We start from the raw sequence: 120,309 nt of genomic DNA on the forward strand, positions 1-120,309 counted from the left end.
CTAAAAACAATAAAGTTTTAACAACAATAAATGCAACCAAACCACACAGAAAATCGACAATACGGAGTCCAAAAACAATGAAATGCTCAGCTAAACCATCATGAAAAAACATTAGACAAACCCAAACTGAGAGCCAGTCTACAAAATAACTGTCCAGTCTTCTTCAAAAGTGTCAATGTCAAGAAAGGCAAGGAGAGACTGGCAACTGTTACAAACCAGAGAAGCAGAAATAACTGACTGAACTAGGAAGCCGTCTTGGAGAGGCTCCTCCAAAGAAAAAGGACTGTGGAAGAAGTGGTGAAACTTTAATAAGGTCTGTAGTCCATGAAATAATAGTCTATGATTGTCAACTCCCTGTTCCTGATATATATACTGTCCTTATGCAGGATGTTAACATTAAGGAATGTGGCATAAAGGATAAGAAGGGGAAAAAAAGTGTGGAGATAGAAAAGAGATGAACAATGGAAAGTGACTGAGCCATCCAGATACTTGAGCCACAGAGGGGAATGTCTGAGCCAGATGCAAGCAGGTCCTCACTGCAGAACTCCAAACTACCTCAAGCACGAGCCACTCCAGAAACTGATGGAGAGGAAACTGAGGCACGGGGCTAAAGCCAGAGGATTGATGGCTGTCTCTCTGAGGAGCAGTCAGACTGCCCCCAGATCCTTCCTTCTCACTGTCCTCCACCCTGCAAGACAAGCTACTACCTGTCCTCCCCCAGAGCAAAGGCTCGAGCTCTACTCTTAGCAGCAATCCAGCGAGAGAGACCATGGTGGGCACTAGTACATGAGGCCCAACTGAGAGCCGAATAAAGGACCTACACCGAAAACTTGGGTTCAGTCAAAGTTGACTTACTGCATTTGAGACTCTCTTGCTCCCTTATCCTTGGTTTAAGAATTCTGGCATCTAAGCTTATTATTCCGTGTTTGACAGAATGATGGCCATTCAAACTCCTGGATCCTATAAAAATGTCCCCTTACTCAGCAAATGGACTTGCAGATGAGGTTAAATTAAGGATCTTGAGATATACAGTACTGTTTTTGCAATTTTGAGTCAGGAATTATCTCCAAACAAACTTTTTAATGGAAGAGTAATTATTGTTCTCCCCCTGCTCCTTTTTCATATTAGTCAGAGACATATATAACTATAAAGCTTTGCCACTCAAAACATTACCGTATAGCCAGCCCTGGCCGGAAGGCTCAGTTGGTTGGAGCATTGTCCTGTACACCAAAAAGGTTAGGGGTTTGATTCCCTCTTACAGTACATACCTAGGTTATAGGATAGATCCCCTGTCAGGGTATGTTCAGGAGGCAACTGATAGATGTTTCTCACTCACATCAATGTCTGTCTCTCTCTATTTCTTTCTCTCTCTCTCTATCTTCCTCTCTTCCTCTCTCTCTAAAATCAAAAATATATCCTAAGGTGACAGTTTAAAAAGGAATTACTATATTACCAAATGAAGTTCATGTAAACTGACCCTAAGGCAACAAAATTTGACCTTTTAGTCAGCCCATGTGATCTTATTAAAGATAGGTCTTTTCCATCTACCCATTCCTCCCCACAATTATTGCCTCTTTTCCATGTTCATAAGTTCTTTTTTCAATTATTTTATTGTTGTTCAATTATAGTTGTCTGCATTATCCTGCCCCCCACATATTCCACCCACCCCAGCCAAACCCACCTCCCTCCCTTGCTTCCACCTTCCCCCTTGGTTTTGTCCATGTGTCCTTTATAGTAGTTCCTGAAACACTTCCCCCCATTCTTTCCACCCCCCAAGTCCTCACCCACCGTCCCTGCCCTCCATACATGTCAGCCTGCTCTCTCTGAGTCTGTCTCTGTTTTACTTGATAGTTAAGTTTGTTAATTAGATTCCACATATGAGTGAAATCACATGCAAGAGGGTACAGGTGGAATAAATAATGATGGAAAACAAGCAAACAAGACAGTACAGCCATTTAGGGAAGACTACAGACACCAAAATACGAAATAAAATTTTATCTAATAAAATCTATAGCATACTGAAACAAATGTGATCAAGTCATATTTGAGCCAGACTTAATATTTTTATTTATTAAAAATAGATTTCTACTAAATCATGCATCAAAGAAAATAAAAGCATTTGAAAAAATAGGTGGTTTTTTTTTCTTTGAAATATAAAACTACACCCTAGTAGGTGTGGCTCAATGGATTGAACACTGGTCTGCAAACCAAAGGGTCGCTGGTTTGATTCCCAGTCAGGGCACATGCTGGTGTTGGGGTCTGTGTCACCAGTTGGGGGCATGTGAGAGGCAACCAAAAAAGAAAAATGAAAATAGCTCACAGATCTCATTATCATCATTTCAGGATGTGAGGTCCTGCATGTGTAAATTGCATAAATGGAATACAATATATTTTTGATAATTTCTTTGTTCTTTTCTTTTCTTAAGGTTAAACCACAGCTTGAAGAAAAAACAAATGAAACTTATGAAGAATTTGAAGCTGTGGAATACAAAACTCAAGTGGTTGCTGGAGTAAATTACTACATTAAGGTTAGACGTCAACATCCACTTTGGCACTAAGAGACTATATTTCTCACTTTATGTGGTGCTCCCTGTCACCTCTTCCATATCATCTCCTCCTTCACCTTGTCCTAAATCAAGATGCCCACCCTGCATGCTTCCCAAGGAGTAAACTCTCAGATTTAGTAAATGTCAGTGTATTTATGTCACCTTTCTCTTGTTAATTTAGAAAGCCTTCTTATACTGGTTCTTCACTTAATTTCCAGAAATTGTATAGAAAAAGATTTCATAGAAGTTCAGATCATGTTTAGCTTGCGGCTGTGACTACTTCGCATGTGAAGTGGGAGTCTGAAGGCCAGGGCTGGACCAGAGCTCTCCTGAAGCTTATTTCACCTCGAAGCATCATGCTTCTATGTGTCTAAATGAGTGGATGTAAGGAATAACTTCAATCATTGACTGGGAAACTCACTTAAACCTCTTTTGCCCATTTTCATTTTGATTAATATAATTTAAAATTTTTTACAACTCAGATTCAACTTGTGGCACTGAAGGTATATTATAAAGCAATGAAACATTAAAATATTTTTAATTAATTTATATCTATATCGAAAAATTAAATGATGTATTGCTCCAGCTCCAATGGAAGAAAAAGCTGTGTACTTACTGAGAGGGCTCCAATTTGATGAGTCAACTCAGGACATTTGGGAGTCAGTTTTGTCCTTTAGTATTGAGAGGATAATTCTGATTTACTGAATATAACAATAGACATTCAAATGCATTTACTTGATGTTTAGTAAATAATTGACTGAGGCGCAGTCTGGCTTTTTTTTTTAAGAAAAAAATCATTATAAGATATTAAAATTTTCTAAAAACTTTTTAAAAGAGAGAATATAATAAGCAGTGCTAACCAGCTCAGCACAAGAAAATCACAATACTGAATCATGGAAGTGGATGGACTCAGTCCTACCAAATTGGAGCCATGAAATATGCCCGGCCCTGGGGTGTGTGCAGGGTGTGGGGCCCTGGGGTGTGAGAGCCTGCCCTGTGCTCAGAAAGCAGCCTGCTCTCCTCATAGCTGGAAAAGAACTCTTTCCAAATAAAAAATGATTTTGTTCCATAACAAGCATTCCATCAAAATTAGGATCATTATTTTAATAATTTACAATTAATCTAAGTGTGTAACTGTCACATATTGATTATAGCTCATAAACTTCTTTAAAAACACATCAGAAAACTATCTTGAAAATGTCTTGCCTAAAGATCACCTGCCCGGGCTTAAACACAGTCTCTTCTCTTCCCTTTCCTCCTCCCCTACCCTCTTTCCCTGCCTTCTCCTTCCTTCTGTTACAGATTTCTCCTACTGGACCATAGCCACTGACCCCAGTTCCCTCAGACTTCCTATCAGCCTAGGTTGTTAATCCCTTTGCTCTGAGCCACTCTAGACTGAACTGAAGGTGTTGCTGGTGATGTGACCCTCTCTGCTCCTTCTCAGAGGCCTATCCAAAGGCAGGTGGTAAAATGGAAGGATTGTAGGCTTTGGTCCTGGCTTTGAACCTTTGTTGGACTTGTTCTGCTAGTCAAAACCTATGTGATTGCAGCTCCTCATCTCCTCTGAGGCATCATTGCTTTATCCACACAAAGCAAACAATAACCCACTTTGCATGGTGTTGTGTGGAACCAAGGAAGCAAAAATTTCCTGAGCACAGAGAACGTACCAGGCACTGTTCTAAGAGTGGGCATGTATTATCTCATTTAATTTTCTCAACAAATCTATTAGATAAGTAAGATTGTTTTTCTTGTGTTACTGATGAGACAACTGACCCCCAGGAAGGTAAAGTAACAGAGATCAGACAACTGTAAAAGCAGAAGCCAGGGGGTCTGATGCTTAACTACTGGCTGTAATAATATATGCAAAGGCTGGTGCCCTGCTCCAAGCATGGAATGAATGCTTTTAATAGCTTACACCACAGATCAGGGGTGTCAAACTTATTTTCACCTGGGGCCACATTAGCCTTGTGGTTGCTTTCAAAGGGCCAAATGTAATGTTAGAACTGTGTAAATGTAATTACTCCTGAACAGTTGAGGGAGAGCCGGGCACTGCCACTGGGTGGAAAAAAGGGGCAGGAACAGAGAAAACAAGGTGGAGGGGGCCAGATTTGGCCCGAGGGCCTTGTGTTTGCCACCTGTGCCACAGAGTAAAAACAACATAACTGTTGAAATCTGATTCTGAGTTTTGGCTCTGTCCAAAACAGAGATTTATGGGAAATTATTGTCCTGAATCACTCTGAATCTGCTTCAGCATCTATAAAATCATCATTGTTCCACATTTTTCGGGCCCATAATAAGTAGTAAATAGAATCATGTATATAAAATGCGCATCATAGTATCTGACACAGAAGAAACATTTGATAAATGGCATTTTTTAAAATGAGGTTAGCAACCCTGGCTGGTGTGACTCAGTGGACTGAGTGCCAGCCTGTGAACCAAAGGGTCACTGGTTCAATTCCCAGTCAGGGCACATGCTTGGGTTGCAGGCCAGGTCCCCAGTAGGGAGTGTGCAAGAGGCAACCACACATTGATATTTCCTTCTCTTTCTCCTTCCATTCCTCTTTCTATAAATAAATAAACAAATAAACAAATAGATAAATAAATAAAAATCTTTTTAAAAATTTTAAAATAAAATAAAATTAGGTTAGGAAGGGTCATCAGAACACACTAAATATTATTCTAAGCAAAACTTTATTGTCTCAAACAAGATCAAAAGTAGAAATTCTTACCCAAACTACCATTTCAATCTTCATACCAATAACCTTCCAGCAAGATCAGTTTACTTTAGAAGGGAGACCAGACTGTCCACCCCCTGGGCCCTGCTCAGTCCTACCAGTGGGCATTTATAAAATAGGTTATGATATACATATTGAGAACCACACATCTCAAATTTTCTAGGACAGTTCTGTTTTTCTTCTTTCTTAAATCATGTGGCAAATAAATTGTCCCAGTCTGAGAGTCAAAAAAAGTGCCATTGTGCCTCTGTACCTCTTTGAAAATGAAATGCACCTCATTTGTGCCCGAATTGTATTAAAATATAAAATAAAATACACCTAGGACCTATGTCACTTGCCATACCTTCAACCTGCCATTTCTCTCATAAAATAAGGTGATAGGTTTTTGAAAACCAAGTGTCTAAGAATGCTGGTCTAGGTATATTGTTCCAGAAAAGCTTATTGTCATGAAGTCTTTTATGGTCTTATGCATAATTTTTTTGTTTTTATTTTTACTGTTTACACTATTACTGATCTCTCCATATTTCCCTTCTTCACTCCCCCTGGCCTCACCCCCACATCACACTGTTGGGTGCCTATGTGCCATGCATACACATTCTTTGACTGAACCCTTCACCTTTTTTCATCCAGTCCCTCTCCTGACAGCTGTCAGTCTGTTCCATGTATTTGTGCCTCTATTTCTATTTTGTTCATCAATTTCTTTTGTTCATTAGATTCCACATACAAGTGAGATCATATGTCCTTTGTCTATCATTGACTTGCTTATTTCCCTTAGCATAATAATCTCCAGGTCCATCCATGTGATCGCAAAATGTTCCTTCTTTTTTTATGACCCTGTAAAGGTCTATGGATTCCCACTTGTCGTAGATCCATGCAAATGAACCTCCTTTCTCTCTCTTTTATCTTTCAGGTGCGAGTAGGTCATAATAGTTATATTCACATGAAAATATTCAAGCCACTTCCTCAAGAAGAGCAGTCTTTGACTCTTACTGGTTATCAGACTGACAAAAGCAAGGATGATGAACTGACCGGCTTCTAGCCACACGTTACACAAGAGGTCTGCTTCCTTCCACGGGCTATCGATTAATGGTTCCTGTTAATAAATGCAACTACCAATAAAGAAACATTCGTTTAAATAAATTAGTCTCTTCAACTATTTGTCTATTGTATTAAATAGTAATTACCTTTTCTTTCTCCAAATCAGTGTTATTGCTTTAGAGCAGAAGTTCTGTACAAATTGATGTCAGTCAGAAATCTTGTAAAAATTAGTCAGGCCTAAGCAATTGCTCTTTTTTTTAGGGTTTTATTTATTTTTTTTTTTTTAATATTTTGTTTATTTATTTTTCAAGAGAGGGGAAGGGAAGGAGAAAGAGTAGGAGAGAAATATCAATGTATGGTTGCCTCTCATGCGTCCCCTGCTGGGAACTGGCCTGCAACCCAGGCATGTGCCCTGACTGGGAATCGAACCGCGATACTCTGGTTCGCAGGCCCACGCTCAATCCACTGAGCTACGCCAGCCAGGGCTTAGAGTTTTTATTTTCAGAGAGAGGGGACGGGAGGGAAGAAAAGAGGGAGAACATCAGTCTGTGGTTGACTCTCACACACCCTCTACTGGGAACCTGGCCTGCAACCCAGGTATGTGCCCTGACTGGGAATTGAACCTACGACCCTCTGGTTCTGAGACTGGCACTCAATCCACTGAACCACACCAGCCAGGGCCAGATGTTCTTTATCAGTTGCATTATAATCAGATCCATAACCAGAACTTCATTTTAAGTTCTTCTCATCTGGAGACAGACATTATTTTACTCTGATGCATTTGCAAATAGCTTTTATCTTAAAAAGCCATGGAAAGAGATATTTCAAAAACGGGGGATGGATTTGTCAGTCCTTTGCCAACTTTCGGGTGGCATCCCGGTTGTTGAGGTATTAACTAGGACTGTCCCTGCTGTACAAATAAAGTCTGTGCAGGCCCGGAGCTGTGGCTCCAGAAACAACTCAGAGCCCATCAAATCCGTCCACCTTCCCAAAACCTCCCCTATTCATCTCAAAAGGCTTGTAGATTATTGGCTTTAGGAAACCAAATCCTTCTCTCAGAGGAGCTTGCTTTGTCCCCCATATACCTTTGAAATATAAACACCTGGTGTCTTTAAGAACTATCTGGCCCAACTATTAAAATGCAAGTTTCTGGGAGGCAAAGCTTATCAAAGGGAGAGAAAACCTTAGCCATCTGAACAAATCAGTTTAACTTACTTCAGCTATTGCTTTCTAAATTAGTGAGTTTTACTCTGTAATACCTGTTTGATAGAAGTATCTTTTTTCTCTTAAATTTATTGAATTTATTAGGGTGACTTTGGTTAATAAAATTATACAGGTTTCAAATATACAATTCTACATCATCTGTATATTGTATTGTGGGTTTTCCACCCCAAGGCAAGTCTCCTTCCACCACCAAGGAAATGCCAAGTTCCATGTGGGTTCTAGAGAGACAAACAACTTACAAACGCAGGGCACTCCTGCCAGCTGTGAGCAGCCAGAGCCTTGTCAATCTCTGTCATGGGCAGCAACGGAAGGTGAGTCAGGAAGCAGGTCAGAATTGATAAACCTGTGGAACAACTGAAGCAGGTTCTGAAATTGCAAACAGAACATTTATTTGGCCCTGGTTATCATCCCTTACCTATCTGGGTTTAAATGTAATCCACACAACCCTAGTCGAGATCTTCAATTTTCCATCTACAAATGATTATCTTTTTCTACCCTGAGATATTCTAAAAATGATTTAAATTAATTGGGGGACTGAAGAGTGGGAAAACTTTAGCTTCAGGTAATAGTTAATAAGCCTAGTAGTTAATGCATGTGAAAAGCTATTGATTGTTTCAGGAACTGCAGGTACAGCCCACTCTGACTCTAGGAGACCACAAGTGATTGACCTTTGTGCTTCAGGAGAGACCATAAGCAATCAAGGTGATATCTGACCATTTGTTCCAGGGAGAGACAATCCGCAGCCCAGGACCCAGGACCCAGAACCCAGATGGACAAAAAAATCACCAGTCAGTGGATCAAGGATGTTTGGGAAATTGCCAGAATGCAGCTTTTATCTGCTTAACCTCTTTCCTAAGAGTCCCAAATCCCTTACCTACAATTTTTTTGCCTTTAAATCCTAAATCTCTTACCTACACTTTCTCCCCCTTATAAAAAAGGCTGGCTAAAAAGGAAATGTAAGATGGCCTGTTGGGGTACGAACCCGCCATCTTCTCAGATCACCAACCATCTGAACAAAGATCCCTTAAAGATTCAATCCCGGTCTCTGCTTATTGGGTCTGGTAGGTGAGAGGCAGCCAGAATGCTGGCTTTTCCTGTTTCAAATCACCACGCCTAGGTTATTAAATCACAGCCACAAGATAAACTTGCACTGTATGTAACAGAGAAGATTGGGACTGGGGGATAGAAAAATAAGAGTAAGAACTAAAAAATAAATAAAGCTGCAGTGAGGTTATTAGACTAAATGCTGGCTTCTCTAAAATAAAGTAGGGTTAGCTGACAAGAGGCAAGCCTGCCGATTTGGCTTTTAAGGTCATTGGAACCAAAGCAAAGACAGAAACAAGGTCAGTTACGCAATTCTCCACGAATTGTGTAACTGATAAGCACAGCTATTTCCTGACAGCAAGACATGATGGACACGTCTCCCATGGTCTCTAAAAAGATCCCATGGCCTTCAACAGATCCCTGCAGTAAATGTGAAACAGGAGGGCGACCGAGTCCAGGGCTCGGGCTGCCCGACACCACTCAGCCAAAAATCAGAGACAGGAATTGGATTGTTATTGCACTTTCATTCCTGTCAGAGGCCAGCATCCGAGAAGGTACCAGGTTAAAACCCTAACACCCACCTTACCTAGAGCTTACAGAAGCAAGTTTATCTAAGGGAAGTCTAGGAATTTGGGAAATTCCTAGGGAGAGCACCAACTGGCTGTTTTTCTTGGGACGGGTAGCTGAAAGACAAGTCTGCTGCTTTTTCCCCAGCTGGCTCCTTTGTTCCAGTGTTATCTTTTCATTTGCATTAGAATTCCTCTTCCTCTCTTCCCCAAGGACTGAGGCCTGTGATTTATGGCCAGGGAGGTTCTGTTTTCTGTGGCTAGGGAAAAGAGGTATAAACCATTTATTCTCAAGTGTCCTTGGTTAGTGTATATAAAAGTCTTCTAATCCAGTAGCTGGCTATAAATTGCTGGAATTGTTTGGCCTTGTTTATTTTCCGGTCTCAGCTTCCCCATCCCACTTACCCCCTGGAATTTTCCCAGCTTCTTGCTCCTCCTGCCTGTCTCATCCCCCCCACTCAGAGACTTCCATTCTTAAAATCTTTTAGGAGTTAGGAGGGAGTTGATTTTCTTATCAATAATTACTTCCTGTTGACAAGGGACCTAGTCCCTGCTCGTAGTCCCTGCTTACATAGTGTATGGAGGGCTCTCCCTGCCTGATCTGAGGGAGGCAAAGGAATGGGATCTGAGACTACCAGGGAGAGGCTGTGAGCTGCCCCATTCCAAGTATGGGTAAGCTGGAATCCCCCCTGAAGCTTCGTCATCTTGATGTGGAACTGTTGTATCTAATTCAAACACCTAGTCCTGTCACAGGTGGGCACAGGTAACCAGGTTCTTGGTGATCAGGACAAAGAATTGACCTGAATACCCAGAGTTTATAGCAGAGAACATGGGAGCAGGCCAACTCCAAGCAGAGATTGACCTCATGGGCTGGAGGGACTCTATTCTTATAGGGCGGATCCTTCCTGGCTAGTTTTGACGGGCTTTTACTGCACATGTACAAGTAGTTGTATTACTTTAAAGCTACTGCACATGTGGTCTCCCATGGTTTTCCTGGATTGGCCGCCAGGGAAGGGGGTCACACGATGTTACCAAATGGACACCCCTTCTTGGGGGTCCCCTGTACTAGGTTTGCCTTTCCCACCACCAAGGAATTATAGCTCTCCCTGTCAGAGATTGGTGAAGAGGAAACACATTTATTCAAAAGTTATACAGACTTAAGAGTAATGACTTAATGTCTTCATTAAAATCCAAAAGCCCCTAAAAACACCCACAAAAACACAGCCCTTCCTTCCCCACTTTGCCTGGTCTGGGATACCATATCTCAGAAAAAGAAATAGAAATCTGCAGCTCAGGCAGCCCCCAGTTTATCCCAGTAATCCATGCTCCGCTGGCAGGCCTCCCTCGGTTCCCATCACCATCAACTGTGTCACCGGGATCTCCAGTTCTTAATCCAAAACCACACAGCACCTTCTCATGGCCCACCAGCAAGAGTCCTTTCACCCCTTTCCTTCCCACAGTGTCTCCCCTGCATTCTTTGGAACTGCTAAGAGAGAGCCCTGCATTGCTGCTACATCTTGCTTTCCAGTTTCCTAAACTGCATGGCAAAGGGAGACCCAAAGCCGCATGGTGATTCTCATCATGGCTGTTGCACCTGGGTTTAAATACCAGCACTAATCTTTCTCTGCAGCCCCATGTCTGACTCCTCCCACAACTGACTACACTTGCCAGCATTCCCATATTTTTCCAGCCTTTCTTGGCTGCGTTAGTAAGTCCGGGCAGGCGTAGCCCTGTGGTATGGAGCAAACAGTCTCTAAGCTCTCTAAGCTCTCACGCAGGTGCTGTAACCAGGGGGAGTTGCCTCCCAGTTACATCCTGGGTGGAAGTCACTCCCATCTCCATGGCTCAAAGCTTGGCCACAGCTGTTTAACATATCTATGAAACTAGTTAAAGGTTATAGATATATTAAATGACCATTCTAGAGGTTATCTGCAAAGCTGTTGCTATGCAAAACAACTCAATGGCCCTGCTTCATGTGTCCCATCCCCCAGCTCAGACTTGTGGGAGTGAGGACATCCCATATTTTTAATATTTCCTGGACACCCTGAGTTCCGGACCCCATTACAAATCATTCTTTTGGGGGCCCCTTGGCTGCACCCTCTTACAAGTCCTGCTAACAACTCCATTCAGCCAAGCCACTGAGTCTCATTTCAGGAGGTGACAATGCAAGTGGGCTTCTAAAGTGAGGTCTACACAGTGTAAACAAGCAACCAAGTAAACAAGAGTAGAGATTCTATGAAAACAAATAACACAAAAGTCAATGAACACAGTGAGTCATAAAGCAGTTTCTGAGTCTGCAAAAGTGCCAGATGAGAAGGCTTCCAAACACAAGGCTTTTGCTGAAATGAACTTAAGCAGTGACGGTCTGATATTCCTTCTTTTTCTGCAGTTTAAATGTCTCTGGTGATATCATCAGGTGCTCAGGTAAATTCTGTAGGTTGGTACTGCATCAGTAGTTTTCAATAATTCCAAATCAAAGAATGGAAGAAAAAGGAAACATTGGTTTGAAAAAAAACTAGAAAAACTCATGATCCAATTCCGTTTGTAGGTGAAAAAACTAACTGGAGTCCAGTATCTGCAACTGGGCACTGTGATTTCCATTGGAATACAGTTTCTGTCCTCCAAATTACCCTCATTTTAATCATAGACTGCATTAAGTCCAGTTTGAATTTGTCTTGGTTATTTGCACAAACACAACAAGAATAGCACTTGATCATACAGGCTCTTTCAAATCTGCTTTGTTGGAATATCAGCAGGAATTTTCGGACTGAGATTTAGACAGTCGCTCAGGGCACAGAAGCCAAGCCATACAATTGTCATCAGGCCTTGCTTGCAACATCTACAGATTTGGGAGAGTTCCTCGGGTTCCTTTACAAGGACCCCAAAATATCTTGAGGTTTTTCCCTCAACATCTTTCAGGGAAGTGACCAGAAAAGACTGCTGTACTTGGAAAGACTGCCATGAACATTCTGAATGAGCAAGTTACCAGGCCTTTTCTCCAAGGGGCTTTTACTGGCTTCAAGGTCAATCTTTATTCCTCAGGTTTTCTGTTGACATCCAGAGTCCAGGCTTGTCTCTTTTGATTATGGCATTCTAGACAAAAACTTGGAAAATAAAATCACAATTAGAAACTGCTTTTATGTGTTTTGTTATAAAGAAATCAGATTTTTATTGAATTTATGCAAGCAAACATTTTGCCATGGAGATAATACTCAATTCATGAGGTGTTTCCAAAGTCCACAGGGGTGAGGTATGGAGGAAAATATAAATGTCTCAATATTGCTTATAAAAATATAATTTACCAAATTATTTTTTTAAGTTTTCTTTTGTCTGAAAAACAAAATATTAGATATTAGTGATGTATTTTAACAAAGTTACACAAGCCACAATTATCTTCAGTTTATTATGTCCCATAATTAATTTTGATTTATACTGATTGTTGTTATATCCACCAGATGCGAAAATAACTTTCGAAGACCTTTCAGGGTTTTGATCTTATTTTATTGGCCAAGCTTAACCCGCGCAGGGGCGAACTCTCAGAGTGTCCTGAGACACGGTGCCCAGAGGGCTGCAGATGAAAGTCGCGCCAGGGCTTACAGCTAAGTCCTTGTATAGGGAGGAGCAAGCAAGAGTTGAACAGAAACAGGTGTGGCAGTTAGCTATTTGCTGACAGAGACCAGGAGTGGGAACAGGGTGGGGTTTCAAAATTCAAAACTAAACAGATTACAATCGGCCTGTTTTGCTGTGGTCAGGTTATGTTCTCAGTTTCCCAGATCTCAACAATTGTGTTGAGACCCTTCAAGGCCTGACAGGTCATGGTATTTGTGCAAACAGAAAAATATTCACGGAGCTGTTGGAATATCTGGCATGCCTTTATTCATGGATGGGCAAGCCACACACGCTGCAAGCTGCGTGCTTCCCTGCCTGTCGTACATCATGGCCCTTGCTCCCCAGCGTGATATCCACTGTGGCACCTGTCCCCTTTCGTGTGTCTCTCACCATCGACCCCAGCAAGGAGTCCCTACCTGTTTACAGGGTGTTACAGGGGAACAAAGGCAGAAAAATGCCAGAACATTGCATAACATAATTCTGCAGGTGCGAGCCCATTTCATGTTATGGGAACAGTTTATCGGACCCAGTTTCACACTGGTTATCAGACCCCTCCAAGGCTGTGGGAACACTGCTTCCCTTAGTCACCCAGTTACCTGGGTGAGGAAGCCAGCCTGCCTCCACTTACCCTACACTGATTATTTGCCAGTATTTCTGTGGATGCCGTTATTCCTCAGGGTTCTGCCAGTCTTAATTTACTTCAAAGATACGACTGAAACCTGTAATGTAGAGTATGCCAGACTTCTTTTCATAAACTTTTCCAAAGGAATAATATATTTTTGCAAAAGCATCAGAGTAAAACAATGGCTGTCTCCAAATGACCAAAAAAATACCCAAAAAACCATTAGAACAATGTGGTTACAGATTTGATTATATTGCAATTGACAAAAGCATATTCCTTTCCTGCAACAACATTTTAAGATAACAACTTAAATTACAAATGAAAGTACATTAGAACCTTGTAGAATCCAGGAGATTCTTATATAATCTCTAGAATATCTACTTTAATGATAAAAATATGTATATGCAAATAGAACATACTTATTATTTCATTATTTGACAAAGCTTACTATGTGTTTTAGGCATAATAAATAGGCCTAATTAGTTCAAAATTTCTTCTTGATAAAAAGGAAGAACAAATCCCCCAGACATTCCTGGGACCCACTGGAATGACCCAATGCCAATTTTAGGTTAAAAAAAGCCTCTTAAAATTTAAAGCCTGGGGAGCTTTTCAAATGCTCTTGACCAAAAGTGTGTATACCATTATAAAACTATATTACATTACTTATTTACCCAAAGTGACAATAAGGGTATCAAACATACATATGGGCTAGCAAAACTTCAGTTCTTACAATAAAGAATATGGGATTTTGAGTAATGAAATACTTGATTAACACAATATAACACACAATTATTATTTTTTTAATATAAAAAATATTAAATACTAGGCAGATACAGGAGAAATCTTTTTGCCTCTTAACAGATGAAAACGAACCAAACAGCCGGCAGGCATCATGCACCCCCACCTGTGTCATGGCGCCCTGCCCCACCCCCAGCCGCGCTTGGGGACCAGTGCGGTTCAGTGCGGAGAGCCCCTCATCCCATGAAACAGGGCGTAGCAGGAAAGGAGGGGGAAAAAAGAAAAGAAAAAGCCCTGGCTGGTGTAGCGCAGTGGATTGAGCACGGGCCTGCAAACCAGACAGTCGCAGTTGATTCCCAGTCAGGGCACGTGCCTGGGTTGCAGGACGGTTCCCTGCAGGCCAGTTCCCAGCAGGGGATGCATGAAAGGCAACCATACATTGATGTTTCTCTCCCTCTCTCCTTCCCTTCCCCTCTAAAGATAAATAAATAAAATCTTAAAAAAGAAAAGGAAAAGAACCAAACAAATTCTGTATTAGCTTACTTTTGATACTTACATTCATTCGTCTCATTTATTACGCAGCTTACCTATAATTTCCTCTCAAGATCCTTCTTCACAAACCTTCTTCAACTTGCACAGACCCTGTGCTACCTACACAAACCCTCTTCAACTCACAGTCGTCCCCTCCACAAGTGTTTCCACACCTTGCATGCGCAGTTACCAAACCATACCACTTCTTTCCAATTTAGCTATAATTCTTAATTCTTAGAAGCCTCGATTTTTAGTGACAACCTAAGTAAGTAGTTAACATTCTTTAGATTGATGCTTTTATAAACACATTGCATAACTTCTAGAAACATGTTCTTTCATTGGCAAACATTTTCAAGAGACATACTTCAAATAAAGTATGAGATATATTCATTAACTGATCTAAATCTATTTTCTGGCTTTATTGTAATAAGAAGCCAAAATAAGCAAATTCGGATCAGTATTTCAGTATACTGTTATCTTAAAATAGCTAGATATTTTACTTATTCAATTATTTAATTATTACTAATGATGTTCATCCAAACTCCTGGATCCTGTGAAAATGTCACCTTACACAGCAAAGGGACTTGCAAATGAGGTTAAATTAAGGATCTTGAGGTATTTGGTACTATTTTGCAATTTTGAGTCAGGAATTTTTTTTTAAATTTGTAATGAAGGAGTAGTTATTGTCTTTCCCTTTTATAAAAAAAATTAATCAAAGACATATATTGTCATGGGACAGGAGCCAGCTTTGAATGGATCTGCCTCTGGCCTGCCCATAGTGTGTGGGTTCTTGACTTCATATGGAAAAGATTCACCACATGACTCCAGGTGATTTTGTGTACTGACACTAGGACAGTGAAACAAGGGAAGGACCTTGGGTAGAAGTGTTGGGGGAAATTTATAGCTATTTTAAGACACAACACAATGACTAGAGAGTGATTTGTTTTTACAGCTCAGTTTTTTTTACAGCCCAGTGACTTGTTTCTCTTCTAGCTTTTTAAAAACTGCTTATCGTCTACATGCCAGAGATAACACTCTGCTTCTTCTGCTTCTGTAAGCAGCCTCCTGCTTTCGAGCCAGAAGTAATGGTCTGAAGGAGCAGCCCTCCCTTGCTCTATAAAAATAACTGCTCCCCCGCTGCTCAGGGCCCAGAATTTGGAGACTGACTCCTCTGGGTCCCCGCATGTAAAATAAAGTTTCACTCCGTACAACCCAAAAGCGGCTGAGTTGTTTTCTGTAACAGAAGAAGTAACAGGAAAGAACATAGGCAGTGTTCTGCTTTGGCTCTCTACCAAAGTTATAGGAAAGAAATGAGCCAAGGTGGGGGACTGCTTCTAGCTCATGGAGAAGTCAGAGAAAAGAGGGGCCCTGGAGACTGGATCAGGGCATAAGCCCGGCCAGAGGCAGATCCATTCAAAGCACTGCTCCCTCAGCTGCAAGTCTTCTGGAAACTGTTAAATTTAGGAGGATGTGAAGATTTATGCCCAGGAAGGAGCATGGGGGGTTCCATAGAGCAAGACAATACTGCATCTTTGTCCTGAGGGCTTTTCCTTATATCTTTTTCCTGTGGGTGGGATCATTAGGGGAGGGTTTCAGCAGAATATTCATCATCTTTCCTGGTGCATTTTTAATATGCTGATATGTCAGAATGAGTGCGCATGGTGGGGGGTGGTTGGGAATATTCTTGGGTCTGTTATACTGTTTTACCTCTCTCTTGAGTCTGTCTGGCTTTTTTTTTTTTTTTTTTAGAGGGGGAGGGAGAAAGAGAGGGAGAGAAACATCAATGTGTTGTTGCCTCTCATGTACCCCCTACTGGGGACATGGCCCCAAACCCAGGCATGTTCCCTGACTGGGAATTGAACTAGTGACCTTTGTTCACAGGTTGGCACTCAATCCACTAAGCCACACAAGCCAGGGTGTGAGTCTGTCTGGCTTTTAATGACATTTTTGTTATTTGTTCACCTGACTTCATCTGTCCATGGGTTTAGCGGGCACCAATGACATTAATTAGGTCTCTGTTCTTTATCTCCCAGACCAGAGAGGTTTAAGCTATGTATTCATTGGTCAGTAGTCGTATAAAGCATTCACTCTCAAGTGTCCTTGGTTAGGGGAAAGAAGTTCTTGCAATTCACCAACTGGCTATAAATTGCTCTGTTTGGCCTTGTTTAATTTTCTTTTCTCAGTTTCCCCATTTCACTTGCCCAGAAATTTTCCTAGCTTCTTACTATCCTCCCTCAATATAAGTGTTAGAGTTTTGCCAGTTAAAACATTACTGTTATAACTGCATTACCACATCTCCACATGGAGTTGATGTAAATTCAGCCTAAAGCAACAAAACCTTTGAGTTAGCCCATGTAATCGTATTAAAGAAAGGTGTTTCCTTTCTTTGAAATATGAAAATAGCTCACAGATCTCATTATCATCATTTAAGAAGGGGAGGTCCTGCATGTGTAAATCGAATAAATGAAATCCAATAAATTTTTGATAGTCTTTGTTCTTTTCTTTTCTTAAGGTTAAACCGCAGCTTAAAAAAAAAAAAAAAACAGAGACTTATGAAGAATTTGAAGCTGTAGAATACAAAACTCAAGTGGTTGCTGGAATAAATTACTACATTAAGGTTAGACTTCAACATCCACTTTGGCACTAAGAAACTATATTTCTCACTTTATGTGGTGCTCCCTGTCACCTCTACCGTATAATTTCTTCCTTTGTTACAGAAAACAACTCAGCCGCTTTCGGGTGTACGGAGTGGAAGTTTATTTTCACGTGCGCGGACCCAAAAGAGTCAGTCTCCAAATTCTGGGCCCCAATCAGTGGGGAGTAATGGCTTATATAGGGTGAGGGGGGCAGTCTGTCACTCGGACCCTTACTTCTGGCTCGAAAGCAGGAAGCAGCTTACAGAAGCAAGAAAGCAGCGGAACTGCTGATAGGAGTTAATATGAATTTCTTTGTTCTTACTCCTCAGTTACTTAGTTACTTACTCTCCCTGATCCTGTTGACTCATCAGCTAGCTCCCCTCCTGGGCAGGCCACTACACCTTCACCTTGTCCTAAATCAAGATGCCCACCTAGCATACTTCCCAAGGAGTAAACTCTCGAATTTAGTAGATGTCAGTGTATTTCTGTCACCTTTCTCTTGTTAATTTAGAAAGCCTTCTTATATTGATTCTTTTTTAAAATTTTTTATTTTTATTTATGGTTAAAGAGAGAGGAAGGGAAGGAGAGAAACATCAATGTGTGGTTGCCTCTTGTGTGCCCCCCAAGTGGGGATCTGGCCTGTAACCCAGGCATATGCCCTGACTGGGAATCGAACCAGCGACACCTTAGCTCAAAGCCAGTGCTCAATCCACTGAGCTACGCCAGCCAGGGCTCTTATATTGATTCTTAACTTAATTTTCAGAAATTGTATAGAAAAAGATTTCATAAAAGTTCAGATCACGTTTAGCTTGTAGCTGTGGCTACTTCGAATGTGAAGTGGAAGCCTAAAGGCGGGGGGCTACACCAGAGCTCTCTTGAAGCTTATCTTACCATGAAGCATTGTGCTTCTACCGTCTAAATGAGTGTAACAGGGCACAGCCGGGGTGGGGGGCAGAAAAGGATTTGGAATGGGGTCCAGAGCTCAGGGTGTCCAGGAAATATTAAGATGCCCTCACTACGACCCCCCACGTGTCAGCTGGGGGAAAGGACAAATGGAGCAGAGCCATTGAAAGTTGTTTTGCATAGCAACAGTTTTGCAGCTAACCTCTAGAATGGTTATTTAACATCTCTATAACCTTTAACTGGTTTCATAGATATGTTAAATAGTTGTGGCCATGCTTTGAGCCAGGGAGAAGGAAGTGACATCCACCCAGGATATAATTGGGAGGCAGATCCCCCTGATTACAGTGCCTGCATGAGAGCTTGGGCTTGATTGGCTCCATGCCATGGGGCCACATCTGCCCAGACTAATGATGGCAGCCCAGCAAACTTGCAATAATACAGAAATACTGGCAGGTGTAACTGATTGTAGGAGGAGTCAGAAATGGGGCTGCAAAGGAGGACCGGTGCTGGGATTTAAATGCAGACATTGAGGGGAAGAGCCACACGGTTTCAGCAGAGTAAGGATCCCCTCTTGCCCAGGTGAAAGAGAGAGCCACGCAGTCTGAGGCAGAGTGGGGACCCCCCACCGCCATGAAAGAGAAAGCCACGCGGTTTTAGCAGAGTGAGGACCCCCTCTTGCCCAGGTAAAGGGGAGAGCCATGCGGTTTTGGGCAGAGTGAGGACCTCCTTTCGGCGAGGTGAAAGAGGGAGCCACGCAGTTTTGGCAGGGTGCAGACCCCCTCTTTCCCAGTTGAAAGGTAAAACCATGCAGCTTTGCCAGAATGGAGATCCCTGCAGCCAGGTGAAGGAGAAAGACATGCGCTTTTGGTGGAGTGCGGACCTCTGCAGCTTTGGTAGAGGAGGCCCACTCAGCTTTGGGATGCTCCCTTTGGCTGCATGGCCTGGGAAGCAGGAGAGACTTTGCCTGGAACTAGGTACAAAGAACTCTTGCCAGTGGAAGGTGCCACATAACTTTGGATTAATTGGAGATCCTGCCTGGACGTCAACACGGCCTGGAAAAACAGACATGTATTCTTTTCCTGATTTACGATACCCGGAGTTGGGACAGGGGGAGAAGGGAGTGCTGTGCGTGTAGGGGTATACCCTAAAGGACTTTGATATTTTAATGGGGACATTGGGTCACTGCTTTAAGTCTTTATATTTTAATGGGTACATTGGGTCACTGCTTTAAGCTTTGAATAAACCTTTCCTTTTCACAAATCTCTGGCATTGAGAGATGTCTTTCTAATTGGCGGCGGACAGATGAGCCCAGAAGGTATTAGTATACTATCCTTGGGAGGGGCCCCTGTTGTTCAGTAACATGCGTGGATGTAGGGAATGGTTCTACATGTCTAAATTAGTAGATGTTAGAATGACTTGAATCATTGGGAAAATGAGTTAAACCTCTTTTGTATTTTGATTAACATAATTTAAATAATTTTGCAACTCAAATAGATTCAACTTGTGGCACTTAAAATATAATTTAAAGCAGTGGTTTTCAACTGGTGTGCTACAAGAATTTTTAAAACATGTAGTACCTGACTACTTAATCAGGGGCACTGACCACTTTCCCTCTGGATTGTCAAATTAAAAAATGCAACAGCCAACACAACAATAGCTGTCCAGTTTGAATGAATCAAAATTATACCTATTTTTTTGCCAGAATGGCAAAAGTATATTTTTGGTGTGCCACAGAATTTTAGTAATTAGTTTTGTTGTACCAGGAGATACAAAATGTTGAAAATAGCTGGTTTAAAACAGTGAAACATTTAAAATACTTTTAAGATTAATTTTATATCTATATCAAAAATTAAAAGATGTATTGTTACCCGGATCCAACTAAAAAAAAAATCTTATATACTTATTGAGAGAGAACCAATTCAACAAGTCAACTCAAGACATTTGGGAGTCAGTTTTGCCCTTCTGTATTGAGAGGATGATATTTTTTTTCTCTTTTTTAAAAGATTTTATTTATTTATCTTTAGAGGGGAAGGGAAGGAGAGAGGGAGAGAAACATTAATGTATGATTGCTTTTCGTGCGTCTCCTGTTGGGAACTGGCCTGCAGGAACTGGTCTGCAACCCAGGCATGTGCCCTGACTGGGAATCAAACCGCGATTGTCTGGTTCACAGGCCCCCACCCAATCCACTGAGCTACACCAGCCAGGACAATAATTTTGTCTTAAAAATAATAACAGATATTCAAAAGCATTTACTTAATCTTTACTAAATTACTTGAAAAGGGAACTATTGGGTTTATGTCTTTTTAACAAAAAAATAATTATTTAATATATAAAAAGTTTTCTAAAAACAACCCTAGCTGGTACAGCTCAGTGGATTGAGCATGGGCCTGCGGACCAGACAATCGTGGTTCGATTCCCAGTCAGGGCACATGCCTGGGTTGCAGGCCAGTTCCCAGCAGGGGACGCACAAAAAGCAACCATATATTGATGTTTCTCTCTCTCTCTCCTTCTCTTCCCCTCTAAAGATAAATAAATAAAATATTTTAAAAAATAAATAAATAAATTTTTTTCTAAAAACTTTTTAACAAAGAAATATAATAAGCAGTGCTAACCAGCTCAGCACAAGAAAATCACAATACTGAATCATGGAAGTGGATGGACCCAGTCCTACCAAATTGGAGCCATGAAATATGCCCGGCCCTGGGGTGTGTGCAGGGTGTGGGGCCCTGGGGTGTGAGAGCCTGCCCTGTGCTCAGAAAGCAGCCTGCTCTCTTCATAGCTGGAAAAGAACTCTTTCCAAATAAAAAATGATTTTGTTCCATAACAAGCATTCCATCAAAATTAGGATCATTATTTTAATAATTTACAATTAATCTAAGTGTGGAACTGTCACATATTGATTATAGCTCATAAACTTCTTTAAAAACACATCAGAAAACTATCTTGAAAATGTCTTGCCTAAAGATCACCTGCCCAGTCTTAAACACAGTCTCTTCTCTTCCCTTTCCTCCTCCCCTACCCTCTTTCCCTGCCTTCTCCTTCCTTCTGTTACAGATTTCTCCTACTGGACCATAGCCACTGACCCCAGTTCCCTCAGACTTCCTATCAGCCTAGCTGTTAATCCCTTTGCTCTGAGCCACTCTAGACTGAACTGAAGGTGTTGCTGGTGATGTGACCCTCTCTGCTCCTTCTCAGAGGCCTATCCAAAGGCAGGTGGTAAAATGGAAGGATTGTAGGCTTTGGTCCTGGCTTTGAACCTTTGTTGGACTTGTTCTGCTAGTCAAAACCTATGTGATTGCAGCTCCTCATCTCCTCTGAGGGATCATTGCTTTATCCACACAAAGCAAACAATAACCTACTTTGCATGGTGTTGTGTGGAACAAAGGAAGCAAAACTTTCCTGAGCACAGAGAACGTACCAGGCACTGTTCTAAGAGTGGGCATGTATTATCTCATTTAATTTTCTCAACAAATCTATTAGATAAGTAAGATTGTTTTTCTTGTGTTACTGATGAGACAACTGACCCCCAGGAAGGTAAAGTAACAGAGATCAGACAACTGTAAAAGCAGAAGCCAGGGGGTCTGATGCTTAACTACTGGCTGTAATAATATATGCAAAGGCTGGTGCCCTGCTCCAAGCATGGAATGAATACTTTTAATAGGTTACAGCACAGAGTGAAAAGAACATATATGTTGAAGTCTGAATTTGAGTTTTGGCTCTGTCCCTTATTACCTGAGAGATTTATGAAAAATTATTGTCCTTAATCTTTCTGAATCTGCTTCAGCATCTATAAAATCATCACGTTTTTCAGGCCCATAATAGGTAAATAGAATCATGTATATGAAATTCTCATCATCCTGTCTGACACAGAGGAAACATTTGATAAACGGCATTTATTAAAATTAGGTTAGGAAAGGGTATCAGAACACACTAAATATTATTCTAAGCAAAACTTTTTGTCTCAACCAAGATCAAAAGTAGAAATTCTTACCCAAACTACCATTTAAATTTTCATACCAATAACCTCCCAGCAAGATCCCTTTACTTTATAAGGGAGACCAGACTCTCCACCCCTGGGTCCTACTCAAACTGTCACAGGTGGGAACAGGTAACTGGGTTCTTGGTCATTGGGACAAAGAATTGAACTGAACACCCAGAGTTTATGGCAAAAAACATGGGAGTAGGCCAACAACAAGCAGAGACTGACCTCATGGGCTGGAGGGATTCTATTCTTATAGGGTGGATCCTTCCTGGCTAGTTTTGGCAGGCTTTTAGTGCACATGTACAAGTAGTTGTATTACTTTAAAGCTACTGCACATGTGGTCTCCCATGATTTTCCCTGATTAGCAACCAGGGAAAGGGGTTCCACGATGTTACCAAATTGACCCCTGTTCTCCTGGGGTCCCCCTGTACCAGGTTCGCCTTTCCCTTCACTAGAGAATTATAGCTCTTCATGTTAGAGAATGGTGAAAAGGAAAGGAATTACTTATTCAAGTTATACAGAGTTAAGAGTAACGACTTAATGTCTTCATCGAAATCCCAAAGTCCCTTAAAACGCCCACAAACACACAGTCCTTCTTACCCTTTATTCCCAGTCCAAGGTACCGTATCTCAGGAAAAGAAATAGAAAACTGTGTAGTGTGGAGGCAACTTTACCAGCAAGCCCTCCCATCTGCCATGGATGAAAATGAATCTACCAAGACATGATCTGTTTGGGGAGGAGAGGTGGCCAATCTCTCAGAGGAGAAAGGCCAAGAACCCCTTCCTCATTGGATTTTATTGGGTTGTAATACACAGGAATACAGGTAAAGCTCATCAATCAATGTCAGGCGGCAAGGATCAAACAGTAGATAACATTTCAAAGAAATCTGAGGGCTTAGTCTGAGTCATTGTCTATCAGGTAAGGGGGTTGCAAAAGCTTGGGGAGACATACTCATTTCCTGCTCAGACCCTTATCATATGAATGAAAGCACTCTTAGCAAAACAGGCTTCACAGGACTTTAGGAATTCTTTCTTATGCCCAATCACCCAGGATCCCACTCTAGCCAGCAAGGGGCTGCACCACCTCCCCCATCATAGGTTTTAGACTTAAATGGATTAGAGCCAGGAAGCACTTCTCCCAGACAGAAATGGGGACTTAGGCTATGTCAGAATAGCAGGGGGGCGAGGGTCCATCACTCCCTCTTTGTTGCAGCCTTGAGTCCTTCCTTGATGGCCTCCTAAGTGATCGTGTCTGGCTTAGGTTGTCCCCCCATGAGGGGTCTTACCCGTCATAAACTAACTGACCAAGCACTGGGGGCTGGGGTTGAAGCAGAAGCAGCGTTGCTGCCAGAGATAAGCTTTGTTTATTTAGTGGCTCGCATTCCGAAGGTTGCTCACTCAGCCTTAGCCATGAGGGGCAGTTACAACCCCTGAAACCAGGCAAAGTGGTTCCCAACAGCGTCGTGATTCTCTGCCGAAGCTGCATGGCAGTTAAAGCTGAGTGGTGATTCTTTTAATGGCTGAGGGGGTGGGGGGGTTCTTCACTCTGGCCAAAGCCCCATGGTTCTTTTTGCTAAAGCTACATGGTGAATCTCTCTCACAGGGCTGTGGGAGTCCCCATTCTGGCCAAAAGTGCTTGGTTCTCTCTTCAATGGCTGCTATGTATGCATTTAAATCCCCATGCAAATCTTCCTCTGCAGCCCCATTTCTGACTTCTCCCACAACTGGCTACACTTGCCAGGACTCTCATATCCTTCCAGCTTTACTAGGCTGCCATAGTAAGTCTGGGCAGGCATGGTTCAGTGGCATGGAGTCAATCATCTCCAAGCTCTCATGCAGGTGCTCTAACAGGGGCTGGGGAGTTGCCTCCTAGTTACATCTTGGGTGGAAGTCACTCCCTTCTCCCTGGCTCAAAGCATGGCCATAGCTCTTTAACATACCTATGAAGCCAGTTAAAGGTTATACATATGTTAAATGACCACTCCACAAGTTGCCTGTGAAACCGTTCCTATGCAAAACAACTCAATGGCCCTGCTCAATGTATCTCATCCTTCAGCTCAGACTTGTGAGGGTGAGGACATCCCATACTTTTAATACTTCCTGGACACCCCAGAGTTCTGGACCCCATTACAAATTCTTCTTTCGGGGGCCCCCTGGCTGCACCCTCCTACACAACCAGTGGGCATTTATAAAACAGGTTGTATATATAAAACAGATTGTATATAAATCATATACATATGAGAACAGGTTGTATATATAAAACAGATTGTATATAAATCATATACATATGAGAACCAAAAATCTCAAAATTTCTAGGACAATTCTTCTTTTCTTCTCCCTTCTAAAATCATGTAGCAAATGAACCTCCTTTTCCCCATATTTTTTATCTTTCAAGTGCAAGAAGCTCATGATCATTATATTCATGTTACTGTATTCAGACCTCTTTGTCAATGACACCAGTCTTTGGAGCCGTTTGATTATGAGACTGACCAAAGCAAGTATAATGAACTGAACTGACAAGGTCTAAGTGTCAAGTTCCAAAAGTGGTCTTATTCTTTCCACTGGCTGTTGATTAATGATCCTTGCTAATAAATGCAACCATCAATAAAGAAACTTTCCTTTTTATTTTTTTAACTTTTAAAAAATGTTTTATTTATTTATTTTTAGAGAGAGAAAGAAAGGGAGAGAAACATCAATGTGTGGTTACTTCGCAAGCATCCCCTACTGGGGACTTGGGCTGCAACTCAGGCATGTGCCCTGACTGGGAATTGAACCAATGACCCTTTGGTTCATAGACTGGCACTCAGTCCACTGAGCCACACCATACAGGGCACTCTTTTTAAAATTATTTTATTTTATTTTTTCATTAGCATTTAAGCCCATTATACTCCCCTTTTCCCAGCAATCACTACACTGTTGTCCCTGTCCATGAGTCCTTTTTCCTTTTTGCTCAATCCCTTCACCCCTAGAAACCCACCCCCCAATACCTGCTATCCTGCTCTCTATCTATAAGCCTGTCTCTATTTGGCTTGTTAGTTCAGTTGTTCATTAGATTCCACATACAAGTGAAATTGTATGGGATTTGTCTTTCTCTAGTTGGTTTATTTCACTTAGCATACTATTCTCCAAGTCCCTCCATGCTGTCATAAAGGGTAAAAATTTCTTCTTTTTAATGGCTGAGTAGTATTTCATTGCATAAATGTCCCATAGTTGTTTTATCCACTCATCTACTGATGGACACTTGGGCTGCTTTCAAATCTTGGTGATTGTCAATAACACTGCAATGAACATAGGGGTGCTTGTGTTCTTTTGAATTAGTATTTTGGGTTCCTTCAGATATATTCCCAGAAGTTGAATTACTAAGTCATAAGGCACATCCATTTTTAATTTTTTGAGCTATCTCCATACTGCTTTCCATAGTGGCTGCACCAATCTGCATTACCACCAACTGTGCAAAACAGTTCGTTCCCCTTTCTCCACATCCTCACCAACACTTATTGATTTATTAATGATAGCTATTCCAACAGGTGTGAGATGATACCTCACTGTGATTTTAATTTGCATTAGTCTGATGATTAGTGATGTTGAGTATCTTTTCATATATCTACTGCATATCTGTATTTCCTCCTTGGAGAAATGTCTATTCAAGAGCTTTGCCCATTTCTTAAGTGGATTGTTTGGTTTTTGGTGTTTAGTTTTATAAGTTCATTTTAAATTTTGGATATTAACCCTTTATCAGATGTATTGGCAAATATGTTCTCCCATTCAGTGGGTTGTGTTTTCATTTTGTTAATATTTCCCTTTGCCATGCAAAACCTTTTTTGTTTGATATAGTCTCATTTGTTTATTTTTTTTTCTTTTGTTTCCCTTGCCTGGGAAAATATAGCAGCTAACATTTCACTACCAGCAATGGCTGAGATTTTACTACCTATATCTCCTTCTGGGATTTTTATGGTTTGGGGTTTATACTTGTCTAATTCATTTTGAATTTATTTTTGTGTGTGGCATAAGAAGGTGGTCTAGTTTCATTTTCCTGCACATATCTGTCCAATTTTCCCAGTACTACTTAATGAGTAACCTATCTTTAGTCAATTGTATGTGCTTGCTTCCACTGTCAAATATTAATGGACTATAAAGATGTGGGTTTATTTCTGGGCTTTTTATTCTGTTCTATTGATGTATTTGTCTGTTTTTATGCTAGAACCAGGCTATTCTGATTACTATAGCCTTATAGCATAGTTTGATAGTAAGTACCAGGATTCCTCTAACTTAGTTCTTCTTTCTTAAGATTGCTGTTGCTATGTGGGGTCTTATGTGGTCCCAAATAAATTTTTAAAATATTTGTTCTAGTTATGTGAATTATGACATTGGAATCTTAATAGGAATTGCTTTGAATCTATAGATTGCTTTGGGAAGTATGAACATTTTAATGATGTTAATTCTTCCTATCCATGAACACGGTATGTGCTTCCATTTATTTGTTTCTTCAATTTCTTTCTTCAGTGTCTTATAATTTTCTAAGCATAGAACTTTTACATCCTTGGTTAGGTTTATTCCTAGGTATTTTATTCCTTTTGAAGAAATTGTGAATGGGATTATTTTTCTTAATTTCCCTTTCTATTAGTTCATTATTGCACATAAAAATGCAACTCATTTCTAGATATTAATTTTGTAACTGCTACTTCACTGAATTCATTGATCAGTTCTATTAGTTTCTTGGTGGAATCTTTAGGGCTATGTACAGTATCATGTCATCTGTAAATAAAGACAGTTTTACTTCTTCCTTTCCAATTTGGACACCTTTTATTTCTTCTTCTTATCTGATTGCTATGGCTAAGAATTTAAGTACTTATGTTGAATAAGAGAGGTGAAAGCAAACATCCCTGTCTTTTTCCCAATCTTAAAGAGAATACTTATAGTTTTTGCCTATCGAATATGATGCTGGCAGTTAGTTTGTTTTATATATATATATATTTAACTATATAAATATATACTCCAAAGGTCAAAGCAACTCAAATGGTAATCAGCTGATGAATGAATGAATAAACAAAATGTAGTATATCTATAAACTGGAATATTATTTGGCCATAAAACAAAATAAATTGTGGTACATATGGATGAACCTGAAAACAGTATGCTAAGTAAAAGAAGCCAGTAACAAAAGACCAAATATTTTGTCATTCCATATATATGAAATGTCTACATTAGGCAAATCGGTAGAGAGAGAAAGTAAGTAAATTAGTGGTTGCTTAGAGGTGAGGGCATGGAAGAGGATGGGAGATTATTGCTAATGAGTATAAAGTTTCTTTTTGAGGTGATGAAGATGTCCTAAAATTGGCTGTAGTGGTTGTTGCACAGATTTCTTAATATACTAAAAATCATTAAATTGTATACTTTCATTGAGTTAATTGTATGGAATGTAAATTATAGCTCAATAGAGGTATTAAAAAAGAGCCAAATGGCAATTCAGTAGAACTTATGATTTCAAATTAGATCTTTTTGCAATAAAAGATATGTTTGGGATGACTAGGGAAATTTGAATATTATCTGGGAAATGATTAGATAAAAACAAATATATCAATGATAATTTTCTGATTTTGGTGGTAGAATTTCAGTTACTCAGAACATTTACTAGCTTGTAGGAAATGCAAAACAAAGTAGTTGTTGATGGTGGAGTATCACTGTAGGTAACTTACTCTCAAATGTCCAGAAAAAGAGGTTTTTTTACAACTTATCTGTAATTTTGAGATTGTTTCAAAATAGAAATATGTTTTGTAAAGTAAATGATTTAAATTTGAAATGTGAGAATGGAGATGGAATGTCAGATACTCAGCAACCACAGTGCACCTATGGTCCATGTGTACCCTGCCTATAGTGGGAATGGTGATGGTGGTGCAGTGGTATTATCTTTTAGCCAGTGGCTTAGGCCTGACATCTGCATCATGGGAATACCAGAAGGAGAATAGAATGAGCAAGGAGAACAAATAATGACTGAAAACTAGTCTGAAGACTAGTTTGGAGAAAGTAGTATGGAGAAAGAAGAAGACATACAATGCAAGGAAGTACACAGTGTCCCCAGCAAGACAGACCCAAAGAGGCCTACACCAAAACACATCATACTTAAAATGGCAAAGGTTAAAGGAGAGAATCCTAAAAGCTGCAAGTGAAAAACAAGTAGTTACCCACAACGGAGCATCAATTAGATTGTTACCTGATTTCGTAACAGAGTATTTCATGCCACAAGGGAGTGGTGTGAAATATTCAAGGTGATGAAGGACCTACAACCAAGGCTACCTTACCCAGTAAGACTGTTATTTAAAATTGAAGGAGAAATAAGGAGCCTCCCAGAGAAGAAAAAGCTGAAGGAATTTGTTAATACCAAACCAGTACTGTAATAAATATTAAATAGCTCGCACTCTCTCTCTCTCAGAAAAGTGGAAAGTAGTTTAAGAAAATGGTAATAAATACGTATCTCTCAAAAATCACCTTAAATGCAAATGGCTCAAATGCTCCAACAAAAAGACAGAGGGTAGCTGAATGGATAAGAAAACAAGACCCATATACATGCTGTCTCCAAGAGACCTAATTCAAAAGATATACATTAAAGACTAAAAGTAAAGGATTACAAAAGATATTTTATGCAAATAAGAAGGAAAAAAACTATCACAGCAGTACTCATATCTGACAAAACAGACTTTAAAACCAAGGCTTTGTAAGAGACAGAAGCACACTACATAATGATAAAGGAAGCACTCCAACAAGAGGATATAACCCTAGTAAACATTTACATGCCCAACACAGGAACATCTAAATATGTAGCAGGTGTGTCCAACCTGTGGCCTGTGAACCAAATGTGGTCCAGGATTGCTATGCATGTGGCCCAGCACAAAATCTTAAATTTACTTTACTCATCAGTTTTCTTTAGTTTGAGTATTTACTGTGTGGCCCAAAACAGCTGTTCTTCCAGTGTAGCCCAGAGACATCCAAAGTTTGGACACTTCTGAAAGCAAATATTGATGGACATAAAAGGAGAGATTGACAGAAATACAGTCCTGGTAGGGTGAGTTAACATCCCACTGACTTCAATGGGTAGATCTTCCAGACAGAAAATCAACAAGGAGACAGTGGCCTTAAGTGACACACTAGGTAAAATGAATTTAATTAATATCTTAAGAGCATTGTACTGCTCCGGGCCGTGGAGCAATCAACTGGGGCTCGACCACCTACCTAGAACAAATGGGTTGGGGGGACAAGAGGCCCGAAGAATGGCAGCAAGACAAAAGATTCTGATCAAGCTGCAAACTTTATTTTTCCGAACTGGGTATATATATAGGGGAGGAGGGAGAGGAAGGAGATTAGGTTGCTTGCTATTGGCTAGCTCGAGACAAAGAAGGGCCCGCTTATTGATTACTTGGGTGCAACTGGTACTCGTAGACACCTCATGTACCTGTAGCCGATTGGCTTGTGGAGCGCACAGGTTCCTGTAATCAATGCAATGTTTTTAGCTAGAAGCCAGGTGTAAGGTTCCCAACATTGTACCTCAAACAAACAGGATATACAAACTTTTCAAGTGCACATGGAATATTTTCTAGGATAGACCACATGCTAGGACACAAATCAAGCCTCAATAAATTTAAGAAGACTGAAATCATACCAATCATCTTCTTGGGTGGTCATACCAAGCCCTATGAAACTAGAAATCAATCAAAAGAACACTGAAAAATACACGGTATAAAAGCCAAATAACATGTTAGTTAACAATGAATGGGTCAACATGATATCATGAAGGAAATCAAAACATACCTTGAAACAAACAAAAATGAGAACACAATAATCCCAAATCTGTGGGACACAGAGAAAGCAATCCGAAGAGGTAAATTCATAGCATTACAGGCCTACCTTAAAAAACAAGAAAAAACTCAAATAAACAATCTAGCTGCACACTTCAAGGATGAAAAAAAAAGAGTAAACAAAGCCTAAGGTAAGTAAAAGAAAGGCCATAATAAGGATCAGAGCAAAAATAAATAAAATAGAGTCTAAAGAAAAAGATACAAAAGATCAATGAATCCAAGAGCTGATTCTTTGAAAAAATAAACAAGACTGACAGACTCATTAACAAAAAAAGGGACAAGACCCAAATTAAAAAAAAAATCAGAACTGAAAGAGGAAAAATAACACCAAAAAAACCCAAATGATTGTAAGAAAATATAGAATCTGGCACAAATTACACCCTTTTTATTACATAAAATCTTTTATTACACAACCATAACCATGTAATTCTGTAATATAACAATATCACACTCAAGCATACCATATGACATTTTAGGTGAAATGTTCAAATTGTTGTCCATCTCATGCCTAACATTCACGTACCCTACTAATCACACTCAATGGTGTTACTTCTGCCGGACCCTGTATTATGACCGACTATACACCAACAAACGGGACAATATAGATGAAATGGATAAATCTGTAGAAACACACAATCTTTAAAGCTATGTACAAGTTTTTGCATATACATATATTTCCAGTTCTCTTGGGTATATACCTAAGAGTGAAATTTCTGGTTCATATGGTAACTCAATGTATAATTGTTCAAGAAATTGACAGACTATTTTCCAAAGCAGCTGCGCCATTTTACACGCCCATCAGCAGTGTATAAGGGTTTGGATTTCCCCACATCCTCATCATCATTTGTTATTACCTGACTTTCTTTTTCTTTCTTTCTCTCTCTCTTTTTTTTTTTTTTTTGGTCTAGTCATTCTAGTGAGTGTGGAGTATTATTTAATTGTGGTTTTGATTTGCATTTCCCTGATGACAGGTTATGTCAAGTGTCTTGGAATGGGCTTATTATCTATTCGCATATCTTCCTTGAAGAAATGTCTATTCAGATCCTTCGCCCATTTTCTAATTGGGTTATTTATCTTTTTATTATTGAGTTGTGAGGGTTCTTTGCATATCCTGGAGACTAGTTCCTTATCAGATATGTGATTTGCAAGTACTTTCTCCTATTTTCTTATTGTTTTTTATTTCCTGATGTGTTCTTTTAAGAATAAATGTTTTTAATTTTAATGACATTCAAATTATTTTCTCTTTTGTTGTTCATACTTCTGGTGTCAGATCTAAGGATCACTTGTCAAATCCAAGCTCATGATGATTTACTCCTATGTTTTCTACTAAGAATTGTGTAGTTTTACTACGGCCATACCACCCTGAACGCGCCTGATCTCGTCTGATCTCGGAAGCTAAGCAGGGTCGGGCCTGGTTAGTACTTGGATGGGAGAATTGTGTAGTTTTAGCTTTTTAGTTAATTTTTAGGTCAAGGGATTTTTGTTGTTTTGTTTTGGGTTTTTGTGGGGTTTTTTTGCCTATGGATGTCTTATTGCTACAGCACCATTTGTGAAAAGGCTATCCTTGTTCCTTGAATAGCTTATATATTGTCAAAAATTAGTTGGGCCTATTTGTGTGGGTCTATTTCTCATTCTCTGTTCTATTCCTTGATTTACATATCTATCCTCTATCACACATCAGTACCACACATATATAGTCATTCTTAGCACATAGAATGCTTCCTCCCATTTTTTTCAAAATTGTTTTAGCTATTACATGTCCTTTGCATTTCCATACAAATTTAGAATAAGCTTATCTGTATTTACAAATAAATTGTTAGGATTTTGATAAGAATTTAACTTAATCTAGCTCTGGCGGGTGTAGCTCAGTGGATTGAGCGTGAGCTGTGAACCAAAGGGTCACCGGTTTGATTTCCAGTCAGGGCACATACCTGGGTTGCAGGCCAGGTCCCCAGTAGGGAGCATGTGTGAGAGACAACCACATGTTTATGTTTCTCTCCCTCTTTCTCCTTCCCTTCCCCTTTCTTTAAAAGTAAATAAATAAAATATTTTTTAAAAAGATTTCTTAGTCCTATAGACCAATGTAGAGAAAATTTATATTGTTACTGGATTAAGTCTTTCTATACATGAATACAATATGTCTCCCTATTTATTTAGGCTTTCTTTGATTCCTTTCACCAATGTTGTATAGTTCTTAGCATAGAAATATTATACATGTTTTGTTCATCTTTACCATTAGAGGTAAGGATTCAAATTAATTCTTTCACATGTGGTTATCTAGTTGTTCCAGCATCTTTTGTTGAGAAGACTATTCTTTCCTACATTGAAAGATCTTTTTTTAAAAAATTATTCTAGTGGGGGGGGGGGCTGGGATGGGAGAAATAGACAAAAGACTGTACTTGAAAAATAACTAAATAAATTTTTTTTAAAAAAACAGTAAAAATAAATAAATAAATAAAATTATTCTATTGTTGTTAAATTACAGTTGTCTGCATTTACCTCCCACCTCTCCCCACCTCAACCCCAGCCATCCCTACCTCTTTCCCCTGCTTCCACCACCGACCTTGGTTTTGTCCATGTGTCCTTTATAGTTGTTCCCGAAAACCCTTTCCTCCTCCCCCACATTATCCTGTCCCACTTCCCCTCTGTCTACATTGAAATATCTTGACTCCCTTGTCAAAACCAGGTGATCATAGGCACATGAATTAATTTCTGGACTCTTAATCTTATTTCATTAATCTACATGTCTGTCCTCATGCCAGTTCCACATTTTCTTGATTACTGTTGCTTTGTAGTAAGTTTTGAACTCAACAACTGTGAGTCCTCCAACTTGGTTCTTCTTTTTCAAGAACATTTTGGTTCTTCTAGATCCTTTGCAATTCCATATGAATTTTAGAATCACCTTATAAATGTATACAAGGAAGTCAGCTAGGATTCTAATAGGGATTATTCAGAATCTATAGATCATGTGCAGGGTGGAGGGGAATGAAGGGGGGAAATGGGACAACTATAATGGCATAATCAATAAAACATTAAATAAATACATGCATACATACATACATAAAAATAAAAAGCTAAACTGGGAATAATAAAGAAAAAAAGAATCTGTAGATCAGTTTGTGGAGTAGTGTTATCTTAACAATATTAAACTTTTCAATCCATGAACAAGGAATGTTTTCTAAATTATTTATGGCTTCTTCAGTTTCTTTGAACAATTGTAACAGTCTTCACAGTAGTTTTGTACTTCTTTTGTTAAATTTATTCCTAAGCATTTTATTCTTATAAATGCTATTGTAAATGGAATCTATATACATATGATTGTATTTATTTATTTTCAGAAAGAGGGGAAGGGAGGGAGAGAAACATTAATGTGTGGTTGCCTCTCATATGTCCCCAAATGGGGACCTGGCCTGCAACCCAGGCATGTGCCTTGACTGGAGATCCCACTGGTGACCCTTTGGTTGGCAGGCCAGCATTCAGTCCACTAAGCCACACCAGCCACGGCTAAAGTATATTTTATTGACTATGCTATTACAGTTGTTCCATTTTTTTCCCTTTGCCCCCCTACACCCAGTATCCCCCTTCCCTCTATCCATCCCCCACCCTTAGTTCATGTCTATGAGTCATGCATATAAGTTCTTTGGCTCCTCCATTTCTTACACTGTTCTTAACATCCCCTTGTTTATTTTGTACCTACCAACTATGCTTCTTAATCTATGTACCTTCCCCCCCCACCCCGCCATTCTCTCTCTTCCCTCTCCCCATTGATAGATAACCCTCCAGATGATCTCCATATCTATGATTCTGTTCCTGTTCTGATTGTTTGCTTAGTGTGCTTTTGTTTTTGTTTTCTCAGATTCAGTTGACAGTTGTGAGTTTGTTGTCATTTTACTGTTCATATTTTTGATCTTCTTCTTTTTCTTAGATAAGTCCCTTTAACATTTCATATAATAAGGGCTTGGTGATGATGAACTCCTTTAGCTTTACTTTGTCTGGGAAGCACTTTATCTGCCCTTCTATTCTAAATTATAGCTTTGCTGAATAGGGTAATTTTGGTTTTAGATCCTGTCTTTCATGACTTTGAATACTTCTTTCCAGTCCCTTCTTGCCTGCCAAGTTTCTTTTGAGAAATCAGCTAATATTCTTATGGGAACTCCTTTGTAGTTTACTCTCTGCTTTTCTGTTACGGCTTTTAATATTCTTCCTTTATCTTTAACCTTGGGCATTTTACTTACGATGTGTCTTGGTGTGGTCCTCTTTGACTCCAACTTGTTTGGGACTCTCTGTGCTTCCTGAACTTGTATGTCTATTTCCTTCATCAAATTAAGGAACTTTATTTCATTATTTTTTAAATAAATTTTCAACTTTTTGCTGTTCTTCTTCTGTCACCCCTATGATTTAGATGTTGGTACATTTGGTGATGTCCCAGAGTCTTCTTATTCTCCCCTTGTTATTGTTTTTTTTTAAATTTTTGTTTCTTCATTCTGTTCTGGTTGACTGTCTATTTCTTTCTTATATTCCAATTCATTGATTTGAACTTTGGCTTCCTTCACTTCACTCTTGGTTTCCTGTGGATGTTTCTTTATTTCACTTAGTGTAGCCTTCATTTCATCCCTTATGTTTTTGCTGTACTCATTGAGATCTCTAAGCATCCTTATCACCAGTGTTTTGAACTCTGCATCTGATATATTGGCTATCTCTGTTTCACTTAGTTCTTTCACTGGGGTTTTGTTCTAGTCTTTCATTTGAGCCATATTTCTTTGTATCATCAGTTTGGCAGCCCACGTGTGTTTCTTTCTATGTATTGTATAGAGCTGCTTTGACTCCCTGTCTTGGCACACTTGTTATATTGCATGCAGCAGAGCCTTAGGTAATGCCAGGGCAGGATAGTCTGCTTCAGTGCTTTGTGGCTTTGTATGTGGAAGAGGGGTCAGGGAAAGGGCAATACTGCTGCCTGTCTGCTGGAGGCTTGCTCAGCACTCACCCTCCAGTCTCTTCTCCTTCTTCCTGTATGCAGCTCTGCCCCTCTAACTTTGCCCTGGTGGTGATTCCCAGAGTGGGTGGGTTTGCATATGTTCTAGGGCCTGTCGGTGCTTTAAGTTAATTTTCCCGAGAGACCTGCAGTTTTTTCCACCACCTCAAACCCCACTGGTTTTTACAGCCAGGAGTTATAAGACTTTATCTCCCAGCGCTGGAACACTGGGCTGTGCAATCTATACTGGGGCTTGCTCCCCAAGTACCCCTAATGTGAGACTGCCCATTCTGCTGGCTGCTGCTGCCACCAGCTGGTCACTGCTATCTCGCCACTTACACACCACATCCTGTCCACCTTGGCTTCTCGGCTCCGCCCCTATGCCTCTGTCTTGACACTAAGTGACAGAATTGTTTACTTAATTTAATTTTGGCTTGTTAATTGCATGTGTATAGAAATACAATTGAATTTGTATTGGTCTTATATTCTTCAAACTTGCTGAACTTGTATATCAGTAGATTACTTAGCCTTTTCATATACCACAAGATCATGTCATCCGCAAAGATAGTTTTATTTCTTCCTTCAATTGGGATAATTTTTCTTCTTTTATTACCTAATTAAACTGGCTGGAACCTCCAGGACAAAGTTAAATAGAAGTGGTAAGAGTATGTTCCTGATCTTAGGGAGAAAACATCCAGTCTTTCACCATTTAGTATAATGTTAGCTACAGCATTTTTGTAGATGTCCTCTATCAAGTTGAAAATACACAGGGGACTAAATGGTAATGGAAAAAACCCCAGCCCTGGCTGGGGTTTGAGCCAGGCCTGGGTGGATTGAGCGCAGGCCTGGGAAGCAAAGGGTCACCGGTTTGATTCCCAGTCAGTGCACATGCCTGGGTTGCAGGCCAGGTCCCCAGTAGGGGGCGTATGGGGTGAAACAACCCCACATTGATGTTTCTCTCCCTCTCCTTCTCCCTCCTTTCCCCTCTCTCTAAAAATGAATAAATAAAATCTTTAAAAAAAGAGAAAACCAATAAAAATTAAATTTAAAAAAAGGAAAATTCACTTCTAGTTTCTTGAGTATTTTTTTAATCATGAAAGAACATTAGATTTTGTCAGCTTTCACTATGTACCTATTGAGATGATCGTGTGATTTTGTTTTTTAATCTGTTCATACAGTGTACTACATTAATCACTAATTGATTTCGGGATGTTAAAACAACTTTTCATTCCTCGAGTGCATGTCATGTAGTCTTAGTGTGTAATTTTTTATGAACTACATTTGATTTGCTAGTTTTTGTTGAGGGTTTTTGCATTCATGTTATAAGAGTTGTACTTTTCTTGTGATGTTTTTGTGTGGTTCTGGTGTCTAGGTAACACTGGTATTATAAATTAGTTGGGGTGTAGTCCTCCCTCTTCTATTTTTTGGGATAATTTGTGTAGAATTGGTATTAATTCTTTAAACATATGGTAGAATTCACCAGTGATGCCACATGGGCCCGGGATTTTCTTTGTGGGAAGTTTTCGATTACTAATTTGATCTTTTCATTTGTTATAGGTCTATTTAAATTCATTCCTTCTTGAGTTGATTTGGCAATGTTTCTTCATAAAAATTTGTTTATTTCATCTATGTTATCTAACTTATTGGCATACAATTGTTCATAGTATTCCTTCCTTGGCACTTCTAATGGGTTTTCCTGGATTGTTTAGAAAGAAAAGGGGAAGAAGTACTGGGAGAAAGAGAAAGGAGGGAAGGGGGAGGGAAGAGAGAAGACAAAAATGTTTTAAAGATGCCCTAAATAATATCTCCTTCTGTGTTCTGTACTCTGCTTTACAAGTGCCAATCCCTCTGTCCCCCCAAATAGTAATAGTATACAGAGGTCTGTCCAGAAAGTATCCGGCTATAATATATAAAAAGTCAAGACATTTCTTTAAGAAGATACAAAAGCATTACACGTAGGACAATGACACCTCAGTCCCCTTCAAAATAAGCATCTTGGGACTTCATACGGTTCTCCCAATTGCCATCAGCTGCCCTGTCATATTTTCCTGAATTTCACTGACACTCTAAAATCTCTTTCCTTTCAAAGGTGATTTTAGTTTGGGGAAAAAGCCAGAAGTCACAGGGCACCAAATCTGGGCTGTAGAGTGGATGAGTCACCTGGGTGATTTGATGTTCTTCAAAAAAATTCTGCACAAGACATGATGCATGAGTGGGCGCATTGCCATAATGAGGCTGCCAATCACGATTTGCCCTTAACTGCAGCCTTCTGAATCATCTGAATAGTTTCTGAATGTTGAAGCTTAATGTAAAGTTGGATTCAGATTCGTTGCTCTACTCACTCAGTCATTGTGAATGTGATGGCCACACAGTACACATGCTCACTCAACAGTGTGAAAACCACTGACTAATATAGTGAAGTCAACATTGTTCACACATGCGCATTACAGTCCACTCTCCTTGGCTGCCAGGGTTACACTGATGTCACACATACTATTCTTGTTATAGTCACAATGGCTGGACTTTCTCTGGACAGACTTTGTATATTCAGTGCTTATTGTATGCCAGATAGTATTCTATCTGGCATAGACTTTATGCCAGATATTACAGTAGACTTTATATTCTAAAGACTTTACACATATAACTCATTTAGTTCCCATAATTAGCTCATGACATAAATATTGTTAACTATCTTCTCTTTACAAAAGCCTAAGTGTAGAGAAGGTAAAATATTTTCCCAGGGCTAGTTAGTACATTGAGGATATAATCACAAGCTGTTTGCCTCTAGTACTAGTGCTCTTAACCCTTATACTCTGTACTCTGACCCCTGAAAGAGATAAGTAAGTTGGAGCTTGAAATAGTCATTTTAAAAAAAATTACCAGTGGCAACTCTTAATTCTCCATAACAAAGAAACTGTCCTATTTATCTTTCCTTAGCTCCTAGCACATAGACATTTAGTTCAATAAAGAAACTAAAAAATTTCCGGTGGTTGGCTAGTATTAAGGATGTAGGGCTCTTAAGTGATATGGACTATCAGAGATGATGCCACTGGCCTAATAATGAGAATCCTTTTCCAAGCAATGCAAACATGGATGAAGAAATACAGATAGTTGTATACACACCACAGCATACAAAACTTAATAATCAGTTTGATTAGGTTTATTTTTACTTTATCCCAATTTTGGTATAGAATATCTGAATACATCACTGTTTAAGAATTAATCTAGCAAGGGACATATAGAAGCTATGCAAACACAAATACAGTACTTCACTGACAGAAATAAAAGACTTGAAAAAATTGATAAACATACTCTCTTGCTGCTTAGGCAGACTTCATGTTAAAGAGAACATAGATATAAATAGGAAAAAATAGGAAAGGAGATCAAGTAATGCGTTCAGTGATTCTCAATCTTGCCCACATGTTAGAATTACTTAATCTAAAGAGGTCTGGCACAAACAACACCCCTTTTTATTATAAAATCTTTTATTACAAAATCATAAGCATGTAATTCTGTAACATAACAATATCACACTCAGGCACACCATATGACATTTTAGGTGAAATGTTCAAATTACAACTATGAATGATTACACCCACACTATGTCCCTACCAACCACACCCACGCAGGACTTACTTCTTCTGGACCCCATCTTTTTTTTTAAACCCAGGTTGAGGTCCCACTGCAGACCAATCAAATAAGAATCTCTGGGCAAGAGTCCAGGTGATTCTAATGTCAGCTGGGTTGAGGATTACTGTGAGCTCAATGGGCAAAAAAGAGTTTAATGGATATACTTGCCCTAATTAAATTGAAAATATATTTCAAAGTTAAAAATTTATTACAGAATATTTCATTGAGAGTAAGTGAAAATAGAATACATGATGAGAACAGAAAAAAAAAAGTCAGAAAGTGTAACCCAAATATATTAAAACCGGGTAAAATAAAAACAGTGTGAAGATTTTTTTCCTAAATGCTGCTGAAAATTTACATTTGGGGGTAAGATAATCATTTGGCTCTATATTTAATGTAGATCATAATAAATTACTAGTTGGTTAAAATCTAGAATAGTTTAATAACAACTTTAACGTAGGAGGTTTGTTTATTTATTATATATATATATATATATATTTTTTTTTAGATTTTATTTATTTTTAGAGGGGAAGGGAAGGAGAGAAGAAGAGAAACATCAATGTATGGTTGTCTCTAGTGCGTCCCCTGCTGGGAACTGGCCTGCAACCCAGGCATGTGCCCTGACTGGGAATCGAGCCGCGATCCTCTGGTTCTCAGGCCCATGCTCAATCCACTGAGCTACACCAGCCAGGGGTCTTCAATATATATATTTTTTTAATTGTATTTTTTTCAGAGATTTTTTTAAAAGGGAGTGGTTTGTTTTAAATGATAATGAAGTAGTATTTTAATGATTAGATTTATTCTCTAAGAGTTGTTGAGATTTTCAGAGTAAGAAAAAGAAAATAGACCTGTAGCCCTGGCTGGGTAGCTTAGTTTCTTGGATGCACCAAGGCTGCAGGTTCAATCCCCAGTCAGGGTATATACAAGAATCAATCAATGAAAACAAATAAGTGGAACAACATATCAATGTTTCTCTCTCTGTCTCTCTCTTCCTCTCTCTTTAAAATCTATCCATAAATAAAATAAGCCTACAACTGAATAAACCATTAATGGAAAAAGTATTCAGAATTCGGTGGCCATTAAGGGTTTATCCAAATAAAGGAGCAAGCTTCTCCCCAAAAGACCTGACTCCCCTTAGCAATACCATTGCAACGAAAGAAAAAAGTTATTTTGCTAAAGCATTTTTCCCACCAAGTTTGAAGTTGAATCAGGGAACAAGAATTTGTATTCTGTTACAAAAATTATTTTGTCTAATCCAAGAGAGAGAGACAGATAGAATGTACTCTTGCCTCACAAGAGTGCGGGACTCAACCCCAGCTGTCCATTAGGCACTCACAGAATTCACTGTGACAGACTATGTGCTTAAATGACTGGACTTGGGCCAACTGCAGACTTACAGGGCATAATTCTATCCCGGGTTATAGGCAATGCCTACTTTGTTCTGTCTTGGGAACGAGGTTTTTTTCACGTACATAAGGCAGTGACTCAGTCATTTTCTGCCTAGTTTCTTATTTAGAAGGCCTAAGACTCTTCTGAGGCTTCCTCTGCTGGAACCTGAAGTTCAGACATAGTGAAGGTGACCCAAGAAGTTATCCAAGTACATCCCCATTGCTCTAAACAATAGAAATTTAAAGTATTGGATGAGGAAAAAATGTCCCAATGTCAATAGAATATCTAAGCATGTAGGTATTGCTTGGCTACTTGAATGTTCTTCATAGGTTTCTTTGGTTCAAGAGATCTTAATTTACTTTGTGTAATGCAGGGATTTATCATATACATCTGATTAGGAATCAAGGAAATGCCAAACAATTGGGCCTCATGAAGAAAAGGGACCTGTACAGAACTGGGTCTCACAGCCAGAACCAGAAACCAAGGCAGCTCCAAGAACATGAATAGCTGTGGTGGTGGGTTTTCACTCTAGGGCCCCATTTTGAATGGGTCTCAGCTACTCCCCAAGCAGCCACCTGCATCTCTGTCTCCGTCTACTTTCCCACCAGCTCCAGCTAGCATTCCTTCTACTCTGTGTAACTTTTCTACGCCTTGGGATGTGCATCCTCACAAACTTTGCTTTCTTAAATATTGTCCCTCATCCTAGCCTCTATGATACCTCATCAACACTCTAAGTTTCACCTCTCACTGCTGACTACTGGAAGGTTTTGATTGTCCAGATCATCTTTTTGCCCCAGGACATGTCACAGAACACCGGCCAACTTAAGCTTTAGTAGTTTTGGGGTCAGCTGCACAGCCTGATGCAATCAGCATAGTGCAAAATGGGCTTCCAAGGGCTGCTCTTTCAGTAAGAGCTGTGGGCCAGTCTTCCCTAAAAAGAGCTCTGGTGGCTTCACAGGCGAATTTTACCAAACATTCAAAGAAGAATCAACAACTCTCCTCAAACTCTTACAAAAAATTCAAGAGGAGGGAAGACTTCCAAGATCTTTTTATGAGGCCAGCACTATCCTAATTCCAAAACCAGATAAAGACACTACAGAGAAAGAAAATCATAGATCATTATTCCTGATGAACATAAATGCTAAAATCCTTGATGAAATATTAGCAAATTAGATCTGACAATACATTAGAAAGAGCAACCATTTATTTTTAAAAATGTTTTATTGATTATGCCATTACAGTTGTCTTATTCCCCCCCACCCTGCACACGTCATTCCCCACCATTCCCCCCCTTTATTTCATGTCCATGTGTCACAAGTTCTTTAGCTTCTACATTTCCCATACTATTCTTCCCATTTTCTACCTACCATCTATGCTATTTAGTCTCTGTATCTTCTCCCCCCTTCTCCTTCTCCCATTTCCCCATTGCTAACTCTCTATGGGATCTCCATTTCTATGGCTCTGCTCCTGATCTAGCTGTCTGCTAAGTTTACTTTTGTTTTAGGTGTGGTTGTTAATAACTGTGAGTTTGCTCTCCTTTCATTGTTCATATTTTTTATCTTCTTTTTCTTAGATAAGTCCTATTAATATTTCATATAATAAGGGCTTGGTGATGATGAACTCCTTGAACTTGACCTTATCTGGGAAGCACTTTATCTGCCCTTCCATTCTAAATGACACCTTTGCTGGCTAGAGTAATCTTGGATGTAGGTCCTTGCCTTCCACAACTTGGAATACTTCTTTCTAGCCCCTTCTTTCCTGCAAGGTTTGTTTTGAGAAATCCCCTGACAGTCTTATGGGAACTCCTTTGTAGGTAACTATTTCCTTCTCTCTTGCTGCTTTTAAGATTCTCTCCCTATCTTTAATCTTGGGTAATGTAATGATGATGTACCTTGGTGTGTGCTTCCTTGGGTCCAACTTCTTTAGTACTCTCTGAGCTTCCCGGACCTCATGGAATCCTGTTTCTTTTGCCAGATTAGGGAAGTTCTCCTTCATTATGTTTTCAAATAAGTTATCAACTTCTTGCTGTTCCTCTTCTCCTTCTGACACCCCCATGATTTACGTGTTGGAATTTTTAAAGTTGTCCCAGAGGTTCCTAAGACTCTTTGTTTGAATTCTTGTTTCTTCATTCTGTTCTGGATGAATGTTTATTTCTTCCTTCTGTTTCAAACCATTGATTTGAGTCCCCATTTCCTTCCCTTCACTTTTGGTTCCCTGTACACTCTCTTTTATGTCACTTTTCATAGCCTTCACTTTTCCCTCTATTTTGTGACCATACTCAACCAATTCTATGAGCATCCTGATTACGTGTTTTGAACTCTGCATCTGATAGGGTGGCTATCTCTTCATCACTTAGCTACATTTTTTCCTGGGGCTTTTATCTGTTCTTTTATTTGGGCCATTATTTTTTGTCTCACCACACCTGTTCCTTAGTAAGTGGTAGAGCCTTATGGGTGGGGCAACCCCTGTCGCTGTGTTGTGGCATTCTATGTAGGGAAGGGGTCCTAGATGGAACAATGCCACTGCTCAGCTCTTGGTTGGTGTCCAGTCACTTCCTCTTCTACCCACAAGCAAATTGGGTCCTTCTAGTGCTGATTCGTGGGCGGGTGTGGGTTTATGTACCTTCTAGGCCCCTACGGATCTCTCCAATGAACTGTCCTGTGAGGCTGAGAGTTTCTCCCGCCGCCACAACCCCCACAGGTTTTTTCAGTCAGGTTTTTGAGGGCTGGATTCCTGGGTTGTGTGGACTGTCTCACTCCCCAGTTGATCTGCATGCAAATGTAGGACTGCCCACTCCACCAGCCACCACCTCACCCACCCAGTCCTCCAGCCGCTGTTACCCATCTCTATCCCTCCTTCCAGTCTGTATGGATGTTTCTCCTTTAACTCCTTGGTTGTTGAACTTCTTTATAGTTTGATTTTCTGGGACTTCTGGTTATTTTTTTGTTTTTAAATTTTTTCTTTTTGTCCTTCTTTTGGTTATTTGAGGAGGCCAACTGTATCTATGTATGCTTCCATCTTGGCCAGAAGTCCCTGACTGGTTCTTTTTGAGGCGTTGAAGTTCTCACCATGTTCATCAAGCATCCCTGTAATCAGTGCTTGAACTCTGCATCTAGCAGATTGCTTGCTACCATCTTGTTTAGTTCTTTTTCTGAAGTTTTGTTCTTTCACTTGACTCATGTTTGTCTCCTCGTTTTGGCAATCCATGTTTGTTTCTACCCATTGAGTAGAGCTGCTATGTTCTCCAGGCTTTGCAGAGTGGCTTAATGTAGTACGTGTCCTGTAGGGTCCAGTGGCACAGCTTCCCTGATCACCCAAACTGGGTACTTGGGGTTTGCCTCCTGTGTGGACTATGTCCACCCTCCTCTTGTAGGTAAGCCATGATTGCTGTTAGCACAATGGGAAGGATCTACCCATGCCAATCAGCTGCAAGAACTGGCTGTGACCACCAAACACCAACCTACTTCCACCACGGAGTATCAGATGTGCAGGGGCCCACCCTACAGAACAAGACTTACTTCAGTAGGATTCTGGTGCCTGCTGAGTTCTCCTTTTGAGTGTGTTGCTTGTGGAGTTGGTTGGGTGGTGGTGCTTCAATATAGTCTAAAGCTCTCCACTAGGAGGTACAGGCCAGGGTCAGCAACCACCCATGTTCTGCCTGGGGTCACCGGGCATAAGTTACAAAGCAATCTGCAGATGGCTGCTATTTGTACGGGGGTTGGAAGTGACCAGGCAAGGCCAAGCTGTGAACTGAGGCCAGCTGCTGCTAGTGCCAGGCCTGGGGCCACTTAGTGAAAAGTACAGTACTCACAGAGGCCAGATGCTGGTTTTTTGAGAGGATTTAGAAAAATCTAAAGCATGAGCCACCACAAGCCATTCATATGGAAACATTTTGGTTGGGCCCCTAAGTTGGGTGGGGTGGGGCCTTAGGGAATCATCAGGGTAGGTCTAACAGTGTGATCCAGGTGATGGAGACACAGACATGGCACCCACCTTGTGGTTCTGCTGGTTGGAGGTCTCAATGAAGGAACAATGGCCTCTGCCAGCACTTTTGTCTGGGAGAAAGCTACCCCTCCAGCTCTTGCTCAGATGCCAAATAATGCATTTCCTGCTTATAAGTCTCTGGTGCATTCCAACCTCCTGCCACTGCCCTGGAGCTCAGGTGTGAGTCCGAGTAAGTCCATACGCATGATCCTTTAAGGGTAATTGCCTGGGACTCCAGAAGCTTCTTCCATCTTCCTCAGCTTCAATCCCGACTTGTTTCATGGGGACTTCTATTCCTGGTACTGGAACCCTGGACCAGAGGAACTGGGATCCCTCACTCTTCAGGGGAGATCTCCACAGGTGATATCCCTCCTGATTTTTATGTGCTGCTAGTGGGTACGGGGCCAGCCCATTCCACATCCTGGCCACACTACCAGTCTCAGTGTGGTTTCTTCTTTAGTTCTCTATTTGTAAGACTTCCATTCAGCTCTGTTTCGGGTGTTTTTGAATAATGGTTGTTGATATTTAGTTGTAATTTTGATACGGTTATGAGAGGAGGCAAGTATCATTTTTATCTACTCTGGCATCTTGCCCAGAAGTCTTCAGGTGGCTTGTTTAAATCAGGGTAGGCACAATTCTAAAACGGCTCTACGACATATCCTACTCTAATCCCCACACAGTGAATGTGAGACATTACATCTGTGACATCCCATTACCTGGCCAAAGGGATTTGCAGATGTAATTAAGGTTACAGTCAACTGATGCTGAGGTTACCAACAGGAAGATTACCATGGTAGGCCTAAACTAATCATGAAAACCTTATAAAAGCTGTCAATATAGCTTACTGCAGAAAAGGAAGTAATATTTCAAGAATGAAGAGGATTCAATGCACTGTTACTAGTTTGAAGAGGAAGGAGGCATCAAGAAACAAGGGTGATTTCCAACAGCTCAGAGTGGCCCATGACAGACAGCAAGGACCTGGGGACTTCAATCCTAACACAAGGATCTGAATTCAGGCAACAAACTGGGAGTTGGAAAGAGCTTCTTCCCTTAGGGAATCCACCTCAGCTGACATGATTCCAGCCTATGAGACCCCAGGCAGAGAACGTAGTCTAGCCTGCCTGGACTTCTGACCTACAAAACTGTAAGATAATAAAAAGGGGTGAGATTTAAAGCTGCTAAATTGTGTTTTTTTACATAGCAATAGAAACCAATAAAATCATCCTGTGCTAGACAAAGTTTTTTTTTTTTTTCAATGACCAAATCCTGACATGAGATTTTGTTTGTGTTTTACTGACTCATTTGTGTACTATCATGAAGCCCCCCTCTGCTTTTCTGTTTCCTGAACTTGGTTTACTGCTCTCCTTTTCGCTTTCAGGAAATCCAACCTATAATACTGCCCCTTTACTTAACAGCAATAAACCCACAAAAAAATGAAGGGATAAAACCATCAGTGACCAAAAAGGTCCATGTTCAAGCCAATAAATCTGTAAAATCAGAAAGGTGTCTAACACAAAATCGGGTACTAAGTTTGTATTCAATATTCTCTTATAAGAACTGTCTCAACTAGAAAAATAATCAATATACACACTGAGTCAGAAAATTATTTTAATGGTTACAAAACTTTTTTTTACAGAATCAGTATAAAATAGCAGTCAATTTCTCCATAATTATCAGAATTATTTATACGTGAGGTCTTGGCTAAGTGGGGCTGAAATCAACAAAGGTCTCGGACTGTTGGCTCAGAAACCATCCTAGGCAGCCTGCCTTGCTGACGTCTGTCATGCTTAGCTCTTATGAGATGACCTGGTCGTTTTAAAAATATTTGCTCATTCATTCTTTGGAGGCTTGAAGTGAATTCGGCAGCGTTCATTAAACACCTGACATTTAAACAGAAACAAGTCACTGAATTATTCGGTATAAACCAGGCCTGGCACCAGATTAAATTTACATGTTCAGCCTTGACTGGTGTGGATCAGTCAGTTGGCTGTCATCCCACAAAGTGAAAGATCGCTGGCTCAATTCCTAGTCTGGGCACGTGCCTGGGCTGAGGTCAGCCCCTGGTCAGGGTGCATACAACAGGCAACCAACTGATGTTTCTCTCCCTCCCTTCCTCTCTAAAAATAAAAAAATACATTAAAAAAATTTACCATGGCTCAGGAGGACATAATAGTTTCTTTCCCATCACCAGTTTTAGGAAACAGGGATTTTTCTCACCAGTTCAAACTGACTTATGAAGTGCTAAGAGCACAGAAAGCCTTGATATACACTTATAAGGCAATTTTATTATTTTAATCAAATTTAAATTATTTGATTTTATTCAAATAATTCAAGGAAAAAAATCATCGCAGGTAGCTTATTTAGTAACTAACCAACAGTTCAGTTCCATATTCAGGACTTATTTTAGACAGGTAGACAAAGATACCTAAAATAAGTTGAAGGCCCCCCCCTTTTTTGTAACATAAAATTTACTTAGATATCTGTTGTGCTTTTTTAACGAACTACAGAGATGATCCCTAAAAGTATAGTTTTGTTGTGCTTTACTAAATGAGTGCTAGCACCTTCTTACAAGTAGGTATGCTTGAAGGGAGACTATATTTTGTTAAACTGTGCAAATTTACATGTTTTGTTCTATTTACATTGCTACCTAAAAATCTAAACAAATTATACATCAAAAAGGTTAAAAAGAATGTTTTAAAATGTTTTATCACTGTCTTGTCAATACGGGATTATGTTAGCCAAAAATTATGATACAGTCATTCAACAGAATACAATGTAAAAGGCGAAAGATTTATACAATCTGAAGAGAAACCAGAGTAACAACAAAATACAATGTAAACATAAAAGAGAATAAGAAAGCTCTTTATGTTTTGATTTTAAAAGATCTCCAAGATCTGTTAAGGAAAAACACTGTGAAGAGTCCACTTACATTTGTGTGACAAAGAGGGAAGTGAGTGTGCGCGCATATGTAACATTTAAAAAGGTGCCAATATCTGAACGTATACACCATCCTTTCAGAGGGAAGGGAAAAGTGGCTATAACAGAGATGAGAGGTAGAATTTTTATTGTATATCCTTTCATATTCAAAAAATTAAATTATGTATCTAAAATGTGTATTTTAAAAACTATATATATATATACAATCTTTTAAAAATTCTCAGAATTACTGTCAACTTTCATTAACATAAGGAAAAATCATTTTTTAAAAAGATTTATTTATTTTTAGAGAGAGGGGAAGGAAGGGAGAAAGAGAGGGGGAGAAACATCAACATGTGGTTACCTCTCACGAGCCTGGCCTGCAACCTAGGCATGTGCTCCAACCAGGAGTCGAACCAGCGACCCTTTGGTTTGCAGGCCAGCACTCATTCCACTGAGCCACACCAGCCAGGGCAGGGAAAAATCATTTTTAAGGTTAAAAGAGAAAAACCTACTTTGGCTGCTGTTGACTATTACAAAAATAAAAGCAAAATCTACATGGGGAGGTTTTAAAGGTGCTGGTATTACTCACTTCTTAAGCTGTGTGGTAAATACATGAATGCTCATTTTACTCACATCCTTAAGTTCTACATGTTACATGCTCCTTAGCATGTACATCTAACAATTACAAAACAAGTCAAAATTATAGACTCCTTCTGGCCCCTCCATCTTGTAGTTTAGCATATGCCCAGCTCCTAGCCCTGACATTCCCTGAAGTTCCTAATGCTCAGACCAAGGGAGACTCCAGATTACTGGCCTTGACATACTGGTTGGGATGATACGTACAACTCGGGCGAGCTTCTCCAATTCTTTTCCTAAATAACTTCCTAACCACTTTTGCAGGATTACTGCACTCAGCCATTTTCATAATTTTAAAACAAGTGGGAGAGGTCACTTTCTGTGGGGTGGGAGGCTTATATTGTCACTGGGTGAGGACCGGGCCCAGAGTAGGTCTGCCTCAGGCTAGCCAATAGCTCTTGTCCTCAAGCAGGAGAGATCTCACAGCAGGAGTCCAGGTAATTCTGAGTGTTTATTAAAGCTGGGGACGATGAAACAAACGACCTAGGGTAGAAGAAGCAACAGGAGAGGAGAGAGTGTAGGCAAAGCTCTGCTTTGGCTCCCTAGAAACATCATGAAGAAAGAAGTAAGCCAAGGCAGGGCTGCTATTAGCTCACTGGAAAGCCAGAGAGGAAGGAAGCCTTGGAGACAGAACCAGATGAGCTGCCACTGCCCCTTGCTCTCCTGGCTGCAAGTCTCATGGGGACCCTTAGAGTTTGGGAGGACATAAAAAGTTCATGCCAGAAAAGGGACATGGCATGCTCTAGAGCAAGCCTGTGCTGAGCCTTTGTCTCGAGAGTGTTTATTTTTCTTTTGCAGGTGAGAATTTTAGGGGAGGGTTTCAGCAGAATATTTATCAGGTTTCCAGGTGCATTTTTAATATGCTGATGCATTAAAATGAGCAAACAGCAAAGTCTGGGATTATTCTTTGGTCTGTTTTATTGTTTTACTTTTATCTTAGGTCTGTCTGGCTGTAATCAGGTTTTTATAATTTGTTCCCATGATTCTACCCATCCTTGAGCTCAGCTGACAAAAATGGCACTGCTTGGGTCCCTGTTCTCTATCTCCCCGACCAGAGTGATTTACACTATGTACTCTCTGGTTAGGAGGGGGAATATAAAACAATTGCTCTTAAATGTCTTCAATTAGGGAAGATAAGGTCTTACGATTCACTACAACTTACATGCTGTTACAAGCTGGAAGTTTTTCAGATCGTTCTGCCTTGTTTAATTATCTTGTCTCAGTTTCCCCATTCCACTTGCCAAGGAATTTCTCTAGCTTCTTATTACTATCCTGCCTCAATTTCCTTTAAAACTAGTATCAAATCCAAAAATGCTTCGCTCTTCCCACTACAATACATTTTACATACATCAAATTTTGCACTGGGGTTTTCAAACCAGTTATTTATTGTATCCCTGGCCCTGCCAAGTGTAAATATGATCTCTCTGAGGAATTTAAATGGACTAATATTGCCAAAGTCTTTTGAGTAGCAAACGCCTTATCGCACTGATGAAAAGGGCAGGAATAAGAATTCTTGGCGAAGAGGACGGAACAGAGACATGCAGGCTGTTCTCTCCACAGGGCACAGCCATGCCTTTCACCACCCCCGTCACCCAGGCCCAGTTTCCTTGCCTCTTTTTCCTGAGCTCCGAGGGCCCTTCCTTTGCCTGTCACTTGTTCCTTATGCCTGTCTCTTCTGTGCCTCACTTTCTACCTCTGTGACTAAATGAACTTTCTCTTATAGTTTGAAAAATATAATAAAGCAAAAAAATTAATTTATTCATGGCTCTGAAAGTTGGTACATACAAGTTTTTGGGTTCAGTTAACCTCTCACTGGGTCAAGCCAATTCCATTGGTTATTTTCAAAGGATAAAACAAATTTTGCTGTTAATTCTTTCAGAATTAATAAGTTTTGCCTTCCAGAAAAAATAGAGTTTTATTGTTTTTAAAAAAAATTTCCCCTCTTACACTCTATTCTGCCTCCTCATGATTATTTTATCCTCACCCAAGGATATTTTTTCATTTCTTTTAGAAAGAAAGGGATAGGAAGAAACATTGACGTGAGATAGAAAGATCAATTGGTTGCCTCTAATACAGTATTATGCCCCAGACCAGGAATCCAACCCGTGACCTACAAATGTGCTCTGACCGGGAATTGAACCTCTGACCCTTGGTTACTAAAAGATGCTCCAACCAACTGAGCCACACTGGCCAGGGCAAGAGAACTGTATAGTTTTAGAGAGGGGTATGCAGATAATATCTTTTTAGAAAACTAAAGTCAAGATTTAAAAAAAAATTTTTTTGACTACATGTGAGGTCCTGGAATCTTAGTTCCACTCTCTCAATTCCTAATCAGACATATGCAGGTGGTAAAAAGGAGCATGTGAACCTAGGAGCCACAAAAAAGCCCTATTGTTAGATACCAAAGGCTATGTACAAAAATGTTTCAGGATCAGATACTAGAAAACAAGCTACTATGATGAATAGCTAAAGATACAAAAATTTATACAAAGTAACTGGGATCAAAATGGCTAATTTTAACAAATAACCTTGGTGAAGGTTCTGAATGAACCAGAGTAAAAACTCTAAATATCAAATATGCCCATAATTAGTATTAGAAAACATACAGAATGTCTCCAACTCTATTACCATGGCAGGTCATACAATTCTGCCGTAACTGTAAAGCCAATTTTTATAAGATGGCTCTATCTGGATGCTAACCATACCCACCGCACCCCTTTGAAAAAAGTGAAAACCGTCAGCTGCTTGGAAATGAAGGATCTCTGTTCTTCTTAAGAACCCCAGAGCTCCCCTCACTCCTCCTCCCTCGGTCTCCCTTTGCCAGTTCAGTTCTTCTCCTACTGCCCTGAGTGCTAACATTTTATACCTTCCAGCTTCTGTCGTTTACCACTTCTTCAACATTCAGTTCTGACTGCATCCATTTCAACTGCAAGAAAGGAAAAACAAATTTAAGAAAACTGAAATTAAAAAACTAACACCAAACTCCACAATATTTCCCCAACAAAACCAGCCACTGCTTCTGCAATCTCTGTTAACAGTATTACCTAGGCTATGACACACCTAACCCATTCTCCCCATAACTAGTCAATTGTTAAATCTTGTTTCCCATGATTCTCAAGCTTTTCTGCATAGTATAATCACCGTGAGAGCTTTAAAAAATCTCAAATCCCCAGTAGTTCACAGAAGAAATAAAAATGGCCTATAAGCATAAATGGGCATAACCTCTACAAAGGACCATTTGGTAAGATTTAAAAAGATCCATAAATTCACATGTCCTTTAACTCAATAATGCCAGTTATAGTTACTGACCCTGTAACATGGATTTGCAAAGACAGCACAGAGGAAAAAACAAGGGGCAAGGAGATGGCAACCTAATTTGGATTATAAAAAAAGAATCGGGGTGGGGGGGCAGAGAGAAAGGGAGAGGAATATATAAGGCCCAAGTGATCTCGCAAGGCATGAGTTCTTCATACCTTGATCATACAGCTCCAGAGGACTCAGGCAAAAAATGCTAAAGTCTTTCTGGTTTTCTTTATAACTGCCAACCTAATCATAAAAGTAGTCAATTCCATTGCCAGGCTCAGAAGGCAGGGCCCATCATTTTCCTAGTCACTTTCTGGTTAGAGAAACCTGAAAGGAAAAAGCCAGCAATTCTAGGAAAAAGGCTTGAAAGTGTTCAGGAAAATTTGGAGGAAAAAAACATGATCTATAGCTTGAGACAGCTAAGAGGTTAAAACCCAGGATGATTTGCTCAGGCCAAAGTCAAGACCCAGGCCAGGATATTTGGGGACAAAAATGCCAGAAGGCTAGGTAAGATCTGGGCAACCGTGAGTCAGCAAACTAGGCCAAAGAACCTACCAACATGCCCCAGACCAGGAATCCAACCCATGAAACAATCCTGCCAGGATTATAGCCCAGGCAGGAGGTCTGAGGATCGTGCATGTAACACTAATAAGACTGGAACTTGGTACTGATCCAATGGCTCCTTGATTCAGAACTGGTGTCAGAGTATATGGGCCAGGACATAGGACTTAAACTGGAACAGGGGTCAGGGCTGCATTTCTGACGGCTGGAGCTGTGCTGTCAAGGAGCAGCAAGTCTAAAGATGCACACCTACACACACCAAAGCAACTGCAGTTTCAGATTTTAATTAGCTGTACAGACATTATTCAAGTGTCACTGCTGTCAGAGCCTGGACTGTCTGCCAAAGAAGTAACAACTTCAAACAATATGCCACTAAGACAAGTCTCAAACAACGTGCCACTAAGACAAGTCTTCACTACTGATCTGAAATATTTAAAGGGATTTCATGCAGCAATGGATTTAGACCTATCCTATATAGCTTCAGAGGGAACATTAATAAGGAGCAGTAATTACCCATTAAAGGGATGCAGATTTTCACAATACACAAGAAAACCTTTGAACAATTACAAAAAGAGAATGTACTGCCACAGAAGATAATGTGCCCCCAGCCCCCTTAAGTAGTGGTTAAAAGAAAGGTGGAAACCACTGGTCGGGAGAACCCATCTTTGGTGCTGAAAAGGTAGGGAACAGCCGGTGAAGAGGATTAACGTGACAAATATGGAGTCTCAGAGCCCCAAAAAGGATAGGAAAAGAGCTGCTACTTTGTATCAGCCAACAGGCTAGCCCGTTTAATCCTCATTAAAAGTTATTAAGTATCAACTATATTTTACAAATTGAAAATCAGAGTCAGAGCAATTTACAAGGTTACGAAGCCACCAAGTGACAGATGGGATTTATTTCCTTCGAGCTGTCTGCCTTTACAACCCATGTTTTTTTTCTGTCCTTGAACACTGCACATAGTACAGCCAAGTCCTGATAAAACTTCAACTGCACCAACATAATGCTTCCTTTGAGCTGGTTCTTTTTGAAAAGGCTCTGGGTCTAAAACAGCTAAATTTCCTCTCAAAGGCCACTAGTAGGTGACAGCAGTTATATAGTTCCAGCAAGGAATATACTTTTTCTGAGTTAAAAATTCAGGTAAAGAACTGGGGACTTTTAGACTGGCACCTCTGTATATAAATAAAATGTCCACTAACATAATCAAAATTTGATTATCAGTCAGAACTGAATGTAAAAACCCTGACTGACCCAGAGTCAGAAGAGCTGACTCTGGTTAAAGTCCTGTTCGACCACGTACTAGCTTGTGATTCTGAAGGTGTCACTGAGTATCTCTGGGTCTCGGTTCCTCATACAGAAAATGAAGAGGCAGAGCGGGAACCTCTCTTAAGAATCGTCTCTTTCTTTTTTTTTTTTTTTAAAGGTTTTTTTTAAAAAATATTTTATTTATTTATTTTTTGAGAGAGGGGAAGGGAAGGAGAGGGGAAGAGAAACATCAATGTATGGTTGCCTCTCATGCATCCCCTGCTGGGAACTGGCCTGCAACCCAGGCATGTGCCCTGACTGGGAATCCAACCTCGATACTCTGGTTCGCAGGCCCCCCGCTCAATCCACTGAGCTATGCCAGCCAGGGTAAGAATGGTCTCTTTCTAATGCCATAATCTCCACAGCAAACTTAAAGAATAAAAATTAAAATGTCAACTTTCCGTACTTGCTTCAGTACTATTCATGGCTATCCTACAGTCCTCCTATATGATGCCAGGATAGAAAGCTACCTTTCTTTCCTAACTCGCCAAATGGTCTTCCTGGTGATTCTCTCTGGGCCCTAAAAGCACAGGGCAGAACTGGGGGTGGGGCAAAGTGTGTGACAGTCCCAAAACACACACTGGTCTCTCCATTAACAAGAGTCACTTTTTCTTTGTTTGGCCTAACTTACAAATAGTGATTTTTAAGTTTCTGATTTAATAACCCTGCTCTGTAGTTTTGTCAATAATACCTACAAGAGTCCGTTAAAATACAAAATCTAAAAATAACTAGATTTTAACCAGGGTTATGTAAATGACCTCTAGGCCTTCATAAATATTAACAGTAAAGTAAGATGACCATTATAGAGCATAAATTCACTGTCTGAGGAACCCACCACTGCCTGATGGATAAGCAGGCACGAAATAAGGGCTGAAGCTGTGTCATGACCGAAGAGAGCCGCGAAGGCAGTGGAGGACTCCTGTACCAATGAGACATGCTGCATCAGTGGGATGGCTGAGAAAGTGTGCACTTGCTGTCTGCAGCTAAAAGAACAAAGGCTTGAAAGAGATGATAAGTGCTTGGCTACATCTACCAAACAAAGGGTAAACTTTGTAACTGTTCAGTATGAAAAACAGGATTCCATCCCACAGTGGATTTTCACTTACCAGACACGCAAGGATCAGTAAATCACCTATTATGGCATCTTGAAATACAGAAATGACTTTGATAATTGCACAGTGATCATAAAAAAAAAAAAGCTCGTGTTTAGGAAATAACCAACAAAAGCAGGGCCAAAGGGGTACAATATACCCAGGACACTCTAAAAATGGCTCAGGAAAAAAAGTGCGCATGTAGGTGGTGGAAGGAAAAGGAAGACTGGGAAAGAGTGAGGAAAGGATAGAGGAAAAAGGCAGGCTAACGAGAATAAACTGTAAAGCAGGTGAGGCAAAATGTAAACAAATAGGTGAATATAAGTGAAGAGTACATGGGAGTTCCTAGTACTATTCTTACAACTTTGCTGTAAGTTTGAAATTATATCAAAATAAAGTTACCCCTTAAGCAAACCTCAAGAGACAACAATGCATTCCATGTAATAAAATACGGTACACAAACATTTTAACTGTTTTCTTGACATGTCATAATCAAAGGCCATAAAAAAGCATTCTGCTTCATTAACTGTACTCTGAGGTCCACACCCTACCTACATTACGGCTGACTGACAGATATGGCTTCCTCTGACATAGCACTCTGTGGACACCTGCTGTTTAATTTAAAGCGAAAGCTGTAGAAATGGGAGACGAAATGGAAACAAAGTCATGTCCAACAAGAGCCAAAGACCCATAGCAACTTCTCCCCAGTAGAGAGAGAAATTATAATCAGGTTCTAATGTATCTAGGTATATTAACAATTGTACTGTATTTTTACAGATGAAGAGCATAATGTCCTAAAGTTAATTATGTATATTACATCTCAGCAGATAAAACCAGAGGTACATATTTTCAAAATGTAAATACATTTAAGAGATGTTTCTTCTCAGGTCAAGCCTCAAAAGACATGGATACAGATGTGACTTCCCTAGATTTTCTGATGTGGTATTGGCCTGAATTAATCCTTTCACCTTTAACAGCAGAATACATAAAAGAATGAAAATAAAGTATGATTGCACTGCATATGTTTATGAAAGTCACATTAACTTGACAATTTATCATTAGATACTTCCAAATGTAATAAAATAAAGTCCATTAAAAATAAAGTTTTAGGGGGTGGAAATGGGAGGGAGGTGGGGAGCAAGGGGCGGGGGAGGCTGGGATGGGAAAAATAGACAAAAAAACTGTACTTGAAAAATAACTAAATAAAATTAATTTTAAAAAATAAATAAATAAAAATAAAGTTTTAGTTTCCTGGTCATTTAAAAAAAAGTAATGATCATATCTTACTCTAAATTTTTCATAATAAAAACTGTTTTTATTTTGAAGAATAAGTTTGGAAAAACTTTGCCTCAGAAATGTAAGCCTTACTCAACTTACCTTTGTCTGTTCTTTTCTAAGTTGCTTTAATAACGTTAAATCATCCAAATTCTTTTCTCTCTCTTCTCGTAGATGTTTTACTACTGATGAAGTCTGAGCTATACAATTTTTTATGAATCTGTCCCTACTGGCATGAGCTTCCATCAACTGAAAGAACAAAGGAGCAAAAAGAGAAAAATCATACCAATTTATTACATTTTAGTTTTTTTTAACCCTTATTTTTACAGTATAGAAATGTATGCTTTCCAAAACAAGTTTTAAAAAATTAAATCTCCAGGAGAGGGCTGTGCTCATCAGCTAACCCACCTAAAGAAGGACGGAAGGAAGCAGCTCTGCCAGTGGCCGGGGCTGTCTTCTTCCTCAGCGAGCTCCCGGGGCTTCCTGCTCCCACATAAGGGATGCTCACACTGGGCCTATCACCTCGTTCTCTTTTTCCCTGCCATCCCCTTCTCTCTTCATTATTTCATCCATGTGTTCCCCAACCCTACACCCACTCTCACACATCTTCTCGGCCACTTTTTATTGGTATTCTTCCTCTCTTCTTTGGTTCTCTCATGCTTTCTATGGCCTCATGTTGTCACAAAGTGCAAGAAATTATAAAGTAAGTGATGTAGAGAAACCCTTAGTTATACAAGAAAAACAGAGAAAGTTACATTTACCTATGTAAGACAGAGCCCTTTTTAAGATTTTAAAGTTAAGTATTAATAAAGCCAAATTATGTATAAAATAGAGTACTGATTCCATCAATTGTGTGTGCTGATTGAAAGAACATCTGACAGAGCAATTCTTTGCAAACCTTCATGTCAGTGTAGCAAATCCAATACAACAATTCAAGCCCATTTTCTGCCTTGATTCCAGTAGTACAATAGCCAAGTATCAAACACTCCTGTGATCATAGCCGAATTATGATGATATCCCCCAAATTTGGGGGACAGAAAAGCAAACATGAAAATGATATGTAATCACCATTATAATGGTACATAAATAACAGTGGTTCACCTCCAACTAAAATGCGTTAACTTGTTCCATGTAATTATATTTTTTCTTCCCTTTGAAGAGAGAATAATCTAATGCAATAGTTATAGCCGGATAACCTAACCATTTTATATACACATATGTCCATGTGTGCATGTTGTGTGTGTGCCTAGACAGATAAAATACAGAACTTAACCATTCTATAAGCATTCTTCATACGCTACTAGAGTACATTTCTTAAATGATCTTATTAGGACCCCACAGTTGAGAATGATGTCTAATGTTCACCAGGAAACAGTAAGTCTTTGCATTTCTAGAGTGCAGTACTAAAAGTGCATTAATTATAAATCATACCCATGGAAAGAGAAGAAAAGTAAAAGTAAAATGCCTAAAAGACATTAATCCCACCTACAGTAAATTTCTCTAATGTGCTCATATTTTTCATTGTACATATGATTCCCAAGGAAAGTTTCAAGGCCCATAGTTTATTGGCTAACACGCTACTTCTTTACTTGTTTACTCCTTCAGGTATAATTACAGGATATTAAAGGAACTACTGAGGATAGGGAACTACTCTTCCCAAAAGAGAATAAAAAGAGAGGTGAAGTAAGGAACTTCTGGTCAAGATGGAGGTGTAGGTAGACACACTATACCTCCTCGCACAACCAAAAGGACAACAACAATTTAAAAACAAAAAACCCCAGAAGCAACAGAAAATCCAACTGTATAGAAGTCCAATAACCAAGGAGTTAAAGAAGAAACATTTGTGAGGACCAGTAGGAGGAGCAGAGTAGGGCAGCCAGGGTAGAGAGGACTTGCAGCAAAGTGGCAGCTGACAGGCCAGGGTGTGCAAGGTGGAGGCTGGCCATCCCAGTGAGGTGGTGGATTGTGGAGCGGGATGCGGTGCACAAGGCAGCTGGAGGATGGAGTGGTCCCACATTTGAGCACAGATAAACCCGGCAAAACCGGGGAGCAAGACAGACCGCACAACCCAAGGTCCCAACGCAGGAAAATAAAGCCTCAATCCCTATAGGGGTTGAGGTGTCTGGGAGAAACTCCCAGCCTCACAGGAGAGGTGTTGGAGAGACCCACAGGGTCCTAGAACGTACACAAGCCCACCCACCCAGGGAATCAGCACCAGAAGGACCCAATTTGCTTGTGGGAAGCAGGGGAAGTGACTGAAATCTGGCAGAGAGCAGAGCAAGTCCTACTGTTCCCTCTTGGACCCCTCCCTGACAGACAGCATCACAACTCAGTGATGTGGGTTACCCTGTAATGGTGAACACTGACGGCCCAACCTCTCACTACGTAACAGGCACATCAAGACCAAAAAAAAAATGCCCAAATGAAAGAACAGATCAACAGATCAAAGCTCCACAGCAAATACAACTAAGCAATGAACAGATAGCCAACCTATCAGATGCATAGTTCAAAATACTGGTGATCAGAATGCTCACAGAACTGGTTGAATTTGTGTCACAAATTAGATGAAAAAATGAAGGCTACACTAAGTGAAATAAAGGAAAATGTACAGGGCACCAATAGTGATGGGAAGGAAACTGGGACTCAAATCAATGGAGTGGACCAGAAGAAGAAAGAAACAAACAGAAAAGAATGAAGAAACAAGAATTCAAAAAAAAATGAGGAGAGGCTTAGGAACCTCCAGGAGATCTTTCAACATTACAACATCTGAATTATAGGGGTACCAGAAGGAGAAGAGGAATAGCAACAAGTGAAGTTATTTGGACAAAAAATAAAGGAGAACTTCCCCAATCTGGCAAAGGAAATAGGCTTCCGGGAAGTCCAGGAAGCTCAGAGAGACCCAAAGAAATTGAACCCAAGGAGAAACACACCAGGACACATCATAATTACATTACCCAAAATTAAGGAGAGCATCCTAGAATCAGCAAGAGAAAAGGAGGTAGTTATCTACAAAGGAGTACCCATCAAATTGTCAGCTGATTTCTCAAAAGAGGCCTTACAGGCAAGAGGGGGCTGGAAAGAAGTATTCCAAGTCATGAAAGGCAAGGACCTACACCCAAGATTGCTCTATCCAGCTATTATTTAGAATTGAAGGGCAGATAAAGTGCTTCTCAGATAAGGTCAAGTTAAAGGAGTTCATTATCATCAAGCCCTTATATGAAATGTTAAAGGGACTCATCTAAGAAAAAGATGATCAAAACTATGAATGGTAAAATGACAACAAACTCAGTTATTAACAACCACACCTAAAACAAAAACAAAGCAAACAACTAGAACAGAATCACAGAAATGGAGATCACATGGAGGGTTATCAACAGGGGAGTGGGAGGAGGAAAGAGGGGGGGAAGGTACAGAGCATAAATAGCATAAAATAGAATAGGTACAAAATAGACAGGGGGATAGTAAGAATAATATAGGAAATGTAGAAGTCAAATAACTTATATCTGTACATGGGGGTTCAATTCCATGGGTTGTACCCATGGACATGAACTAAAGGGGAGAAATGTGGGTGGGGGGGTGTGCAGGGTAGGGGGAGTAGGGGAGTAAATGGGACAACTGTAATAGCATAATCAATAAAAAATATATATATAAAAAAGAAGTGAAGTAAGTTGCCCATGGTGACATAGATTTGAGTTCAGGTATTCTGAAGCCTAAACCCGCAGACTCAAACCCTAGGCTCTATTTATGGTCTTGCTTAACTCCTGTGGCTCATACCGTGTTTTATGGGTTAACTGAAAGGGAAGGATAACAGGACTGGGGAGAAAACAGATATTTATTGTGTACTGACCAGGTACTTCACATATATTAACTTCTTTTGCTTCACGTGTATGAACTCCCAACAACTCTGTAAGATCACTGTGGCAATGAACTAAGAGCTTGTTATTCACCACCTGATTAGAAAGTTTTCGGTTGTTAAGGGTCAAGATTAATCTTTTAGGCCAGTGTATAAGATAACATCACAAAGAAGCCAATGTTGTTTATTTAAGTGTTCATTAACTAAATAAATCTTTAATTTTGCCTTAAAAAAAAAGAGAATAAAAAAGAAGAACCATCCTCAGAGTTAGGAAGCTCTCCCTGTTGTTGTGTAAGACTGGCAAAATAATTAGCATTTCCAGGCTTCAGTTTCCCCTTTTGTAAAATTATGGATTATGAGAAAATAATCACTAATACCTCTTCTACCTCTAATATTTAGGGGCAATACAACTCAATCCACCGCTAAGATATCAGCTGCTATTTAATCGCTTTGATACCTTGTCTAGCCCCTCAGTACTAGAACCAACTAGCAGCATGTAACAAAACAATTTCATTTTTCTATCTGCATTTTGGTTTATTATTTTTAAAAGTAGTTTTTTATGTTTATTTTAATATTTTTAAATTATATTTTTCAATTACAGTTGACATTTTTCTATCTTCACTTTAAAATCAAATTCGAATGTTGTACATTTTCCTTTCGTTCTCTCTCATCACGAAGTCTCCTCCGGTTAGGCTTTCCTCCACTACCCCCCTGTTAACTTGCCCCCTTCCTGTGGATACACTTCTAGCTGCAGCCCACCCTCATACCCTCACCTGCTCATTTCTCCTTCAAATTGGTCCCTTGGAAACCTATGCGATGTGAAGAGAAACTACTGGGCAAAGCGTCTTTTACTCTGTATTATCAATTATTTTAATCTGGTATTCATGACCATCCTGCAGTAAAATTCAGAATTAAGAGCCATGTAAAAGAGGAACATGCATGGACTTTTTGTATATCTATGTCAAAGGAATAAGAAGGCATGATAATAGCTAGTAATAGATTATGTGACAGGAGCCTACCAGAGAAAAATAAAGCAATAAACCAGGCTTAGCTCATTAGTAATTCAGATGCTAGAGGATCTGGTCACATGAGACCTATTTCATATATACATGAAGTGCTTATTAAAGGAAACAAGGTAACACTTATTAATAAGAAACTCGATAAAAGGCAAGGAAGGCCCTTGGCTATAGGAGGAAAACACTGAGCAATAGGCATATCATAACCACACCTCCTTTGATTTGGGGTAAGTAATTTTGAAACAAAAACATGGGGGTGAGGTAGGAGAATGATTTCAAACTAGTCTAAAGGGGGTTTATCTAGGACTTGCCACAGTTTTATTTTACCCAAACTTTGAAAACTTCTTTCAGTATAAAATTTCACGTCTTTTAATCATTATTTTAAAACAACATTTTCCTCTTTAAGGGAAATATAATACCAACGGTTTTCTTAATTATAGTTTTTCTGGTATTTTTCTTTCTAAAACAAGGGTTGATTCTAAATAAATTCTACATTAAATTTTAATTTCCCAAACATAGTTTATTTTTTAAAACTTGACAATGACCCTTGATTTAATTATCATTAAAATCAAACAAAAATTAGTTTCTGTCATAGCATTTTTTTTGTTTTAAATTTTCTAGAACTTCTGACAAAATGATGCAAGGAGGAAGCATACCATTTAAGTATATATTTCAAAAGTTCATTGTATTAAAGGGATATTTTTAAGAATAAATCCATCACTATGACACCAAAATAGTTTTGCATTTGTAAAGCAGTATTCCAAATTCACAGACTTTATATTGCTCAGGATTGATTTTTATGTTTACCTTGAAAACAAATACAGCTAGAAAAATTTCATAGATTGAAAGGAATATGCTCTAATATAGAGATCTCATTAAAATTATTTTACTTTTACCAAGAGTATACTTCTAAGACTTGGAATTACTAAAACGAGTGCTTCATAAGAGCCTTGCTGTTCATCTCCTATGAAAAAGCATTACCATTAGAGTATAAATACTCCTTTACTGGCTACAGAAGAAAAGGTTAGAGACTAACGTAAGTCAAGGTGACTATAAGCAGCTTAGAATTTCAGAGTTCCACTTCTTAACTGAGACATATTTGAGGGAACTCAGTGGTACTTTATTAGCTCAGGCACTGCGCTGCAAACTACTTGGCAGGGATAAAGCAATAAACCAGGCTTAGCTCATTAGTAATTCAGATGCTAGAGGATCTGGTCACATACAAAAAGCCTGGTAAGCACGAAACTACTTGATAAACAATCCTTTGTATGATGTTCATGTTGTTGGATCCCTCAAGGATGCCAGCAGAGAAAGACAGACACATACAACGGGGGACCCCAACACACACAAAAAGGAATTATCTTGTAGTACAGGCTTCCCCCGCTAGGTGAGTGTTCTAGGAACCGATCTGTATCAGTGTACTAGCTGGTGGTGTAAGAGGCTGCCCTGGCTTCAGTGATTTTTTTGAAAGCTCTCTTTGAAGACTCTTTCAACATGTTTGCCCATTTCATGATGGCTGATTTACAAGCGCACCCACCCACCTTGCTGAGTATTCAGCAGTTTTTGACCCAAAACAGCAAGACCCCCCCTTCTTATTCAACCAGTCTAGCCCCACACTACTTTTTTGTTTTCCCCGGATGAAAAGTCCTCAAAGGGAAATGTTTTGCCAACATGGAGGAGATGAAACAAAAACAGCAGAAGCATTAAAAGCCATCAAAATCAACAATTTCAAAAAATGTTTGGTGCAGTGGAAAAAACATGCGGATGGGTGTATTGCATCAATTGGAGAGTACTTTGAAGGTGACTGAAGTTTAAACATGTAAGAATAAATACACAATTTTTCATAAATAAACTCTGATGTTTGGGATGTCCCCCCTCGTACATAAGAATATCCAAAACAGAAAGGTTTCAAATTTAGTATGCAAGTTTATCCTGGTTCAAATAAGGACAGGAAATAATATAGCAATAACTAAATAGAAGCATCAAGAATTCCTTTATAAAACATTTAGTACAGTACGTACTTTATTATGAACTCATTTTTTAAAAATTTTTATTTATTTATCTTTAGAGGGGAAGGAGAGAGAGAGAGAAACATCAATGTATGGTTGCCTCTAGTGCATCCCCTGCAGGGAACCGGCCTGCAGGGAACCTGCCTGCAACCCAGGCATGTGCCCTGACTGGGAATCAAACCGCAATCTTCTGGTTCACAGGCCCGTGCTCAATCCACTGAGCTACACCAGCCAGGGCTTATTATGAACTCATTTAATGTTCTGAACAACCCTATGAATGAGGTGTTATGATGATGCTATAATATAAAAAGGAGGCTGAGGCAGAGGTTCTATAACATGGTCAAGGAAATCGACCTAGGAAGCAGCAGGGATGAGATATAATCTAGATCTGGAATCCATGTGGTTAAATCATTATAATGCAAACCCCTAAGTTAATAAAAAGACTGAAAACAACTAAATAGATTATAAAGCTTATATGTGCTGAGAGGGGGCATCCTAAAGTGATCATAAATTTCCAGTTCCTCAGATAGAACTACCGAAAGAAACAAGAGAATAGTCAAACAACCTCGTAATAAAGCAGGACGAGGCCATGTGCTCCCTACTTCCAACACTGGATTCTACTCATTAAAGGCCACAAGCCTGTGATCTTCTCAAGACACTAAAATTACCAATCACTCAGTAAAATGACATACTTTCCATATGAAAGAAAAACAAAAAATAGCAGCAGTTAATAGTTTGAATTTAACTGACATCAATAAGCTCATCCAAAATTGATTTTTTTTCATAATTGAGAAACGGACTACAGGTTTTAAGTAACACCTTCTTTATAAGGCACTGAATCCAAATAGTAACCTTGCAGTAGAGCCTAAAAAGCAAATAGCATTTGACTTTAGCTTCCAAGTTAAAGGAAAGATGTAAGGAACTATAAAAAATACTTAGTTATGTCATTATTTGCTTCTGATTTAAGAAATTAAAGAGAGGAATAAAGGGAATCTTTAAGAGTCAACGAAAAAAACATATACTTGAGAAACCAAAGTCTCAGGAAGAGACAATTTATCTGTGACTCTCCTCTCCCAACTGCCAAATGCTTCTATCCCCCTTCCTGATGAGTGTGGGGGAAAAAGACGGAAGGCATGAAGGGTTTTCTTACACCAGCTCTCTGGCTTTTTAGAATTGTTTCATTCAAAGCCCATGCTCTACACCCATTGTCTTGCTCGACTGTTTGCATCTTCTCCTTCATTCCTTTGTGCATAAGTTAAAGGCTTCCCAACAGGGGGCCAAACCCTCCCCCCCATTCCTTAGAACCATTCCTTCACAGACTTGTGCATACTGCCACACATTTCCTCAATCTGTAGAAATTAGATCGAAACTTTTAGTTATCTGACCACTTCCCCACTAATGAACATTTAGGTTGTTTCCAATTATAATTACCATTTAGGCCATTCAGACTAAGCCTGCAGTCCAGGTTCTGTTCCTATTAGCCTTTAATCTTCCATTAGTAATTTAAAGATCTTTTCTAGATTTCAATCTAGAAATGAAACAGCATGTAGAAGGCTCATAATTTCGACTAAAAAAAACACAGACAAACTTCAGGTCTAAACCCCTCAGGTGTGGGCAAGAAAAAACATGAAAGTGTCATTCTTTTATCCATAGTTTAACTATACATTTATCAAATGAGTTATTATTTTGCCTGCAAAGAAAGACATAAAAGCAGCACCAAAAAAAGACTCAAAAGATATACTTACAGAGTCATAAAGCTGTTTACAGGTTTGGCTGGCATCAATTTTCCCTGCAAAGGAAGCTGTTGGAACCGTAGTGTTTAATTCATGTACTATTCTGTCATCAATCGTCCTCATCACCTTGAGTAATTCCTATACATATTCAAAACAAAAGAATAACCTGAATGGAAAATGAAGTGATAGAAAATAGCATTTAAACAACAAAAAAATTAAGTTCTTGGATATATTATAACCCTGTACATTAGGAGTGGGGAAACCATTGCAAATACAATGCAACCACAGGAAAATCTTCATTATAAGAATTATGTAGTAGTAATCCTAATAATGGGATCATCTTAAGAGTAAAGATCATTCTATTCACTTTTAAACCCACAGTACTCAGTCAGCGGTGTGTGCTAGTCCCATTTCCAGTACACAGACCATAGTTCTAATGAGCTCAATTACTGCAGCATAACTGCTGATTCCATTTCCTCTCTATCATTCTAAAATGTGGCGCTAGGTAGAAAACAGCATGTAGAAAGCTCATCATTTTGACTAATTTGTAAAGATAACACAAGAAACTATCAGTAATGGTTAACTTGCAGAAATTAATCTATACCCTTTTAGGCTAAGTTAAATATATCCATTTAGACTTTTCATTTTTTACTACAGCTGTGTATAATTTTTGTAACAAAAATAAGTAAAACCAAATATGCTGCTAGAGAAAGAGTCAAACCTCTTTACAGCTTTCTTGCTTACAGAACAAGAATCAGTTTCACCTTCCTTAATAACCATAGCTCCACCCCTCCCCCAAAAGGCTCCGATTCTCAAACTTCTCAAACTAACCAAAAGAAAAATGGTAACAAAAGGGAAGAAGACTTCGACTCTGGAGAACAGGCCTACCCAGCACACACAGTCCTCCTCCCCACCTTCTGTCACTAGAAAAGCTGGGCTTCGGCTACTAGAAGAGGTACAGTATGCCTTTCTCTTTCTTTTAAAGAACAAATGTGATCTCTGCAAAATCATCAAGTAGTAATAGCAACAGACTTATTACTGAAAATATCCAAGTTCACATTCAATATTAATGTGTATGAAAAGCAACTTGCTTGATCCCACTTCCCTCCGCATAACATCCTATTTCTTTCCTTTGCCGACTTAAATCCATATCTGAAACAAGCTCCTTTTTCTTTCTTCATCCATTTGTTAAAATAAAAACTTTTACTACCATTAAGGCATTACACATTTCAGAAAAATTAAAAAATTATAAAGAAAATAAAAATCATTCACAGTTAACCATTACCAATGTTTCTGTCCCTTTAGTTTTTCTATAAATTTCTATAAATGTTTTTATAAAATTAAGGTACTATGTAACATTTCAAAGTCCAGCTTTATGACATTACACCATAAGCATTCTGCCCTTATTAAAAACACACTGAAGACATTTTTAATAGTTGCATTCATATTCTATTCTGTGGCAGCACCACAGCTTATCCACTTCCCCATTAGTGAACATTTAAGTGGTTTCCAATCATATTACCCACTTAGGCCACCCAGACTAAGCCTGCAGTCCAGGTTGTGTCCCTCTCAGTCTTTAATCTTTCATTAGTAATTTAAAGATGTTCACTAGATTTCAAGCTAGAAATAAAACAGCTTATAGAAGGCTCATATTTCAATTAATAAAACATGGGCAAATATCAGGTTCAAAACCAACTTCACTGTCTTATCATCTTGTACCTTTCTATTTTTGATCTTCTTGTATCTATTTTAGGCAATAGCACCATCATTCTCTGTATACTTGAATTCTTAGAGGAGTTCACCTCAACATATTCACTAAGCAACTTTAAATAATGTTTTATGTACACTGGAGGATATATCATCTCAGTAAGTGGCAAGTTCCAAACAAATGATGGTTAGCACTATTTAGATTGTCAAAAAATAGCTAAGTAGTAAACAGGGACCTACCTTGCCAACTTTACCTTCTACAATTTTACTATTAAGAAAAAATAGCCCCGGATGGTGTAGCTCAGTGGATTGAGCGCGGGCCTGCGAAACAGAGGATCGAGATTCCATTCCCAGTCAGGGCACATGCCTGGGTTGCAGGCCAGTCCCCAGCAGGGGACTCACGAGAGGCAACCATACACTGATGTTTCTCTCCCCCTCTCCTTCCCTTTCCCTCTAAAGATAAAATAAATGAAATCTTAAAAAAAAAGAAAGAAAACCGAACTGATCTTCTTAGGCTAATGTTTAAGTTACACCTTTTAGATAAAGCTTTCCTTGATTGAGAGGCCTCGACAATTTTTCTTTATCCTCACTGCAGGACATTTTTTTTATTGCTATTAGAGAGAGAGGAAGACAGAAACATCAACGTGCAAGGGGAACATGATCAGCTGGCTCCTGTATGTGCCCACCAGGGACTGATCCTGCAACACAGGTGTCTATGTGTCCTCACACGGAATCAAACCCGAAACGGTTTCGGTTACAGGACAACACTCCAACCAACTGAGCCACACCGGCCAGAGCTCTTTCTTTTCTATTTATTTATTTTTTTACCCTCACTGGAGGACATTTTTTTCATTGCTTTTAGAGAGAGGGAGAGAAACATGGATGTGAGAGAGAAACATCTATCAGTGGCCTTCTAGTATGCACCCCAACTAGGGACCGAACTTGCAACTGAGGTAGAATTGAACATGTGACCCTTCAATCTACAGGAAGATGCTCCAACCAACTGAGCCACAGCAGCCAGGACGGGCTGTCGCACCATTCTGAACACCAGGACCACTGTGGTTAATAAAACGGAAAAGCTTTTTGCTCTTATGGAACAAAATTCTCGGAAGAGACAGACAATAAATAAGTACACCTATAAGCAAGGTAATTTCAGTATGGTAGTTCCCATCGATAATCCCTCTTATCGATGGGGGATCCATTCCAAGACCCCCCCAGTAGATGCTCGAAACCATGAATAGTACTGAATCCTATATATTCTGTTTTTCCTTAATACATACATACCTTTTCTTTTAAAGGAAGTACTTTACAGCTTCTCTGACATATCCGAACTGCCAGCACTGCTACTCTTATGCTCTTGGGACATTATTAAGAGTTACTTGAATATAAGCACTGTATTATCAAGGCAGTAGATCTGAAGGCCAAAGCAGCTACTAAGTGACTAACAGGCAGGCAGCAAAGGGGTGATTCATTCATTGATTCACACCTTGGATAGGATGGAGCAGGCTACTCAGAAAGGTGTGCAATTTAAAACTTATGAACTATTTCTTTCTGGACTTGCCCATTTACTATTTTTGGACCACAGATGACTGCAATTAACTAAAAGTGCACATAAAGGGTTTCAGAAAACACACTAAGGTAACTGGATGAAAAGTGACTTGGTAAGCGAATGGCCTACCTTAGTATGGAGATCAAGAAAGGCCTCTCCAAGGATGAAGCTTTTGGGCTGAGACCTAAATATGAAGCCAACTATGAGAACATCCAGGGAAACAAGTAAAAAAACTATGAGGCAAGAACAAACTTTGGCATAAAGAACTAAAAGGAAAGAAGGGGAGGGAGGAAGATGGAGTAGGATGGAGCAGATTCCATGGAACCCTTCCCCCTACACACGGGAGAAAAACCTGGCCGATCTATGGAGGAGCAGAGTAAACAGCCAACAGTACCCCAACATATATGAAAATAAGAGACCATAAATTGTAGTGGACACTAAAAGACCAGATGATAAGGAGATGACTGCAGGACAATAAGGTCCAAGGGACCAGCACAGAGACAGGTGGCAGCCTCAGCCCACACCCAGTGCCAGTTTACCACGGACTCTTTGGGAGCTGAGGGCTGGCTGCAGGGTCCTTGGGAGAGAGCCAGGTCATCAGCTCCCTCCCTACCAGGCCAAGCAAGGTTTGGGCAAAACCGGGAAAGACCTGGTTGCTTGAGGTTGCAGAGAGGGGAATAAAGATAGGGAAGCAAACACAAGGGCCATGATCACCTGCGGAGTCTATGGTGGCCAACTTGGGAGAATTGAGAGTCACGGTGTCGGGCTCTGAACCCGATGGTCACTGGTCTGGCTGGAGAATTGGGCTGTGCTGGGCAAGCTTGAGTGGAAGGAATCTCTTGAAAAGAAAACTTGCTTGGGGGATCCTCCTGCGACAGCTGCTTGGCCTGCTCCCCACCCAGCCTGGCAGCGATCCTGAGGTTGGGCGGAAGGCCTTGCGTTCCCCTAAAGCACTGGGAAGGGTTCGCACCCAAACCTGCAGGACCCAGGCAGCCTGGCCTGGCACACATGCCCACACCCCAGCCCACGGTGATGACTCCCACAGAGAGAGTGCTCTGAAGAGGACCTAGATCCCCTATGTGGGGCACTGGGGAGAGGCTCTAGGCAAGCTCTTGGGAGACTACTCGAGAGACTGGCTGAGTACACATCGGGAAGGGACAAAGGCCACACCAATTGCCCCTCAGCCTGCTGCAGCCAGCAAGACAAAAATTGGTTTGGCCAGCTTGAAACCAATTAGAGGTGTTTTTTTTTCCAAAGTAATCTTTTATTTTTTAAATTTTATTATTGTTTTTATCTTTCAATGCCTTTTTCATCTCTTTCCTTCTATCTTGTTTTATTCTTTCTTCCTTTCTTTCCAAACTTATCGCTTCTTCCTCCCTTCTCCTGCCTCCCCCCCCCACTAAGTAAGAGAAAAAACTTGGAACTGCGAAAAGACCGGAGTTGGACCCAAAGAGGGGGCATACCAACAGTACAGACAGAGACAAATCTCACTTTGCTACAGCAGAGAAACTACAAGTTACTGCATATTTGTATTATTATTTTTTTTTCGTTTTTCTTACATCTTTTATTTTAATAATATCTTTGTATTCCTCCTCTTTCTGTATGGTCTTCTTTGCCTTGGCTGGATATATTGTATCATTTGACAGATTTCCCCTGTTCTCTCTTCCACAGTGTATTGCTAATTTACTATCCTTCACAACACCCCTGTTCCTTTAACACGCTACTCAAAGTTCTACAGCCCCTATTCATGTTATTCAGATCACATACATTCTGTCACATGATTGTTGCTCTAATATTATTGTAAATAATAGCTGTTCCATACAATTCTAAATACTACACAATACCCCTGCCGGATCTTAGCCCACTTCACAGTTTCCTGAACTCTATTACTGTAGTGATTAACTCTATTCTCTCAAACACTACACCTACTTACTATCCTTTACTCTCACCTTACATCAGAATCTAATCTCCCACAACCTCACTGCTTTCTACATCCAACTCACAAGCCTTCCCTCCCCAATAAGTGTCTTACCTTCCATCCCTCCTTTCTAAACAGCGGCTAGTTGGGTTGAAGATTACGGTTAACGCTATAGACAGCCTAAAGATCTCCTATCTCTTCTCTACTGGCTGCTACTGTAAATATCATAGAATACTCTCCTGCTGTCATAAATCATTTTGCCTTCCCCGCCAACTGATCACAAAAAAGAGTAGATGGAAACGGTAAACACCAGGACACCCACTGGAAGAGGAAACCCAACAACAAAGGAACCACCAACAGATAGCAACAGAAGAAGGTGAAGGAGGGAGTGGAAACCACACAAACCTCAATCTAAGACCAATCTGGAAATACAACTTAACAGTGGAGAAACTACCCAGTGCAAACAAATGAACAACAGCAAAAGAGAATCCTCAAAACTTTGTACACGCAGAAGCACTAGCTTCAACACAACCTGCCCTCACCACCACAACAAATTAAAACAGGTGGTGGACCTAGGGACCATCAGTTAACCAGCTGGTGGAAAGGACCCACAAAAGACCCAAAACCCAAAGACAAACACAGAGCCAACTTAAAGGACGGCCCAAGACCAGTGACCTTGGGAGATCAAGGAGACTACAGCACTGAGTCTCACAGGTATTATACCATAGAAGTTCACACCATAAACCCAGGAAGCCAGAACAAATCAATTTAAGAAGCTGAAGCTAACAAGAAGGGTCTCACAAACAATGAGAAGACAAAGAAACAATCCCCAAACAAAGTAAAGGAGGAAGCCTCAGAAAGAATGCTAGATGAAATAGAGTCAAGTCAGCTATCAGATATTGAATTGAAAGCACTGGTTATCAGGAAGTTCAAAGAGCTCACAATGAGCTACCAAAAACTACAGGGGAACTACAATGAACTCACTGCAAACTATTATCAACATGAAAAAGAAAATAGAAACTATCAGCAAGGGTCAAAAGAAAATGAAGAATACAATTTCTGAACTGAATAACACAGTGGAAGGAACAAAAAGCAGGATTGATGAAGCAGAAGATTGGATCGGCAAGTTGGAGGACAAAGTAAAAAAAAAACAAAAAACAAAAAAAACGCCCAGAAAGACCAAGAAAAGAAAAAGAGGCTCAGAAAGAATGAAGAAGGATTAAGAGAAATGCAAGACAATATGAAACATCATAATATCTGAATAATAGGAATACCAGAAGGAGAAGAAGAGCAAGGGATAGAAACCTATTTGAAAAAGTCATAAGGGAAAACTTCCCTAATTTTATGAGAGAAGTCACACAAATCCAGGAAACACAGAGTCCCAATCAAGAGGAACCCAAAGAGGCCCTTTCAAGATGTGTCTTGAAAGACACATCATCATTAAAATGGCAAAATTCCTAGACAGAGAATCTTAAAGGCAGAAAGGGAGTAAAAGGAAGTAACATACAAGGGAGGCCCAATAAGGTTAGCTGCTGACTTCTCGATGGAAACGCTCCAAGCAAGAAGAGAATGGCAAGAAATATTCCAAGTAATGAGAACCAGAGGCCTGCAACCAAGGCTACTTTACCCAGCAAGGCTCTCAATCAAGATAGAAGGCCAAATAAAGAGCTTCCAAGACAAAAGAAGTCTAAAAGAATACACCTCCACCAAACCAGCTCTGCAAGAGATGCTACAAGGACTGCTTTATGGAAAGGAAGGAAATGAGAGAGACAGAGAGGAACACAGGTACAAAAAGGGCAATGAACAAGGACCTATCAACAATAATTTTAAATGTAAATGGATGAAATGCTCCAATCAAAAGACACAGAACAGCTGAATGGATAACAAAGCATGACCTACACACATGCTGCCTACAGGAGACCCACCACAGGACAAAAGACCAACACAGACTAAAAGTGAGGGCTGGAAACAAATTTTCCAAGCAAACGAACAGTAAAATAAAGTCGGGATAGCAGTACTCATATCAGACAAAACAGACTTCAGAAAAAGGGCCATAGCCCTGGCTGATGTAACTCAGTGGATTGAGCATGGGCCTGTGAAACAAAGGATCGCAGTTCAATTCCCAGTCAGGGCACATGTCTGGGTTGCAGGCCAGTTCCCGGCAGGGGACAGATGACAGGCAACCATACAATGATATTTCTCTCCCTCTCTCCTTCCCTTCCCCTCTAAGACAAATAAATAAATTTTTTTTAAAAAAGAAACAACAACAAAAAAAAGGGCCATAAAGAGAGACCCAGAAGGTCACTTGATAATACTCAAGGGAAGAATCCGTCAAGAAGACATAAACATTGTAAATATATTTGCACCCGACATAGGAGCACCCAAATATAAAGAAAATCTTGGGCCCTGGCTGATATAGCTCAGTGGATTGAGCGCGGGCCCGTGAACCAAAGGATGGCGGTTCAGTTCCCAGTCAGGGCATATGCCTGGGTTATAGGCCAGTTCCCAGCAGGGGACACACAAGAAGCAACCACACATTGATATTCCTCTCCCTTTCTCCTTCCCTTCCCCTCTAAAGATAAATAAATAAAATCTTAAAAAAAAAAAAAGAAAGAAAAAAAATCTTGGAGGACTTCAAGAAAGATATTGACAGCAACACAAATATAGTAGGGGATTTCAACACCCCACTGACAAAAATGGACAGATCTTCCAAACAAAATATCAACAAAGACATTACAGCATTGAAAAATGTCCTAGATTAAATGAACTTCACTGATATCTGTAGAGCCTTTCATTCCAAAGAAGCAAAATACACATTCTTTTCAAACGCACATGGAACATTTTCAAAGATAGACCACATGATGGGACACAAAACAAGACTCGACAAATTCAGGAAAACTGAAATCGTATCAGGCATTTTCTCTGACCACAAGGGACTGAAACTAGAAGCCAACCTCAAGGAAAAAAACCCAAAACACTCAAACCCATGGAGGTTGAATAGCATGCTATTAAACAATAAATGCGTCAAGGAAGAAATCAAAAAGTTTCTGGAAACAAATGAAAATGAACTCACAATGACCCAAAACTTATGGGACACAGAGAAGGCAGTCCTGAGAGGGCGACACAGGCCTACCTAAGAAAGGTAGAAACATTTCAAACAAACAACCTAACCCCACGCCTACAAGAACTGGAGAAACAACAAAGACAGCCCAGAGCAAGTACAAGGAAGGAAATAACCAAGATCAGAGCAGAATTAAATGACATGGAGACTAAAAGCACAATTCTAAGGGTCACTGAATCCAGGAGCTAGTTCTTCGAAAAGATAAACAAAATTGACAAGCCTTTAAGTAGGTTCAACAAGAAAAAAAGAGAGAGGACCCAAATAAACACAAATCAGAAAGAGTACAGATTACAACTGATACCACAGAAATACAAAGGGTTATAAGAAATTACTATGAAGAACTATATGCCAAGAAATTTGAAAACCCAGTGAAATGGACAAATTTCTAGAAAAATATAATCTTCCAAAACTCAATGAAGAAGGAGCAGAGAGCCTGAACAGAGCAATAACAGCAGATGAAATTGAAGCAGTAATAAAAAAACTCCTGACACACAAAAGCCCTGGACTAGATGGTTTCATAGGATAACTTCAAAATGCATTTAAGGATTAGCTAGCCTCTATCCTTTACAGACTATTCCAAAAAATCCAAGAAGAGAGAAAACTCTCAAACTCTTTTTTTGAGGCCACCAGCATTCTAATCCCAAAACCAGATAAAGACACAACAAAGAAAGAAGACCACTGGCCAATATCGCTGATGAACATAGATGCTATGTTGGCAAAATAATGGCAAACTGCATCTAGCAATATAGTAAAAAGGTGATACACCATGACCAGGTGGGATTCATCCCAGAGATGCAAGGATGGTTCAATATTTGCAAATCAGTAAATGTAATACATCACATAAATAAAAGCAAAGAAAAAAAATCACATGATCATATCAACAGATGCAGGAAAAGCATTTGATAAGGTACAGCACCCATTTATGATAAAAACATTCAGCAAAGTCGAAACAGGGGGAGCATTCCCCAACATAATAAAGGCCGTATATGAGAGACCTACAGACAACATCATACTCAATGGGCAAAAACTAAAACCTTTCCCATTAAGATCAGGAACAAGACAATGTTGTCCACTTTCACCACCTCTATTCAACATAGTATTGGAAGTCCTGGCCACAGCAATCAGACGAGAAAAAGAAATAAAAGGCATCCAAATTGGAAAAGAGGAAACTACACTGTCATTGTTTGTACATGACATGACAGTATACATAGAAAACCCTATAGACTCCACCAAAAAACTACTCGACCTAATAACTGAATTTGGCAAAAACAGTGGAATACAAAGTCCATATCCAAGAATCAAAGGCATTTTTGTATAACAACAATGAAATATCAGAAACAGAAATCAGGAAAAACATCCTATTTGATATAGAACGATAAAAGTAAAAAACCTAGGAATAAACCTAACCAAGGAAGTAAAAGACCTGTACTCAAAAAACCACACAATACTGATTCAAGAAATTAAGGGAGACACAAACAAATGGAACCATGCCGTGTTCATGGATTGGAAGAATTAACATTATCAAAAAGTCCATACTACCCAAAGCAATATACAGATTCAATGCAATACCTATTAAAGTACCAATGGCATATTTCACAGATACAGAATGAACACTTCAAAAATTTATATAGAAACATAAATGACCCTGAATAGCTACAGCCATTTTGAGAAAGAAAAACAAGGTAAGAGGGATCATAATACCTGATATCAAACTGTATTATAAGGCCGCCGTAATCAAAACAGCCTGGTACTGGCATAAGAATAGACACATGGACCAATGGAACAGAATAGAGAGCCCAGAAATAAACCCAAGGCTCTATAGTCAATTAATATTTGACAAAGAGAGCAGCAGCATAAAATGGAGCAAAAATAGCCTCCTCAACAAATGGTGTTGGGAGAGCCGGACAGCTACATGCAAAAAAATGAAACTCAAGCATCAACTTACACAAAAATAAATTCAAGGCAGATAAAAGACTTAAATATAAGCCGTGACCCCATAAAAGTCTTTCAGTAGAACACAGGCAGGAAAATCTCAGACATTCCATGCAGCAATATTTTCACTGATATGTCCCCTAGAGCAAGGGACATAAAGAAAAGAATAAACAAATGGGATCTCATCAAAATAAAAAGCTTCTGCACAGCTGAAGAAAACAGCATTAAAATGAAAAGAGAACCAACAGTATGGGAAAACATATTTGCCAATGATACTTCAGACAAGGATTTGAGCTCCAAAATATATTAAGAACTCATGTGACTCCACTCCAGGAAGACAAACAACCCAATAAAAAAAATGGAGAAAAGATTTGAATAGACACTTCTCCAAGGAAGACATACAGTAGGTTCAGAGACATATGAAAGGATGCTCAACCTGGCTGGTGTAGCTCAGTGGATTGAGCATGGGCCTGTGAACCAGAGGATCGTGGTTCGATTCCCAGTCAGGGCAGATACCTGGGTTGCAGGCAGGTTCCCTGCAGGCCAGTTCCCTGCAGGGGATGCACTAGAGGCAACCGTACATTGATGTTTCTCTCTCTCTCTCCTTCCCCTCTAAAGATAAATAAATAAAATCTTAAAAAAAAAAAAAAAAAAAAGAAAGGATGCTCAGTATTGCTCACCATCAAAGATATGCAAATTAAAACCACAATAGATACCACTTCATACCAGTCACAATGGCCATCATAAGCAAAGCAACAAACAACAAGTGTTAGAGAGGTTGTGGAGAAAAGGGGACCCTAGTGCACTGTTGGTGGGATTGCAGACTGGTGCAACCACTATGGAAAACAGTATGGAATTTCCTCAGAAAACTAAAAATGAAACTGTCTCTTGACCCAGTAATTCCACTGCTAGTGGAATTACTGCTAGTTTCCATTGGTATTTCCACTGAAACACCAATTCAAAAGAACCTATGCACCCCAATGTTCATAGCAGGACAATCTACAATAGCCAAGTGCTGGAAGCCTTCTAAGTGTCCATCAGTAAATGAATGGATGAAAAAACGACGGTACATTTACACAATGGAATTCTATGCAGCAGAAAGAAAGAAAGACATTGAAATTAAGAACAAACTGACAGTAACCAGAAGGGACATGGGAAAGGATAATGGGGGGAAAGGGGGAAAGGGTTTACAGGAACAACTGTAAAGGACACATGGACAAAAACAAGGGGTGGGGGTGGAAACAAGGAAGGGAGGTGGGGATGGCTGGGGTGGTAGGGAGGGCTGGGTAAAAGGCAGAAAACTACTTGAACAACAATAAAATTCACAAGTATTTAGTTAAAAAGAAAATGTAATGGTTTCATAGCTTTAAATAATTTAAGCTGAATAATTAATTTGTGATTATATCAGTCAACTGTATTCTTTACAATTTAACTAATTTATCTAAACCTAAAAGCTATACTAAAATTTTATAATTTTACAGCAATTTCACTTTTGGTCTTCTGCGCCTCTGAGGCAGTAGGGGCAAATGTCATTCTCATTCACAGTGAGGTTAAATGATGTGCTAAGGCCAGCTCTGGAAAACCAGATCTTCTGACTTTTACTACAGGATATTCTCCCTCATAAACCACATTAGATAAAGTATCTAAAAATTTCCCCCAGGCTTCACTAAGGAGGCTTATTTTATGATCTCTTTACTTACATTATCTGTGTCAACCTAATGGTTCTGCAAGACCGTTTAACTTCTGCCCCACTTACAACATTTTATCTGACCTTCCAAAAGAAAAATCAGTGTTCTTTAAGCATTGTTGGCTGTTTTAACAGCAAAAAAAGATTCTCTGAAATTTAGTTTTAGAGATTCAAATAACTGTGGAGAAGGAAGCAGTTATAAATATTACTTAAAATAAACTTATTTTATAGATTCAAAAGTTAATTTTCAAAGGGGTTAAGTGGTCAGCTCAAGGCTCCAAAGCTGTTAATGGGAGAAGCAGTATTAGAACCCAGAACATCTAACTCCCTAACCAGGGCTCTTTCCCATAAACCTTAAAACTATCATTGCAAAATTATCTGAGTGTTATTACCTCAATTTAAATCACTACAAATGTGACAAAACCAAAGCCACAAAGGGGCCAGTAAACCTGTTAAACAGTCTACATACTTTCAAATTCAAGTGTTTTTAAAAAATTTTTACAAGTGTTTGCATTTGTTGGGCACATGGATTACATTTGAAGTCAGCTGCTGTGCTGAGTTAGTCTGAGAAGCAGTTGAAGTGAAGAGGGAGAAATGACGCCACATAAAAAAGACCCCACTTAAGTTCTTTGGCCAAATGGTATTTGCCAGAGAATTCAGCCTGCTGAGACTGCCTTCAAGAATACCACCCCCTACAAAATGACTCAAAGCACAAAGCTTACTACAGATAGGTCAATGAAAGATGAAATAAATGACTTTTCACTACCTTTGGCTAAAAATATATTTTTATGGTCGTGTTTTTTAAAATTCAATTATTTATCTAGACAGCAGCATATTTGTTGCTACACTAGAACAGAGAACTTTCATTGCAACTTGGTCAAAATCCAAACCCCTGTCCTTTAACACATGGGTTAACATTTAACCATAGACCTCTGGCATTTGAATATATAAAAGATACAGCATTTTTCTTAAATGTTACATTTTCTCTAATGCTTAGGAAGGCAGCAGCACCCAGGCAGGTACTAGAATTAATCTCCCCTTCAAGATTCCAAACATTCTGCCCCATCAAAATAGTAAAACTTGTACCAAGTTGTTTTATTTTACCAAGTAAATGAGCTCTCAAGGAGATATTTTAAAAACATCTCCTACAAATGCTCAACCTAAAATACGAGGGGGAACGGTACAGAATAGAAGAGATTTCGGGGGATGGTCAAAAGGTTGTTACAATCTGTACCCTCCGCGGCTTAGTCATCGCCCAATCACCTGCAGTTTCCCGAGCAGTTACTCAAGGCCTGAGCGGCGCAGAGAGAACCATGACCCCCACGGAACAGCCTGGCTTCCTAAAGCCAATCCCGCGCCCCACATGACCTCCAATGGCTCCAAAACGGAGCTCTGAATTGCCCGCTTCTTCCACAACTAGTCCGCACTCCCTCCTAAGCCAGAGGAGGGAACAGGGTCCAGGGACAAAACAAAAGACACACCCGCCACTGAGAAAAACCCCAATACCTGGAACTCGGCGAACTCCTCACAGTTCACACCGCCACTGGGCGCCGCCATATTGGACAAACGCGAGGCCCCCTTTGCGAGCCAATCACCGCAGAGCAAAGGTGTCCGCGGCGCCGCCTGACAAAATATTTCTAGGGACACCGCGAGAAAGCTGAGCTCTAGGCCTGTTTTTCCTCTAGTCCTTATTCACTTTGGAACCTGGAACTCCGCCGTTCTTTCCACGCCTACTACTTTAACACGACCTCCTGGAACTCACCCATGTGCATGGATCGAAGAATGTCAGAACTTTTGAAGGAATCGTTTTACCCTAATCCCACCTTATAAAAAGGGAAACAGTTCCCTGGTCGAGTAGAAGTGGTTTTTCTTAACCCTTCCTCTCCATTATCTGCCTCTCAAAGCTGAGAGGCCTTCGTTAAGAACTGGGGACCACTCAGAAATGTCAAAAAGACACTGCTGACAGTGTAGGTGCATAAGGGTTGAACAGGTGTTAGGTGTGTTATGTTTAGTTTTATAAAAATAGGTAGACAGAAATAGGAAATACACATTAGCCACAGAGACACTCCCAAAGCCAACAACGTAGGCCTCAGCTACGTGTTTTTTTTATAAAGACATATATTGTATATCCATTGAAAACACTGAAATACCGGTTTACCTAGGCAGTATGATTTCGTGAGTCTGCAGTTCACAAAATTATACAGCAATTACACTACCTTTCTTCTACTTTAAACAAGTAGTTTCTTAGATACAAATAATAATACATATAGGAAAGACTCATTATACACATACTCTATATGAGCATTTTTAAGGACACGCGCCGGAGGTGGCGCCCGCTAGACGCCTCGCCCCCAAATTCTCGGAGTCAGTCACGTTCCGCGCGTCGCGCCCGGTAGGTCCCGCAAGCCCCGCCCACACACTCATTGCGTCATGCTCGACCCACTCGCTCCGCCCTCACTTCCCACAGGTCCAATCACCATTTCTGTCTACTTTTTTCCCCTTTGCGCCCCTCGGTGACATTGAGTACTCCCGCGCCACCGCCTTCCTGGAGGTGCTGTGCGGTTTGAAGGAGTAGGCGACCATGGGGAGCCTCCGCGGCCTGCTCCTGGCGGCGGGTGAGACGCGGGACTGGATGTGGGGGTCAGGCAGTCACCTTGGCCACTGGGTTTGGAGGAATCTTGTAACCTCCCCAGGCCTGGTAGTGGCGTGGTGCCTCACGCTCCCCCCTCTAGTTGCTTGGAATCCTACCCTCATGGTAGTAATAATGGGGGAGAGAAAGGGCTGAGCGAGCAACTGCTGAGCAGACAGTGGGGGCTAGCCCGACGTAACCTTCGCACCTGGCTCCTAACCACATTGCTCCCACCAACTTCGTGAGCCCTTGATCCCCCGTCCCTTTCCTCCTCTCGCATCACCAGCCTTCTAGAAGATCAGCTTTTAATTCGTCTGCCATCCTTAAAACTACTTCATTGCTTGATTCAGTCCGCTTTCCACCCTAATCTCTCCCCTCCCTCCGTTACTTCTACTTGAGTATTGAGCCCGCCCCCTCATAACATCTCGAGTTTATCCCTGCATTCAGAGAAAATCCGTAGTCTGGGGTTTCCTCTCCATTTAGTGTATGATTAGATAAAGGATTTAAGGTCTCACAGTTGTTTTCTTACCATGGGGGATTTCTTTTAATCAATTCTGCAATTAAGTACTTTGAATTTCTTGGAGTGTTATGTAAATACAAGATCTGCAGTTTGTTTTCCTGGTAGACATCTATATAATGGGTATTTGGAGTCAGAGCTTAACTAGCCTTGGGGAACCGGCTGAGTTTTTGCTTAGTAAGGGCTAAGAAATCAGCATTTGCCTCTTGTCTCAGCCCCAGGGCTAACCACTCTTCTATACCTTTACAAGATTTGATAAGGCGAAATGATTGTTCTTTTATTCCTTGGTACCAAATTACTAAAGAGACATATAATTCAAAATTTAAAGGAAGAATTGCCTCAAACTTTGCTATGGAAATAATACAAATGTATATTGTAAAGGAAGTAATGTTATAAAAAAAGTTATCCTTTACATACAGTTTATTTTGAGTTCCAATGGAGAATGGACTGGAAAACATGGCTCAGACTGGGGAATATTGTTTACTTCTTTTACAGCAAATACCCTCTCCACTAAAAGAGATTAATTTCATTGATTTGTTCAATCTGTTGAACTAACTGGCCTAAAATCTTTTGTATACAGTAGTCTCTTCTTATTCGTGGTTTTGCTTTCCACCATTTCAATTACCCATGAACATATTAAATGGAAAATTACAGAAATAAAGAATTTATAAATTTGAAGTTGCGGGCGGTTCTGAACAGTGTTAGGAGAGACCTGGTTCTTCTTGCTGACACATGTAAAGAGTTACAGATAAGCAAATCTATTAGCCTGTAATCAGTTTATTAGTGATTCGTTCCCATGCAAAAAAACAGGACTGGGTAGAGTAGGGGGTGAAAGGAAAAGTTTCAAGGCAAAGCAGGTCACAAAAATTGAGGGGCTGAAGACTCGGTTGCCATGTCCCCAGGCAGCCTGAGGCCAGGGTAGCCAGAGGCCCAGTGGTCCAGTGGCCCAAGAGCCAAGAGCCCCAAGAGTGCCCCAAGCCCCAGAGAGAGAGAGAGAGAGAGACCTTTGTTCTGAGGATTTACATAGCTGGTGGGATAGGAAGAAAAAAGTTACATATTGATTAATGGGTAAGTCAGGTGCCAGCTTTCCTGGGGGATTGTGACTACCCAAACTTAGGTATGTATGGGGGTCTGTGAGCCAGAATCCTCATCTTGTTCCAGACCCCATTTGTTCATCCTGCTGCAAAACAAATATGTGACAGGAGGCAGTTAATTAAAATTGGGACACTTTCCAAAGTTAGTTATGGGCTCTTTCCGTAAGCATCAGGGACTCCCTCGTAAAACAGATAGTGACCAGAGGTAGGCAATTAACCAAAGTTGTATTAATGGGCTTCTTTGGGCACCGAGGACCCTCTCCTGCATTCCAGGCCTTGGGATGAAAGCACAGTTTCAAGGCTTTCCCAGATAGTGGAAATGCTGTATAGAATTTCAAAGACTTCCCTTCTTTCTTGCTAACAGAGTGTTTCTTGTGATGTTGGAACACCTGGTGATATTATCAGACCAGTCTCAGGACTGCTGAATTAGTGAGAGATATCTCTCCTTCCTCCCTCTGCCTCAGTTTACTATTTATTCTACCTAATTGGTAAAAGGTGTTTCCTAGCAACCAGGATGCTAGATGCTGGCCAGTAACAATATTGCAGTCTCAGAGTTCTTCCTATGCTGTCTCCTGCCTCAGTGTGATTAAATCTTGCATCTCTCCACCCATCTCTCCCCAGGGTCCAGCTATTTACTCTGTGTACACTGTCAGATTGTTAGGCACTTAGTAGCTGTCTCCATTGTTAGATTGACTGTTGTGATATTGTAGTGCCTGTGTTTGAGTCACCCTTACTTTACTTAACAATGGCCTCAAAGCACAAGAGTAATGATGTTGGCAGCTCAGATATGCCAAAGAAGCTGTAAAGTGTTTGTGCATGTTAAAAAACATAGTATATGTAGGGATGGATACCATTCATTGTTTCAGGCATCCACTGGGGGTCTTAGAATGTTTTACCTCATGGCAAAGGGGGGACTACTGTATTCCTTTCTAACTATTGTAAGCCTTTTCAGCATGGTAAGTGAGAGAATCATTGCTCTGTAAAAAAGCTAAAATAGACGGAGTGAGAGGGACTTTGACTACACAGGAGCTAAGACTGAAAGTGTATAAGTGGTTCATCTTCTTGCCTTGAGAATGTATTTATGCATTATAAAGATTCCAAAGCCTGCCCTGGCTGGTGTGGCTAAGTAGATTGAGTGCTGGCTTGCAAACCAAAGAGTCGCCAGTTCAATTCCCAGTCAGGGCACATGCCTGGGTTGCAGTCCAGGTCCCCAACAAGGGGTGCATGAGAGGCAACCACACAATGATGTTTCTCTCCCTCTTTCCCTCTCCCTTCCTCTCTCTAAAATAAATAGGTAAATAAAATCTTTAAAAGAAAGAAAATTTAAAAAAGGATTCCAAAGCCTCTCAGAGTTTTAATGTTTAAGAAGTTCAATATTGGGCACTCAATCAAAACAAAGTTCCTTGAGCAATTTAAGAACTATTTTATTCCAGATAGATCCACTGAAGATGTTATATGGGCAACTCTTTCCAAATGTTTTTCTCTTAGTGTTTGTTGTTCTGTGAACAAGTCCAAATAATTTGCTCACCCACCTTTGCCCATTTTATAGCTAAATACATTCATGTACATTATTTTTACTTGACTGATTTCTCATAATAGCCTTCTTAGGTAAGTCTTATCACCTCTCCATTTTACAAGTGAAGAAACATAGGTCAGAGGGTTAAATGGCTTATCCAAAATCACTTCACTTCACAATGTTAGAGCCAGGAAATGAGCCTGTCCTCTGATTCTGGAACCTGTGCTCTTCGCCTTAGTCAAGCTGTCTATTCACAGTAAGTGTGTATATGTATTTGTCATGGCTCATTGGGTCTCTGATGTAAAATGAGAGTCATGAACTGTCCTTTTACTTATGAAAAGGAGGCACACATTCATATGCAGTTGGACTTTCAAGTAAGAAGACTGATGTAACAAGCAACCTTAACCAAATAATGTAAAGTCTCTGCTTTCCACAGATTTAGTCAACCACACATCAAAAATACTAAAAAAACAAAAGTTCCCTTGGTGCTGATTTATACTGTTTAATTAGGTCTATGATGGTTGTATCTCTACTGAACAATTAATGACAATTGACAAATAATGACAATTTCCTTGTCATTATTTCCTAAACAATATACCTTAATATCTATTTACATAGTATTTACACTGTATAAAGTATTGTGAGTATTCTAGAGGCTATTTAAAGCATCTGGGAAGATGTGCATAGATTATATGCAAATACTCTTCTATTTTATATGAGACTTGAGCATCCTTGGGTTTTTGTTATCTGAGGGGGTCCTAGAACCAGTGTCCCTCAGATACCAAGGGGCCATTGTGTATCTCATTTATCAAGTGTGTTAATAGGAATAAGATACTCTAGGTGAGTAAAATTTCAAATAGCCAAAGCTTGCTTAATCCTTTAAATGATGGCCTTTTATTTTTAATATTTTCTGTTGGAAATCTTTGCTATACTCCCTTAGCAAACAGAATATGGACTTTTATGGCCTGAATTTGTTTTGTAGATACAAGTCGGGGTTACCAGTAACTTGCAATTCTTGGACCACTTCACAGATGAGATTCCCCGTAAACCTCTGAAATTATAATACATATAAAATTATATTCAAATTTCGATGTTTACATAGCTATTTACAGAGAGTGAGTCCATAGTTTGCATCCATGACTGAGATCAGTTCGCACATTTTCAGTTAAAAAGCATCGTTATAGATGATTTGCAACTAAATACCTATTGACCCATACTGGTGTGGGTTCCATGAGGATGAAGACTGGATCTGATTTGTATTAACTAAATCCAGAGCACTACTCACTGTCTAGCTCATAGTACACAGGCAATATATATATATATTTTTTGATGAGAGACACTAGGAAGTATCTTGGAACATGCTCAGATAAAAGGTGAGTTATCTCAAAGTAGAATAAAATAGATTGAAACTTCAAGTCATTATATCTTTCTACCGAATAATTATTAGGGCAAAGGAATGGAAGGGCCTTATAAAAATGTTTCTTCACACCTTCAGAAAAGCTTTATTTCCCTAAACTCCTTTGATTTATCAGCAGGTTTTAAATGAATTTATTATCACTTTTATACTAATGCAGTGGACCGTGGCAGCTCCTTGTCAGTTTAACCCGCATTGCAGAGCATTAGAATCAAGGTATCATCGAAGTCCTGCAGTCCAGTCCCCTAATTTTAAAGATGAAGGAACTTAAGACCCAAGAAGAAAATTGGCTTGCCAGGGTCACACAAATACAAAGGTGGGCCATAACCAATAGCTCCTGGCTCCTATGTGGATTTTTTTCCCCTATATTCATTGTTTGTTTTTTTCATTTTTAAAATTTTATTAATTATGCCATTACATTTGTTCTGTTTCCCCCCTTCATTCCCCTCCACCCTGCATACCCCTCCCCCACCATCCCCCCTTTAGTTTATGACCATGTGTCTCAAGTTCTTTAGATTCTGTATTTCCCCTACTATTCTTACCCTCCCCCCTATCTATTTTCTATCTATGGTCTGTGCTACTTATTTTCTGTACCTTCTCCCCCCTTCTCCTTCTCCCGCTCCCCTGTTGCTAACCCTCCATGTGATCTTCATTTCTATGGTTCACTCCTGATCTAGCTGTCCTCTTAGTTTGCTTTTGTTTTTTTGTTTGTCCTTGCTAACCAACCCTAAGTGAGTACATGCCCCTTTTTCCTGCTCCGGTATTGCATATCAGAGATATTGCATATCTGTCCCTCCAAATTTTGCCAGCAGGTTTGTGTAAGCACACACTTTGTATCCTGTACACCATGAAAGCTCTAAAATGAGTGGTCTGCCACTCCTAGGCCTGGAGTTGACTGTAGTGAACATTTATATAGTACACCTGGAGAGCTTATACATGACAATATATGTTAAGTTTTGGGTTACAGGGCAGGTTTTCAGTTCTATGGTGTCCTGGAGCTGGTTCTAGTGGCTTTGTGCACCTCTCTTCCCAATCACAGTCCGAGATGTTGTATTGGTAGCTCAGAGTCTGCCATGGTGAGGGTTATTGACACACTACAAATCAGGGCTTTCCCTTGCCAGCCCTGCCCAAGAGCCAGCATAGCACTCAGAGAAGGAAGTAGTGTAGGTTCTGATTACCTACTGAAGGCTCCACTGAAACAGAAGGGATGGGAGGGGTACATGAGCAAAGGCAGGGGTAGTGATGAGTCTGGAGTGGGGAAGGGGGCAGGGCGATGTATCCTTATATGATCATCTGCATGATGAATGAGAAAACCCATGAAGTTGCCCCACAGATCAGATATGTATTTTCAATTCCTCAGAAGCACCTGATATCTATAGCTAATTATACCCAATTATTAAATGTCATTTCAATAAAACCAAAATGAGCCCTTCAAGTTCCTAAAAACAAAAGCTTCCAATGGACTAAGGACAAACATTAATTAGTGCAGTCATTCAAGGGGTTATGGCTGTTCCTTAAGGAATGCAAGTTCAAACCTGTCGACACCAAAAGTAATCATTGTAGATCAATTTATATGTAATTACACTTAATTTTTTAACAGGATAACATAAAAACAGTCTTTCCACAAGCAAAAAATGTGGAAACGTTAAAAAAATGGGTCATTTTTTAATGTAACTGATAAGATTTTATAGGCTGCTCTTGGAAACTGGGTCTTGCTAGAGAGAATCCCTTCATTTGGTGGCTTTTCTGCATGCACCTGACTGGAGGACCAGTTCTTCTGTGTATTTTAAGAGCTCACCAAAACATAGGACATGCTATATATAGGTAGTAAAAAACAGGCTAGAAGATAAAAAGCCCATTTGCACCATCCTTCTTTCTGATGAAATGCTGGAATATCTGCATTCATGATGGTTGTAGGGTCATTTCCTGGTCCACTCATCATTGGTCTACTCATATACCTCCAAATATGAAATGCCATGTTGAGGGATATATTGAGACCCAGCATAAGCCACTGCTGCACCAAGAAACAATACAGAAGAAAGCATGGTTGAGGTGTTCTGAAAGTACAGAAGGATTCAGGGTGTTACACTGGTCTGTAGGATGACTGTAATCAGTCTTCAGCTCATCAAATGGTGCCAGATGATGAAGAAGGTGATTGCGCCAGCATATAGCAGAAGGCCATGAACATGAGCACCATGACTGGGGAGGAGGAGCAGGGAGCAGGGCAGGGCCCTCTGGGAAACCCGGCTCTCCATTTATTTCACACACCTCACTTGAATACAGTGCAGGGACACCATCTAAAGCGAGGTACCATATTTGCGACTTCCCACTCCTGCTGCCTTTACCCCTTCTCCCCCCACCCTAGGCCTGGCTGGCATTCTGCACTCAGATGTATCTTCCAGAAATACCATTGCTATTTTTGTTTCCCTGCTCAAAACTGCTTTGCCTGTTTCCTAAATCATTTGGGGGGAAGAGCAGGCAAAAGGCCTCTCACTGTGGGGGAGCCACAAGTGAGAGCCACAATACCAGACACAGAGGGAGCTGGGCCAGTGTCATCACTTACATTCCGAGCCCTTGAACGCTACTTGGACCTCAGTAACAAAGCAGGGTTAGGCTTGTGAGTGGATAGCAGGGCAGATCCAGAAGTCCATGTCAAATACAGGAGCAGAGCAAGTCAGATTTGAAGCCACATAGATCGGTTCCTTGTCCGAACAGTAGTAGCAAGCCAATCGGGTCTGATAACTGACAGAGCTCAAAGGAAGTTAGTATTTCAGGTTTATTCATTTGTTTAGTTGTGGTCAGTCCTTAGTGCAGTTCAGCGCTGCTTCTAATGTGGAAACTAAATCAATGGTCCTCTAAATGAGCTCTGGGTGGAAATAAGAGCTCCAACTTATTTAAATGACAGACTTACCCTGATTTAATCATTCTTTCTGCTAGGTCAATTAGAGTAGCTATAAACATTTGACAGGGCAATTCGTCATAATTATACAGTATTGACGAGATAGTTATGTATATGAACTATGCTACACTCAGGATAGGCGTACATGTAGCCTTTTCCTCCTGAGACTTAAAATTGACTGATTCACGAAACAAACTTTCAAAGTACCTTCCTCAGACTCACCCTTTCCTATTACAGCAAACGTTTTAGGACTGAAAATATCCTATTTCAATTCTAAAAGGATTCAACAGGCATTTGCGGATATCATGAGTACTGTGTAAGTATTTAGATTAGAAAATCTTTCCATGGGGCATGAAAAAGGAATATCATTGCCCCAGAAATAAGCTTTTCCCAGTGGCGGTCATGGCAGCAGCTACTGGCCTTCTGGAAAACTAGGAGAGGAGAATGAGGGGATTGGGCAAACAGTCCCACAGCGCCAAGGCAGGAGCAGCTCTGCAGACTCTGGTCACTCCCTGTGAGGTAACTGGGCAATGGCTGCATTCCCCCAACGAGGGGCAGCCAGCAGCTGTGGAGGAGGGATGTGAACTGAAGCCTCTTCCACAGGGGGGTGAAGAGGCAAGGCAACTAGAGCAGTGCACACTGCGGTCATCAAGGACTGACTAGTGTATTCGAGACTGACAGCTGGGCATACTCCACAGGGATTCCAAACTTTCAGTGCAACAAGTGAAAAATAACATACACAGAAGTTGGAAGTAAAGCTGAGCTTCTTGTCAGTAAATTAAGTGTTGCCGAGGGATTTATTTGGGGACCAACTGGAGATGTTGTATTAAGCTCTTCCGCTGCGCTCTGGGCATTCATGAAGCTTATGTTCAACGGGAACTGTAGCTGGTTGTGAAGAGCTGTGATCCTCAAACATAGCCACACTTTAGAATCACTTTGAATCCTTCAAAGAATATGAAGGTCTGGGTCCTAGTCCCAGATATTGGGATTTCACTGGTCTGGCATGGCCCTGTGCTTTTTTTTTTAGGTGTTCTGATGATTCCCATTGGCAGAGTTTGAAATCCAGTTTTCTAGAGCAGTGTTTTTCCAACGTTAGTATGCATAAGCATCACTTGGAGGGCTTGTAAAAACATTTTTCTAGGCCCTACCTCAAAAGGTTCTGAAGGTTTGGTGTGGGGGTCTGAGAATTTGTATTTCTGTGACGGTCCTGGCTGAGGCTAACTAGCCCTGTCCTAGACTTTAGGAGAATATATGGTATTGGTTTCCATGTGTCTGGGACACAGTGAGTACTCAGCAGCTGTTGAATAAATATGGGTGACTTTTTGATTCTCAAAATTTAATGCTTATACTATCAACCATGCTAGGTGTGATGAGGTATAAGCTATTATGTATAATTTTCTTGTTTCCATCAGGGTACACTTGTCAGATGACCTTCACCTGCACGTCTTTGGTCTGCCCTGGACTGGGCACATCTGCTAATGTACCCCACTCCTTTTTCTTTCCCATTCTAAAAGCAGACTGGGGTGCAAGCGAGTGATATTTTTATAGCAATAACCTCAAACCTCTCCAATTTTTAATAGTAACTATCAAGTAAACATAAAGTATTTGTAAAATATGTATAAAGTAAAAACAGAAAGATGTAATTAATAATACCCAAGTACCCATATTTTTAATATATTTTTATTTTGGAATAATTTTACAGGAACGTGGCAAAGATAGAACAGAGTTCTATGTAGCCCTCACCCAGTTTCCCCTAATGTTAATATCTTACTTCACCACAGTACATTTGTCAAACCAAGAAATTGACACCAGCACATTACTATTAGCTGAAGGACAGACTGTTTGGTTCTCACCAGTTACTCCATTGTCCATTTTCTGTTCCAGGGTTCGGTCCAGGGCACCACATTGTACTTAGTTGTCATGTCTCCTCAGTCTCTTCTGGTCTGTGACAGTTCCACATGCTTTAATGTTTATTATCTTGATAGTTTTGAAGAATACTGATCAAATATTTTGTAGAAAGTCTTTCAATTTGTGTGCGTTTGATGCTTTCTCATGATGACACTAGGATTATGGGTTTGGGGAACATGTTTTATGACTGGTGACTTTGTCCTCTTTGTTTCTTTCCTGTGAAGTCACTATTTTTTTCCTTTCCATACTCTGTTCTTGGAAAGTAAGTCACTGGGTCTGACCCATACTCAAGGGGGAAGGAATGCAGGAGGGAAGATTATTTACATATATTTGTGATTTCTCTTTAAGGAAAATTTGTCCCTTCTTTATTTATTCATTCATCTAGTTATTATTTATATCAGTATGGGCTCATATATGTCATGCCTTGAGTTTTAATCTATTACTGCATTATTATGTTCCTCAAATTATTTCATTGCAGGCTCTATCAGATCAGCTCCTTTGTCCCTTTACATGCCCCATCCTTTTGGTTTCTGAACACTTTTGTTCTTTCTGGTGCTACTGGATGTTCCATATTCATCTTGTATTTTCTCTGCTGCATTTTAGAATTAGCTATTTTTCTCCAAGGAGCTCCACTTCCTTTTTTTGGATGATGGTTTTAAGGAACCAAGATCTGGGCATTGAGTGTGTGTACTGCTACTGAGTCACTGATTCCAGGCCCACTCAGTGGGTAGAACTGGAAAATATGTATATGTATATACTAAGCCATGTGTATACAAACAATTATGTCTGTATCTGTCCACCTATCATATCTTTATATAATTACAGATATATAAATAACATATAAGTTTATAAAACTAAAATAGTTGGTACAGTGTTCTGACTCTGTTCCAACACCACAGGTTTTATTCTAGTTTTCCACCCCTGCTTTTGGAACTCCTTTCTCTGACAGTGAAAAAACTGGCTCTCATTTTGTACCATGTGGTTTGGTTTTGTTTATCATCACTCAAAGACATGCTTATTGATTTTAGAGAGAGAGAAAGGGAGAAGGAAAGAAACATTGATGAGTTGCCTCTTGACCATGTCTCGACTGGTAACCAAACCCACAACCCAGTATGTGCCCTGACCAGAAATCAAACTCGCTACCAGAAATCGAACCAAGCCACTCCAGCCAGGGCAACCATTTGTTTACTTACTTGTTTAGCCCTCTTATGCTTGTAAAGTAGTTTTAGAATTGTTAACCCATACTCATAGTAAAAAAAAGTTTGCCAATTAGAGTTTGCCAATTATATATGGTTCTTTTTGTTTTTAGTCTTACATTTTATAGTCAAAACAATATTTTCCAAAGGTACTTATGTCAGCTGCTTTTTTTCCTCCACTTTGAAGGTTATGAGGTTGGATTGTGTCATACATTTCTAATATAGTTACATACATTTGTTACATTCTGCATTTCATCTTGGGATTTCTCCAACATCCTGGTTGATGTTTTTATTTATTTGTTTATTTATTTATTTTTTAAGAGAGAAAAAGGAAGAGAGGGAGAGACACATCAATGTGTGGTTGCCTCTCGCATGCCCCCTACTGGGGAACCTGGCCTGCAAGTCAGGCATGTGCGCTGACTGGGAATCGAACCCAGTGACCCTTTGGTTCGCAGACTGGCACTCAATCCACTGAGCTGCACCAGCCAGGGCTCTGGTTGTTATTTTTAAATTTGCATATATTAAAGCTCTTTGTGATGTACACTTTTATGAGCTTTGACAAATGTCATTTTTTAAAGCAAATCATTGGCAAACTTCATAGCTAGCAACATACTTGCAACACACCTGACAACTGATCTTGACAAAGATTAGGAAACACTAACTTAGATAATTTTTTAAAAGCCTCTTTGTTGCCTAGCATTAGTTGAACCTTCATTTATCATCACTGATTCCCAGAGACTGGTCACGTCCCAAGTCACATCACTGATGCTTATCTCCAGGAAGGTCTTAAAAAATTCTGAGGAAAAAAGGCATCCCCACCTCTCTGCACTGCCCATCATGAATTTGGAAGTGCTTTTTAGAGAAGGGAAGGGACAGAAGGGTGGAAGCCAGTACTCCAACCAGCCTCATCCCAGCTGACCTAACTAGAGCTGCCAGGCTTCATCTCGACTTCCTGCTGGGACCCTAGGGACGCAGAGCTGTCGGCCTGGGACAGCCTGCACGGTCACCCAGAGGGCTAACGAGCTGTTTCCCTTTTCATTTGTATGTTCGTTTTCAATTCTGGTCCACCGGAAAATGGAACATTTTTGGCTTGGATATCTGGGGCAAAATATTCTGCCTCTTTGAGATAGAAATAGAAGGTCTAGATGGTGATACTAAAACTTTTATGCTTTTTTTTTGTAATGGCAAAATAAAACCTGAGCTCACATCAAGTACTTCATTTTTTTAGTTATGTCAGATTTTTAAAATTATTTTTTATGTTAGTCTGTTATTTCTAATATGTATAATAAGATCATATATATGTATGTTTTAATCAGCATTTATACCTTAAGGAGTTAAAAATTATTGGCATACAGTATGAAGTTGCAGTAAGAAAAAGTTGGGAGATATTTTCTGATCTAGATAAACCCCTCATACCTTCAAGTCCCTACCCCCACCTCCACCTCAGGTACTATAGTCTCAAATCCGACTTTTTTCACCGTATTCAGTGTCCCAGAACCTGTCTAGGGCCCTTGCACTTACTATTGTTTCTGTTTGGACTATCTAACTATGTATTTTCTCTCCAGCACATATTATCTAACTGTATATTTTTTCCTCAATATGATGTAAGTTCTGCTGACATAGATTTTTACCTGGTTTTGTATTTTGTCTGGAACAATGCCTGATACATGACAGGTACTCAGTGATCATTTGTTAAGAATCTGCAAACATGCATTTTATTTGTGTGACTGATAGTAAGTAGGTATAATGTTGGCATTTTTGCTTTATTATTACCTAAATTTCTACCCTTCTTCACTGTCTGTTCTGTTCCATTATCTTAAGTTGCCTCTGCTCTAATTAAGAGGGATGGGGAAGGGCAGCCACCAAAGGAAATAATTGTTGATTCTTTTTTTAAAAATTTATTTATTTGTTGTTCAAGACAGTTTTCTGTCTTTTACTCCCATCCCAGCCCCCCTCCCCCAGCTATTTCTGTTCCTTATTTAGAGAGCAGAGTCCTTCCAGCTCACTGCCTGCCAGAAGGGAATGGGACAGGGTGGTGTGGGATGGGGCCTCGTGGTCTCATGAAACCATTGCTTCTCTGGGGAAGATGAAAAAGTCCTGGAGATGAAGAGTGATGACAGTGAATTGTACTGATGGTGGTGCAGTCTGAATGTGCTTAATATCACATAATTGTACACTTAAAAATGGTTAAAATGGGCCCCAGCTGGTGGGTCTCAGTGGATTGAGTACCAGCCTGAGAATCGAAAGGATTGCTGGTTTGATTCCCAGTCAGGGCGCATGCCTGGGTTGTGGGCCAGGTTCCCCCCCCCCCCCCCGTTGGGGTGTGTAAGAGACAACTAATCGATCGATGTGTGTCTTGGACACTAGTGTTTGTCTCCTTCCCTTCACCTCTCTAAAATAAATAAAATCTTTTTTTAAAAAATGGTTGAAATGGTAATTTTGTGTTATGTATATCTTACCACAATTTGTTTTAAAAACACAGTGGTTCTCAAAGTGTAGTTTGAAACCATAAGTAGCAGTTTTACCTAGAAACTTGTTAGAAATGCACATCCCCAACCGCTACACCTCAGAACTGTTGGTTCTGAAACTGGAGGTGGTATGTCCAGTGTTTTAACAAGCCGTTCAAATGGTTCTCATGCACACCGAAGTTTGAGACCACACAACTAAATAATTTTGTTTTAATCCTGAGAGCCATAAAAAAAACTTCTGAAAAGCTTCATAGAATTTTCTCATGCTCTGGTAACTGCGTAATTATCTTGGGCAGAAAAAGTGTTCTGGAAATGTTTTGAAGATTAATTTTTTAAGTAGTGTTTCAAAAAAACAGCCAAACAACGTTTAGAGTGCCTGCTGTGTTTTAAGCATCTGGCCAAGTGCTCTAACGTTCGTTTTTCCATTTAATCTTCACATCAGTCCTGGTGAAGTAAATGCTACATGAACCACATTCGAAATGAGGAAACAAGCCCAGCTCAACTGTAGTGTTTTACTTGCTTCCAGTAAGTGGTACTGATGGTGTGGTCACCGAAACCCAGGCAAAGCTTTCTGGCAATACAAACCTAGAAAACTGAAATAAATGAGGCCTCTTGAAAGAAAGAGAGAGAGAGACAGAAAGAAAGACAGAAAGAAAGAGAGAGAGAGAGAGAGAGAGAGAGAAAGAGAGAAAGGAAGGAAGGAAGGAAGGAAGGAAGGAAGGAAGGAAGGAAGGAAGGAAGGAAGGAAGGAAGGAAGGAAGGAAGGAAGGAAGGAAGAAGGAAAGAAAAGAAAGAAAGAAAGAAAGAGAGAGAGAGAGAAAGAAAGAAGGAAGGAAGAAAGAAAGAAAAGAAAGAAAGAAACCGAGATCAAGACTGCAGGTAACCACAGATCTTTATACAAATAGAGGTTCTGACTTGTGGTATGTTAGAATAAGGACTTCTGAAACTCCACTCCAATATAAAAGTAGTGAAAATATTGCCAAAAATACTTAAAATCAATTTTCACAGACCTCTAGAAAATAACCAGAGGCTTCCAACAGTCTGACTAGCATTTCCCCAAGAAAAAGCACTTAATTATGGTAAGAACGGCAAGCCTTGTGCAATTTCAACTGATTCCTCTTTCCTCTCAGTTTCACAGTAGTGTTGAAAACTAATGGCCCTACAATCACAGGAGCCATGGAATCCAGCAGCCTAGAACGGACTTGCAGTGGCCCTGAACCCCCAGCCCCGGAGACTGTTACTGTTTGACCTGTCTGGCAGTTCCCTGGGAACCTCTATACTCACAGGTCTTTTCCCCTTTTTATCTTCTTCCTTTCCTCTCCCTCCTCACCTTTTTCTCTTTTCTTCTCTTTTCTTTCCTTTTCTCTTATTTTTACCTGATTCAGAGCTAATTCAGTGCCAATAGCTCCCCTGTCCCAGAACCCCCACCCTGGAGCATGGCCCAACACAAACACAGTCCTTCAGCAAAGGCTGGCAAACCTTTGGTGGAATGCAATTAAAGAAAGAAATCACTGTTCAGTTATTGGCTGACCACCAAGGCCACATAGAATACAGACTTATGTGGCAAAACACAACAACACAAGGGAGTAAAGGGAATATAGATCTGTGAAATAGAATGGAGTCAAAAATAAGCCCTCACATATTTGGTCAATTGATTTTCTATATTGTGCCCCCAAAAAATCCCAGCAGGGGAAAGAATCATTTTTTCAACAAATGGTGCTGGGAGAACTGGATAATAATAGGCAAAAGACTGCAGTTGGATCCTTTCCATATACAAGATACCAATATTAACTCAAAATGAATCACAGTCCTAAAAGTTAAACTATAAATTCTTAGCAGATAACATAGGAGTAAACCTTTGTGACCTTGTCACAAAGCTCAAGCAACAAAAGATAAAATAAGTAAATTGGACTTCATCAAAATTTAAAAGTTTCTTATTTAAAGGACCTCGTCAAGATAGTGAAAAGACAACCCATGAAATGGGAGGAAATACATGCAGTTATATATAAGATAAACAGTTTGTATCCAGAATATATAAAGAACTCTTACAACTCAGTAATAAGCAGTTAGGAAATGAGCAAAGGAGCTGAAAGAACATTTTCCAAAGAAGATACACAAATAGCTAATACACATATGAAAGATCCTCATCATCATTACTCAGTAGAGAAGTACAAATCAAGACCACAATGAGATACCATTTCATACCTGGTAGAATGGTTTTAATTTAAAAAATAAAAGTAAGTGTTGGCCAGGATGCAAGAAATTGTAACCCACATACATTGCTGATGGAAATGTAAAATGCTACAGCCACTTAGAAAATGGTCTTGCGGCTTCTCAAATGATCAATTGTAGAGTTACCACATGACCCAGCACTTCTCCCTCATAGTATATGCTCTAAAGAAATGAAAATAGATGTTCCCTATAAAACTTGTACACAAATGTCCGTATCAGCAATAGCCAAAAAGTAGTAGCCAAAAAGTGGAAACCACCTGGATGTCCATTGACTAAAGAAATTCTGGGATATCTTTGCAATGGAATAAAATCTGTCAATAAGAAAAACTAAACACTGCTAAAATGCTACAACATGAATAAACCTTGATAACTTGCTAAGTGAGCCCTGGCTGAGTAGCTCAGTTGGTTAGAGTATCCAATATGCCAAGGTTGCAGGTTCGATGCCTGGTCAGAGCACATAAAGAATCAACCAATGAAAGTTAAATGGGTGGAACATCACATTGGTGTCTCTTCTCTCTCTTCCCTTTCTCTCTCAAATGAAAAACAAAAATACTATTTCTGCATAAGAACAGACACATGGACCAAGGGAACAGAATAAAGAGTCCAGAAACAAACCCAAGTCTCTATGGTCAGTTAATATTCAACAAAGCAGGCAGAAACACAAAATAAAGTAAAAATAGCCTCTTCAACAAATGATGTCAGGAGAGCTGGACAGCTACATGCAATACAATGAAATTTGATCATCAACTCAAACCATACACAAAAATAAATTCAAAATGGATAAAGGACTTAAATGCAAGTCAGAACACCATAAAAGTCCTAGAGAAGAACATAGGTAGGAAAATTTCAGATATTCCATGCAGCCATATTTTCACTGATATGTCCCCCTAGAGCAAGGGATATAAAGGAAAGAATAAAAATACAGGATCCATCAAAATAAGAAGCTTCTGCACTGCTAAAGAAAACAGCATTAAAATGAAAAGAAAACCAACTGTATGGGAAAACATTTGTTAGTGATAACTCGGACAAAGGCTTGATCTCCAAAATATATAAAGAACTCACATGACTCCATTCCAGGAAGACAACCCAATTAAAAAATGGGCAAAGGATTTGAACAGACACTTCTCCAAGGAGGACATACAGATGGCCCAGAGATGTATGAAAGGATGCTCAGTATCACTAGCCATCAGAGAGATGCCAATTAAAACCACAGTGAGATACCACTTCACACTGGTGAGAATGGCCATTATAAAGAAATCAGACCAGAAGAGTTGGAGAGGTTGTTGAGAAAAGAGAACCCTAGTGCACTGTTGTTGGGATTGCAGACTGGTGCGGCCACTGTGGAAAACAGTATGGAATATCTCAGAAAACTAAAAATGGAACTGTCTTTTGACCTGGCAATTCCACCTCTAGGATTGTACCCTAGGAACCCCGAAACACCAATTCAAAAGAACCTATGAACCCCAATGTTCATAGCAGCACCATTTATAATAGTCAAGTGCTGGAAGCACTAATGGCCCATCAGTAAATGAGTGGATCAAAAAACTGTGGTACATTTACACAATGGAATACTGTGCAGCAGAAAGGAAGAAGGAGCTCCTACCTGATGTGGACCCCAGCCAGCAGAATCTGTGTGTTGTAGCTGCAATAAACAAACACATGGACTACAGAAGTCCTGTGGAGAAAAAGGGACAGCATGGCCACTCTCTTGAGGGAGAGGGCCACGACCCTTCCCTGGACAGGCTATTATTGCTTTTCTGGGCACATTACATCCAGTATGGTCCTCATTTACTATGCAGAAGTTTGCTTAGGTGGTTACCTTTTACAAATGACAGAGAAGAGGATGCTGCTAATCACATCACAGAAGAAGGATGTTTGCAAATGCAAAGGGAAAAGTGGTTGAACTGGTTACACTCATCCTTGGGAGGTTTAGCATAGATTAGGAAGTTACTTTAAAGATATGCAGTACACATACTGAAGTATATACGGAAGAACTAATACAATGTTTGGGATTTGCTTTAAAATAACCCGGTATGGAATAAGGAGCGGGTAGGGTTCAGATGAAACTATTTATTGGCCGTGTATTGATAATAGTTGAAACTGGGTGCTAAGTTTGTAGAGGTTTGTAATACTACTCTCTATAGGTGCTTAGAATTTAGATTTTAAAAATTAGCCATGGCTGGTGTGGCTCAGTGGATTGAGCTCTGGCCTGTGAACCATAGGGTCACCTGTTCAATTCCCAGTCAGGGCACGTGCCTGTGTTGCAGGCTGGGTCCCCAGTAGCAGGTACGTGAGAGGCAATCACACACTTATGTGTCTCCTCCTCTCTCCTTCCCTACCTCTCTTTCTAAAAATAAATAAATAAAATGTTTTAGAAAAATTTGACAACCTAGACCCTGGCTTGGTAGTTCTGTTGGTTAGAGTGTCATCTGGATATGCCAAGGTTGCAGGTTTGATCCCCAGTCAGGGGACATACAAGAGTCAACCAATGAATGTATAAATAAGTGGAACAAAAAGTCAGTGTTTCCCTTTCTGTCTCTAAGATCAATCAATAAAATAATTAACCTGTATATTTATATATAACTTTATAAATTTATATATGTATAATTTTAAAATTACACATAATTCATGACTACATCCATTTAATTGGAGAATTATGGTCTGGAAGGAACAGGTTTTCTAGAACCCGTTGTAATTGCAGCTTCCTACCCATAGTTGACAAGAATAGTATTGGCAACTTGATGTGTTGGTTTATCATGTCTGGGAATTTGCTAGTCTTTACCTAAACAGCTGGGTGCTATAATACATAGTATTTCCACAGAACCATTATTGTTATGAAAAGACATGTGAGACGTACTTTTTATAAAACTTGCAGCTGATAAAATGTTGTAAATTCCTAACTTTCTAATCAGCAACACATGTATATTTTAAAACGACACCAAACTTAGCACCTCTAAATAGAGTGCATGTGTCTTACAAGTAGAGTAGTACATTCATTTTCTTTTTTTAAAACATTTTACTTATATACTTTTTAGGGAGCAGAGAAGGGAGGGAGAAAAAGAGGGAGAGAAACACCAATGTGCAAGAGATACATCTGTTGGTTGCCTCTTGCATGCCCCTAACTGGGGAACCTGGGCTGAAACCCAGGCATGTGCCCTGACTGGAAATCGAACCTGTGACCTTTTGGTTTGCAGGCCGGCACTCAATCCACTGACCCACACCAACCAGGCCTATATGCATTTCCTAAATGAGTTGATTTTGTTAAATATATACCTTGCAGGCATGCTCATTTTGAGACAACAGATTTTCTTTCTCTGAAACATTTTTCTCTCTTTTCTAGGGAATTATTTTAGGTTATGTGAAAAAGATGCTTTCTCATTTCTGAGGCTTACCAGAAACTCTGATTTGAAGAGAATAAATGGTTATTGCACCAAACCACAGGAAAGTCCAAAACCTCCATCCCGTAAGTTCTTATTATCTTTTCTAATCATGGACTAGGCAGGAGGACAATTGGAATCAAAAGAACATACGGGACAGGCGGTGGCAGGGGGCACTACATCCTACTGTCATGTAGTTCAGGTCTCCCAAATTGTACTGACATTGGCTGTGCTCACAGGTAGCGATGATTCTTCATTTATCTCATTTGTCATGTTTATTTCTCACCTCAAAGATTGGACTGTCACTTTTTGTAGGAGAATAGATGCACCAAAGTAAACAGTAGTTTAGAAATATTTAAGGAACCCCAAAGATAACTAAGTCAAGAAATGATGTTTTGGGTAAAATACAATCTGGGCTAGGCTCTGGGTTGGGCGCTAACATCAGCCACGTTTAGTCCTGTCCCTAAGTCAAACCCTTCTCTTGCCACCACTATAGGAAGAAGGAGCGTAATTAATGAACCGTAGGGTCCTAAGAACTGTTTGCCTGTTGCCTCTTCATGAGAGTACACGTGAGCTAAGCAGGTCTTGGTGAGTGGAAAGGAACCATCCTCAAAGAATATTTTTATCAACAGCTTAAAAATGTTTATACCCTTTGACCTGGTATTGCATCTATCCTAAGGAATAATCCCTACATACAGGAAAAGTTTTAAGTGTAAAGATGTTTCCATTTTTATGTATGATAAGAAAATGAAAAATAAATCTAAATGTCAACTAACCCAGGAATGATTAATTACATATGTCAGATCTGCTTGATGAGATTATGCAGCTATTGGAAATGGTGCTTAGGTATACCATGTACTAGCATGGGAAATGTGACAAAGTTACTGAACAAAGCAGAATACAAAATTTTAGATTGTGTATATGCACAAGCATGATCCAGGGATAAATCACACATGCATACATACTTACAGGGATAAGAGTTAGGAAACACACCAAAATAAAAATATATGGATTATGCTATGACAAGAGAATTAGAGATGATTTTTACCTTTTTCTTTTTTTCCCCACATCTATCTTTCTGAATTATCTTCAATGGGTATATGGCACTTAAAATGGGAGGGGAAAAATACTATAGTGAGAGCTGTATCAAGTGCTAGAAGTTTTAGATAAAACTACAGTAGTGCTATTTCTATACTTCTCAACCTCTTTTCTTGCCTTTGGTTCCTTGGGTTTTTTTCCTATTGACTTTCCTGTTCTTTTGCTGTTAACTTCTGATTAAGTAAAAGGAGCAGCATAAACAAAGGCGTGGAGGGGGACTGAGTGGGACACGTAGGTAACGCGGTCAAGGAGCAGGTCTGTCCCCGAGAGAGATGGAGGCAGTACATAGCATTTGGGTGAGATTATCTCCAAGGTCCCTTCTACGTTGACATCCTGTGATTCCCTAAATTTTCCTCCTCCTCGCCTTCAGTGACTTCCCCTTTCTTTAAAAGACTTTCTCTTACAGTCTGTGGTTTTGTACCTTTCTTATTTATCTGCCTCTTTGGCCACTCCTTTTCCCCCTGCTGCCTCTTTCTCCAGAACCCTGTCTGGGTCATGCCCAAGGCTCAGCCCTTGGCCTTCTTCTCTTCTTTTTCACCTTTACGGATGATTATCTCCACTCCGGGCTCATTAATGAAACCTACTCAGATGGCATATATTTAGACCCGGTAGTTCTAAAATGGCACAAATAACATTTTTTTGTTGTTAAATTTGAGAGTCATAATCTCACATGAGTAAGATGTCTTGTTTTTCTCATAGACACTTACACCCACCGAGTGCCATTACACAAACCTACGCACTGGGAGAGGAAGATCCTGATATGGGCAGGTCGCTTCAAAAAGGAAGAAGACATCCCAGAGACTATCTCGTGAGTGCTGTACTTAGGGTTGTAAGCAGCTTTTATTTCTCACTGATTTGTTTTAAAGGAAAAGCAGTTCCTCTGAGTCTATTTAAAAACTTTTAACCAAATTTTAAAACAGTTTTCACATTTCCCAAATGTCTCCTCTTTATCAAGTATCTGGAATAAAAACAGTGCTAGGAAGCCAGTGTCTTATCATCATTGTGATGTAGTGCCAGTGAACAGCAGATACTCTGAAGTCTACTGGTTAGGTTTCTTCTCCTGCCTACAGAAATGTGACTAAACAGTGATGTTCACTCTTCATAGTTTCTTTTAATCCGGGCGTATCAGTTACTAGTGACAATAACCATATTCTATGCAATTCACTCAAGTGCTCAGACATTGGCATAAAAGTATTTCCTGGATCTCTGGGATGCAGGAAAGAGTGCCTTCTGTCACCAACTTCCTTAAACCCAGCCTGGCTGGGATCTTGGGACTGTTACAGAGTCTGTAGATGATGAGGACATGTTCCTCTAACGCAGTTTCTCAACCTCAGCCCTCTTGACACTTTGAGCCAGATAATTTGTGTTGTTGGGGGCTGTCTTGTGCATTATAGAATGTTTAGTAGCATCTTCATTGGCCTCTTCACTCCTTTATATGCCAGTGGCACTCGTTAATGACAATCAGAAATGTCTCCCTCTGAGGGGACAAAAATTACTCCCAGTTGAGAACCACTGCTTTACTGATTGGTTTGCATCTTGGCCAACAGAGATTCTGAGAAACAGAATCTCTGGTGGGGCATCATCCTGCTCAGAGACGGGGACTTGGGACAAATCTAGTCATTCCCTTCTCACAAGAAAACTACTCCTGTACCTTCTGCTTTCTGGTTTCAAGTCATGATTGCAAAAGATACGGGTTTATTAAGGGGGTCTTTGTCAGAAAGATAAGTAGTATTTGCCTTCTGTGTATTTGCCACAATACCTTTAAAAAAGAGTCCTTCTGTTTCTGCATGTCAAATTAAATAGCACATTATTTTTAAGGGGAAAAATTATTTCAGCGGGAAAGCCCTACTCCGTCTTTGCTCAAGTGACAATACACACCTGAATTTCAGTGACATCAGGTGCGTGCCTGTCCCAATCTCTTCATGAAAGTCCCAGCAGAATACAAGCTCGTATATACCTGTGGACCTAATAGGTGCTATATAGACTTTGCTATGGAACACCTTCTTCGGTTGGCCCCAGATCTGTATGTGGTTCCCAGATCCCCTGTAGCCCAAAGCACTAGCTAGTGAGTTACCCTAGGAGGCCTTTTTCTGAGCCCGGGCAGCCATTTTTCTTTGTGCTCACAGTTCTGAACAGGCACTGAACTTGCCCATCATGATGACTCCCTATAGAATGGAGGCAACATCACGGCCTTATTTATGTGCACTTTACTATTTTTAAAAAGATCTTATTTTATTAATTTTTAGAGAAAGGGGGAGGGAGGGAGAGAAACATCAATGTTTGAGAATCATTGATGAGAATCATTGATCCGTTGCCTCTCACACCCCCCAACTGGGGACCGAACCTAAAACCCAGGCATGTGCCCTGACCGGGAATCGAACCAGCAACCTTTTGATATGTGGGACAACACCCAGCCTACTGAGCCCATACCAGTTAGGGCTTTGTAAATGTTCCCTCAAAAGTAAACTGTATCACTTTTCATGAGGATTACAGTACTTCAGTTGGAAAAGTACCAGTTCACATAAAATATTGTCAACAAGGGTAGTTAGTTTGTGGTTGGGGGATCTTAGATGCTCCTAATAGAGCAACTCGGTGTCCTTAGCGGTAGTCCCTGGTTTCTCCCAGCCGCAGGCCCAGCCTGCTGTCAGTGCCCGGAGCACTCCATGCGCATTGCTGCTTCAGCGGGTCCCAGCTTGTACATCGCAGTGCAGATGCTTTGGGGCTGCTCCTCCTGCTCCTGCTTTGTCCCAGAGCCTGTGCTTCCTTCCAAGCACTTTTAAAGCACTTTTTGTTCTTTGATTTAAAATGTAATGTGTTAAAATGGGGGTGGGGAAAGTAGTTAGCACTCCAATCCCTTTATCTAGAGATAATCATTTCCTATTTATAATCCACCAAGTAGCCCAGTTCTTTATCCTGTGCCCATTAGGACTCTAAAAAGATTTTATTTATTTATTTTTAGAGAGAGGAGGGGAGGGAGAAAGAGAGGAAACATCAATGTGTGTTTGTGTCTCCTGTGCCCCCTACTGGGGACCTGCAACCCAGGTATGTGCCCTGACTGGGAATTGAACCAGCAATACTTTGGTTCACAGACCGGCACTCAATCCACTGAGCTACACCAGCCAGGGCTCTTCAGACTCTTTCTTGTTTGGCCTCTCAGCTTTCCCACAAGAATGATAATATAACCTTAACCCTTAACTTTCTGTTAAGGCACATGGCTCTGTATTCAGTCGACAGGTTAGAAGAGGCACTTGCCCAAGAGCTAAAATTCACTGTCACTCAATTTTAGCAAAATATTAAAAGATAAACATTAAGGAAGTATTGTGTAAAGGGTCTTTATACTGTTTCAAGGTATTTTCAAGTCTCCTGATTCAAGGCAGAGTACAGAAAAGTTGGGTATAAAGAGCACATTAACTCGCTCCCATATTTTTCTCATGAATTGCACTTTTGTGTTGAAACTTTGAGGCTCATTGCAGTATCCGTTGTCAGGATATTATTCAGAGAATCATTATATAACAGAATATCTTCTTGAGAACCTCAAGGAGAAACAGCTACTGGCTCCACTTTTAGCTTTAGCTGCTAGTGTGAAACTTGAGAGCCAAACTCGGGGCCCACCATAGCAAGCATAGATTAATATGTGTTGCCTTTTGGGGGGGTACTTTGTTCCTGGTTTCACTTTCTATTTTCACACTTTCTCCTTTCTGTCCTACTTAAAATTTGTGCTATCTTATTGTATTTTATATGTAAATATAAAATGAGTTGTGAACATGCCCCATTGTCACTAAAGTCCTATAAGATCTCTAGGCCCCACCTCCTTTTGTATATTTATAGGCCCCGCTCCGCTTCTGATTTGTGATACAGAGCTTTATATCCTGCTGGCAACTTCAGAAAGTGAACTTTCTCTCCTGACCTCATTGTATTATTAGGTTTGAGATGCTTGATGCTGCAAAGAACAAGGTCCGGGTGAAGATCAGCTATATAATGATGGCCCTGACCGTGGCAGGATGCATCTTGATGGTTATCGAGGGCAAGAAGGTGAGAGTGGACTTCCTCTTTAACTCTCTTTTCCACAAGAGGCAATCAGGGATGGACCCTCCTATTTATTCTCTGAGAAGAGGAGGCTACTTCCTGCACAAGAAATTATAAGACACAAAGTAAGATACAGTAGGGACAAACCTAGCAAGCCTAGGATATCATGTCTGGGGATAAAGAGCAAATCCTAACCTTGGCAAAGAGAAGGACTAAATCTTGTGCAAAGTAAAAAGTATTTAGTTATCCACAGATTTGATAAATAATATGAACTAAGAAATAACACTGACACATTTAATGATTGCTCTATGCATGCTTGTAAAGCACTGTCAGTACATGGGCTTGTTTCTCCCCCTTTTGACTGCCTTAATCCTGGTGAGCAGTCTTACCACATTCTTTGCTTTGAGCTCAGCCAAGCTGGGCCATATGTGTAAAGACCATAGCTGCTCAGCAGTACATAGGAATTCAAGTCTAGAAATCACTGTATTAACATGGATAATCATTAATAACTATAATGAAATGGCCTGTCTGCCAAGTATTATACTTCGCTGTTATCTCTTTTGAGCCTCACAACACTGCAAGGTAGGTACTATTATTAGGACCTTATTTATAGCTGAGGAAACATAGCTTAGAAAGCTTTAGTACCTTGCCCAAGGTCATGCATCTCCCCAATGACAGAGCCACAGTTTGCACCTCAACCTAACTGAGGTGCCAGTAAAATTGCTCCCACTTACTGAGTGCTTATGTATAGCAAGCAGTTAAACTCATTTAATTACAATAACCCTAAGAACCTAGGAGGTAGTTTCTCTTATTATGTGTTTTATAAAAGAACATGAAGCTTAAAAGATGTTAAATAGCCCTAGCTGGTGTGGCTCCATGAATTGAGTGTTGGCCAGCTTGTGAACCAAAGGGTTGTCGGTTTGATTCCCAGTCTAGGGCACATGCCTGGTTGCTGGCCAGGTCCCCAGTAGGGGGGGTGCATGAGAGGCAACCACACATTGCTGTTTCCCTCTTTCTCCCTCCCTTCCCTCTCTAAAAGTAAATAAATAAAATCTCTTTAAAAAAACATGTTAAATAGCCCTGGCTGGTATAGCTCAGTGGATTGAGTGTGGGCCTGCGAGCAGAAGGGTCAGTGGTTCGATTCCTGATCAGGGCACATGCCTGAATTGTGGGCCAGGTCTCTGGTTGGGGGTGCATTAGAGGCGACCACACATTGATGTTTCTCTTCCTCTCTTTTTCCCTCCCTTCCCATCTCTCTAAAAATAAATAAATAAAAATCTTTAAAATTTTTTAAAAAGTTAAATAATTTCCCCAAAGTCACATGGCTAATTAAGCACCAAGATAAAAATTGAGAACCAAGTTTGCAAGTTATCAAACTTCATACTGTACTATCTTGTAATTAAAATGTAGTTACTTTTATATGCAGCAGCAATGGTCAGATGTTTATTTATTTATTTATTAATTAAAAGATTTAAGTTAGTTATTTTTGAGAGGAAGTGAGGGAGAAAGAGACAGAGAAACAGCGATGTACGAGAGAAACATCGATAGGTTGCTTCTTGTATGCGTCCTTACCAGGGAGGGACCGAACCTACAGTCCAGGCACATGCCCTGACCCAGAATTGAACTGGCGACCTTTTTTTTGCAGGACAGTACTCAACCAACTGAGCCACACTGGTCACGACCAAACCTTTATTTTAATACCTTTATTTTATCACTGCTTCCCTTTGGAAAGAGATATCTTGTATGTATTATCACATTTAAAAGGTTTTTCTCCCAATCCGGTGATAACTGACCTCCTTATCCCAAGAGTCTAGAGTAAAAGGAAATGAACTTTCAGCTCTCCTTGGAGTCTCTGAATGGAAGATACTAGGATCTCCTCTAGCCTCATCCGAGGGTATATACACTGTGTTCATTAAAGAATTTTATTTATTTTTAGAGAAAGGGGAAGGAAGAGAAACATCAATGGGTTGCTTCTTGCACACCTTCAGCTGCGCTTGTGCCCTAACCAGGAATCACACCGGCAACCTTTCCCATCCACCCACTGAGCCATACCAGTCAGGTCCACACTGTGTGCTTTAGAGTTTCTCTCTTGTTTTGTATCATAAAACTGTATTGCTTGCTTTTTATGGAACTATTTCTAAAAAATTGGTAGATGCCACTGGAATGGGAAACTTGAATTTAATGTCAATCAGAAGAGAGAAATTAGCCACTCTATGGTTTGTGCTCACCCCCTACTTACCATGCACAGTCTCCTCCCCTTTCCATACCTAATTCTTTACATATGAAATCACAGAGATAAGAAAATACTACCTTATAGGGTGATAGTGTCACTTGTTTGGTATAAAAATATTGAAACTGGTCTATTAACATAAGCTTCACAGGGAGGGAAGCAAGGGAGGAGGATGGGTGCCTCTCCCACACTGCTGTTTGCTCTCAAAGGGTGGAGTAGTAGGGTGTATGTCGCTGGAAGTCATCAATGGTAGGAGTTGGTGAAGTCTGGGATCCCCAAAACTGAATGTTTTAGGTAAAAAAAAAAGGGAGTAAGGAGCTAAGAGTGTGGAAGTTTATAATGATTTGGAGGAAATAATGGTAGCAACAAAGAAAAGCAAAAGGGAAGAAAAGGGGATAAAAATGGAAAGGAGAAGGTATTTAATATTGAAGGCAGGAAAAAGGAAGAGAGGCTAGAAGATTGAATGAATGAGGCCGGAAGGAAGAGCAGTGCTTGAATGGATGGACTACGGTACTGGGAGGCATTAGAGGAAGCAGAAGTCACCGGCGGGGGTCCTGCGGGGCCCAGCTTGCAGCAGGCCTGTCCATTTTTGTCCTGCTCTAGGTACCCTGCTGACGTCAGTGCAAGGTAATGACATCACTCCCAAATGGGCATAAATAATTACTTGTTCAAATTGTTTCATTTTAGGCTGCCAGACGACATGAATCTTTAACAAGCCTGAACTTAGAAAAGAAAGCTCGTCTGAGAGAGGAAGCAGCGATGAAGGCCAAAACAGAGTAGCAGCGGTATCCACGTTGGCTGGATTTTGAAAATCCAGGGGATGTTTCAGCAACAGCCTGTATTAAAGACTGTCGTATGAGGATCCACATCGTGCAAGCATGGTTGGTACAAACATACCATTACCCTGTTTTGCTCTAGAGGTACAAATAAATTTTCTTAAAGAACTGACTTGTCTCATTTCATGGCTTCAATGCAGGTTAAATGCAGTTTCTCAGATTTTTGATAAAGTGAAACAATGAAAAATGAGACAACTTATTTTGACTTTAATATTAACTCTCCCCTAAAATCTGGTACAGTATCTATCTTGATTCCCATTACTAAAGTGACTTCTCCCCAGAAGCCAAAATGTCTTCTTTTTCTGCATTTCTCTCTCTCCTTTGTATTCATTCTGGAGACATAAGAAAGGCCAGCTGAGTACACTGCCCAAGTGCATTTAGGGAGCGTCTTCTCAGAGCCCTGGCAAGCATTCAGACCACACTTTGCCATTTTGGCATGTGCTGGCAGAGGTGTCCTGGCAAGGTGAGGAGTGATCTGGCCACAGGTTTCTAAGAACTTTGAAATCCCAACCTCGTGGTACTGCTTGGGGACAGCACAGTCACCTATTCTGCTCCATGGCTTCGAATTCCCAACTGGTCCTTCTCCTGCTGCCTTTACACTAAATTCAGTTATGAAAATCTATCAAATGCATTTTCTCATTAGTGTTGAGAGATAAGCATTTGTGCCTTTGGGATGCCAAGTTGTCTCATATTTAGGTATGGATGCTGGTTTCTATTTTAAGTATTTCATTTATTTTCTCACAAGTAAAAATGGATGACATGTCCTCATAACCATATCAACCTGCTGGGTCTCCTAAGAGGGTTATAACAGATTAAAAAGCAGTGTATGCAGGTGTTTGGGACCTTGGTTTAGTAAAATACTCAGTAAAATGTAATGCACCAGTCTACCTATAGCTTCATAATCTATCTTATGTTAATGATGCCTGTCTATATATTTTACAATAATTTGACCATAACTACTTTTTAGATACCAAAGTCTTTGATTTTTATCACTTGAAAGTTATAAAAAAGCATCACTTCTCATACATTTTAGCAGATTAGTTTTTCATAATTATTTTGGAACACTTATGTTACATCTTACCTAAACCAATGTTATAAATATGAGTAAATTTTAATATAATTCTTTTAAAAATAAATAATCTGCCCCAGCTGGTGTGGCTCAGTGGATTGAGCACTGGACTGCAAACTGGGTGGCCGCTGGTTTGGTTCCCAGTAGGAGCACATGCCTGGGTTTCGGGCCAGGTCCCTGTTGTGGGCGCACGAGAGGCAGCCACACAGGATGTTTCTCTCCCTCTCTTTCTCACACTCTTCCCCTCTCTAAAAATAAAATCTTTAAAAAAAAAAACTTCAAAAAAAATAAAAAAAGTTTATATAAAAAAGTTATAAAACAAAATATTACAGTGCAGCAAGAATTTACACAATCATTTTTCATTCTGTGTCACTGTATTCACTAACTTATAGCAGCTGCCTCTTTATGGATTAAATAGAAATTTCTTGGCCAGAATTAGATCTGCCTGCCCCTATCTAATCCCACTTCTCCCACTACCCTCACATACTAACTTCTTAGTCATGATACCCCACTAACTCTAATATCTTATGTGCCTCAGAACTAGTCAAGCAAATCAGATATAATGAGCACTAGTATAAGATACTATAGAATACGAAAGAAGACAGGTTTGCTCTTGATACTTTCAATTGTTGTACTATCTTTTGCTTAATTTCTAGATTTTTTTCATCATGTCTCTATAGATACTGGGAAGAAGCCATTTTCTCTTTATATTTTCTAAAAGCCCTATTGAATAAAGTTAATATGTGAGGCTCTACTCACATAATCAGATACTTTTAATTTTAATCAACAAAAATAATAGTATGGGGAATTGATTCTTAAAATTTAGTGAAAGCAGGCAAAGAATGAAGTGCTGGTGGTATAATTTGCTGTCATTTATCAAACATTACCTGAGTCCACTGTATATACAAAAAGTGAGAATACAAAGATGAATAATAGAACATACTTAATGATCCACAGAGCACATAATATACTGAAAATATGGCCCATGAAACCATTACAGTACAATTGGTAAGTGATATATTTTAATTTTACTAACAGAAACTATAGAAATAGCCAGAAAACCTAACTCAGCTGCCGGGTGTGGTTGGAGTCAGGCAGGCAGTGATGGCTCCACAAAGTGGTGATGTCTGAATTAAGTTTGAAAGCATGGGTAGGAGCCTGTGGGTCAGACACATAATGCAAGAGTAGCCTCCCACTCAGACATTTAGTTTGCTTGAAAATCGTGAGAGCACGCAACCTGACAAGGCATTAAGGGGTCCTTTAGTAAAATGACATAACGTTTTAGACTTTCAGAACAAACCTAACCACCTATTTTTCCCAATCTGCTGGCTTGATTCCAAGGACCACTTCACATCCCATCCTGTAGGCTTATCACTTAAGTGTGTGAGTGGCATCTGACATGCATCTTCAATCCACCGTCATCACAGACTTATGCTCTTACTCATGTGGTCTCCCAAACCAAAAACCTTGGAATTATTCCAAACTCCTTTGCTCCCCTCATTAAATCAATCACTCTGTCTTGTGAATTTTCTAAATATTTCTCAAATATCAAAATACCAATCCTCTAGAAGAGTCATTGAGAGGAACAGAATGGGCCCTGGCAGGTGTGGCCCAGTGGATGGAGCGCCAGCCTGCAAACCAAAGGGTTGCAGGTTGATTCCTAGTCAGGGCATGTGCCTAGGTTGGGGCCCAGCTCCCCAGTAGGGGGCATGCAAGAGGAACCCACACATTCATGTTTCCCTCAATTTCTCCTTCCTTTCCCTTCTCTTCTAAAAGTAAATAAAATCTTTAAAGAGAGAGAGAGAGGAACAGAATGGAAATCTGTCTAGGGACAGATAAAAAAGATTAATAACAGACTTTAAGATTAAAAGTCAGAAGCCCTAGGTTATCTAGACTTTCTTTTCCAACTGTTTTTGTAAATTTAGGTTATAGGTCTTAAAATCTTATATAACCCAAGACAAAGATAAAAAAGAAATACAAAATCATGCCAAAACTAAAAGAAACCATCTTTTAAAGTATCTTTTATCCAACTTGGCTCTACTACTTGCTTTCTAAAGAGCTTAGTAGTTACTTATCCACAGTTTAATTGTCTTGTCATTTCCTAATGCAGCTGATGCAATGATGTTTTCTGTAGGATGACAAGCTGTTGAGATTACAACATCTGTATGACCTTGTAACTTCTGTACAATCTCTTTAGTCTGAAGATTCCAAATATAAACCAGGTTATCCTCTGAACCAGACACAATCCACTTTCCACCAGTAACTGAAAAATTGGCAAATATGCAGTATTTCTCGTTCCTATGACCAGTGTATGTCTTCAGGCATCTACCTCTACTGTAATCCCACAGTTTAAGAGAATTGTCCAAAGTTGCAATGAGAATATATTTACCATTTGGAGAAAATTTTACAAAAGAGACAGGTGGGTTATCATCATCAACAAGAGTTTTTAAACACTGACCTGATGCAGCATCCCAGATTCTACAGACACCATCATAGCTACCAGACACTATCAAGGACCCATTACAATTAAAATGAACAGCGGAAACTGGGTCAGAATGAGCAGACAAAGTCTTGAGACACTTTCCCGTTTTCACCTCCCATATTTTCACACTTTCATCAAAAGATCCTGAAATTACGAGGTTGGATGGTGGATTGAAATTACAGCAAAACACATAATTATTGTGTCCCTTAAGAGTTTTCAAGCACTTCCCAGATCTCACATCCCAAATCTTTAGAGTTTTATCATCTGAGGCAGAAACAAGACGAGTGGAATCTGATGACCAATCAACATCTGATATTTCCAGATTGTGACCATAAAGTGTTTTCTCATATTTTCCATCATAGGCTCCCCAAATTATAATTACTTTATCAGCAGAAGAACTTGCTAGCCATTCTCCACTAGGACTAAATTTAACCGATGACACTGCTTCCGTATGTCCCACGAGAGTATATCTGAGAGCATAGTTCGGGTTTTCAGACTCTTGTTTGCTGCGACTGGCTGATGAGGTGAGGGCTGACTCTGCTTCGGTATCTGACTCCTTCGTTGCCATGGCTCTGAAGCTCCAAGGCAGTAGGTTGGCTAAGCGTCAGGCCCTGAACCAGGTAGCCCGGTATTTTGGCTTTCTGCCCAGCAAAATGAAGATTAAAGCATCAGACTGAAAAACAAACGGTCTTTAATGATTATAGTTTCTGGATCGTCTCTAAACTACGGTACACACTGATTCAGCAACATGGATTGACCACCGGTTTTTCCTCACTTCCCCCTGGAAACAAATACTTGAAAAATATTAAAAAGCCTCATGCGTTGTTGACAAGTAAGGTATTAATGTTCGGTATTTTGCGTACGTAAAGAGCCATCCGAGGCGGCGGGGCGGGGCTAAGCTCTACAGAAACTATTTCTCACCGCCCCTCCCCCCAACTCGGACATCTTTGAGAATATTGAGCAACTCTACCAGTCTGACAGACTTTAGGTACTTGAGCATGAATGCATCACCGCTTTAAACAGAAAATTTCATAAGCTAAGTGAAAACCTGCGTAGACACCGCTACTTGAAGCTCGGACCTGAAGGCTGCATCCCACCGGAACAAACAGCTCCGCCCCGCCGCGTAAATCGAAAACAGTCGGCTCGGCGACCCGCTCATGCGCAGAGAGAGCCCTGCTTCACCCACCTTCTTCCAAGTTGAGATGACCAATGGGACAGGCCTTCGTGCGCGTGCGCAAATGGAGAAGGCACATTTTCTTTCCGATCTTTCTCACCCCTGCTCCCCGAATCGCTTTCCACAAGCAGGTGAGCATTGCCTGCTTATCCGAGTGGGTAGGTCTGCTGGACTGTCTCAGACCTGACTGGCTAGCGAAGAAATAGTGAATGAATATATGTAAAAAGTTTTTTTCTTTTTGCAAACCGTGTAACAAGAAAGGACTGCATCCCTTAGCCGCAGAGTTAAGCCCACATTTGGGACGTGAACCGCCCAGACAGTGCGCATTTCGGAAATGTATCTAAGGTAGTCGAACCGTCTAGGCGCTATTGACTAGGTGTAAGCTCCTGATTTTCCTAAACGTGTAGGCAAGGATAAAGTAGTTGTGTCAGGGGCCTTTAAAAGCCAGTGGTTAGAGAGCGTGACACTGGTAATTCATGGGAAGAACGAGCAAACGTTTTAGCACTTCCTTATCCTTTAAGCCTCTAAAGAATATTAAGAAAAGTTCATATTTGCATAGGTGCTTAAGACAGGAGAGGACAAAGTAGTAGGTGGAATGGGGTAAGAAATGTTCACGGTTACTCGTAATTAGGCTTTAGAGACCTTACCCTAGTTTTAAGAAATGAGTAATGGCCGTGAAAGTATATAAACCATACGTGCTTTTCAGCTGTAAGTTACTCTTTATACAAAAACAGGTTTACCAAACTTGGTAGTGTTTCCAATTAAGAGTGCCCGAGAGAATCGGTGTTGTTTTGAAAGGTTTTCCTGGTAGCAGAGTTGCAGTCAAAAGGCAAATATCCCTCGTGTTTTCTGTCAGTCAAGAAATGAAACACAATGGGTTTCCTATCATATAAAGGATAATTGAGAGTCCTGCCCTTTATAAGGCACAACAGCACAATTAAGTCACACATAATACTTTAAGACCCTACCTACTACTTTAGTTTGGAATTTAGACAGGAATTGCACAAATGCTTTAGTCTTAGCTAATGCGAGTTAATGAGATAAAGACAATGAGATTCTGGGAATGAGAACATCTTTAAAATGGTTTGGAGCTTCCATTTATATGCATTATGCCACTTCTTAGCCATCATGGACCACCCCTCTGTAACATTTTAGAAAGGCAAACCCTTTCCACTCTCATATATCTTAAATTTTGATTAAACTCTGCCTCCTCCTTATTAGCCTAGATTAGTGTGATTTTTACCGGGAAGCTTAGAAACACCATAAATTCTGCATCAATTGAAATTATTTCCATTATAATTCATTAATTAGAAATAAATTTAAAAGCACTTCAGAAAAAAAAAGTGTAAACTTTGTTTCAAAAACTTAACTAAGTCTGTATTTTTCCAGTAACTGTTTTATGCTCTAGGGGAGTAAATAAGGAGAAAATTAGGCAAAACATAGGACATGAGGGCTACGATGGGTTGGCGCTGGAGTCCAGTTAGACCACTAGAACTATCACAAGTGTGATGAAAAGGAGCACACAAGCATGTATTGATAGGAATATCCAGAAAAATAACTTCATATTTTACCAAAATTTGAAAAAATTTTCCAGTATTAAAATCCATTTTTTAAAAAGTGTATTTTATTGATAGTGCTATTACAGTTGTCCCATTTTTTTCTCTTTATCCCCCTCTGCCCTGCACCACCCTCCCACAGCATTCTCTCGGGCACCTTAGATCATGTGATTGGTCCTACATGTAAGTTCCTCAGCTTCTCCATTTCTTATACTATTCTTAACCTACCCCTATTTTTTTAGAATAATTAATTTTATTTGCTTTTATTTCCATTCTTGACTTGGAAATTAAATTTGTAATGAAGTCTTCTAAATTTATTAAAGGTAAAAATAAAGTGGGTATCTACAGTTATGTTTTTTTCTTTAACATATGTGTACCCCTGTTGTTTTTTGGTCATGGTGTGGTGTTTTTATTTATTTATTTAAAATCTATTTGTTGATTACATTATTACAATTGTTCCATCCCCTCCCCCTGCTTCACTCCCTTCTGCCTTGCAAGACCCCCCCCCCTTTAGTTCATGTTCATGGGTCGTACATACATAAGTTATTTGGCTTCTACATTTCCCATACTATTCTTACCCTCCCCCTATTTTCTACCTATTCTATTTTATGCTACTTATTCTCTGTACCTTTTCCCCCTCTCTCCCTCTCCCCTATTGATAACCCTCCATGTGATCTCCATTTCTGTGATTCTGTTCCTGTTCTAGTTACTTTGTTTTTTATTTTGTTTTAGGTGTGGTTGTTAATAACTGTGAATTTGCTGTCATTTTACTGTGCATATTTTTTTATCTTCTTTCTTAGATAAATCCCCTTAACATTTCATATAATAAGGGTTTGGTGATGATGAACTCCTTTAACTTAACCTTACCTGAGAAGCACTTTATCTGCCCTTCCACTTTGCTAGATCAATATTGGATGTAGGTCCTTTCATGAATTGAAATACTTCTTTCCAGCCTCTTCTTGTCTGTAAGGTCTCTTTTGAGGACTCAGCTGACAGTCTGATGAGAACTCCTTTGTAGGTAACTGTCTCCTTTTCAGTTGCTGCTTCTAAGATTCTCTCCTTTAGTCTTGGGTAATGTAATTATGATGTGTGTTGGTGTGTTCCTCCTTGGGTCCAATTTCTTTGGGACTCTCTGAGCTTCCTGAACTTCCTGAAAGTCTACTTCCTTTGCCAGATTGGGGAAATTCTCCATTATTTGTTAAAGTAAGTTTTCAATTTCTTGGCTTTCCTCCTCTCCTGGTACTCCTATAATTCAGATGTTGGAATGTTTAAAGACGTCCTGGAAGTTCCTAAGCCTCTCCTTATTTTTTTGAATTCTTGTTTCTTCATTCTTTTCTGGTTGGACGTTTCTTCCTTCTGGTTCATTCCATTGATTTGAGTCCCAGTTTTCTTCCCATCACTATTGGTTCCCTGTACATTTTCTTTTATTCCACTTAGCATAGCCTTCATTTTTTCATCTAATTTGCAACCAAATTCAACCAATTCTTTTTTTTTTATAATTTTATTTAGTTATTTTTCAAGTACAGTTTTTTGTCTATTTTTCCCATCCCAGCCTCCCCCGCCCCTTGCTCCCCACCTCCCTCCCATTTCCACCCCCCCCTTAGTTCTCGTCCCTGTGTCCTTCCTATTTGTTCCTCCAAATCCCTCCCCCTTTTTCCCCTTAACTTCCCTTCCTTCTCCCCTCTGGTCACTATCCCCTTGTTCTCTATTTCAGTGTCTTTTTTTTTTTTTCTGCTTGCTTGTTTGTTTTGCAAATTCAACCAATTCTGTGAGCATCCTGTTACCAGTGTTTTGAACTGTGCATCTGATAGGTTGGTTATCCCTCCTTCATCACTTAATTCTATTTTTGGAGTTTTGTTCTGTTCTTTCATTTGGGCTTTTTTTTTTTTTTTTTTTTTGTCTTGATGCACCTCTCAACATAGTAAGGGATGGAGGCTTAGGTATTCACCAGGGCAGGGTAACTCACATTGCTGCATTGTGACACTGTATTTGGGGAAGGGGTCCGAGAGGGAAGCATGGCATTTGCTCCACGCTGCCAGATTTGTCACTTCCCCTGCTACCCACAATCAAATTGGGCCATTCTGGTGCTGATTTCCAGGTGGGTGGGCTTGTGTACCTTCTAGGACCCTGTGGGTTTCTCCAGTGATCTCTCTTGTGAAGCTGGAAATTTCTCTTGCTGCTGCCTGAACCCCCACAGCTGTTTTCAGTAAGTGGTTTGAGGCTTCATTAGCTGGAGCCTTGGGTTGTGAGGTCTATTTTGCTCCCCAGTTATTCCTCCTGGTTTATCTGTGCACAAACGTGGGACCGACTGCTCCACCAGCTGCTGCATTGCTGGTCCTCCAGCCACCGCCTTGCCACCAGTCCTCTTCACCTGGCTGCCTGTCTCTGCCCCTCCTACTGGTCTGGATGAATGTTTCTTCTTTAACTCCTTGGTTGTCAATTTCATCAGTTCTGGTTATTTTTTGTTTTTAAATTGTTGTTGTCCTTTTGGTTGTGCAAGGAGGCACAGTGTGTCTACCTACACCTCCATCTTGGCCAGAAGTCTCCCCCTATTTTGTACCTACCAATTATGCTTCTTATTCCCTGTACCTTTTCCCCCATTGTTCCCTCCCCCTCCCATCTGATAGTCCTCCATGTGATTTTTGTGTGATTCTGTTCCTGTCCTAGTTGTTTGCTTAGTTTTGGTTATTGTTTATTTTAGGTTCAATTGTTGATAGTTGTAAGTTTGTTGTCATTTTACTGTTCAAAGTTTTGCTCTTTTTTTTTTTTAAGACAAAGTCGCTTTAACATTTCATATAATAAGGACTTGGTGATGATGAACTCCTTTAACTTGACCTTATCTGAGAAGCACTTTATCTGCCCTTCCATTCTAAATGAAAGCTTTGCTGGATAGAGTAATCTTGGATGTAGGTCCTTGCCTTTTATGATTTTGAAAACTTCTTTCCAGCCCCTTCTTGCAATTCTTTTGAGAAATCGGCTGATAGTCTAATGGGAACTACTTTGTAGGTAACTGTCTCCTATTCTTTTGCTGCTTTTAAGATTCTCTCCATTTTAATTTTGGGTAATGTAATTATGATGTACCTTGGTGTGTTCCTCCTTCTTGGAGGAGTTGGTGGGTCCAACTTCTTTGGGAGTCTGAGCTTCCTGGACTTCTTGGAAGTCTCTTTCCTTTGCCAGGTTGGGGAAGTTCTCCTTCATTATTTTTTCAAGTAAGTTCAATTTCTTGCCCTTCTTCACCTTCTGGCACCCCTATGATTTGGATGTTGGAATGTTTAAAGTTGTCCTGGAGATTGTGGTGGACTCTGGCCAGCAGAGTCTGCCTGTTGTGGCTAACAAGAATACATGCACAGGTGACAAAAATCCTGTGGAGAAAAAGGAAACGGCATGGCTATTCTCTCAAAGGGAGAGTGTCTATGGATGCCTCAGCCACTCCCTCAAGAGGAGAGCACCTCAACCCTTGCCTAGATAGGCTTATATTGTTTTCTTTGGGTCTTACATCAGAGAGAGATTTATTATCTATTACATAGAATATTATTGTCTACATTTTAGGTACAATCAAGGAAATGCAAATACTATGCAGAAGGGAACAGTGGTAAGCTGATTACCTCTGTCCTTGGGAAAATTCATACAAGCTTTGGAAATTACCTTGAAGACAGACAATATACATTTGTCGCTTTAGATCAGGGTGATGGAATTTTAGCAAGAGCAAACCATAACAGTCTGTATGCATTTTCTAGGCCTGATTCCCATGGGAAAACTTGGTTTGAAGGTCTGGCTCCTGCCCACCATTCGCTTCTGTAGGTTTTCCATACAGAACTGAGTCACATTTGCCAGATTGAAACAAACCTCTCCTCTATTTGAATTGTTTCTTTCTTCCTTCTGCTCCAATTCATTGAGTCCGTTTCCTTTCCTCCGCTGTTGGTTCTGTTTTTATTTCACTTTGCATAGTCTTCACTTTTTCCTTTATTTTGCAGCCATACTCAACCATTTCTGTGAGCATCCTGATCACCAGTGTTTTGAACTGTGCATCTGACAGGTGGGCTCTCCCTCAGTCATCACTTAGTTCTATTTTTGGAGTTTTGATCTGTTCATTTGGGCAATATTTCTTTCTCGGCACACCTGTTATAGGGGCAGAGCCTTAGGTATTTGCCAGGGTTAGGCAACCCATGTCACTGTTGTAGTGCTGTATGTGGGGGACAGGTCTGACAGTGAACAATGCCACTTACTCCATACTCTGCTGGCTTTGTCACTTCCCTCACTACCCAGAAGGAAATTGGGCCCTAGTGGTGCTCATTCAGGGTGGGTGGTTTTGTGTACATTCTAGGACCTAACTCTCCTGGAACTGGAAATTGCTCCAGCTGCCACAACTCCCACAGGTTGTTTTTTTTTTTTTTGTCGTCAGAGGTTTTGAGCCTTTATTTCCCGGCCCTGGAACTCTGGGTTGCATAGTCTCACTCCCCAGTTCTTCCTGGTTTATGCACCTCCTGGTCCACCAGCCGCCACGTTACCATGTGTCCTCTTTCCTCAGCTACCCACCTCCACCCCTCTTTACTTATCTGAATGAATGTTTCTTCTCTAACTCGTTGGTTGTCAGACATCCATACAGTTCTATTCTGGCAGTTCTGGTTGTTTTTTGTTTTTAAATTTGTTGTCCTTCTTTTGGTTGTGTGAGGAGGCAATGTATATCTACCTACGCCTCCATTTTGGCCGAGCTGCTTAATTTGTTGTTTTCGCAGATTCATTTGTTGATAGTTGGGTTTGTTGTCATTTTCATGTTCATACTTTTCCTTTTTTGTAAATAACTCTTAACATTTCAAATCTGGAATTTTTTGTTTACAAATAGCATCAGGAATTCATGCAAAGAAAACTAAAGCTATGAGTATAATTAAACCATTGTTCATTAGTCATGTTCTAATACTGGGATATAGCCCTAATATTGTAGCCCTTGTGAATCAGGACTGAGAATTTCTACTTCCTTGGTGGCAGGGAGCATCAGCAGCTGTGAAGTGTGTACTAACATGGAATACTGATATAGGTAAAAGGAACAGGAACCATAATTATATATTTGCATTTGGGGCTCTGAAGCAAAGTTCATTACATGGCCCTGTTTTAGACAATTTCTATTTTTGCTGCTGTTAATCACAACCAAATAGGTGATTTGGAAGTTTCCTTCTCTGTAGAAATCAGCTTTCTTTACATGTACCATAAAAGTTTTAAAACTGAAAGTGTAATTTGTGGTTGAATGGTTTAATTCTCCTAGTCCCTTAGTAAAATTTGTGAATATTCTAAATAGAAGTATCAGTACAAGTGGGCAATTTTTTGTTGTTAATTAAAAAGATCTGTTTAATATGTCTGTCAGACCAAACCATGGCCTGGAAGTGATTTTTACATTAAGAGCCTTCTTGACTGATTTGTTTCATGGTAATTCTGATGATCAAATCCAGTCCTCGAAAATCAGATTTAATACAACTGTGTATACACCCCAACGTTTAAGACCACAAGCAATGTAAACATATGAAAATAAAGCTTGGCTAAATATGGGGTGGCCAAATAACTAAATTCAGACTTTCTTAAAGCGAAAAAGCACTAATGTAATTAATAGGCATTAATTGATCTAAAAATCAAGACTATCCCCAGCACACCAACCAGTACAGCCACTACTGACTTCTCAAGACTCCCCTCATAATCACAACTTAATCTTGGAAGGTTCTACACTCTTTATATAGTATTTTACACCCCAGCCTGCTGAGATCTCTCTCAAACCTGGTACTGTTCTCTCCCCACCACTGTGGCCATCTGGGTTTCTATTTTCTCCTTCCCCATCACTCTAAGTAATGCTGAGCCCAAGTGGTTTAGGTATGGAAGTGATCCATATTATGGACACCCACTGGACTCCACTGGCTTCCTCAGATTAAGTACTGTAGATAGGGAAAAAGGAACTTAATAATTTTATGCTTTGCAAAAACACTAAAAATTCAAAGAAATGGGCATTTATTTTTTTCTAAAATGGTAAAAAATTTTCAAAATGCCAAATGAAATAGGGGCAATAATCATCTAAACTGGCTACAATAAACTTGTAAACCCAGTAATTTTGTAGAGTGTAGTCTGCAAGAACTCAGGCTATGTTTTAAGATTTTGTTTTCAGAAAACAAACAAATGAACCTGGTCAGTGGAATCTCTCAAAAATGGTGAAGCAATCATTGAATGAAGAAATACACTGACTTTCTGCTTCTACTAATCTATCACTTTAATTGGAGGAATGGATAAAGAAAATGTTTTCATGCAGTGATACAGATATGTAAAAATAAAGAATCCTTAACTACCTGAGGAAACCATCAACTTCCACATCAGCTTGATATAACTAACCAAAAAGTTTTTAATTTTAGCATATGCTGGAAGAGACTGGTGAGCTATTTTTAGTAGAAGATGCATGTCTTAGCTATCCTGTAAAATACATTTTTCTCAGAAGACATAGGTGTTTGCTTTTTTTAATGTAACAAACTTCTGCTATGACAATGTTTGGTTTTGTAAACTTCAGGTCAAATTATGTCTCTTGAAAGGTTACTACATATAAAACACATTTTAAGACAATAGCTCTTTAAGAGTTATTAACTCTGATTTCAAACTGTATAAAGGAATTTCTTTGAACTTTTTCAACATATCCTTTACTGATATCACATAGATGCATAGTCCTTCAGTCATTAGTGTTTATTGCAGGTCTGCTAGGTCCAAGGCACTCACCCATGGACTAACATACCACAGCCGGGTACAAAGAATTAGAGCCACTCCAAACCAAAGTGTAAGAACACTTTGAAAAAGGACAGAGTGGTCAAAATGATGAGGTAAGCAGAACACACACAACAACATACATTAAAAGGTGATCTTGACACTCCTTGGGACAATACTGCCTTAGGAAATTGTGTTCAATTCACACCCATGGATGGCACCGCTTTCTAAGGCAAAATTCATTCCAAAGCCTTTCATTCAGTGTCAATACCTTCCACACTTATTTAAATGGAAACGTGCTTTTGAGTGTAGCCATTATTCTACTAAATTCAAAATCAATTCTTTGCATATTTTCAAAAACTTGTTATTTGTTGGATCATACACAATTTTAGCGCCATAGAAGGGGAAACATGTTTGGGCTGAGAGGGTCTACATACCAGAATATGTAGCCTGAAAGAGACTTATACCTGATTTAGCCACTTTAAGGGTGTGTCTGATGCAGAAGGCTCAAAAAGAATGGTCCAACACAACAAAATGCTGGCCTCACTGGCTGCTGTGACTAGTTCCAGTTCCTGGCACAGATCACCACCACCATGACTGTGGCTTTCTCCAACATAAAAGCAGCAGGATTCTTCCCCATCTTTGGACAGACAGTATCTTAATGGTTGTGACCTTAGGCAAAGTCTTCCCAAGTCTTGATTTTGTCATCTATAACAAAGTGACAATTATCCACCTCAAAGAGCAGTTAGAATAAATGAAAACAAGTGAAGCCCTTAGCCAAACACTTGGAACACAACAGAGGCTCAAATAAAGACAAGTTATCTTTGACCTTTAAGAGAACACATTGAAACTTGCCTGCCCGTATTTGAAAAGGAGATGGAAGGTCACCTACCCTTGGTACTTTCTCCTTCCCCCAAACTTCCAGATACGTTTATGTCCAGTAACAATTTGATGTTTTTAAAATTAGCATTTTTGTTTCACTTTATTGCACATTACAGATACACATTATGTATCACTTTCGATAGGAAAAAGGTAGCCCCAAATATTTCCTACCTGGTAGATACTGACTCTGCTTACTTCACAATAGAATAAAATGGCTTTATTAATTCCAGGTGGAAAACAATTCAGATTTGAGAGTGCCACGTGCAGGTACACCTATCTCTGCAAGTGAGCAAATTTTGGAATGTAGGAGGTAGCATGTAGCTTATAAACAGGAAAAACAAACAGTGCCCCTATCTAGAAGTGGATTCCTTTTCTTCACTGGATATCATCTTAAGACACCACAATTTTCTAATACAAGGTGGGGCAAAAATAGGTTTACAGTTGTTCATATGGAAAATCATACAATACATAATAGTTTTGTTTACTGACAACTATAAATCTACTTTTGCCTCACCCTGTATGAAAAGCCCCAAGCTCTATAATAGCTACAATCTACCTATTGATATAAAAATGTTCACAAAACTAATCAGCAAGAAAAATCCTTCAACCCAAGGTAAACCCTTTCATAATGCACCCCCAGATTGTGGAATTAAATAACTAAACTTTATTTAGCACTAGGGAAGTAGATTTCAAAGTTGCCGGTGAGTAGCCATGTATTGATACAACAGAGGATTTAGACAACAAATCCATTTATAAAATATACTGCTAATTTTTTAAGGCAAAACCAGCAACAACCTGGAATAACTCAGACTTATTGTTGGATAACCATTGATGTTTGTATCTGTAACAATAATGATGAAAACAACCCAGAGCCCGTTCAGTTTCATCAGGCAGGTAGAAGAAACAAACCCAGGGCACTACAGTTTTCAAAAGCAATACCTCTGATAAAGGTAGTTTTAAAGGGTCCTAATTACTTAGTGACCAGAACATGAATTAATGTGTTTCATGGAAAACTGTCTCCTAAATCTCACCATTCTTCATATCTATCATTTTTACCTTTGCCAGCATTTCCCAGTATAATCATATTTCCCTACGGTTCCTTCAGATACAAGGTGCCATTACTTCCAAATCCTCTCAATGCTTTTTTCCCCACCAAAGTTCTCACTAAAAAGAATATACATTGAAAGGTTGAGGAGAATAAAAAGAAGAAGCTATCAAGTCACTTTTCCCCTCATCAGTATATAAAACTGTAGGAGTTTTCCTGTGTTGAAATGAACATGCTTTTGTAATGAGGAACATCCTAGTGATAGGGTATAATCAACAAACTGAAATTAACAGAATCTGTCAGGCAGAGAACTAAAAACAGGATT

General features: G+C 39.9%; 4 protein-coding genes across 8 annotated transcripts in view; 2 read left to right on the forward strand and 2 right to left on the reverse strand.

The window, feature by feature from the left end:
- The window catches only part of CSTA (cystatin A), a 13,679-nt gene extending 7,279 nt beyond the window's left edge, over window positions 1-6,400 (forward strand). Inside the window, exons 2-3 of the mRNA XM_053663126.1 lie at window positions 2,427-2,528; window positions 6,192-6,400. Coding sequence (XP_053519101.1) covers window positions 2,427-2,528; window positions 6,192-6,320 — 231 coding nt within the window. The 3' untranslated portion in view covers window positions 6,321-6,400. The remainder of the gene's footprint in view (window positions 1-2,426; window positions 2,529-6,191) is intronic.
- Window positions 6,401-45,589: 39,189 nt separating this feature from the next.
- MIX23 (mitochondrial matrix import factor 23) lies at window positions 45,590-77,184 on the reverse strand. 4 transcript variants are annotated; one of them, XM_053663133.1, is made up of 6 exons: window positions 77,117-77,184; window positions 63,709-63,862; window positions 55,188-55,334; window positions 53,555-53,638; window positions 50,420-50,479; window positions 45,590-45,878 (listed from the first exon to the last, which is right to left on the reverse strand). In XM_053663133.1, the coding sequence occupies exons 2-6, from the start codon at window positions 63,817-63,819 to the stop codon at window positions 45,828-45,830; spliced, it is 453 nt and encodes a 150-aa protein (XP_053519108.1). In that variant the 5' UTR covers window positions 63,820-63,862; window positions 77,117-77,184; the 3' UTR covers window positions 45,590-45,827. The 4 variants fall into 4 exon arrangements, with proteins under 4 accessions (XP_053519108.1, XP_053519106.1, XP_053519107.1 ...); XM_053663131.1 differs by having other exon boundaries at window positions 63,709-63,834; window positions 77,117-77,177; XM_053663132.1 differs by lacking the exon at window positions 77,117-77,184 and adding an exon at window positions 76,874-77,088 and having other exon boundaries at window positions 63,709-63,834.
- A 900-nt stretch (window positions 77,185-78,084) lies between these two features.
- On the forward strand, window positions 78,085-105,159 carry FAM162A (family with sequence similarity 162 member A). The gene is made up of 5 exons (XM_037153802.2): window positions 78,085-78,225; window positions 96,824-96,946; window positions 98,658-98,766; window positions 101,882-101,990; window positions 104,902-105,159. The coding sequence occupies exons 1-5, from the start codon at window positions 78,192-78,194 to the stop codon at window positions 104,992-104,994; spliced, it is 468 nt and encodes a 155-aa protein (XP_037009697.2). The 5' UTR covers window positions 78,085-78,191; the 3' UTR covers window positions 104,995-105,159.
- Window positions 105,160-108,123: 2,964 nt separating this feature from the next.
- Window positions 108,124-109,758, reverse strand: WDR5B (WD repeat domain 5B). 2 transcript variants are annotated; one of them, XM_037153813.2, is made up of 2 exons: window positions 109,681-109,758; window positions 108,124-109,274 (listed from the first exon to the last, which is right to left on the reverse strand). In XM_037153813.2, exon 2 carries the CDS (start codon window positions 109,167-109,169, stop codon window positions 108,180-108,182), a length of 990 nt encoding a protein of 329 aa, XP_037009708.2. In that variant the 5' UTR covers window positions 109,170-109,274; window positions 109,681-109,758; the 3' UTR covers window positions 108,124-108,179. The 2 variants fall into 2 exon arrangements, with proteins under 2 accessions (XP_037009708.2, XP_037009709.2); XM_037153814.2 differs by having other exon boundaries at window positions 109,650-109,750.
- Window positions 109,759-120,309: the final 10,551 nt, after the last annotated feature.

This window comes from Artibeus jamaicensis, unplaced genomic scaffold, assembly GCF_021234435.1.
Source record: "Artibeus jamaicensis isolate MK-2021 breed Jamaican fruit bat unplaced genomic scaffold, CSHL_Jam_final contig_3126, whole genome shotgun sequence".
In the NCBI taxonomy this organism is placed as follows: Eukaryota; Metazoa; Chordata; class Mammalia; order Chiroptera; family Phyllostomidae; genus Artibeus; species Artibeus jamaicensis.

Bases quoted from the DNA above. Each gene is read 5' to 3' on its own strand.
- MIX23 (XM_053663131.1), bottom strand. From the start codon at position 77,167: ATGGCGGCGCCCAGTGGCGGTGTGAACTGTGAGGAGTTCGCCGAGTTC. The intron at 53,639-55,187 runs GTAAGTTGAGTA...TCATTGGTACAG, and splicing joins TTAGAAAAGAACAGACAAAG to GAGTCCTCCACTGCCTTCGC. The intron at 50,480-53,554 runs GTGGGTTCCTCA...CCTTTCTTGCAG, and splicing joins TGCTTATCCATCAGGCAGTG to TTGAAATGGATGCAGTCAGA.
- FAM162A (XM_037153802.2), top strand. From the start codon at position 78,192: ATGGGGAGCCTCCGCGGCCTGCTCCTGGCGGCGG. The intron at 96,947-98,657 runs GTAAGTTCTTAT...TTTTTCTCATAG, and splicing joins AAGTCCAAAACCTCCATCCC to ACACTTACACCCACCGAGTG. The intron at 101,991-104,901 runs GTGAGAGTGGAC...GTTTCATTTTAG, and splicing joins TGGTTATCGAGGGCAAGAAG to GCTGCCAGACGACATGAATC.
- WDR5B (XM_037153813.2), bottom strand. From the start codon at position 109,169: ATGGCAACGAAGGAGTCAGATACCGAAGCAGAGTCAGCCCTCACCTCA.